The 144,179-nt window shown below is 33.4% G+C and overlaps 3 protein-coding genes across 3 annotated transcripts; all 3 read left to right on the top strand.

Annotated features, from left to right (window-relative positions):
• Window positions 1–15,841: 15,841 nt before the first annotated feature.
• On the top strand, window positions 15,842–25,542 carry LOC137398057 (uncharacterized). Its single transcript, XM_068084159.1, has 5 exons — window positions 15,842–15,908; window positions 23,458–23,717; window positions 24,043–24,275; window positions 24,457–24,542; window positions 24,968–25,542. Exons 1-4 carry the CDS (start codon window positions 15,842–15,844, stop codon window positions 24,515–24,517), a joined length of 621 nt encoding a protein of 206 aa, XP_067940260.1. The 3' UTR covers window positions 24,518–24,542; window positions 24,968–25,542.
• Window positions 24,711–76,168, top strand: LOC137398058 (leucine-rich repeat protein lrrA-like). The gene is made up of 15 exons (XM_068084160.1): window positions 24,711–24,723; window positions 24,968–25,190; window positions 30,186–30,320; window positions 33,383–33,449; window positions 34,243–34,295; window positions 37,106–37,246; window positions 38,259–38,399; window positions 44,782–44,922; window positions 51,982–52,122; window positions 55,756–55,896; window positions 64,942–65,082; window positions 66,881–67,021; window positions 69,218–69,358; window positions 71,904–72,044; window positions 76,081–76,168. The coding sequence occupies exons 1-15, from the start codon at window positions 24,711–24,713 to the stop codon at window positions 76,166–76,168; spliced, it is 1,848 nt and encodes a 615-aa protein (XP_067940261.1).
• Window positions 76,169–83,539: 7,371 nt separating this feature from the next.
• On the top strand, window positions 83,540–117,484 carry LOC137398793 (uncharacterized). Its single transcript, XM_068084969.1, has 7 exons — window positions 83,540–83,566; window positions 86,264–86,404; window positions 88,601–88,741; window positions 92,896–93,036; window positions 105,313–105,453; window positions 115,111–115,253; window positions 117,114–117,484. The coding sequence occupies exons 2-7, from the start codon at window positions 86,298–86,300 to the stop codon at window positions 117,131–117,133; spliced, it is 693 nt and encodes a 230-aa protein (XP_067941070.1). The 5' UTR covers window positions 83,540–83,566; window positions 86,264–86,297; the 3' UTR covers window positions 117,134–117,484.
• The last annotated feature ends 26,695 nt before the right edge of the window (window positions 117,485–144,179 follow it).

The raw sequence follows: 144,179 nt of genomic DNA on the forward strand, positions 1-144,179 counted from the left end.
ACCAGCATTGGTGCATATGCCATCGTTTTTGTGCCCTTTACCTTGGTACCTTTTCGATGGGTTCCTGGTTTTTATCCCTCATCTTTCGGTTGAGTGAGCAAAGCATGTGCAAACTGTTCGTCGTCCAATTTTTCAAAATTCCTTTCGGTATTCCCCACCTGATTCACTTTGTTGCCGGATCTATCACCGTAGTTGCCGTTGCGTCTGTTGCTGTAACAATTTTCCGTCCAATGGTTTTTTTTTTGCAAATTTTACAGAACTTCATTGTGGGATATTTCTTGTCGAGCCGTTGGGTGTCATGTTGTGGTTAAACTGCTTCTTCCCTTGTCCATAATTATCTCCTTGAGATGTCTGAACGCGACTTGGACGAAATGGTGGTCTGTCTTTATTAATAGTTGGGTTTTGCGCTGTCTGGCCTTTAGAAGTTTGAGATTTCACTAGTTCGGTCAAGGCCTTGACCTGCTTGGCTAACCCCTCTACCCTTGACCCTTCTGGTTTTTCCTTCGGTTTTTGAGATCGAATTTCATTTACGTTGTGGGAGTTAGCTGCCACAAGTCTCTGTCCTTTTCCAACAGCGTCGTTATATTCTGTAGTCTTGGCTATTTTTAATGCTCGAGCCAACGTGCAATCCCCTGCAGCCATTATATTATCTTGGTATTTTTCTTTCAGACCATTTATGAAGGCATCCCTGATGAATTGATCCTCGTAGTATTCGGGGGTTCCCGAATACGCGGCCTTGCTCGAGGTCACCAGTTCATCATAAAATTGCCCAACAGACTTCTTCCCTTGGGTCAAAGTGAACATGGCTCTTCCTTTCATTGTCTTATGTCGGAGAAAGGTCTTATCCAGTTCGCCTTTGAGGGCTAGGTAGCTTCTAACACAAGGGTTACCACCTTTTACCAGACTTATGTAGGCCTGATACGCCGATCCCTTAAGGGACTTCGGCAGGCATTGCGCAAGTTGCTCGTCACTTAGACCGAAGGTAAGCATGTCCACCTCCCACCTTTCTGTAAATCCTTGCCAGCTTTCGTGTGGCTCATCAGCAAAGCTGATCATGGTTTCGAAGTTTGGAAGTACTACGGGAGCGGCAGCAGACCTCAGGGCCGTGCCTGATATGGGTGATGCCGGATATACAGGCTCTTGGAAGCGGGCAACATTACCCGCTTGGGCCTGCATTTGAAACCCCGGCGGGGGGGCAAATCCTCCCGATGGGGGGATGACTCTTCCCGGCGGAATTTCATAGCCTGTCTGCGGCATTGGCTTTGGAACCTGTACTATCGGTTGCCCTGAAAATGGTTGTTGTGGAGACGTTATAACGGGTTGTGGTTGTAGATTGGTTCGCTCGACTGGTTGGCCACTAGCGAAGGGCTGTTGACCAAATGCTTATGGTGGGCCAGTCACAGTGCGGGGTGTGCTAACTGCTGACGGCTTCCCAATTATAATTGGTTGTTGCAGAGAGGCCTGATTTGGTTGAGATGTGTTTGCCTGCAATAACATCATCTGCAAATCAGTCGGTATTGATCTCCACACGGCTTCCGCTTGTCGTTCTCTACTCATGGCAGGTAATGTCTGATGTGACTGAACCATTGGGGCAGCAAAACGCATCATGCCCGGTTGAGTCGCTGTTTGGGGAGGCTGCAGCGACCTGAATGGTGGCTGATATGCGGTGGTAGGTTGCGGATTAGGTACTGGTGGGTAACCTATTGGTTGCTGCTCCCATGTATCAATACCTACTCGCCTATCCGTGTTAGCCTGGTAATAACTCAGCGGTAGATGGTTACCTAGCGAGGGTGGTTGCTTGAGGCTGGGTGGGTCCTCTAGACTCACTGACACATCAGAGGCTGAACTCGCGAAAGATGTTTTGCCACTTGTGTTATTATCATCAGTTAAGGGTACCGTATTGATATCAGGGTATAGCCCTGCTTCAGCAGCTTGCGGCTGCCCATTGGAAGCAGTGCTTACCGATTGAGTAAAAGGTGTCATCTCCTCAGTGGAGACTGGTTGGTAGGATCTATTGCTTCTCGTCCTGCCTCCAACCATACCACGCAGCCATGATCCTGCTTGTTCCATGCTTCAACGCAAATATTTTCCTTTGTATTTGTCACTCTGTGTTGTAACAACAACAGTTTCTCCTGCGCTATGTATAAATTACTTTGTTTCAGGAGTAATGCAGCTTTCAGAGAATACTTAGATTGGCTATTGTTGCTATGGTTACTGTTTTTATTGCTCTAGTTATAATTACACAAGTTTGACAATAACTCGGTTCAATCAACAATGAATTAAATGAACACTCAGTAAGGTATAATCGAATAAAGTATAAGCGTCTGTAATTCTTTTTAAAATTCAATTGGGTTAATTATCTGCTAATTAATTTCCAAAATTAATTAAACAAAAGGTTTTCCCTGTCGCTTATATTGCAGAATTGCCACTGTTGTAGTGTATTTGCAATTGCTTGAAAGCTATGTAAGCTTACAATCAGTTTTCCTAAGGTAGCTACTCTACTAGTTATCTGCAGGTGCTTGAAAACTGTAAAAATGAATCAAAATATTTTAGTTTCCCTATCTTTGGCTGCCTTACACTATTCTTACCCTATTCTTCGGTAAATTTGTAAGCACCTGAAAACTAAGACGGTTTGTAAATCAGTTTCCCTATTGTTAGCTGCACTACACTAATGCTTTACCCTATGCTTTGGTAAATTTGTAGGCGCTTGAAAACTTTGATTTATCTGCTTGCTCTGACAGAGGGGTGGTTTCAATTTGTTTCTTGTGAAATTCAAGTTCCCTAAGCAGTGACGCTAATTTGTTATGGATAGTGCACTTATCCGTTTAACAGTAGCAGATTGGAATGTGTCTCAAATATGTGTGCGACTGCTAAAACTATTAATCACTTATGCAGTTACTTAAGCTCACCCGTCGTAAAAGCACACTGTCCACAGTGGATTAACAACTGCAGATAGAAACAACACAAAATTGCAAGCAAAAAACTAAGAGGGGGCGATCCACCAGGACGTCCAATCACTTGGCAGCGGGGCCGGAAAAAACCTAGCCTCCACCACAATGTTATAGCTTCTTTTACTGCTTTTAATTACTGAGACAATACTATAACAACACTATATCAAACCCAGCGTAGCTATTTGAATCAATCAAGATTATTGATAAATACAATCAATGTAATAATTCCAAATACCTGTTGTAGCGTTCTTGAGTTGATCTCGATCCCAGTGCGTCCACCAGGTTGGAAATCCAGACTCCTAAAGAATACCTTTCTGTCCTCCAGATCTCCCACCTCAGGTTGGTTAGTGACACTCTGCCTGCGTGTACCAATCCTACTGGATCTTTCTTGAAACCTGGAAGTTCTAGCCTGAGACGAAACAGTAGATAAGATGATCAATAACACTGCTGAAGTCGTTTGTAGAATATTGAGATTCTAGGCTGCCCTCCGCTTTCTAACTTTAGCTAGATTACACAGTTAAAATTGACGTTGTTGCTGACATAAATCACTGTTCGTGTCTGACTGCAATTGATACCTTTAAGGCACCATTGAGTACCAATATATCACTTATTTTGACGGTTCCTCTTCCTACGAATAGTGTGAGTCAGTATCAGCAACTACCCATTGTTCAATACATATATAGAATCCGTCTTACATTCAATTCCAGCTATAACATTATCAAACGAGCCTTAGAGTTTAGATCAAGAACACATAGTATCACTCGTTCCTCTGTTGATGTGCAAAACATTTGTTCATACTTTGAAATATTTAAACCCGGGCTAAAGTAAGAACTACTATTAGCTTGAAAGTGCTACTCATTATTTCTCTGGGGTTGCAGTCGAGGTTTTAAAAAAGTCATTGAGATTGAGTTAGAAAACTGACTGCGATACAAACTGAACACAAAGACAAATTAATTGTTATTGATGTAATAAGTTAATCATACATTTATTGTTTTAAGTTATGCTGAGTAGTATTTGCTTCATTATCATTAAAAATAACTTTGTTTCATTTTGGTCAAAAAACTGTGATACTTGATTTATGTGCAAAATAATTTTTTCGTTTTTCAAAACGGACTGTGGAACATTCATTATTATTTGCCTTTGTTTGAAGTTGGCTATTTTTTATGCTGATAGTAACTGCTGTAATAATAACGCATCTTCATTTTTATCTTTGATGTAGGTGGGGCTCATGTATGATCAGTATATTCCTAGCTTCTGGGTCATTTAAATTTGTGTGGTCATATAGGTTTTAAAATCTATTTTGTATTGTCTGTTATATTTTTCTATGGTTGCGAAAGTCAAACAGACTTGCAACAATTTAGTTATCTACCCAATGCTGCTAGTTTTTGCAAAGTGATGTTGATGTGAGATTTTTTGTTGATAAATAAAAGAAGAATGGGGTGTTTTATTTGCGTTCTTCTAAAGTGATGTTTTGAGAAATTTTTATACAGATTAAATGCCGATTAATTCTTAGTTTTTTAAAATTATATTGTGCATAAAAGTCAGATGCAATATCTAAGGAGAAGAACATTACATTGCAATCAAGGCAATAATTGATCTCGCTAATCCATTACAAGTCATTAGGTGAAATTTTGAACTGCATTTAGAGCTCTGTAATCTGCAGCGACTATGAGATCTTTTTATTCTTCTGTTTCCAATCTTCTATTTTTACAAATTGTGAAATTTTTTTCATTCTTTTAATTTGTACAAAAAAGAAAGTGAACTCTATCTACTAAAATTGTTCAACTGCTCCTGTTACTTATCGCTTTTGTATTGATTTTCAGCCTTTTCTTGTAGAATTAGTTTGATCGAATATAGCCTTGGAAAATCGGTGTCAAATAACTCTGAATACAGCTTTATTACTTTTATTTAGTACACAGACTCTTTAACTCTGAAACAAAAAAATCTCTGTTTTAGTTAATAGTGATCCATGATTTGCCTGCTCTTGGTGTATATAAATAGCCCAAAGAGCAATAAATTCTGACTTGTGATAGTTACGATATGCTCTTTATCTTAATAAATCACTGAAAATCATGTGATTTGTTTGCTGTTTTCTACTGTTTGCCGTAAAGTCTGTTACTCACTTGTTGTTGGTTGCTTTTTAATACATTATCCCTCCTGCTTGATCTAATTATTTAAAGATTACACATGGATTCTTCTTTCCCATTCCTTTATGGTGGTTTTCTAATGCATTCATTAGGGCATTTGGTCTGAATCTTACGGTGTTCTAACTTGGGGTTTCTTGATTTGGTGTTCATTTTCTACGTTGGGTGTTGAGCTGCACTGGTGTTTGCTTGTGCTAATCATCAAAATAAGTTGTATAGGTCATTTCCATTCTTTGCAATTCTTTAAAACCCTGTCACAATACTGATGCTAGGGTTATTTGGTTATTGCTTTGAAGGTCACTGAGATGACAGATGTCTAACAGATGTCACTCTTCTCTGTTCTGCTTGGTTTAATTCATTATGGAAAGCCACCTACTTGCTAAGGCACTCAAGGTGGCATAGTATTCAGACTTTTAGACCAAAAACCTTTAGACCAGGGGTACGTAATTGGCAGCCTGCGGACCACATCGGGTCTGCAAACCTATTTTTCTTGCCTGCAACGACTTTCTTTTGAGGTGGTAATTGCCGTAGAATTTGCCCGTTTAGGCAAATTCTAAAAATGTTTCAAAGAAGATATTGCAATATGTGCATTACATGCAATAAAGCAGTTTCTGTCGGCTTGCCGGTGTAAAAGGCGCGTGGTACGTAGAGGTGATTCAGTCCAGAACGCTTAATAGTTTTTTTTGGACCTTAGTTCATAAGATGGCGTCATCCTATAAAAAACGAAAATTTGACTGCGAAAACAGGCAATTGAAAAACGAATTCATGTCTAAGTTTAGTTTTATTTTGTCTGTGAAGTCCGCGCGCCCATTTTGTCTAATCTGCCATAAAGATGTTGCAGTCACAAAGTCTTCAAACATCCACCAAAAAGTATCCACCAAAAAGTGAAGCGATGACTGACAAGATAACAGCAATGATAACAGCAACCAAGAAAAGCAAAATTGGTATAAAGAATGCCTTTGCTTTGTGACAGAAAGCATACGTAGCTTCACTTTGTGTATCATCGATTTTACACAAGAAAATGATCCCAATATCCTATTCGGAAATTGTGAAATATTGTCTTCTTGCTGTCTCCACGGAAATGCTGAAAGATACACAACATTATGGAGTGATCAAGATATTTAAGTCTATTCCCTTGTCGCATGACACCAATCCACGGCATTTAGAATATATTGACAACAACCTAAAAGCGCTTATACTTGACGGCGTCAAAAATAGTGAGACTGGATTTTTTAGCTGTAATTGAACCTGGTGATATAAACGGTGTTGCTCAACTGAGAGTATGTGTTCGCTATTTCAAAGACCGTATAAGTGATGAATTGCTGGATCTTTTACCCAAGCATGGCCACATTAAAATAAAATATGTTTTTGAATCTTTGGTAAGATTATTTGATCACTATGAAATGTGCATGTCCAATATGGTCTGCATTGTGACTGATGGTTGTCCTATGACAAGCACTCGTGAACGTCTTGTAAATAGACTTTGTTAAATGAATTCGAATTTTCTATCCTATCAATGCATTATTCACTGTTCTGCTTTAGCTGCAAAACTATAGGATGACCTCAGCAATCTTATGGGTAAACTTCTGCTACTGATTAATTTTTATGTTACAGCTTCTCAGGTACAAAGGCGACTGTTACGTGCCATTTTAGAAGAAGTAGAGGCAAAACATACGAATCTCCTCTTACACAATGATGTAAGATGACTCAGTTGCAGAGAGTGCTTCAATCGGTGGTAAACTATTCGTAGTAAATTACTTGCCTATTTGAAGGAATCAACAAAAAAAGATGTGACAAATACATATTTATTTTGCTAGAGAAGAGAATAATTCTACAATTTGCATTTTTGATGGATATTTTTCCTCATCTTAATGGTCTGAATGTGAACCTGCAAGGTAAAAACTGCAGTGTTTTTGAAATGTACGGTGTGATTTGTTCTCTTTAAAATAAACTGTTATTATTTCATGATGATCTGAGTGAAGGCGATTTTACACATTTCGATGCCCTCAATGCGTTGAACAAGTCCTCCGATGGAATCAACAGATCGGTCGTACAAGAAGTGTGATGCATATTTATTCAGAAATTAAAACATGAAATGGAATCTCGCTTCGCTAACTTCGACAGTCAATGCAAGGCTGTCAATTTATTATTCTCTGATCCTTTTACGGTTGAATTCCACGGATTGCGGAAACAATCAATTAAAAAGTTGGTGCCGGATATAGACACAAAGAACATTCAGGTGAAGCTAACATTTTACAGGAATATGAGGAATTGCAACGAAATCACCTGTTACAAACGCTAGAAGTTTTCTATTCTACCATGAATAGGGAAATTTATCCCACTATTCAAAAAATGGGAATTCAATCATTAATTATTTATGGAACAACAAGGACCTGTGAAAGTGGATTCAGTAAAATGAGTTATATTTAAAGCAGACACCGCTCAAAGCTCGCATAAGGACACTTATCAGCCACATTACGAACTGCAACAATGTCTCAAAAACCAAATTTTGAAAAACTCATTTCATCCAAAATAAGACACTTCTCACATTGATTCTGTATGTTAAAATTATATCGACCCCACTTTGGTTTATGTTAAATATACCTTTAGTGTCATTTCAATGAACATGATTTTTGTATTTTAATGTTCTATTGTTTTCTTCATTTGACTTATCAATTATATGTACTGTCGTGACTGCCCGTGCTATGCCTTGAACCTACGATTTTGGCCAGCCAGTCAAACTAATTGCGAACCTCTGCTTTAGACCATTACTCTTCTCAATAATTTAAATCTACCTAATTTAATATCACATCTGTTACTTGCAATAATTCAGCTATCAAGGTTACAGTCATTTGTGTTCTCAATGCTTGACTAACTTTGTGTAGTATTATAGCGTGTGATGAGGCGCCTTCAGTGAAATATTATGATGGTGTCTTTTCCCAAAAATAATGGCAAATGCTGCTGAAGGTGGTTTTCGCTGAAGGAACATTTTAGAAATGTTCTTGTTCTGGTTACATTGTGGCTGCACTTATGTGTAGTTTACTTATCACCTCACTTCATGGATTGTTTGGCTAAATTTGGCTATGTTTGGCTATATTATGAGAAAGCATTCTTATGATTGTATGTTCTGGAGCATTCATTTTGCAGTAAAATACTCTAATTATGTTCTTTCTTTTTGTGCTGCTTTTTGTATCCCTAATTTTCCTCATCGAAACTTTCTTAATTTAATAAGGAGGTTAACTGCTGGTATACTGACTCAAACATTTTTTTTTCAAAAACACAAGTTACCAGTTTGAGGTGGGCAAAATAAATTGTAAATGTTCACAGTTGTCTGAAGTAGAGATGTGATGAGGTCAAATAGTAATTAATTACGCTTCTGATTATAAACCCTATACAAAAAGGCTGAAAAAAAATTGAAAAACACATAAAATGGCGACAAGGTTTGCTGAAATCACAACCCTGTGAGTAAAACTATATATTATACTGCTTTCTGAGAACAACTGATGGACTAGGACAGTGGGTAACAGTGTAATAATATGTGTATAGCCAAATCAATGGCTGAACCAAGCATGTAGGACGCCATACTTTTATATTGGACAATGTTGGTTTTAGTAGAGTTATATAGTCAAACCCTTTGGTTCATGGGTGGCCGTAACATCAGGTAGTATGCATTTTAGCGTGGTAGATAACCTAAAATTAGCAATTGTGTGCCCAGAATGGTCTATTTTTGGAGCTTGAGCAACACACAAAGACAAGTGAATGAGGTGATAAGGTTAAAATCATTGACCTTTTAGTTTTACCACTGGAATGCACTGGGTTGACCTCTGGTGGTCGCGACGGGTGATGAATTGTCATGTTACTTATGCTTATTGAAGCGTCAACATTGCTAGTGCTTCCTTCATATATGCTTCTGCCTGCTTGCTAGTTGGAGTGAGCTACAGCCAATTTTCAAGTATCTAGTTCATCAAATCTTATGATGGCATACGCTTTTTCAATCTCACCTCAGTGTTTATGACTGGATTGTTCTGCACAAACCTCTCTACTAGCACTGTCAACAACGCAGTACTCTTTAACAACTGAGACCTGAGCTGCCTCAACACTTTCCATGCTCACCCAGATTTTCCTTGCCTGCACAATCGGCTTTGTAACTAGAGATACCGCTACCCGTTTAACCACTGCTGCTTTTGGATAACTGACTTCTAAAGGTAATATTTCTACTGTTAATATTTTCTGCTTTTAACTATGGTATTTTCCACACAATATATTGTCATGATGTCATATATGACTGTTCAAATTTCACTTACCTTATTTTATGTTAGAATGTTATTAATAGGGCAAGTGTCTGGGGCTGTTGGTGGCAATGTTGCTGAGGCATATGTAACATGAGGTTTGAAGTTACACGTAGTTGGTTGAGGCAAATGAGTCAAATGTTGTTGAGCTTACAACCAACTTTGACACCATTGTGACCTTTTTGCATGCCTTTATTTTCATGCCAATTATCAATATGACTAAGATTGAACCTACCTTGTTGAGCATTCTACCCATTAGGTTCACTTCTCAAATGACTTTGGTTTAATACCTCATTTTTCCTACTATATATTGCGAGATGATTTTTGACTAACCAACAAATTAATTAGTAATCATAGGTGCCTAACTAGGCGTGCTATACTGAAAGACAATTTCAATTTTGCAATATAAAGAGCATTGATCATGCGTCAATCAAGCAAATGTGTGCGCCTGGGCCATGATGCCTGGAAATTGAGCTTTCTAATTTTATGTTTTGACATTCAATTAAAACGCTCCTATCACATGAGTTATGCATTACCCTGATTGGATAAACTTTGGCAGACATGTCTTGCAAACACGAACCTGAAGTTGCTAACTGTCAATTGGTTCAAAATATGTAGGTGGTTAGTCCCTTGTAGGTGTTTAGGGCTTCAATGGTTGTTTAGACTCATAAATAACCATTAGCAGACCACTACTGCTCAAATTTAATCAGATATTTTTTGTTTCAGCTGTCGCTCTCACTTATAAAATTTTGCTAAAGTAATGTGAAATGTATCAACCATTTCTTTGTAATAATTTGCTCAAATCACAAAGACTTAATCATGAGCAGTTTAGAAAAAGCCAATAAGAGAAAATCTATTTTCCTGTGGCAACTGATACAAACTTTAATTCCTGCTCAACACGTTAATACTGTAACGTTGATATGTTAACTTTTAGCTGAATTTGGACATATAACATTTTACCTTATTCTAAATGGTTCTCCAATCAGAGTAACATAAAACATTTTTTTAGTATCTGTCAAGGTAATTGTAAATTTAGGATATCTTTCAATATTGAAGACCTAAAATCATTTTTTCAAATTTTTAAAACTCCTTTCGAATGAGAATTTTGTATATTGTTGTTCTATCGTCATATCGATGTGCCTAAAGGCCAGCATAAACACGGTAGGCTCATTTTTTCATGCTAGAACGAATCGTGCCAATTCATAATATTCACTAAAGCAATCCATCTAACTGACTATGTATGCTAAATTTGATAGACTATGTGTTTTCAGATCACTCTATCTAGCCAACCAAATCCTGTATCAAGTTTACTTTGATCGACTAAATTCATCTGTAGAGGTACCTGTAGTCACGCGTGCAGTAAAATAACTTGGTTTGACATACTGAAGCTTTGTAGATTCCATAAACAAAACTTGTGAGTAATCATATATGACTATTGAGCTATCATTTTTGATCTGGTCAATGTACTGTATTTGAGTTGTTGTTCCTTTCTTGAGTCTGCATCAATGTATACCCAGCCTGCCTGAAGTGACAATCTATCACCTGCACCATCCTGTCCAGTAATGTGACTAGAGAAAAATCAAATGTACATTTGATTTATTAGTGATGACGTAAGTTTTTGTTACATAAATATAGGCGTTACCTAGGATAACAAATTATTCATGCTAATTTTCTATGATTATCTAGACTCGTTATAATAAAAAGCATATGTTTGAAAGTTCATTATGTAGACTTTTCCAATATTCTCTGATTTATTGTATTTAATAAATGTGTGCTAACCAAGCCTTGCACCATTTTGTTAAGGAAAGTGACTAGGAAATATTCAAAGTTATACTTGATTGGTTAGTGATGCTATCGTGTTTAGCACATAAATACAGAAGTTACCTAGGATACCAAATTGATCATGCTCAATTTTCATCTAGGCTTGTCATGGTTATGTAGACTTGTCATGGTTCCCTGAACTCCTCATATTTATCTAGACTCTTGATAGTAAAAAATGGCTGGTTGAAAGTTGAATAGACAACCAGTAATGTTTTCTTTATTGTACCTAATAACTGCTCTAAGCCATTCCATGGCTTAAGAGAAAGATTTATTTGAACCCAGTTGAGGCAGATCATGTTTGTAAAACTGTAATGACAGTTTTGTACCTGTCTCGTTACTATTTATTTTGTTTAATATATAGTTTTTGATATTAAAGCTTTCATTCTACATAGAGCTTGTGACATGTTCTACATAGAGCAAAGTTCTACAGACTCAAATACAGCTTCCACTGCAGCTTCCTTGACAACAGTGGTGTTTAGTACAAATCCTGTTCTGGTTGATCAGATGGCTGCATAACTTGACCTCTTTTTTCTGAAATCACACTTGTCTTCATTAAATATGATTTGATTGTTAATTTAATTGCCTAAACTAAACATTATGTTTTTGAAAATATCATCCATCATACAAACTATGGGCGATATGCTCTACAATATTTTTTGCATAGCTCGCGGAAAAAATTTCATGTGCAGAACTTACTTCAAAAGGAAGGCCATTACAGACATATATTTCACGAGGTGTGGTAAAACTTATGATCTAAGGAGACTGTTTACTAAATTAAACCTGACAATGTGGTTGTTCTTCACCATATGAATTTTACTGGTTTTCGTGTTGGCATTGTAAAGTGAAATGGTTGTATAGAGAGGTATAAGGTATTGTAGGGTGAAATGGCCGTATAGAGATGTATAGAAATCCATAATACATGTAAGTATTTAATGCAAGCCCCTCCTTTAAAAACATCAAAGTTTTATAAACACACTGTGCACATTAGGTTTATTTACAAAATATTAAGTTAAAGTTAGTAACTAGCCTAATGATTAGTAACTAGCCTATAGTTCCTGCATTAATTTTAGTATATTTAATGATCATTTTCAGATACAGATTGTATTAGTACAATATACTATGTGCAGTATGTACCATAAAAATCTTTGAGCTTTGACTTTAGTCGACGACTTTCTTACCTTTAAGACATGCATGTAACATAGATGTTGAGTTTAGCCTAAATAAATTCAGCTTACGAAACATATACCTAAAGATAAGTTTTAAGGTGTACTTTATTAAACCGAGTCTAACTTTTGTCGACCCCTAAAATTTTATTATCATTATCTTTGGTGTCGTTTTTGCCATAGCTTACAACAAAGGAGGCTGAACTAACCTGTCGAATTCCTTGCAGGCGTTTCATGAAGTAAAATTTTGTCTAATATCCTATCGGTATCTTCGTTATTTTGAGGTATTCAGAACACCGACTGCCAAATTTGAATTTTGATAGTACATTTTGTTGATATCGTATGACAAAAAAATGTTTTATGGTGGAGATCGAAAAACAACTGAAGGCAAAATAATCTTACAACAGAGATATCATATGTAGCTTGAGGGCGCACTGTAATTACCATTGACATTCAGCAGCATGTAGTTGGTGGACTGAGCAAGGTCGATGAGTGTATCTTTCCTTGCCAAAAGTGAATGTTATTTGCTGCTGAATTTTTCCAGCATAGAGAAATTGGTGTACAAACATGGTTTTGCTTCTTATGCATTTTAATTTTTTGATGTTTTACCAATCATAAATTTTACTCGATTTAAATTTTATTATGGTAATATTATCTACAGTGCCCTGTATTATTGTTATATTACATAATGTTAGCATGCTGACACTTTTCTCACAGCATCACAGCCCATACTATAAATAATGGAAACATAGATATATTTCATCAAACATTAGTGAGGGCCATTTCAGTTAGCTAGGCTTTATTTGGGTTTATAATAGGCATGCTGTTCCCCATTCACCACAAATAGAGCCTAACAAAATTTTAACCAGCTTGCCACTTTCTGAATATTTTGTTGTTGTCGCGGTAGTTGCCATAGGTTTGGTAACGCTGTGCATGAGAAATTAGATCATCATAATTTTCAAAACCATTTGATTTTGAGTCACAAAGTTTTTAATAAGACCCATTTTTTTAGCTCAGTCTATAATGAAAGTTGCAATCTTTCTTGAATACTTTAACGTGTTTTGATGAACAATGAAAATATCATTTAGAAGCGCTCTATGATGAAATAGCATCCATTTTAATGGGATACTGTAACGTGTTTTGTAATTTCAAAGATTTACAGACTTTTCTTTCAAACTTTGAAACCGATATCATTAAAATGATAAATAATGGCATTCAACAAATGCGTTTGTACTCAGAATAGCTTCTTGATTAAATTGGTCTGATAATATGATGTGTATAAATTGGTTTAGCGAAAGTTCGGGTGCCAAAGGCAGTAATGCTGTGTCACTAAAAGGAGAATGCCAATAAAGGCAAATTTACTATGTTTGCATAATTCTGCAGGCTCGTTAAAACACAGGATACACGAATATTCGAATAGTGCCTTTAATTATAAGAAAATACTCAGAAAATACAGCACTATAACGTTCAAATATGAATCTTCCAGTACATATCAGGTTGCGTGAAGTGCTACAAATTAAAAATTTTAAAAGTTTGTGAAATAGTCCAATCATTGTACCATCTAGATTATATTTTTCCTGAGTTATAAATGTATATAACAATGTGTAGTGTGATTTTATAGATGGATACTAGATTGTGTGACTCACTTTCAGCTTAAAGTTTTTGTTGAGTGATTGTTCAGATTGGTGTGTTTGGGTCGATTGCCTGCATAATCATTGTTAAAAACAATAACAGCAACCTGGCAAAACTGTAGCCAGAAAAAAGTGTTAATACCTATACTTAACTATGAATCTCCACAACACCAAAACTTTTTTGTATGTTCAATCTTGACTTTTGGAAAGAAATTAGTTTTTGCAAGTAGTTGTTGTAATTCACATGTATAATATAACTCTACATTGAGGCTGTTTTTATTGTACAAAGCCAAACTTGTTCAAATGCAACAGACTAGGCTAAAGAAGTACAACATATTGCTGTGTGATGCCATTTTATGCGAATTTGCATTGGTGTACTTGATGCCAAACGATAACGCTAGACTTGCTCAATCAGCGTTTATCTCACACAATATGCGGTTTGATTAGTGTTTTATCCCATAATGCAATTTTTTGGCTAAAGTTTTTTCCAATGTTTACCAATTTCTAAGAACAAAATTTTACTATTTCATTACAATTAAAACATGAAATGAACAATGAACAGGTCATAGGTTTTACAATCAGCCCAGTATGACACCGAACAAATAATTATAAATATAATCAGTTGAACAATGTTGCAGCTACACTGCATCAACCTAAAAATGTTGTAAACTTGCACCAAGAAGTGTTTTTTCTTGTAGAAAGAAATTTGTTTAAGTGACTGCAGTTAAACATAACCAAAAGTTGTTTACATCGTTGTCTAGAAGGCACTATAGTTACTTATACTGGTTATACACAGGCCCGTATTTCCTGGAGCGGTGGGGTGGCTGACCTGCCCCAACTTTTTAGTAATTTTTAATTGCTGCGTACTAAGAATCCCAGTGTAAACTGATTTACTTGAAATTTCCAACTGCTAATTATGAGCGCAAGATGTGTTCTAGCTCAACTAACGATGAGGCTCACTAATTTGGTATTGGTTTTGCCTGCCACTAATGCAGTGAGTGAGAGACCCTTATTTGCATTGAATCAAATGAAAAACACGAATGTTGAGTACTATATTTTTGGCTCACTACTCATTCTAGCTCTTCAGCATAAGTTTATATTGACTGCACCAAAATATCACACGTACTCATCAAATGAGTAACCAAACCTTTCGACAGCAAAACTGCTTAAATTATAAATTGAAAGTCCAGAAATTCAAGCAGTTATTTGGAGAAAAGTAGACAGCTAGTATGCCAATCAGAATGAATAGAGCTTGTGGAAAAATACCATTATTTTTTCAATAATCTCGCGGGAAGCTCGATTCTTTGACTGCAATAATTTCTGTGTGTCATACCTGCATCAAACTGGTCCAACATGATTGTCATGAGTAAAAAGCTACCTGTGCCTGCACAACACCGACTTGCAATCTCTAAATTGTTTATTGCGTTATTATAAAATAACACACTTGTGATAGTGAACAAATCATTGGTTTGTCATGGAACAATAATGTTCCTGCAACACAACAAAATATTTAAATACTTACACGACAGATTACTAACCCTTAATGAACAAACACTAATGTGGCATTTTAGCATTTCCTTCCCACAACAGGATCTATTCGAACTAGATGTTTTGCCACGAAGTTTTATTTTATATTTAAAATGTTTATATACCTTGAAAACCTTTTGCTATGAGTGGTATACCTTGTGTAGTCCATTAAAAAAAATTTGTTGCAAATTATTTTTGATCCAGATTTTACTTATAACAATAGTTTGTCTCAGAGATGTTTACCTAAAATAGGTAACTCAAACTGTTTACAAAGCATTTATAAAGCATGATTTAATGTTAGGTATGTTTGTAGCTATGGCGAGCAAAGTACCTGACTCAGACTCATCTGATGATTTGAAGAACATTAAAGAGAATTGGTCAGGTATGGTCTATTTTATAGCAGCACTTGTTTTGCCTTTAACCCTTGGAACCCTAGCGGCCGGTACTCTGGCATTATGTAAGAAGCGCCGTGAAGCTTAACAGCTGAAATATCTACATTCAAATGGCCTTGCTTAAAACCTCCGTTTCTAGGTAACAGAGGAAACCAAACCAATTATTTCATGCACAGGGCATTACACCAGAAATTTCACTTCCGTTTTCAATTGTTTGCAATTATCTATATCTACTTCCTTTGGTACACTAAAAATTATTTATCATGTCATGAAAGATCGATACGACTCATTTGTAGACAGGTCATGAATGATTGCGTTGCAAATGATGAATTATATGATAATAAGTATAAATTTCTAGTTTGTTTTCAGTCATGAACTGATGATAAATGTGCTCTTGTCAGTTATGATGGTACTGTAAAGTTTTTTTAATTTTTTTAGAATCATGCAAAATCTTATCAGTTAAACTGAATAACAGTTACGGTGAAACCCATTTTTTTCTTTTTACTGACATTTGCTGTGTTGTCAGACTTTGTTTACAAGTGTTTTACCAAACGTTGTTGTAATACGAACACACTTAATTATATTTAATGAAAGTTTATAAACTTCTGATCGTTGGAATGATTGCCCAGGGTTAGTGATACATGTTGACAAAGATGGTTGTGTTCAAGGTTTATTAATGGTCAGTAAATGCTATGACTCATATTGGGAATCCCTAATATCTGCTGCACCAGCCATATCAGCTATATCAGCCAGCATCTGCCATTGTTAGAATACATATCCAAGCCGCCACTTTAGAAAACATAGATGTTTGTTTGTTTCCTTTTACATTAAATCACAACACAAGAAAATGAGAGAAATAAAATAAGGTGCAATGAGCGCCCATATGCCTAGTATCATGGCTATTTGAGGCGCTGAGCCCGAGTTATCAAAAAAGATAAAAATATATAAATGCTCTCATAATACAATGATATTTTGTAGAACATTAAGAAGAGAGTTTGATAACCCACAAAAAATGTCATCAAACAGAACAAAACAGTACTTAGCCATTATTCGGGATAAAACTATTAAAGTTTGTAAAAATTTAAAAAAATTGTAAAAACATTTATAGTGGCATCCTTTCCGGGTTGCACTTGTTCATCTTCAATTCATGACTAAAAATATACTAAGCGTTGTCACAGTTATTTTCTCTGTTGTTCTATGTGTCTTGACCAATTCTGTGCACTATCTATATGTACTGTAACACCTAAAAAATTTATGTTATCTGTTTTTGTTTTTTTCTGTTCGTGGAAATTTTTGCTAATCGATATTTATTTTTATGGACTGTAAATAACTATCAAATTAATCTTGTCAACATTCAATGTTAGCTTGTTTTGATCACACCGATTTTATCATGTCTAATTCAAGTGTTATTGTTTGACTGCTTCCACCACCATAATTGCTGGTGGAGGCAGTCAAACATGAATACCTGATATGTACATGTACATATACAATGATACAGCTGGACGCAATGATTCACATGCAATTTTATGTTATAAAATCAATAAATAGATTTGTGTAAATTCACAGTTGTACAGCAAAGTTTAAGCAGTGCTATCTTAAATATAGAAAATAAATCTTAAAAAGCACCATTTCACTATATTAAGTTTAGATTCATAATTGTATTAATCGCAAAACAATCAACTTGTGACGACTACTTGAAAGCAAAATAAAATTGCAACTTGCAGACCAATGTTATTTTACCATTAATTACACAGTTAATGATTCTAACAAAAATGTTTGCTAAAAAATTGTCTTCTTGATCATTACAAACATGATATGGTAATTATAATTTGTATTTCTCATACAGACATTTTTTATGCACGTTTGATTTTTTTCCAAATCCATTCTTGATTCATCTATTTTGGTTTGCTGTTATACAACTGATTGTTAAAAAACTACAAACTATGTTTTCTAAAACAATTAGCAAATATTGTACAAAGTCATTTTTACTAAGAGAAGCGGTATAATTGATGTGCCTACCTCCATTATGTTTATAGAATTTAACCAGAAAGCTAAGAAATAGTGTAGCCAGTAGAATAGTCTGACATAAGCAGGAATTAAAATATAATTTAACCTTTATATGATTTGAGTAACCTTGTGATAGGAAAATGTTAATGCTTACATTAATAGACAGCTGGATGTTGACTGGAATTGTTAAGCATTTTTTCTGAAACTTGTGCCCATGTGCAATTGCACACATAACTTAACTAAGTTACCTAATATTCTGCACAAGCATGCTACCCTATCATAATGTGTCCTACGAATAAATGGCATTTTACAAAGACAAAAGTGGTAATTTTATTAAAATCCACCAACGTTGCTACCGTCACGTCTTTTTTAACAAGACATTTCTTGTTGGAAAGAGAACCTGTCAAGCCGAAAAAACTTCAGGAAAGAGACGGCTTTGTATTCATCCTTAAATGCTTGTTTGCTTAAATGGAAGAAATTGCTAACTTGGTGATTTGTCTTATGATAGTGCTGTACCATACCACTACATATGCTTTGAATGACTGATGGCTTTAATTTAGAAAGGGTTTCTACTTTACCATCTTGCAGTCAGACGTCTCAAAAATTCATCTATCAAACAAGATTTCATCACAGGTGATTTTCATCCCAGCATAAAGTGGTTATTGAAAACATCAATAAAGTTGTGGCCGCTCATATAGTTTCCACTCATATAATAAGACAAAATGCTCAACTGTAATAAACTAAAACCAAACATATCATGGTTTGTGCAGGACACATTCACGTCTCTTTTTCCCATGTATGGCAGTTTCCACACTGACACCACTTCCCTGCTGGTGGTCTGACATAAACATATTTTAATCAATAAAACAAGTGTAATAAGAGTGTGTCATTCACATATATGTCACTCTAACGGCGTATCTACATGTACACAAAGCTTTCTTTTTAGGAATTTGATTGTGAGTGTAAATGTACAAAATGAGCGAATGTTTAATTAAAGCATGAGTATAGCAAACCATCAATTTGAAGCTTGGTTTCTGGTAATAGAAAATAAGCATTGATCTATCATTTTTTTCATATTTTACAAATGAGAAGTGAACCAAAATTCTCATCATGAATCTAATCTACTAGCTAAAACGACCAAAGAAACTTTGAAGTGAATATTATAGCTAAGTGAAAGGATAAAATAGTTATGATACAATGATTAGTAATAGCAAAAACTTTTAATTTCATTAGTTAATAAATGTATTCATGAGTACTATAATTATTACCTTTAGTTTAGTAAATATATAATAGACCAATATTTAAAGATAAATTTACCTCCACTCTCCTATCTTCCTCCGAAGCATGGTGCTGCTGACACTTGTCAGCTCTAACCATAAGCTATTTGCCTAAAACTTTAATCACTTGTTGCTCAGCAAACTCTGAGTCATCTTTGCTGAAACTGGAAGCATTATTACATTTCTGTTTTTCGTCAATAAAAGGTGTCGATGCAGTAATTTAGTAAATTAAGGATGCCGAATAATTCAATAAAATTATTAATTATCGTATTTTGATGTGCAAACTAGTAATTGAGTAAAACTGCTAACGACAAGAATTTTCAAGATCACCGACAATGTGTTTTAGAAGCGATAGTTTTTAATATGACTTATATAAACAAATTCATGTTAGTGATTGGCTAAAGAAAAGATGCGATATTTATCACTTCTAGACACTTTTTATATGTATCACTATACCTGTATATGACACAAATGAAGCACCCGCTCGAAACTGAGCGTTTCAAAATATGATCTCATTGAAATGCTTATATCTCTGTACAGGGTTATTCTACAATGACAAAAATGACATCAAAATAAAGGTGATGTTTTAGCTTTTTATATTTCTCAACTTAATTTGATAAATTTTTAGATGCACTCGCATCTTTAATGTCATATTAACTTTTCACTTTGTTGTGACTATGTGTTTATTGTACCTATCAAGAAAAAATGATCATACCGACTTAGAGCAGTTCTGTAGCCAGCTTGAAAAAGTTACATGCGTATCAACACCTTCTAACAATTATAAAAAACTAAAATGAGAGTGTGTACAAATACCAGTGTATGTAAATCTGTGTACATGTGTATACATGTATAATAACATACACATGTATATCGAATTGGATGTACCTGTGTGTACATAGATATATATATATATATATATATATATATATATATATATATATATGTATGTATAAATACCTATATATGTATAGTTTTACGGGTGTGAATACGTTTCCGCTCTCCGCAACAGCGCAGCGTCATGAGGCGGTAGCTTTCTTCACTCGGTCTGTTATCTTCATGCCCATATTATCCATTGCTTCGTTTGCATATTCTTTTTACTCACAAGTGTTCGAAAACTCCGGTTCAAACACTTTCAAAGAAACAGAAAAAATAAAAGCACCCTGTAGCCATGCTCACTAAATAATCAACTATGTGGCTTTTTCTGAGTTTTTATTGGGGATTAAGTTGCTGAATTTGCTGAATATTTTAGTTTTTGAATTTATAAGATTTTAATGTACATGAAGTTTACAGCTATAAGCAGCCATGTTTTGTTACACCCTATGACTATAACTATCATCACTTTGAGAAGTTAGGAAAATATTAATGGTAAACGGCATCACTGTATACAAGGATTAGTATGTTTGACATAAATTATTACTATTGTATAGTTGAAGGGACTGAGCAGAATTTTGAGGAATACCTTTGCATATCAAGTGAAGCTGAGTTCAGAGAGGACAAAGAAAGGTAAAAAATCACAGTGAAATATTTATTTGAACGTAATGGCCCTCTTTTTTCAACCTTTTTTCTTTAGTGGCGTTTTTTAGAGGTGACACTCAAATCAAGGGTGGCATTGTACTTTTCAGGTAGCTCATCAGAGTTTTGGTTAGCTAAATTTATCTTTTTACGGGCAAAACAAATGTCACTTATATTTTGCACTTACCTTCAAAGGTAGCGACAGTAACCCATATGAGTGCAATAAATCGGCTAAAAAGAATTTTGAAATTGTAGTAAGTTTTTTAAGCTGAGAAATATATATATCAGTTAATATTTTCCTTCTTTGCAGTTAACCTATGATGATGTTATAGCCTGTATTGCAATGCATGGAAGTTTTTAGTTTCTATTATTTTTCTAAATATCAAAGCACGTTATTATTTTATAACTACGTATATAAATATATGAACTAGCTGTGATACCCGACATTGCCCGAGTAATGAAAACGTCTGGACATAAAAGAAATTTGTATTTAATATGTAACAACATTTCCCAATCTAACCTTGAAGCTAGATATCATAAGAGTACACACAGTACTCCAGGACGTTGTGCCAGCATTTTTGTCCACCTAGAGTTATTCTAATAATGGCCGTAGCCAGGAATGCAAAAAGATATACGAACCTGATTTGACAAACATATATATATATATATATATATATATATATATATATATATATATATAATAGTTTCCTCACTCCGGATACCCCATACGGGTGGTAAATTCTGCTCTAACTCGGGTCTCCTACCAGAGATCTGGGAGTTTGAGCACTCGCCTCAAGATCCTAGCTGTTCCCAATAGCGCACTTTTCTGCAACTCACCTGAGTGGATTGTTGTTGGTATTTGGGCAAGCCACATTTTATGCGCTGGTGTTATTGCGCCCAGTGCCCCAATGACCATTGGGATTACAGTTGTTTTTACATTCCAGCATTTTTCAATCTCTTCTCCAAGAGGGAGATATTTTTCTACCTTTTCTTTTTCTTTGCTGGCTATATTGTAGTCATTGCGTACTGCTATATCTTTTATAGTAGCCCTCTTGTTTTCCTTGTCTACCACCACTATATCTGGTTGGTTTGCTAGAACATGCTTGTCAGTTCGAATGTAAAAGTCTCAGAGGATCTTAGCGCCGTCATTTTCATTGACCTTACCAGGAGCTTCCAACCAGTTTTGTGGTTTATTAAGGACATACTCATCACATAGACTTCTATACACAACACCTGCGACATGATTATGCTGCTCAGTGTATGCGTTTCCTGCTAGCTGCTTGCATCCACTGATGATGTGTTGGATGGTCTCAGGTGCATCTTTGCACAGTCTGCATCTAGGATCGTCTCTAGTGTGATCGACTTTCGTTTGGAGTTGCCTTGTTGGGAGCACTTGCTCCTGGGCTGCCATGATTAGCGACTCTGTATTGGCCATTAGGTTTCCTTTGTTCAGCCACATATATGTCTGGTGAAGATCGCCAACCTTAAACATTTGTTGGTGGTAACCACCATGAAGAGGTTTTGTGTGCCAGTCAATTTCTTCATTCTCAGGGCGTAGGTCCGTTGTAAGAGCAGCTGATTGAAATTCAGCTAGCAACTTATCTGAAATAGCCAAGGAGGCTGCATATGCTTTGATGCTTTGCTCCTCTTCTTTCACTGTCAGCTGTACACTTTTGAGTCCCCTACCGCCATCTTTCCTATCAAGATACAATCTAGTAGTATCAGATTTCGGGTGAAGTGCTCAATGCATGGTCAGCAGTTTACGAGTTGCTATATCTGTTTCTATGATGGCTTCCTCAGTCCATTTTATTATGCTTGCTGGATATCTTATTACTGGCAGTGCATAGGTATTTATTGCCATGACTTGGTTCTTGGCTTTGAGCTGGCTCCGTAAGACCTACCGAAGGCATTTCTTGTATTCGGTAACGGCTTTGTGACGTACCTCGGTTTCGTGGTTGATGTTGCTTTGCATAATCCCCAAAGTACTTGTACCCTTCTTCTATATCTTTGATGGTACCATTTGGCATTCTTAGGCCATACGTGAGCATAGAATAGCCTTTCTTAAGAATTAGCCTTCCACATTTCTCAATACCGAAGGTCATTCCGATGTCCTTGCTGCGTACCTGAGTGAGGTGTATAAGCGAATCAATGTCCCTTTCTTTGTTAGCGTAAAGTTTGATGTCATCCATGTGGAAGAGGTGGTTTTTTCTTGGTGCCACTCTTAAACTGGTACCCATATTGAGTCTCCTCGAGCATATTGCTTTGAGGGTTTAGGCATATGCAGAAGAGCAGTGGTGATAAGGAGTCACATTGATAGATGCCTCGCTTAATTTTGACACTCGCCAGCTTTTTGCCATTAGCCTCCATAAATATAGATTAGCCTAGTGTATATATATATATATATATTTATATGTATATATATATATATATGTGACAGCGCGTATCATTTTCAATACAAACGCGGCATTTCATATAGCGCACAATAGGCTCTCAAAGTGAAACTGGTCCATGCAGCTTAGACTTTTGGAATTTGAGGTCATGACTTTTCTAGGGCGAATCATATGTCAGGAATCAGTTTCTGAGGCGTATGATTAGCTAAGATGCTTTATTAGACTGTTTTGCAGACTTTGAAGTGGTTGCTAAGGATAACAAAAATAGCGATATTTCATTTCCGGTTATTCAGTCTATGTATCGCGTTTTATAATGTCTTACTGATTTATCGTTGGTGGTGACTTTTGGAAAGAATTTGAGGAGGTCGATGTGAATTATTTAGATTTACAGGGTAGAGAAGGAAGTATTAGTGATTTTCGAAACAGTAAGATCGATTTAGATCTTGAGAATGATGGATTAGATGGAAATTTTCCGCCAAGTTTTACTGATAACGGTCGTAGTTTAGAGATCCTGTCGTCACGACAATATCTAACAGAAGGTTCGAAGCTTGGTACCAACACTCCTTTGACTGGACCTCATGTTGCTCACTATGGCTTTGATTATGCACAGCAGGTAGGTCAAAAACATTTTTTTAAACATTTCTTGTTGCTTGTTGCAAAACGCAAATCTTATTTCATGTTTTCGTCAATAACGCACACGCAGCCCAAAATATAACATTAATTAGTCGACTATTACAAGGTATAAAGCAATGAACGTAGTGTTTTAAGTTGAAACATTGCTGAGTTTTAACAATTAGCAATTGCAAATGCTAATTAAGAATTATAAAAACGATCAAATTTATAAGCAAAAATATACATTTAAAAAATAAAATATAAATAGTAAATGTACTTGCATGTCTATAGAAAAACAACAAATTTTCGTTCTGTTTAATTCTTAGGTCCACTACCCTGCCAACCCACAGCAACCTGGGCCACTCTATTTCAAAACCACTCGGATGTGTGCGCTATTTGGAGTGGTCTGTGACACCTTCCCTGCACAAGTGAATTATCTGATTGATGAGACTGCTTGTTCGACAAAAGGAGCCAACAGCGTCATATCTTATATTCATCAGTATCTAGAAACCTATTGCCTTGATGAAGAGAAAGCTTTGTTCCACGCTGACAACTGTTGGTATGCAAGCAACAACCAATGTTTTGAAGTTTCATGTTTGTATTGAAAATGTATTGATACAATTATGTATATCAAACCCTTTTTAATGGCCAGAATAAAAACAACGCAGTAATACAGTACTTGGCTTGGCGCGTTGCAAGCGGGCTGTACAAGGAGATTGAACTGAATTTTCTCGTCGCAGGTTACACGAAGTTCAGCTGCGATTACTGCTTTGGCTTGCTAAAAAGGAAATACAGAACTAACAGAGTTCCTCTCTTTCTGATATAGGTGAGGTATGTTTCTCATTTTGTCAATTAGTGAAATGAGAATTTTCAAATCTTGCTTGCGCTATTTTTACAGAAACTATCTAAAGGTTCTTGGTTACTTAATCTGAGTTTTATTTAATTAGGTAGTAAATGGCTTGGCTTGGCTCGCCTAAACAGTGCCCAGCTTGTCATGGATGATCATGGCAATGTGCTTGTTCCAATAAAGGACTGAAGTGGATTTTTTCATGCAAAAAGCAAAAAGATCAGCCAAATTAAGAGCTACCACCAGTTTATCTTATTGGTGGAAAGATTAGGCCTACTTTGTTTTGTGTTCTTTGCCATCCTGAATTTTGGCTTTGAAAGTACAACATAGAGAAATTCAATAATGTTGTACAATAAATGTAATACTAATAGACAGTGTGTGCAGTAATCGTTGTTTTGCTGCAGGCAGTGTCCAAGTAAAAAAGCATGCCAATAGCGTGGAGAGTGAAGATATACAGCTTATGTCTGCAGAGTCAGCCAGGTCAGGGTGGCCTGAAATCATTCCGCCTCCTTGTCTGACTGTTGAACGTCAGCAATATCTTTTCAAAGAAATCAGAGAGTTATGTGATGAGAGTAAAAGAGATATTGTGTGCCCAGCGCCTATTCAACAGCCATCACAGCTCAATACGTCAGCTCAATACATCACAGCTCAACCGCCGCAGAAAGTAAAAAGACTACTAAAAAGTCTACTAAGGCTAGCTCTATCGCCCCGATACGGAAACGTAAACGTCAATCATAGACAGTAGCAGCAGTGCTACTAGTTTATTTTTTTATTGATATTATATTATTATATTATATTCATGTTATTTTGATAATATTTTAATCAATCTTAACTTGCTTTAACTTGAATCTAATTTAGCTACTAAACAAGTAACATTGATCTCAAATTGTCTCCTCGGGCTCAGAAGCCTGGATCGTCTACCCTAAAGACGCTAACTCATTCATCTCAGTAAAAGTTTTGTGAGTGCATTGGATTATTATTCTAACACTAATACATTTGCATCAATTTTATGATCAAAATAATCAATTCAATGTGCAACACAATTTGGTAGTAACTCCTTTACTGTGCATCAATGTGCTCCTTTTCAATGACACAACATGTGACCTTGACCTCACTGTTTTATGTATTCGAGCTGAAGTGACATCATCGGGACCCATTTCATATCGTTCGCCATGTTCTCTTCCCTATAGATCTCAACGTTCATGAAAATATAATGTCTGTAGCGTGCGGTTGCTATGACATTCCAAAACGTCAACAAATACTACGGTTTAAAATTCAATCCATCAACTTTAAAGACGAATTTCTCAATTTGTGGTGTCGACCATATTGACCAACACCTTCTAAGATAAAAACCTGTATCTCAGGTTAAGTTGCTTCGATTTCAATTCCGAAAACAGTTTTGAAAAGCTGAGAAACTGCTCTATTACATTGGGCTAAAAAACAATTTTGTGATCTGACCTCATTTGTATTGAAAATGACACGACCTGTCACATATATACATTTTTCTGTATTCATCATTTTCAAGTCTGTTTGCTGTTGTATACAACAGCAAATACAATACAGTTTGCTGTTGTATCCACAAGAGTGGATACAACAGCAAACTACCATATGAAACCAACAGGAAAAAACCTAAAAAACGTAACAGACAGAGAAAGATCACATGGTACAACCCACCATTTGGCGCCAATGTTGCAACCAATATCGGACAAAAATTCTCCAGCATATTTACAACATGCTTCCCAAAGAAAACCTCACTCCAAGCAATATTTAATAGACAAACCTTAAAACTGAGCTACTCAGTAATGCCAAACATGAAAACAATCATTGATGGGAGCAACAAAACCCTTAATAAAACCAGTACACTACAAAGAGAAGACAACGAAAAAAGTTGCAACCGCAGACAAAAGAACAACTGCCCTTTGGAAGGAATATGCAGAGCCAAAAATTTGATATATCAAGCAACAGTAAACAACAACACAAACAACCACGTAGCGACCTACATAGGACTTTGCTCAACCAAATTTAAAACTACAGATACAGTTGATACCTGTAGATACAGTAACCATAAAGCCTCGTTTAACCGCAAAAACAAACAACACCACACAGAATAGAGCAAGCACATTTGGAAGTTGAAAGAAACCAACTCAACATACAACATAACATGGAAAGTATTAGCTCAAGCACAACCATACACAAACTAAACAAAACGATGCAAATTATGTTTACTTGAAAAATACTTCATAATATGCAAACCACACTTAGGCACACTAAATAAAAGAAATGAATTGACTTCTAATTGCAGACAAGCTAGGAGTTATCTTCTCGGTTACACTTAGCACTGAATTACATGATTACGACAGCGAGCCCATTTCTGATATTTTGGCACATTCGGTAAAGCTTTTCATTTTAGTACAATCGCCTCTGATGAGTGCTTTGCACGAAACAATTTTGTAACGCCAATACTAAAAGTTTACTATTTTCGCAATAATTTTTTCAAATATTTTATACTCCACTAATAATCTTTTAGGTTTTTAGTGTAGAGTTCTCTTTTTATATGCTTTTTCACTTGCTTTTAGTTAATATATATATATTTGTATATATATATATATTTGTATATATATATATATATATATATATACATGTACATATATATATGTATATATTTATTTATATATTCATATATATATATATTTATATATGTATATATATAAGTATGTATTTATTTACATATATATATATATATATATTATATATGTTTATATATATATAGATGCAACATTAAAGTTCATGGTACTCATTGATATGTTGGCTACAGTTCGCAGCCAAAACAGGCTGTTCATGTTCAATAGAAGGTGAGTCCTAAAAGTTGAAACATAATCCTATCAAATGTTAATGATAACTTTAACCTGACTTTGGCGACTGCCTAAACAGTACATTTTTATTCAAGTAAAACTAATCTAGCTGGCAAAATTAGAGTTTCATAAAAAATCAAACATTGCAAAGAAGTTTTAGTTTGGTTTGTGCAGTCTTTCACTGTCTCAAAATTTCTGAATCTGCTTATTTCTTGATTTGAAAAAAGTTGATCACCAATGATAAAACTTCAAATCGGCAAGATTGTTTCCGGCATGGGTTTAGGATTTTGGTTATAACTTTTGCCAGAGATATTATTGAGGCATATTTGTAGATTTTTTTGATTATTCAGGAGTTTTTCTTAATTATTAATCATACAAAATTATATTACATAGAAAAAAACTGTACATAAATTGGGTGAATTTCCAAGGTGGAATAAATCACGGTATTAGCTTAGCTACGATATAAATTTGCTAGTTACTTTGCGATGGTTGCCACGGAGTTAAATGTTTTCAACTTACTAAACACACACTTGAAGCTAAGATGTACTCTGTATTTTTAACAATATATCTGAATTCCTACTTTTTATCAGTAAAATTCTAACACGTTTCAATTTCAGGTTCTATTTTCAATACAACTCTTAGACAGCCAATTGAAACGTTTTTCAACTCGGTTAACCTTAACTTAACTTGACCTAAAGGTTCTGTTTCATACATAGTTAAATGGAGTTGTTGTTAACATGTTAAGAGAAGCTGTCTGACAACCGACCTTCTGTTTGGAGGATTGTAGCTCAAACTTATCTGCTAATTTTAAAGACAAAATATTATAGTTCTAAACATGGGAAATGCTGAACTGAGAGAAATCGGTCATTGTGTCCGTTTCAAACATTTAAAAAATTTTTTCGGTGAACAGCGATATGGTGTCTTTGTTGTTTTGATGTATGTAATAAGCACGCCAATTGCCAAATTTGAATTTGAGCGAAGATTTTTCAAATAAAATTGTAAAATAAAGTTATTTTTCTGAGGTGAAAAAATTGTCATGTTTCACTTAACAAGGTGAAATAATAGCATAGCGAAGTAATCTTATTCTGATTAATCGTGCACTTTATTCAAAGAAAGGTGACATGAACAAGCCATAAGTGTAATATATGCATGAAAGAAATGAACACTTTTGAAACATGAGTGTTTGCCCTATTTCCTCAGCAGAGTGCAATCTTATTGTTGATATTGTTTGGAATCTTTGTATCTTCTTGTTACACAAACTTTTTAGTGTCTACTGACCTCAACTGTTTATATTTAACGCTGGACTGGCTCAATATTATGGTTATTCTCAACACAAGTTTTCAAAAAAGCGCAACTTTCATGCTTTGCTTTTAGAGCAGATTTGAGCATAAACAGTGGTTAACATTCAGCGCAAGTTACAGTCAAAATAGTCAGACAGTTTCTAATTTCGCCAATAACAGGTTCCAAACAATTTTTCAGCCAATCAAAATTTTTATGCAATGCTTTCAGCGCGAAAATAAAAATAAAATTTATGCAGAAAATACATTAAAAATAGTGGTGCAGTTTCTATTGTCATTTTTAACCGTTTTTTTCATACATCAAATTGTTATGAACACTTTAAACAAAAAACTATTTTCAGTTTAAGGCAGTTAATAATTATTTATATGGCCGTTGTTTTAAAATCATCTAAAAACACTGTAAGCTTCAGAGTTAAAAAATCAGACTATGATGCGAACAACGACCGCAATAAGAGTCCACTGTTTGTAATGTAACCGAGTCACTATTAGCGCTTTGTATACACTTTTATTGATCACGCGCCATTTTGGGTTTGTAATGATCAAAGAAAGTCAAAGTGTGGATCCAAAAAGGTAGCGCTTAATTAATAGGTGGCACTCTATTTTTTAATCATTTTTCCTATTGGACCGGTCTAATTGAGGCAACATTCAAATAGAACGGGGGTTCAAATAGAGGTTATCCGGTATGCTAGATGTTTTTTGAGAATGTCATAACATATTAAGAATTTACTACTATGTGGAAGAGAGTGGTTTCTATGTTAAGCTAATTTATTAATGATATCGGGCTAAATCTTGAAAAGATAGTAAAACAGCAAAAAAGTTTTTTTTTGCTGTTAAAATGTCTGTGATACTGGTGTTTGTGAGAAGTTTTTGAAAAGTCTGTTAAGTAAAAAACTTGTCGCTGTAACTTTTTTTTCATTTGAACTTTCTGAAAACCCAGATGTCTGCATTTATACTAGGGTGTTATTAGATGAATTGATGGCCCTGCCCTTGATATGCACAGGCATTGCAGTGTTGATATTATAGATCATCATTCATTCGAGTGTCTTATGACCTGAACTGTTCTTTTTCCTTGGCTCCGAGTTCATCTATGCAGCATATTTTTTTCTTTTTTAAAGATCATCCTGCCCTAAGCAGTCAGTTTCTTTATCGGTCCACTGTAGGAAAGTGTCATAGAAAAGTTCAAGCGCACATAATTTTTTTAATGTATTATTGTGTCTATTATAATGCACAACATCAACAGCTTAACCAAAAACTTATGGATATCATTAGTGAGTATCCACATAATTTATGAACATTAGAAAAGTAGAGAAGAAATGATGCGATGGTTGTAATACTCTGCATGAAAGGAAATGTTTGCAACAATACCTTATGCAAAGTTTGAGGCTAGTTTTGAAAGTATTTGCTGTTTTGAAATTTGGTTGTTATTATGTTTGTGCACAGTACTGCAACTGAGTCCCAATTGTCTGTTACAGATTTGTGTCACTTACCAGTATAAAAGAGTTGAATGTCAAGGATACCACATTGGATAACAGTGATGTTGAGGCTTTAGAGAGACTCACATCACTAGAGAAGCTCAAACTAGAAAAGTGTAGTTTCCAAAAAATCAGGTCAGTCTATAAAAAGGAAACAATTACCATTTAATTGGTTTATGGAAAACTATTTTGAAAAGCTTGATGACAATATTTGTTTTACAGGTAATATTGATTAAATATCATTTCTTCTCCAAATCATGTTTTTAGTTCTCACTTCAAAAAATTTGCAACTATTTTTTAGTGTTTCAAACTGTTTTTGTCAGTATTATTTTAAAATACTGCTACTTTGAATTACTGTAGAAATTGGCTAACCTTCAAAAATAATTTCATGATAATATAAAATGAAACCAAAACAATGCTCCAAGTGTCCATAGACCTGCCACTGAAAAAATTCATTTATTTATTTTTGTAATTACAAGGGTAATACATACAGTTACATCCTTAATTTGAACATCGCTACCATTTACTTCTCTGTTCTTCATAAACCAATAATAGACAGTGATCAATGGAAAAGTGCTCAAATATAAGTACTAACAAGAACAAATAATCTTATAGTTATTATATTGTTATATTCAATAATTACAATAATATTAACAATTTTTATCAGTAAAAGTTATATATTTTGGGTCTGTTGTGATGGTTACGAAACTTTTCATGACTGTGTACCTGGAAAGATCCATTGTCACATTAGTCAAACTTAGACCTTTATTCGGAGTTAGTTAGGTCTAGACTCAATTCATTGTCTTAGGTTTTCCCTATAAATAGAAAAGAATCCCACCTAAGAACTTTAAAACAGTCTGATGAACAATGAGACTAATCTTCAAGATTATTCTACAACATTCATGCAACAACAGCAATTGTTATGGCCTATCATAACCGATTTACAAACCTCAAAGCTTTACATTTTTTTAAACTTTGAAAACCACACTATAGAGATATTTATTAACTTTATCTGACTATTTTTTGCTCAAAATATTTTAGGGGAGCATACTAATCTTAGACTCAAGGAAGGCTTAAATACTCATTTTAAGATGAAATTGTTCACATCTTCATCCATCTTGTTTCAGCTAAACTTTGAATGTCTTTTGAGAATATTTCATTGGAATTTATCTAATTTTACGTTCTTTTTATATACTTATGTAGCATGCTTGTTATATCTGTGTGTTATATTAGCATAGATTTGTAACAAATTTATTTATGTTGTAAAATTCAGTCTGATACCTCGACATTAATATAATACATTTTAGAGAATATTTATGAGGTTAACGACATTATCTTTTCTCGGCCTGAAAATAAATTACAAAGTATTGGCAAAATTATCATTGGTTCGCTAAAACAGCTAACTATATGTTTCCACATTCTAATCAAAATATACTGCACCACACTCTACTTGATCACCACTTCAAGTCAAAATTAAATTTTTAGAAAGGTTGTAAAAGTCAGAGCTAACGTTATTAATGAGTGGGTTTATGGTAGTTTGAAACACTAAACCATGTGTTCCATCCGACAAAGCATGTTTCACGAATATAAGGATGAAAAGTATGAACACATCCAACCTTGGCAATATAATTAACATTAAATTCTATTCGGCTGATGCAAGTTTTATTTTTGTTAGTGTTATACATCACTCAAACACACAAACACAGGCACACAAACGCACATGCACACGCACGCACGCACACAGATGAACACGCATGCTCAAACGTAAATGTACACCAAAATGCACATGGTCACCTGGTGACGCGGTAATGCACGTGAAGACATACATGTAGTCCTTTGGCGGTCATTTGGCAGTCCTTTGGCAGTCATTTGGCAGTCCGTTGGCAGTTCTTTTGCAGTCATTTGGCTGTCCTTTAGCAGTCCTTTGGCAGTCCTTGTGCTGAATGTGTCGGAATAACAAAAAAATCGATTGATTATTCACAGTATTTTTTTATACAAAACAGAAACTTTCACAAAACAGAGATACGATGCTCGCTCTTTCTCAGCTCTGTTTCTTTTTCCTTAGCTAAAGCAAAATCATAACCAGCAAAAAATATGTTAATGAAGTTTTCACCGATGACAATGGTTGATTTTAGCAAATAAATTGCAAAACTTAACTTTTAGTACGTTTTAGTAAGTTAATTTTATTTAAGTGAAGTTCAATGACTATTGTATACTTCTGTCTTAAAGGAAAAATTGCTATTGTATGTCCTGCACATAGTACATTGCAATATTAAACCTTATTACAGATCATAAACACTAAATAAACTAGACACACTACATATACTGTACATATAAATAATTACTAAACTTAACTTGTGATTTTATTACTAAAATTTTATAGGTATGGTATTTACATGTATATACAATTTTGAATATTTTTATTAGATGGTGATTGCATTAGACATATAAGTCATTAGTCAATAAAATATTTTTGTCTCACGATCACGGCACTGGAATTGGAATTAAAAAATTGTGTGATCAAAATAAACTGTCTCATGATTTTAATGACAAGCATCAAACTGTGTGGTAGTTCTTAATTTTGGTAACACTGATGTTAACAGATTAAAATGCTTGTGAATAATGTTTAAAGTGTGATAAAAGCAGTTTACTTTGCTTAGAAGATCTTTTAGAGTATATTTTTATTTATATAAAGAAAAAATATCAATAAACATTAAATATACAGTACATCCAAACCCGTAACCGTTGTGATCCGATTAGCAAAAAACCGTTAGTTTCAATTTTATTTCAAGTTAATACTCATGTTGTACAGTTCAAAATTAAACAAAATGAGGTGATAAAAATATCTTAGATTACAGAGATTTTGTATTTAGATTAGATTCTGCTAATCAAAAGATTCTGCGAATCTTTTGATTAGCAGAATTTTTTGTAAAATTACACGTTTAAAAAAGTTTGGTGATTTGAATAAATTTTTTTTACTTATATGTATACTTTGTATAGTTACACCATTTGAGGTACAGCTGCAAATATATTGCACTGAATTCCTTTATGACCAACTAACTCTCTTCAATTTTTATAGTGGTTTTCCTAACAACTAAATGTTATGAGAAAAATAATGAAAAATCTTTACATGAACTACTCAGCACTGGTTGATTAAAGTTAGTTATATTATAGTTACAAATGTCTTTTTGTTACAGATTTGATTCACTGACCAATCTGAAAGAACTGGATATCAGCTCGCAGAAACTGGATCCTGATGTACTTGTTGGTTTGGATAAAGTGATGTCATTAGAAAAACTGGCTTTGCGTTTATGTGTCCTGAAAAAACTTCCAATTAGGTCACTGTCAATATAAACTCCATATAACAACTTAGTAGGGTTTATCCTGACCACAGTTTTCATTTCTTAGCAGTGAGGTTTTTTGATGAGAAACTTGTCTACAATTTGTTGAATCTTTCTTCAAAGTTTCTCGATTGCTGTAAATTTATAATAAGTTTCCAGCATTATATAAGATGTTACATAATGACATACTATGATAGTATGTCATTATATAACTTATTATATATACAATGTATATATATAAAACATGGGAACTTTAAAATATGCATCATGGTTAATGATATATTTACAATTTTGCGATCTATTGACATGATGCAAATTTGTGTGGAAAAAGGACCACATCATAGCCGTGACATACTCATGAACACATGCTAAAATGCAGCACGATGTGTCATCTTATCGTTAGTGAGGTGCAAGAGTATATAAAGCTGTTGTTTTGAGTACTTAAAAAATCTCAGTTTTCCTTTTATAAGTCAGTTTGTAGTAATAAATACATAACGGGGGAATCTTTGGATTACCTTTAGTTTCTCAACTTTTACCCAAACACTGACTTATGATTTCCAATGCCATTTAACTTTTAAATATGGCTGATGGTTTTTTTAATGACATTTGAAATGGCATATGGTAGTAGCAGCAGTTGCATATGATGCCAGTTAGCCTACATAGCTGTTGTATTACTTCATTCTTAAACCGCTTAAACTAAAACTCTTATTCCACAGTCGGTATGCAGATATTATCACCATTGGTGCCTGGAAGGCAAAAACTCACTACGGTATGTTTTGCACATAGTAGATTATAATGTTACAAATTATTGCGAATTATAAACACTAAATAAACTAAATACACTAAATTTACTGTAGCTAACCAAACTTACTAAGGTCAACATATATGATGAACAAGGTGAATATTGTTCAAGAATAATTTATGACGTGTAATAGCAGCTATTGGTAACAAAGCCATTTTCAACTTGTATGCTTGATGTAAATAGTTTTAAGTTTAAAGTGACTCCATCAAAATAATTAATACAGTGCGCCCTCAGGATATGACTACCCTGATATACAATATTTTTCACCTTGTGGCGTGTAACACAATGATTTGTTTACTTCCCCATTTGAATGCTATTTAACTTTACGATTTCAGCAAAAAGTTTTCCCGAGTTCAAATTTGGCAGTTGGTGTACTTATAACATACATCAAAATAATGAAGACGCCAAAATTCTATCTGAAACCTTTTCCACAATGGTCGAAAGTGATGTTGTCACCAGTATTATCGCAGTTCAGCAATTATCATGTGTAAAACTATAGTCCTTTCTCTTTACAACAAAGAGCGAATTTTCAGTTGTGATCTTTTTCAATAAACCTATGGTCAGACAAATTCTCTTTACATGTCAACAAAAATCCAATTCATTACAAAAATCACATCGTTCAGAATTTTTTTCAAAATTAGGTTGAAAAGGTTTTAATGAGATTGGTTAAAATTGTATTGAAAACAGAGCCAGAAAACAAGAAGTGATAAATATTAGTAATGAAACGTTTAAGTTTTTAAAAATAATTAGAAAATTAAACTAAAATTTAGCTTTGAATGTCCGTTTAGTAAGCAGAACATATTTAAAGTGTATGCTTATGTTATATGTATATCTGTATTAAAGGTAGAAACTCTCTATGGTACATACTTCACATAGTACGCTGTAACATTATAATTTAATACAGATCAAAATCAGGTAATACACCAAATTTAGTTATGCGGTATACTAAGGCTATTGTAAGTAACTATAGTTTCTAATGTACCCAACCTATTTTATTACTAACTTAGAAATATGCTGTAATTGTGTAAAATTTTGATGATTCTTACCAAAATATGTTTGCATTTTATAGTTATTATGGTTTTTATACTCTGCTATCCGACTTTCCGACCATGCGATGCCAACTGGGAAATGGATTAAAATCATATCCTGAGTGTGCATTTTACACCATATATGTGTTCATGACAAATAATATGAACATGAATATTACTATGTTTTAATGAAAGCCGTTCCTTGTTCAACTTGATATGATACTTGGACTTTAAATGATAAACAGTCAAACATAAGTGTTGATGTCCAGATTATAGGCAATATTAGTATTGCTTTGTCAAAATGGTTTATTTTATATTTTTCAACATTTTGAAGAGCTGGTCGAATTGTATAATTCTAAACTTTATTTGAACTTCATCTAATAAAACTTCACTGTAGGAGAAAGGTTGAAAAATACAGAATCTACATGTGAATCTCCAAAATGTTCAATTGTTAGTTTTACAGTTATTTGAAGCATTAAAATTTTATCGATTTAACAGAAATTATTTTATTCAGGTAGTGATAAATATTATGAACTCAGCTAAACATAGCCCAATTGTAAACATTAAATTTAACGCAGATGATACATGGTTTATCAGTTTTATTCATCACATATCTTACAATTCAACAATTTGCTTATTCAATTTGACAAGCGTGGTTTCACTAGACAGGTAGTAGAACAAATAAACTCAGCTCGCCAAATATTACGCAACTCACAACTTATGAAGTTTGATGATATATGTAGAACACAAGTTAGCTCTTTCGTTACCACACGCCATATGATACGGCTTGGTCAATTGTTTGTAAGCTACAAATAGAAAGTTGAGTTTATTAAATTTTATACAATTATATTTTTTTGGATATATTTAGTCAATATATAGTACATGTATGTTTACAGTTCATCCTGATTATATATTATTTTATTTAGGTCATCCTAACGCAATATCTTATTAGCAATGACTGGACATGCCACATGCATTAAAGCTGAAAATATTTAACTAATGTTAAATATATGAACTTTGGGTAATTCCTGTTGACTATGTGGACAACTGAATAATGATAAATTAATTAATTTTGATAAATCATTGACTTTTGAGATGCTCACGGTTATAATCAAAATGAACAACGAAATAGCTAAGCTCAATCTGTGTCATAATTGTGGCGTTTTCATAGCATCAACTTTGTGGTTTGACAAATAATGCATACCTTTTCCAGGTATTAAATCTTTCAAAATACGGAATTAAGTTCCACAAAAAATTGATTTATTGGCTTAAAAGTAAGGGCAATTGTTAGAAACCTTTATTGTCAACCAGCTTCACACAAAAAGTAAGGATCATATGAAGTAAAGCTATAGAAAATACTGGACTTCATGCTGAAAGTAATTTTAATATGTGACTTGTGCAATTTATCAAAAAATTGAAGTGTTGTCAGTTGCGCTGGAAAAAATTACTCAAGTTTTTCTAAATTTTTTTGTAGCGATTAAAACGTATATAGGCTTGTGAAGGTGTGACTAATTATTGACAGAAAATACCGGTTGACAAACCACCCCCTTTCATGTTTGTTTTTTTATTGAACATTAACTAACACGTGAAATCCGTAAAAATTATATATGCCCCTTGTTTAATGGTTGACCTGTAGAACCAACAAACAAAATATAATGGAATCTCGTAGAAAGATTTGATTCATCATGCACCAAATAACTTTGAATGCAGAAGTTGAAGTCATTGAATAATTTTAACCGTTTGTTACAGCCTTGCTTCACTGCCCAGCTTGAAAGAGCTGAACCTCACTTACAGTAAAATGGATTCTACTGGTCCAGTTGTCATCGAAAATCTGGACTTCCTGGAAAAACTCAACATGCGCGGTTGGAACTTCTCTGAATTACCACTGAGGTAGATATGAAATATTATGACAAAAAATCTCTGGAAGATTCCACCGTGTTTATTAACATTACTGTCTGAGTTTCAAATTTTAATCTCCTCAAAGGTACTATGGTTTATCAGTTTTATGCATTACATATCTTATAACTGAACAAGGAACTCGTTTAAGTTGACCAGAGAGGCTGTGCTAGGCAGATGATATAAACTTAAATGCAATTGACCCAAAATTAGGACACTCAAAATTTTTAGAAGTTTGATGTATTACATTTATTTTTAGCTGTAGCAACTTTGGTAAATGGCTCATCTCGGACATGCTCCCAGTTGTAGCAAAATCGACCAAAGGACTGTTCAAGCTCAACCTGCAACACAGCCATGACATTTTCATGGCATTAGGTTAATACAACAATTATACATAGCCTTTATAAATATTAGATTTTAACATGTATGTACTTAGGTCCTATTAAAAGAATGCATTTGCTAGAGAAAAACATAAGACATGCATTAGACACCCCTACTCTTGTCCTGGTTGCGCCATTGTATGCTGAATCTCATTGTTATTGCGCAAAATTTGCAGTTTTTAAATTGTTGAAACTGTCATTTTACTCAACAGAAGTTGTGAGGAGCAATAGAAAATCAACAAAACATAATTAGTAAGTTCCGATTACTTGAAGTCTTTCTGAAATTAAATATCAGCCTCATAATTTGGTCAAAACTGTGATTGTGTGCCAACTCTGCATTTATGGTACTGTTTTATAGTAGTTTGACAATAAAACTAATGTTCCTTAACATTTACTACTTTGCTCATTTATTTTTATCAATTTAAGATTTAAAATGCTAAATATGACATGATCATTATTTTACGCTGAGTGATTACTCAACATACACATGGTTGGACTGTTGAACTGTAGAACCAACTAACAGAATATGTTGTATTCTTATGAAAGTATTTATTCCAACGTAGAACAAGTAACTTTCCATGCAGAGTTTGAAGTCGTTAGATAACCTTTGGATTTTTTTGTTACAGACTTGTATCACTGGCCAGCTTGAAAGAGCTGAATCTTTCTAACACTACATTCGGTTCTGTTAGTCCTGTTGTCATGAGAAATCTGGGCTCTCTGGAAAGACTCAACATGGGGTTTTGCCAGTTCGGTAAATCCCAAGTAAGGTAAGAACGAAATAGTATCCCAAATAAACTTATGCAATACTTTATTTTGTTAATGAACATTACAGTCTTGTAACTTCTTTGTACGGTTCTAAATATTCAAACTAACGATGTATAAATAGGAATTCTGCTTTCTTTTAAAACCATTGGTCTGTACTGCACTTTAACCCACCTATATTGTAGTAAGAGACTTGTCCCAACATTACAAACCTATGCGAGTCTATGTGGTTTTGTTTTGTGATGCACATTTTTAAGATCAGTTTATTTGATTGTAAATTTGTCTTATGAAAACTCATTTTTGGAATTAGTAGTTACAGTAAACTCTGTACTATTTTTAGTACAACGGTATTTAATTTGTTTTGTTAGGAGTATTGTATTGTTATTTGTTTATTAGTATATATTGGTGTCACATGTTATGTTCTTGTATAGCTTACAAATTGCACCTATAAATTAAATTGTATGTAACTAGATTTTGATTGCACACAAAAAGCCAGCTTTGACTCCTAAATCTAGCAAAGCTAAAAAATTAACTGTAGTTACTATGTGAAAATATGCCTGCAAACTTGGATTGATGAACCGTTTTCCCAGTTTGGTTGTTTCTTACATAGATAGTTTTTCTGGATATGCTACTGGCTATCTCAAACCTTACACTAGAAGGGTTAGGGCCATGCCATTTTTTTCTCGCTTGCTGATCCTGCTTCATCCACTGTGCAGCAGGGATGTTAATAGGTTTAAAGGGCGATATTTCAGTATTGCCACTTCTTTGGCAAAATCTTTCTCACTGGCTCAAACAAAGATCTGCTGGCGTTCTCCAGACCATATCTTGAAAAATCGATGTTAGCCTCAACCGCGCCCGTCAGTGCCGAGGCTGGTAAAAGCAGTAACTATCTAATGTACCTTATACTTACATCATTGTAAAAAACATCTACTCATTACAAGTTTGACGAAAACTCAATTTCCATCAATAAGTCGTGTGGTGTTGATATTATGACAAGAACAACAAAGCATAGTAACTAAGTCACAACTAGTCATAAATTAGCATTAGTAATGTGACCAAAAGAAGAACAATAAAACCAAAATGTCAACTTACTTCTGAGTTAACTTCGACAAAAATAAAATAGGTTTCAAATAATCTCTGTCAGGACTTTTTCCTCTTGATTAACCTACGCTTGAAATTCAATGTTTTGCTACTAAATAGAAAATTAAAATAAATTCTACTTATTTTAGTTACTTCATTGATTAATTACTAGTACATTGAATTTTTGTGTTATTATATAACACGCAACAATACGCTTCAAATTGGTCTGTCCATGCAACCCAAAGTGTGAATGATTGAAATTGTGACCCAAAAATTGACATAGAGTACATATACTTTTTGCATTTCTATAAATATTTGAATTGGCGAGGTACAATCAAATTCATATTGAGATAATTTTTTTATAACCATCTGTGAGAGAATTACAACACTGTCCACCCTTGACCATTTGATTGTGCTAAAATGACTCCGCTAGTAGGGTTGTCACTAAAACCCTTTCAGGCTAGTTCCCGAATATTTCAAGATGAGTTGTGTTCTCTGGGGGCCTCATCTCGAATGTTTTGAGATAAAATTTGAGTCACTCTATTGCTTAGCCTTTTGGCTACATCAGTTTTATTAATTCACCAAACAAGATTTAATAGCCTGTGAATAATTTTGATACCCGATATGTACATGTAATTGGACAATACATTTTTGACGAACAAATTAGGTGATTGATATAAACTGTTCTGAAAGTTTGTTGATACCCGTTTTGGAAAAATTTTATCTGGACGATGGCCAACTTCTTAATGAAATAAGATGTGGTAATCTGCTCAGCTGAACAAAATATCAATGAAAGTGATGTTAAGAAGAAAATGAGCAATTTTGCATTGCAGAGGGTATGTTTTATGTAGCACTGTATAGAATTAAACCTAAAAAAATGAACAAAACCAAAATTTTGGTAATGAATTTCAAACAAACTATATTCTAGCAGATATTCTAACAGTGTAAGATTTGGATTTTTTATTCTTCACATAGTTATAACATTTTAATTAACCGACTTGCAGGCATAGCGACATAATTGTCGTTTTGTGATGCTGACGCTAATGGGCGACTATTTTTATAAATCAAAGTCTGGTTATCTTTATGCCTTCTTTGTTTACTTTTTTATCAAATGTAAGCTGCAATAGAGGTGTTTCTGTTAGCAACAAAAGCATCAGCTGTTTTGAGAAATAAGAACAACCGTTTTTGCAATGCTAAACAAATGAAAATCCAAAATAAAAATTTTCTAAAATCAAGTTTGGAATTTTGTGGAATGTAGTAAAATGATTTTGGTATATTGTCTAATGTATAATGAATTTGGAAATTTAGCTTGTGTTTGCCTTTTTTTTTGCTTTCTAAATGCTTTCCCAGAGTGCAACAACTTTCTTTTACCATCGTTGTGTTCTCCAAAGGCTATAGGCAAAGGCAAGGCCATAAAGGAACAAAAATAAGTGCTTGGTGTTTGGTAGTGCTGTGACGGAGTATTGGTTAGAAGCTCATAATACATGTTCTATTGCTTGGAATTGAGAAATTTGCATTGATTTGCTGCTGATAAAACTTCCTATCAATCTAACATAGTCTAACAATGTCAGCACTAAATATATGCTTGTGAGCTGCATTTAAACAAAAATAATCAACTTGATCAAACAGATTTTTCAAGGATGTACTATGAATTGCGATTAGTGTGATCTGTAAAGGTACACAGACATTTATCTCAAATTGTAGCCTGGAATAATTCCTTTAAGCTGCAAAAACAAATCTAGATTATTTTGAAAGTTACTCCAGTTATAATCAATTTTGTCCAGCTCCATTATAATTATAAATCTACTAAAAATTAATTAGGCTTGAAGGGCAGACAACTGATAACTAATTAGTACTGAATTGGTTAAATATTTAGATTCATTTAGGAACCTTGACATGCACTGTTACAACTTATTGAAATGATCAATCAGGTAAAAACACATAAGTTTACATTTAAATGGATAATAATTTTTAAAATCTCATGCAAATATATTTATTGGTGCTTCATGTTCAGTCAGCCTTCTTAGAGAATAAGTTGTGTATATAAGATAATAACCATACTTGGAGTTTGGTTAATGATTGTTATAAATTATTTCAAAGCTCGATAGAGGTGATAGAATATAGTTCAATCTGTATTTCTAATTCACATCTTGATGGCTAGCAAAGTTTCAAAAATTTGCATTGAATCAGCTTTTAATATTTAGTTTCTATCTATTGAGTGTGAGCAAATAAAAGTCGAATTAGCTCTGAAAATATTTCAGTTATTAAATTTTTGTAAAGTTTAATGGCAAATGTTGAGTGGTTATATAAGAGTAATAGACCTATTAACTTCTTTTGGTAAAATTTTTCAGCATTGGAAAAACTAAAATTTGATTGGTTCTAGGAATGTAAGTGAATAACAATGTAAATTCCTTTAACACTCATGTCAATTTTCAATAAAATCAAACCTATGCTCCAAATGTCTACAGCTACTACAGAATAAACTTTTCATTCATTTTAGTATTTTAATGAAGTTACCTACCGGTTGATGGAGAATACTTCGCCATGGGTTTTATTTATCATACAACTTTTATTTCAATGCCATTTTTGTCTGAAGAATGTCTTTTTTCTGAATGCGTCATCTGATATGATGCCACAGAGATGAGTGGAAAATACGATGCCATTCTTTAACTGTATGACACTGCTAATGAACTTTTTGGATTTTGGGTGTGATTACAAGATACTTCAAAGCAGCACAAATGGCGTGGTAGTGATTACATTATTATTTTCAACATCTGTAATAATACTATTAATATTTAATTACTACTATACCTGTTACTACAACAATTATTATTAATATATACTTTACTATTTATATTTCATGACTGCATGTCTGAGAATATTCAATTCCATGATAGTCCAAACTAGAAACTGGTTTGAAGTTGCCAAAGCCTAAATCTGGTTCAGGTAAAAATATTGTTTCAAGTGTTGCTCTTACTATGAATTAAATCTGGTTAAAAAACTTCTAAGCGTCTGATGAACAATGATAAATATCTTAAAAATCAACGTACAACATCTTATAGCGATCATTGATACTGTTAAACAAAGTATATGTTCTAACTTTCAAAAATGATGTAAATTATTGTAATATTTGAAAGCGACTTCATGGAGACAATTATTAAATGTATTTTACTAGATTTGACTCAACGTGGTTTCTTGTTTAACCAAGACTGATACTTTAACCTAAATGAAAAAAACAGTTTAACAAAATGTAAAATTTCTATTGATTATAATGACCACTGAAGAGTGCTTATTTAGTTTTTAGCTGTAAATATTTGATGAATCTTTTATCTCAGACAAGCTCATGGTTGTAGCAAAAGTGACCCAAAAAACTGTCTTAGCTCAATTTATGTCTTAGTTGTGGTGTCTACATGGTTTCGGTCACTTTAATGGCATCGGTTAATATTATTGAGCTTCAAGTGTCAAAAAGGTACATGTAGTTATAGGAATAGCAAACGAAGCTGTGGAATGAATCGTTAAAATGGATGCCATAATGTTGAAAAGCTCCTCACTTGCATCAGTCTCGTGCTGTGTCATCTAAATCTAAAGGTCTTTTATAGTTATAATTCTATTGTATTATAGACTATGTTTAGCAAGTTTGTAAACTGGCAAATTATACAAACCTTTTTCAAATACTAGATATAACAGCATATGTAATTTTGGTCCGGCTTAAATATTTAATTTGATAGTCATGAGGTTAAGGTAATTGTTAGAATCCTTTCTGCCTGACCAAATTGACATCAAAAGCTGGCAATATATGATGAAGTAAAATTATGGTAACTATTTGACTCCATGCCAAAATTCTATTCTAAAGGATTACAAAAAAATTTACATTGCAGTAATTTGGTATTAAAATGTTTACCATGGCTTAATCTGCTGTGTTGTGGGTCAAAAATATGTAGAAATGTAATTAAAAGCTCTTAAAAGCACAAAACATGAACAGTTTATCACAGCCATCACGGAATTGTCATATGATGGAATCCCTTTATTTCGATGACATACTCATCTCGGCGTAATTATTTTTTCACACATGATGTTATCACATGAAAGAACGGTGAAAAAAATGCTCAAAATAAAATGTCTCGTAACATCAGTTTACAACAAACTTTTCCGCTTCTACCTTAAAGCCTTTATGATTTACAGATGCTCGCTATTTTAGGTTTTGTTTCTGTTTGGTCTAATCATCTAGTCGTAATCTGATCATATGACCCATACTTCCTGCCAAATGGCACGAACATTTTCTGCACCTTTTTCAACAATCAAATGTGACCAACAGGCTGCTCATGCTTATCATAATATAATAGGATCTCTTTCATGCTAAAATTAAAAATTTAAACTTGAAGGTTGTTTTTTGAGATATCAGTGCTCGAAGTGACAGCATTACAATGATAATCAGACATATGCATAAGCGCAATAGACATGGCTTATTGAATGTGTGAATATTGTTGTAAAATATTTCGACAAATGAGGTTGCACAAAAGCGTAGACAGAAGCCATCGGGTTAAGGTATGTCCTTTTTGAACAATTTTGGAAAGGCATTTCAACCCACAGCGTTTTTTGCAATGGCTGCAATTAAATGTTGGTTTTTTAGCTTTAATAGCTTGTAATCCTATTTCTACATATTTTGGATTTACAACTCAGCAGAGTAAGACATGGTGAATCTTTTAATACCAAATAATAGTAATGTGAATTTTGTAAAGTGTCAACCTTTAATATGGGGCTCGCGCAGTTTACTAAAGCTTGTAAGTTTGGTTAATGGAGCTGAAAAAAATTCAAGAGTTACTGAAGCTTTTTCAATTGTTTACAGCCATCAAAGCATTTTTGGAACGGTGAAGCTTTGAAAAATAATTATCGGTTTTAGAGGCAACAACTTATGTGCTCATTTTTTATTAAACAACAGAAAATCAACAAAACCCAATTATCAAGTTCTAATTATGCAGAGATTTTGTAAAATTAAGTTTCACCTCATCTTTTTGTCACAGTTTCTAAACCCTGCCAAATCTGCATTTATGTCACTGTCTCTCTATTGTGATTTTGGCAACATAAATAATTTTTTTGGCTGTTCAATTATTTATCCTTTAATCTTTTTCACTATTTATATGCAATGCTCAATGTCCTCTACTTGTGCCTGGCTGAATGGTTGACCTGTAGTACTTAAGAACTTAAGAATATGTTGTATTATTGTAAAAAAATTTGCCTCAACTTGCAACAAATAGCTTCGAATGCAGAAGTTGAAGTTTTTGGATAAATTTTTCTTTTTTGTTACAGACTTGCTTCACTGCCCAGATTGAGAGAACTACACCTCTCTCACAGTAAAATGAATTCTGCTGGTTCTGTTGTCATTGAAAATTTGGATTCGCTAGAGAAACTTGTCATGCGATGGTGCAACTTCTCCGAATCGCCACTCAGGTTGGTGGCAAAGAGTATCACAAAATACTTTTGCAAGATCTTGTCATGTTTATAAACATAACTATCTGAGTTTCTCTTCCTAACCTCCTCTCATGAACCTGAATGTGTAAATTGAGGACCAGTTAATAGGAGTTTATATTGCTAAATAAATAATTGAGTATATATCACAGTAAGATTCTCGTCTTAGTGTAATGAATCAAAGTCAGCCCTTGTGGTTTCTCTTTGTTCCCATTTAATAGAAATTATAAAATCATTTTGTAAGTAATCAAATTTTAAATATGCGTTACAGCAACTGACTGTTGATTTTATTAACCCATTCAGTACTAATAAGCTATCAGTTGACTGCCCTCCAAGCCTAATTAATTTTTCAGTAGCCTTATAATTAAGAAGGAGCTGCACAAAGTTGAGTATAGTTGGAATTCTTTTTAAAATAATTTAGATTTGTTTTTTGCAGCTCAAAGGAAACATTTCAGGCTACAATTTTATTTAAATATCTGTATACCTTTACAAATTCTACTAACTGCAAATTATAGTACTTGCGTACAAAATCTTTTTGATCAAAGTGAATGTCTATGTATCAAAGTAGCTCACAAGCAGATTTTGGGTACTGACTTGTTAGACTGTGTTAGATTGATAGGGAGCTTTATCAACAGCAAATCAAAAAAATATATCTCAATTCCCAGCCATTGAACAGATGTTACGAGCTTCTAAACAATACTACGTCTTATCACTACCAAAACTACCAAACACCGTGTGCCTATTATTGTGCCAATATCGTCTTGCCTTTGCCTAAAGCCTGAGAGGTGGCATTATGAAAAAAAATTCAGAAAACAGAAACAAAAGCAGAAACAAGCTACAAACAAAATTCCAAACTTTATCGAGATACGTTTGTATGTCAGATTTTTCGTTTGCCAAGTATTGCAAAAACGATTGTTTTTTATTTCTCAAAATGGCTGATTTTTTGTTGCTAACAAAAATAATTTTTTTTTAATTTGTTGTTGGTATAAAAATTAAACAAAAAAGGCAAAAATATAACCAGAAACCGAGTTATAACAACGTTCGTGTCAAGTCAAATCAATTAATCGCATTCGCCCCATAATGGGGCATTAGAGCGATATCTTTATTAGGTAACATGAGTAGATTACTCTTAGTTTCAGCTTCTTCCTTCCTATTCCTTCACTTTATTTTATCTCAATTTTTTCCTCTTTTTTTGTTATTTTTAATGTGTCTTTTAAGTTTGGTTGGGACAAAGTTGTTGTTAAAGTGGATTGTAGGGATTAGGCGAGGGCAAAAACTTTTAATAATAGTTAAGGCTCTTATTAGGATTGGCGACATACTAGTGGCTGTGCCCATTTGCTTCAGTATCACAAAACTAAATTATGTTGCTATGCCTGCAAAAGAGTTAATTAAAATGTTATAAACATGTGTAGCATAAAAAATTCCATATTTTACACTGTTAGAGTATCTGTTAAAATACTTAGTTTTTGGAAATTCACAACAAAAATTGTATTTCTTTTTCTGTTTTTTTACCGGCTTAATTATATACAGTGCCACGTAAAACTTACCCTCTTCTCTGAGAAAGTTCTAACTTTCTCCTTGAACATTAGTTTTGTTGCTATTTTGTTCACCACATCTGATTCACTTAAGAAATTGGCCAACGTCCAGATAAACTTTTCGCAAAAAGGAAGTCAACGAATTTTCAAAACAGTTTATATCTATCGCATAATTTGTTAGTAAAAGATATATTTTCCAATTACATATTGGGTATCAAAAAGATGCCCAGGCTCTTACATTTCACTTGGTGAATTATTAAAACCAATGTAGCTAGAAGGCAACGCAATGGAGCGACTCAAAAATTATCCCGAAACATTCGGGATCAGGCCTAAGAGAACAGAACTTGTCCCGAAATATTTGAGAACAGGCCTGAAAGGGTTAAATTCTATAAACTACATGCTACTGTTTTAGAGTAAAATATCATTTTACCACGGGTGTGCAAGCTAAATATTCAGGTGAAAGTATATCTTTATATATGCAAAATTATGTATTCTCAATGATTGCTATACAAAAACATTGTCTGAAGCGCACTATCAAATATTTCAGCAGAGCAAAATGGAGTTGAGATCAGAAGCTATGTATTGCATTCAAACAACAGCAACAATCAGATTATAATTAGTCAAGCAATCGGCACACAAATTTTGATCAAAATTATAAATTCAGTTTAATTATTCTTTTTAAGTATTGCTTTTTATAAACATGGTTTCTGACTCTATATTTAGATCAATTGCTTGTCTATTATTATATAACTTTAGGTTTAAATAACTTTAACACTTATAGATTAAACTATTATAAAATATATAACTCTTTTTCTATTGCCACAAAACTTCATTCATAGCTTCAAAACCGAGCAAACATATCAATGAGTTCAATGAATTTTATATGCATTATTATACCAATATAGTTATAAAGTGTAAACATGCCTTGAAATTTAGAATACTGAACCGTTTTCCAATTCAGCTGTGTAATACAAAAACAGTCCCTCGGACGTGCCCCTGGCCTTTGCAAACCCGACACTGAAGAGGTTAGGGCCATGTCGTTATTTTTGCACTGGCTGAACCTGCTTTGTCAGTTGCATTGCTGCCACTGATTAGTAAGCCTTTTCTTTTATGAGCAATGCAGAAAATTGCGGGTATTTTCCAGACCATATCTGAAACATATCTGTGTCAGCTAGAAGCACATCGGTAAGTATAGGAGTTTGTATGAACAGTAACTATCTAATAAAACTCACTTTTAGGCAATGGTAAAAAGACATCCGCTCTCGACAAGTATTGTTTGAACAAGGAATGAATGTTCAAAATAAATATCTCAGTCTGAATAGTACTGAAACCGGCAAAGTGTAGTAATCAAATTGTAGCTCATCATTCGTTGAAAAAATAATAATATGACCAATAGAAAAAGGGTAAAACAGAAATGCTAAATTACTGTTGAATTGACTTTAACAAATTGGATTAGGTTTAACGAAATCTCTCTTGCAAGACTTTTTTCTCTAGCATAGCTAACTTTTGCACTTGAGTGTGTAGTTTAAAAGTTGAAAATCAAATTCATGTAGATTTCTTTTGTTACATTAATAGTAATCGTTAATGTAACAAAATAAATTTACATTAATTTAATTTTCAACTTTGTTGAAAATGTTCAACTTTCAACAAAAAATCAATTTTTGATTTTGGCTTTTGTATGATTTTTTAATATTTTTGTAGTTTTTTGAATAATTTTATTTTGTAGAATTGGTTATTGAGCTTGAAGTGTCAACTTGGGAAATCATTGTACAGGCAACCAAGCTGTTGATATAATCGTTAAAAATAACGCCATTATGTTGAAAGCTCCTCACTTGCATCGGTCTCGTGTTGTGTCAGCTAAATCTAAAGGTCTTTTGAAATTGTATTTTTATTAGATTTTAAACTATGTTTAGCAGGTAAATGTGATATACTTGTTTCACCTATTTTATATTAGCATTAATTTGTTAGCCTAAATATAATTTGAATATAACTAGTTTAGTTGACAATAGCTGTGGATGTCAATAAATAAATTTCTGGCTTTTATTTTCAGTCAGCTTCTTGAGAATAAGCTATGTATTAAACATAATAAGCTTCTAATGTTCGTAATAGTAGTAACAAAATAATAGTAAGCATAATATTTGCTTTAAATTACTTCAAAGCTCAACAGAGGTGATGTAAAATAGTTCATTGTGATTTCTAATGAGGTTTTTAATGGTTCAATGCCGAAGATTCAAAAAATTTGGTATTGAACTTTTGCTTTTACTTGAACTTGAGCTTTTACGGTTTCATCCCTATTTAGCAATTGGGAGCAATCAAATATTGGACCACCTGAAAAATATTTTTATTACTACATTTTGGTTGGATTCCAGAACAAAAAGTAGGATTATTTAGCAGCAAAGAACCAAATAACCCATAATTATAAACTTTTGCGGCATTGAAAAGACTGGATTTCATTGTCATGTACTAATATAAATGAAAATCTAGATTACTCTGTAAAATCAAGTTAATACAAATCAAAATAATCATTTAACAGTCTAGATCTATTACTTAAAAAAGTAGTTCACTGTTGGTGTGATCAAATGGAAATATGTACCGACGGTTTAACTGGCAAATCAGTAAATTTAGATAAACCTTTATTAGATTGTTATATTTATATAAAAAACGTCTTTATCTGAATGACACCTTTATAATGGCACCGCAAAAAAAGGTAAAAAAACTGTGCCATTTTTAAATTGAGTGACACTAGTATTTTACTTTTCTGATATCTAAGAACCCAAAAGAGAATTTGATCAATAGAAAAGAGTCCACAAATTGCCAAAAGAGTTGAAAAATATTATTACAGTGTTTACATTCTTATCTTTTTTAGTTATAATGATACTATTATTGTTTATCATCACCAATTAGTTATTTTTTGATATTCTGTGGTTGCTGCCATAGTTTTAATGCCCATGTATCTGAGAATAATCAATGTCACAATAGTCGCAGCTAGACCATGGTTTGAAGTTGCTAAGGTCTAAATCTGATCCAATGTGTCAACTGTTGTGCAGAATGTGGATTACAATCATACTAAAACACGTAAGATTCAGACGAGCAATCAGAATATTCTCAAAAAACTACACACTACACCCATGTTATAGCACCCATTAGTATGGTGCATCAAAGTTTATTTTCTAACTTGATAGCTTTGAGTATTCTATTTGAAACTTTGAAAGTGACACACTTGTGACACAAAGTGACACAAGATATTTGATAATTGCATCCTTCTATATTATACTAGATAAAAATCTATGCCAAAATTGGACACAATTAGTGTTATGGTGATTACGTTATTTTCAAAAAATATCATAACGCTAATAATATTTATCCATAACAAATAACTATTTTTACATTTGCTGTTGTTGCTGCCATAGTCTTCGTGACCGCCTATCTAAAAACTTTAATAATTAAGATAGTCAAAACTAGAGCCTGGTTTGAAGTTGCCAAATCAGATCCATCCTTTTTACTTCGGTTTACAGTTTAGATTATAAATTGATTAAAACATTTTGAAATGTCTGATGAAGGATGGAAAAGCTCTTCACGATCATCGTACAACATGCATGTAATAGCAGCTATCGGTATGGTGTATCAAAAGCTATTTTCCAACTTGAAAATTTTGGGTTTTGTCTTTGAAACTCTGAAAATCACACCATTAAAATAATTATTAATTATCACTGTAAAAAATAATGAGAAAACAGTTAAGCAAAAGCGCTGAGGTTGACAGCATAAAGAAAAAAGCTATCAAATATAGGCAAAAATGACTTTGCAAAAAGAAAAATTTCTTTTTTCCGAAAGTCTGTTGAGCTTTTTTGAGATATACAGAGCCACCATCTAGTTGACCTTCACCTCTAAAAAAACTTCACCCTGAGAGATGAGTTGAAAAATACAAAACCAAGGTGTTCATATTACGGTTTTATGGTACTTTGGAGCAGTAAAACATTTGTTCGATTCAACAAGCAATATTCCACTAAGGTAGTGGTAGAGTGTGAATATAGCTAAACCTAGCCCAAGAGTAAACATTAAATTTAGCTAAGCTGATGGATGTTTCAATAAAATGTGTGTATCAAAATCTTATAATTTGACAATGTACTTGTTCAATTTGACAAGCAGGATTGTGCAAGGCAGGTGAAGGAAAACATAAACGCAGCTCATCAAAAGTTAAAACACTCACAATTTATAAAAATTGATATTTTGTATAGAAAACAAGTAAGTTAGCTCTTTCGCTACTACAAGCCATATAATACGGCTTGGCAAAGCCGTATTATATGGCTTATACGATGCGCCAAAACAAGCATAGCCAGACCCAAGCAAGTTTCATACAAATACAATAATCTGTTTACGTTTAGCCTATATGAAAGTGTCTAGAGCTCATCCTGATTTTGTTACTTCAGTTAATCAGGTCATTATATTGAAATATTTTATTAGGATGGCCAGACATGTCAGATCGACTACAACTACAAGTGTTTTACTAGTTTTAGATCTGTGAACTATTGGTAACTCCCATTAAAAATTAAGATTACTAAAGTGTGATTATTTGGTTTATAGCTGTAATATTTTTGCTGAATCTTTTATTTCTGACAAGCTCATGGTTGTAGCAACATTTACCCAAAAAACTGTCTTGGCTCAATTTGTGTCATTGTTTTGCCGTCTAGATGGTATCGGCGTATCATGGTATCAGTATAATATTGAAAATTATGCATACCTCCAACAAATATTAAATTTTTTACAAAAAAATGTATTTAAGTTTCGGCAATAAATTTAACTTGATAGTCAAAAAGTTACGTAATCGTTAGAAACCTTGATTTCTGACCAGCTTGTCATAAACATTGAAAAATATATGAAGTAAATATATAGGAAATATTTGACTCCATCCTTAAAGTAAGTTCTAATATGCGACTTGTGCAGCTCATTAAAACTTGAAAGTTTTGTTAGTTTAGCTGAAAAAAATGAAAAATCACAAAATCTTTTCCAGATTCATTCGATAGCTATCAAATCTCTCACACGTCTATGAAGCTGTAAAAAAACTCTTGCTGAAAAAAAAAACAATTTTGTGTTAATTTTCTATTGAACAATACAAAATCAACAAAACATAATTGCCAAGTTCTGATTATGCATAGTTTTTGTAAAATTAAATTTCCCCTTATGTTTTTGTCAGTTTTTTTCTCAGGCCACATCTGCATTATGGTATTGTGCCTCTATTGTAATTTGCAATAAAAATCTTTCTGCTTTGATTTTTGCTGCTTCACATATTTATTTTTGGCATTCTGAATTTACATTGCTCAATATGATGTGATGATTAATTTCCAGTTATGATTATTCCATAGTTGTCTGGTTGAACTGTTGACCTGCAGAACTAAAAAGCGGAATATGTTGTATTCCGTATAAATACTTGCTTCAACATGAAACAAATACATGTAACTTTAAATGCAGAAGTTGAAGTCATTAAGTCATTTTAAAGTTTTTGTTCCAGACTTGCTTCACTACCCAGCTTGAAAGAACTGGACCTCTCTCGCAGTAAGATGAAATCTGGCAGTCCTGTTGTCCTAGAAAATCTTGAGTCACTGGAGAAACTCAACATGGGTTATTGCAACTTTGTCAATTCACCACTCAGGTAAGACAGAAATAGTATAAGCCAATATATTTTTGCAACTCTTTGTCATGTTTATAAACGATACTGTCTGAGTTTTTGTTTAACTTGTTTGCACAATTCTACATAAATGTTCAAGTTAAAGATTTGTAAATAGGAAATTGTAAAATGAATAATACGCCTGTACTGCATTCTAACCAAGTATATATGGTAAAATATCTGTTCCCGCATAACAAGCCCATGTCAGCCTGCGTATTTTAACTTTTAAATATACATTTTTTAAGTTCTTCTATTGGTTTGCCAAAGTGTGTTAAAAGAATCAATTGCTGACTTCAGTAATTACGATAGACTCCATACAACCGTTTCTGTGTTAAATCTTTTTTTAGCACAAATGCACATGCTGTACATGTGACTAAATGTTTTTTTTTATTTACAAGAGACATAAAATGTCCAGGTTCCACGTATGTGCAATGACCATATCAGGAGCAAATCTGTGCCAACCTGAACCACGTCAGTCAGTGTAGGGGTTAGTATGGGCAGTAAATATCCAATGTACTTTATTGTTAGTCGAATGTCAAAATAAATTTACTCCCAAACAGTTTGACAGAAAGTAATTGTCCAAAATAAATATGTTGGTGTTGTTATTACCAACAACACAACAAAAACACAACAGTTAAGTGCTAAATTGTCATTCGTTGACTTTAGACGTTTACTCGTTGACTGAGTTTACTTTGACTAAATCAGATTAACTTTCACAACATATCTTTGCCAAAACTTTTTTTTTCTGCATAATCAATGGTTGCATTTTAATGTTCTGTTAATAAATTGACAATTCAATTCGTTGCAATTTATTTTTGCACCTTTTTGAAAAATGTCATGTCTTCTTATAACTTTTTTCTATTTTCTAATTTCTTCATTTGAAATTATGTAATTTTTTATTAACTCTTTTCCCAAGTTTTAAATGTCAAACGGTTAAATCTTTGAATCAGAAACCAAGCTGGTGAATTACACTCTGTATTTGTTAACTTTCGCGGGCAGTGCGACGTTTTTGTCGCTTTGCAATACGGCTGCTAATGGGCAGTGCGACTTTTTTGTCGTTTCGGTAACGTATTTTATTATTGCCGTTTCTGGTTAGCTAAATGCCGTTTTTTGTTTACTTTTTTTACCAATAGCAAGCTACGATATAGTAGTTTCGGTTAGTCTCAAAAATTGACTTCAAGGTTGAAAAAAACGATCGTTTTTAGCAGTGTTGAATAAATAAACTTTCGAAAAAAATTAGAAAATTGTTCTAAATAATTTATCAACTTTTATTTTTCTTGCTTCGCTTTTAGCTTTTATTTACCAAATTTTTTGAGAGTTTGACTTTAGTTTACCGTCATGGCGACTTCTAAAAGAACCTCCCGAAATTATTCTAATAAAGCAAGTACTAGTACCGAAATTACTAAGAGATTCAGAGATGACAGTGACTTTTTAGATTTAGTAGCAAGAGATGACAGTGAATCAGGTTTGAATTGTGATTGTAATGACTTTACATCTGGAAGTGTCAGTGATGAAAAGGCTGGTAGCAGTAATGATGAGGATGTGAGTAGGAGTGATGCCAGTGCCTGGAAGAATATGACCAACATAAACAGAGATAAATCTCCTACAATTCAGCAGTTTATAGCAGTGACAGGCCCAGTATTTACTCCAGTAGATGCTCAACCAGTAGAGTATTTTGAAAAGTTTTTTGAGCCTGTCAATCCAGGAAGTACATTTTTGTGGGATCTCTTTGTTACACAAATAAGTACATGATGCAAAGACTGTGATGTGGGCCTTTGTAAAGGAGAATGCTTTCGAAAATATCATTCGTAAATAGACAATTATTATGAAAAACATATATTTTATGTTGTACATTTTTATTTGTTTATAATATATATATGCCTATGAACATATACATGTATACATATGCACCTTTAAACATAGATATATGCACATAATAACACACAGAAAATTGTATGAACCTTTTAAAAAAAATTGATTTTTTGGAAAATTAATTCGCCCATGGGAGTCTGATTTAGTTTTGAAAATTCTCCCGCGAAAGGGTTAAAAGCGTCAACACATGAATCAGTCTCATTTAGGTTCAGCTAAATCTAAATGTATTTGAAACTACCTCACAGGTTTTTATTATTATATTCAGACTCTGTTTAATAGATTATCAGAAAATACTGGTTTTATTTGCATTCTATATCAGCCTAAATTTGTAGCGATTAGAACTGGAAGAATACAAGTTTACTAGACATGTACTAGACAAGGAAAGCTAACTTCCTGGCTATTTTATTTTCAGTCAGCTTCTTATGAAAATAAATAATGTGTATAATATAAGTAGGTTATTTGGGGATTTTAATGGTGATTGTAAACTTCTTCAAGGCTAAATAGAGGTGATAGAAAATAATTCACTAGACTTTGTAATTAAGTTTTTGATGGCGACCATTGGTCTTACAAAGATTTGCATTGAGTCTTTTATGATTATGTATATAGGACCATCAAATTTATTAAACTATTTTAGAACTTTTTTCAGAATTGAAAAAATTTTTTTTGGCTATTTTGTTCCAATAAAAGAAATTAACCAATATATTATTTGAAATATTTATGTTAAAAATAACATGAAATCATAACAATGCTCTAATCGTCTAGACTTAATGCTGAAAATTTTGTATTCTTTTTATTTTTTAATTAATAGGGGTTAATAACCAGTTCATCTAAAATATTAAACTCTTGATTTTACTTAAAGTGAAACCACCATGAGACTACGCTACTTGCTGCACAGACATGATAACAAACGCAAATAAAGTTAATTGCGCCTTTATACAATTACAGTTATCTGTGTACATGTATATTTAGCCAATGTAAAATATGTTTAGATCCCATCCTCATTACGTTATTGTATTTATTTATGTCATCTCATCACAATATCATATTAGCAATGACCATTCATGGCAGATCGTTTGTAGCTACAGTTTTTTCACTGATTTTAGTTCTGTGAGAACTGTAGAACTCACATGTCTACACTCTTTTCAAATATTTGACTCCATGCTTAAAATATTGGTTAATATGTGACTTGCACAGATGATTAAAACATGAAGTTTTGTTAGTTGAACTGGAAAAAATGTAAATTTTTTCTAATTTTGTTCAAAGTTTTTTTATTAGGTCAAAGAAGTTTCACTTCTGAGAAGCAATGAAGAATGCTGGTTAAAAAAACCAACAATGCAGTGTTAATTTTCTATCGAACAATATAAAATTATCAAAACCTAATTATCACGTTCTGATTATACAAAGTACTTGTAAAATTAAGTTTTAACTCATCTTTTTGTCACACTTTTTACCCTCTGCGAACTCTGCATTTATTGTACGGTGTTTCTATGGCAACATAAGTCATTTTTCTTTAAATTTGCTGTTCAATTATTTAGTTTTTTCATTATGGATATACGATGCTCAATATGATCAGATTATTGTTTTTCAGTAAGTTATTATTTGATATATGCCTGATTGAATGATTCACTAGTAAAACCAAAAAACAAATACATTGTATTCTCCTAGAAATGTTCATTTCAACATAGAACAAATAACTCTGAATGCAGAAGTTGAAATCATTGGATATTGTTGAACTTATTGTTACAGGATTCCTTCCCTGCCCAGCTTGAATGAGCTGACCCTCTCTTATAGTAAAATGGATTCCGCGAGTTCTGTTGTCATTAAATATGTAAAATCTCTACAAAAATTAAAAGTGAGATGTTGTGGCCTCTCCAAAATGTCCTTCAGGTAGGTGTGAAATAGTATCCAAATAAACCTTCACATAGCTTTGTCGTGTTCAGGAATACTTTTTGTCTGAGTTCCTTTTTTCAACCTTGCTGAATGTTTAAACTCAAAACCTTGAATAGGAACATGGATTGCTAGATAAATAATTGGCCTATACCAATCGAACCATGTAGTAGTAATAGACTCATTCTAGTGTAGCAAACCCCCATCAGCCGGTGTAGTTTCATATGGTGAAGGAAAATTTCAAAATAAGTTTATGGCTCCTTCCATATACAATGTATGTTTCAACAATCAGTCGTTGAGTTTAGTAATTAAGATAGACTCTGTATTACTGCTTTGAAGGTCAAGTATGCATTTATCTTACTTGTAAAAATTTAAACTTGCATTTAAAAATTTTATGTTTTTCTTTGCAAAATATGTAATCTCAATGTTTATGCACAAAAGGTTATGCTCCGCTAAACAATGGTTTGTATCCTAATATCAACTAGTCCAGCCAAAAGTTGTTGACATCAGAAGGTATGGAATAGGTTCAAAGAAGCCACAATCAGAATGCAACTAACCAATCAACTGGCAAATACTTTTGTTCAAAAATTATAAACTTTTGTTTCATCATCTGTCATAAAAATATAACTTAGAAGCTGCACATATAAATTAACTTATGTCCAACTTATTTTTGATTGCAAAAAAACGAATTTCAAAATTGAAAAAGTTACATACCATATTTTACCAAACTTGGTAAAAAGTCTAAATTCAAAGTAATTAGATGATTTTGAGGGTTTTAGACCAATTTTGATGCAAATGAAAAGGTTTGACAGTGAATTCAACCAAATCTGGCTAAAGCGGTTCAATTTGGCGTAATTATATATTTTTGAGCATTTGATACTACATGTAATTTGATGAAAACAAAAAAAAGTGGCTGGCCGAAGTTGACCGCACAAGCTAAAAAGCTTCAATTTGGCATAATTAGATTATTTTGACATTTTCAGGCTAATTTAAGGACAATGAAAAAGGTTATGACTCAAACTTTAGCAAACATTTCAATGAGTTCAACCTTTTATGCAATGTTGTTGATTATAGTTACAAAATAAAAAATACAGTATGCCTACAAGTTGAAAATGGTCATCCATTTTTTTTGTTTTGGTGTCTTTTGCTAAAACATACCCTCCGAACAAGCCCGTGGTTTTTGCAAAATCATCAATTGAAAAGTGAAAACCATGTAATCTTTTCCACAAAGGCTGAGCTTTTATGTCAGATGTGGCAACAAAATCCAAGCAAGTGGATGATCTGATTTTGTAACATATCACCTGTTTAGCGAATGCTGTGTTTGTAAAATGGGCAAGAAACTTTTCTCATGTTTCAAATCATATCGAAAGAAAATCTGTGTCAGTCCGATTTGCATTGACCAGGCTAAGACTGGTTTCGCCAGTAATTATGGACTACAAATTATTGTCAGACGATTGTAAACAACGACTGCTCATCACAAATTTGATACAAAGTCATTTTCCAAAACAAATATGTCAGTGTATATTTCAGTGTTATCATTTCAGTCTGTTGTTAACCCTTTCACTGCCGAGCATGTACAAATTTGGGTATCTGCCAAGTGCCAGCCATTTTACCGAAAATTGCCGATATTGTTTCATGATATGTAAACAGTATTTTTTTTCCAATTTCAATCTCTATTCAGAACAATTTAGTTACATATTTTAATTTGCTAAAATTTCAGCCATCATTGCTATGCTAAAATCCAACGGATCTATACTTTGTGCGATGATAAAGCTGTGTGATGCTATGATCGATGCGAAGCTAAAACGATCTTCCATGCTTTTTACTCTTACAATATTATTACTTTCACTACTCTCAGAGGCAGTGCTGCTGCTTTAACTATCTGTATAATCACGAAAATTTGAAACTGAAATGGCTATAATGCCATCAACATTACTAATTACCTGTTTTCTGACTCGCGCGTGGTAATTAATGAACTCACACAAAAAATGTTCGTTATTAAATTAGAAATTCTCTAACAAAAGTTTGAAATTGATTCGTTACTTTAGGCTAATTTTATAGACAAATCTTCAGACAACACTGTCAATTTCATAAAAGTCTTAAAGACCGTGGGTTATGCTGTCAACGAATAATAAAATGAGGTAACTACGCAATGGCTTGGAAAGTCGCAATAATGCGTCTACGGCAGTCGTCCCATGAAAACGCATTTATGCGTCTACGGCAGTGAAAGGGTTAATAAACTGACCACTGAAACATGTTTTAATGCTTTTTTGTTACTTCGTTTATTGTTATTATGTTTTCTCGTTTTACATTACAGTGTAAGTTGTAATTATGGGTTTCATTTTGGTTTGACCACAAAATCTTAAAGTAAATTTCATTGGATTTTTGACCTGTGAAACTAACCTAAAGATTACATTTTTTTCAGATAATTTGGTTGTATACTAAAATATACATGTATGTGTTTATGCGTAATAGAATTATGACACTCTATCCTTAAGGTGTGCCATTGTGGTAAAAAACTTCACTGGTCGTTTTGTCTTTAAAAATGAAAAATGATCTGCTCAACTAAAAACTAAACATACATAGTTGGAAAATATTAAATATTTATTCGACAACCTGTAATAAATCACTTTTTGTATATTTTTTTTACATTTGTGAAACTCTGCGTAAAGATTTCTGATATAAACGCACTAACTGAGTTTGGGATGGCAAAATTGTAGTTTTTAATAAGAAACCAACCTGTTGAATTATTCATTTGAAATTTTGCCTTTATGGTTAATAAGTTATTATTTGACTCAGTTTTGTTCAGCTACAGTAATTCTAAAGGTATTTTAAAAATACATGTAGTTCACGGATTGTTGTTGTATTTTAGACTCGGTTTAACATATCGCTAAATAAAAAGTTTAATAAATCAATGTAATGTTCTTGTTTTATAAACATGTGTATGTTTTATATCAGCCTAAATTTGGAGTGAATAGAACTAAAATAAAACAAGTTAACTAGGTGGATAGTTCTGGCTATTCTTTCTCAGCAAGCTTCTTTGGAAAGTTAAAAACTTGTATTAACATTGATTTACAATGTATTAACATTGTTAACATGATTTTTCAGTGATTATTAATGGTCGTCGTAAATTACTGCGTAACTAAACAGATGTCATAAACGATAATTCAAGGCTATGTTTAATTTCTTCATGATTAGCTGAGGCCTTAAAATTTATGCATTGAAGCCGTTTTTATGATGTCAACCCTCTATAATGACTCTAAGCAAATAAAATTCAGATTTACACAGCAAATGATGTAATTAGCAAAGTTTAGTTAGGTTTCATGTTAAAAGTTTAGGAATTATTTAGAGGCGATAAAACCGTTGACCTCTTATCAGCTTTTCCAGTATTGATAAACTTAAAATTAAATTGCTTGTATGCTAATATATGGAGTCAACCAAATATATTATTGTATATATTGTTTTTACATATAATACAATAAACGCATTGCTTCGCCAAGAATTACCCCTGCAAAAATGCTCAGGTCGACGTCATCAATGTTTCTCAATGTTGCAAAATGTAGGCAGCATTATTATTCCTTTTTGAAAGAGGCTCTATTTTTTTCAAAAAAAATTGACAGGTTAGTCAGAATAAACAGCGGCACCTTTTAATTGAACGTCACCTCAAACAAAATATCACTCAAGGGAAGGTTTTAAAGACACATAACCTAGGTGTTTTAATGGCAGTTTGATGGTGATTTGAAGCAGTAACATTTGTATTCAATCCAACAAGCCATATTTACTAAAGGTAATGATAAAGAATGTGAATACAGCTAAACACAGCCCAATAGTAAACATCAATTTTAACTCAGGTGATGGATATTTAATTACTTTTATATATCACATATTTTATAATTAAACATATTACTTGTTCATATTCACAAGCAAAGGTTTTACTAGGCTGGCGATAAAAAACATAAATTCAACTCACCCAAAATAACTACACTCACCATTCTTAACTTTTAATATTAAATATGGAAAACAAATACGTAATTTATTTTGCTACCACACGCTATATCAGACGGCAGAGCAACGTGTTTGTGTATAGCCACCATTGGCATAGTGGGGATTAGTGCACTTTATAGGAAGCATTTCTGATTAGGAGTAGCTGATTAATTATCCTATTGTATCTGCACTTGAAAACAAATAGAAAACATATTTATGCGTTGAGCCGATGTAAATTAGGTATATTGCCTATCATGTTTTTGGTGTTACATAGATTCTTTTATTGCAATGTCTTGTTTGCAAGGACCTGCCATGTCAGATTTATTTCAGCTACAAATGTTTCCCTAATAAGACTATGAATTCTTTAGAACTTCATTAGTTCAAAATATGACACAATAGTGGTTGTTTTGGTTGTAATAACTCAGATAGTTTTTTGCCTATACAGGCTCATGACAGTAGCAAAAATAACCCAAAAACTGTCCGAGGTGAATTTGCAACGCAGTCTTGGCATTTTCATGGTATCAGCTTTGCGATACATTATGACAAAGTATACACACTTTTTTGCAGTTTATTAAAAAGTTGAAGCTATGTCAGTGTAGATGAAAACAAACATGTCTTCATCTACATAATTTGAAAAAGGTAAAGGTTATTTTAAATTGTGAGTTATGGTTGTTGGAGAGAAGTTAAAGAGACAGAAGTAAATGCCAAAACAGTGTGATGTGTTCTATTGATCATTACAATATGACTGAGAAACCGAGAGATATGAAGTATGCCAAACGTCAAACAGTATAACATATTCTTGCAATTCAGTCTGCACAAGATGTCACATCAAGCTGATTTACTGTGTTTTCATTAGAACATGTATATTATGGCAAATAAAAATGTTAACCCTCTGACTGCTGCATGCACATTTTTGCAGAATCTATGTTTAACTACTGTTTGTGCATTTAAGCAACTTTTATTGCAATCGCGTGGTAATTTCATTTTATTATTGTGTTATTTTTGCCAAAATAACCAACGATCTTCAAAACGTATATCAAAATGACCGGGTTATTTAAAGATTTTCTATGAAAATGACCTTATAGCCAATTTAGATTACATTTTAGTGATTACGCTGAAAATAAAAAGTGGTGAAAGTAGTACTTTGGTATGAGTAAAGAACATGGTTTAGAACCGTTTTAGATTTATAGTAGAGCTGCAAAATGATCGCGTTGATTAAACGATTAACGCCACTAATAGAAATAAATGATTAACTGAGTTGGAGCAACTAATCTTCAATTAAAATGCAACCGAGGCGATGATCTTGGTGTGGTTCCTTTCCTTTGTACTGTTTAGTACCATACGCTAGTAATACTACCGTAGCAGGTTACTACCATTTAATTTACTAGCAAATAAATATTATGACAAGCAACGCTTTCTTACCAATAAATTAAACCACAATTATTCTGCACTCGACTATGAAAACACAGTGAGTCGCTAACATTAAACTTGTTTATACAATATAATGCACAAGCCCATGCGATCTAGCAGCCATGTTGTTAGTTGTTTGAACATGTTTCAAGGTAATAACAACAAAATTTATTTCAGTATTATTTAATATCTTACAGTTTGTTTTTGTTTATTTTTAATAACTTTCTTAAGTAAATTAAACATGTATTTTAATTTTTCAAAAAAATCGCAATCATATTTCAGCTTCAAAATATCAGTAATATAAGATTGACGCCTTAATGGAAAATGAAAGTAGCAAAATGTCTTCCACCCTAAGTAACAAATTTCTGTAAGTTGTTGGAAGCCTAAACAAGAAAGCGAAGGGCAGTATATGCCAGAAAGAATTTGCCTACCACTACAGCACATCACCATTAAAATATATTTTAACTAATTCTCATCCTACCGCACAAAAATCATCACCAGCTGTCGCAGACAATAACTAATACTACTGACTACTGGCACTACTGTCCCCTGTGAGCCGCTATTCTCTATATCAATCACTTTTTGCTATATATCGCTATTCAATATTGTATGTAGGAAGAGGGCATCTTTTTATTCAGATAATGTGAATAAACTGTGCTGCCTCAACTCTTCGCTGACTTAATCATAGACTTCCATAGACAGTTTTCATACTCATAATAATTATTACATTGTAACCTATGTACATTGTACATAACATGTACTACTGCTAACAATTGTTAAAAATATAATTAATCTATATGTAGTTGTCATATTTGTTTTTAAATATGCAGGTTTTTGCTAGGTTAAGTATAAGATTAATCAAAGATTAACTGGTTCAGACCAGTTATTAATCGCGATCACTTTTTATAATCGTGGTGCAGCTCTACTTTATAGTGATAAATTCTTCATGTAGCTTTAGCCATGCACACATCATATACACATTGAATCTTTTGCACAGCAATGTTTGTTAATCTTTTGACAAAATAAATTACATGAAAAAATTGTTCTAGATAGTTTAAACTTGTAAAACAGTTGCATACACCTAGTGAAGAAAAATCGGGACTTTCAGTAAAATCGCTGGCAGTAGGCCAAAATCTTAATTTGTACATTAATGGCTGTGAAGAGCTAGAAACAGATAAAACATGGATATTACATGAGTCTTTAAAGTACAGTTTAAAGTAAGCAAACTGAGAACCTGGTTTATCAATATGAAGTTGTAGGCATATTTTAATTTGACAATTAGGTTTAAAAATATTTTGTAAAAGAAAATGCACCAATTGATATGTTTGCCAGAGTTTTGAGCCAAAACTTGTTTTCTATGTGCAATTGAGAATTAGTTATATAAAAGTTAATTTATGAGCGCAATATAAAAGCTATGTAATAATAATAACCTAACAAGTGACCAAAATATGTTACAAACCAATTGACATGAGACAGTACATATTACATTGTGCTTCTTTGTGCAATCATATGAAGAAGCAGCAATAACCAATTTTAAACAACATATTTTGTTAATTGCTTGGTCAGTTGCGTGTTGATTGTCGCTTTTAGTTCATTTAAAAGCACATCGTTTCACATCGGGTATCTTTTTACTACTGAACTACTTCAAATAAAATTTCAAAAGTTTTTTTTGTGGAGCAAAACTCAACTCAACTGTTTACGTGTAGCTATTAGGAATATACACTTTTTTGGGAGATGAAGTCAAACTTTCAGCCACATTTCGCACATGCATGCTAAGCATCTACGTAAGCCGTAAAAAATTAGTAGATAGTTTTTGTATTTTTTAATGCCAAAAATTATGTAATTGTTGAAACACAAGCTTCAAACTGATAAACTGAGTTTAAAAAAGGTGCATCACAAAATGAATCAACATAGACTGGTTCCCTATGCTGGGACCAGTCTCCAACTGCAATATAGTCAGTTACAGCATGGTCGAAGCTAAGTATTTATCTACATAGCAATCTAATATGTTTTAGACAGTTTTTTGTATTTTAACATTCAATACTGTGCAAGAAGTTTAAAACACAAGCTTGTATGGTAATGCTTATGAGAGTTACCTACATGGTTACCTTTTAGGCTACCTTACATGTAAGTAAAGCTCTCAAGTGTCTTACAACAAATACAAGGAAGTATATAGAGAAATGCATATTTTATTACTTACTTTGACAATAAAATTGTCATATTATATTATAAATAAAATATATATTTTTTATATATAATATGATTCTAAGCTTGTGAAAATGTTTATATCCGCTGAACCTGGACTTTGAAAACAACACAACATACAATGTAATATTCCATTTCCTATGTTGTTTGAGTCCAATAACATAATACAATGGCAAGCAGTGGATAAGTTTACATCATTATTGACTCATAGAATTCTATTGACTGGTCAAATTTTCTTCGCATAACTAAATTTCAAAGTTTTTATATTTTCTCTGTAAATAAAATTTCTGTCACATTTCTGTGCCATGAACTAAACTGTGCAATAACTTTGCCAAGCATTGTACAATTAAAAAAATGTTTGCAGATTGCACCATAGGTTTTTATTTGTTTGAAACTTATTCTGTATTTTTTTTAGTAAAACTTGCTCTATGATGTGTCAAACAATAAGCACTATATATTATTGTTATTAATTAATATTTCTAATGTCAATGGATATTTCTAATGTCTGCTATCTGTGCGATCTGTTTGAGATAAAACAAAACATAAATAACTTTTTACATAAACTTTCTTTCAATTAAATGTTAAAAATTTTGAAAACATTTGTGCTATAGCAACAGATTAGATTTCCATAGCAATTTACAACATTTTCCAGCTTCCAATGAATTATTAAGATAAAATAACTTTGTTATATCAGCCTGCATTCAGAGTTTTTGGTTGTTTCTTTGAATCAACTGATTTGACAGCTCGTTGAGCAACAGTAACTAAGTACTCTTTCTAGTTGATGAAGTCAGGCATTTGTGTTATGTTCTACTTACATAAAAATTAAAAGCTCAGCTCATTGTTAGTTTAAATTAAAATAAAAGTATGCATTCAGAAGTTTCTATTTCGTGTTTTTACTGATATTATAATTACATCTCTTCGATAGATCCTAAATAATATAAACTGATGCGATGGCTCACAACGCTTCACGTTCAGTGTGAAAATAACATAACAACATGATATCTCATGTTTTAACTAAGATAAGCATGACTTACTGACAGTTTTAGAAAATTATAAAATGTGTATCATCAGTGGATTGACTTTTGGTTTACAAGAAGTTTACTTTGTAAATGGTAAGTGTAGCCATACTTGACAAAAATGTCATATTATTTTACATATTTGATTGATTGACCAATATTTCATAGTTGAACATTAATTGCAATAAACTCCATATTTCTACATTTGACACACTGACAAGTTGATGTCACCTAAAATGATGAACAAAATAGAAATATTTATTCTTATTGAATAATGCAGTATTGTGGCTATTTATAACTGTTTGTTATGTAATCAATTCACTTACTAGTTTAGGAAAGTCAAATGTCAGTTAATTACAGGTTTAATTAAACTCTGACCAAGTTGACTATGGTTACAAATATTATGGTTGCATATGCCTATTTGTTACAGCCTTAACTCGTTGACCAATCTGAAAGAACTGGATATCAACTTGAATGAACTAGACTCCGATTCGCTTGCCGGTATGGAAAAACTGGTGTTATTAGAGAAGCTCAACTTGAATTCTTGTGACCTGAAAAAACTTCCATTTAGGTCAGTATCTATACACTCGATCAAACATTCTAACAAGGTTTCATGCTAATTATTCAAGCAAAACTTCAATGAACATAAAATGCACTGAGTAGAAAACAAAAGTTAACTATTATTGTGCTATTTTTATATTACCCTAAAGATAATACTACAAATACAGGTAAGTATTATAACCAGCATATCGTAAGTATTATAAACAATATATTATTGTTTCTTCTGAATATATTTCATGATGCTGTGGTACTATCATAAAATTTTAATGTGAATAGTGGTGAATTTTAAACACTGATTATTTTAGTTCTTGAGTCATCAATCAATGGAAACTAAATTAGTGATTAATTTACAGAAACTATTTTGCAAATTAAAGTAACAAAGTTAAACCAAAAAGCATTGAAAAGCACGCTCGCTGACAAATGAATCAAATATCAAAATCGAATTCAAATCAAATCAAAATCCGGCATCAAATAATATTTGAGGTTTTTTATAAAGAAGCAAACTGCGAGTTATGTTTTTTGTTCTACAGTACCTTTGAAAAAATCGGTTTAACTCCATTACAGCAGTCATGTAAATTTATGTTGGAACTTTTCTGACTAAGCTATTATGGCGATAGCTGTCACCTTTCTCAGTTTTATATTGTTAGTCCGATATTTATTTTTGATGCTCTGGTACCCCGATGCTGGTGTCTTTATTGTTTGTAACAATAGCGCATTTTTAAAATGGTTAGTTTTCTTGTTGCTTCACCGTGTATGAACGTAAATGAGTAATTAGCCAATGGAAACACTGTTCCTAAAACCAGGAATCAACTCCATTTAATTTGAATCATTGCCTAATGATACATCTAAAACAGGTAAGAACTGTTTTAGAGGTACCATTAGGCATTGATCACAGTATGTAAGTGATTACAATATGTAATCAATGCCTAATGGTTAACTGGTAATATGTTGTTTACAGTCTTAAGAGTGTGAACAACAGATTAAGGGGTTTGCATGTTTACAAGGTATACAAGTTGACAATGTGCAGTGTTTACGTGTCTACAACTAGTTTTTTATGTGCGAGCAAAGGGGATATATGATCTCCAATTCAATTTAGGCTATGTTAAGATGGCTGCAAGAATGCTTGCAAAGAATATGACATGAATTAAAAAAAAAATTTAAGGTTCATAATGATAACTGATCAATTGACTCAAATACATGTACATGTATGTTTATTTATGAACAAGTGACATAAATGAACCATACTCAGATGTATATTACATACAAAAACAAAAAATAAAGTTTTTAAAACAAAAACATTCACATCGTTTCCTTGGAAAGCTGTGTTCTGATTGCTGCTTTCAATCAAACAAGCTTTTTATGGCCCAATACCTTCAATAATGGCTTCTAACATTCATTATTTTTCCACATTTCTAAACTAGTCGATTTTAGCCTACAGATACTTATTTGGGAAAACCACTTTTTTAATACTTGACAAGTTGCATTTAGCACAAATTCAATGCATAAAGGTTTTGCTCAATATACAGCAACTTTGATCCTGAAAATAGTGATTCAGCTACCATCCCCAATTTATACTGTTTTTTATAATCATTTACATCCTTTCGAAGTTTCAAGACCATGCTAAACGAGGAACTACTAGCCTGAGGCATTTATTAATTATATCTATGTTGTTGTTTTGATGTTTTTTCTCAACAATATTCCCTGCTATATAATCCATGATAAGTAGAATCAATAATAGTTGCACATAACTCTGGCTTGATTGAACTGCTATTACATATATTATGGTTGCATATGACTGTTTGTTACAGCTTTGATTCACTGACCAATCTTAAAGAGCTGGATATCAGCAGTAATAAAGTGGATTCTGATTCCCTTGTTGGTATGGAAAAGCTGATGTCATTAGAAAAGCTGGATTTGCAATTTTGTGAACCGACAAAGGCTCCATTCAGGTCAGTTTCTATAGAAACTCTGTAGACCGACTTGTTATAGTTTCGTGCTGACGGATGTTTGCTTGCTTGCCGGTGAGACTTTTCATGAGATTTTACGTAGAGTTTACTGCATTTTTCTAAACTTTTCAATACTATAAACATTTAGTAAGTCAATATATCAACTTAGTTATCTAAAACATAAAAAGAGTTTAAAATGGAATATATTCATGCATGATATACTTACAATTTCATTTATTTCTTTTATAATTTTCTTGACAAGCAGGGCTTTGCTAGGCAGATGATCTAAAATTTAAACTCAACTCACTCACACTTTTGCAATTCACCATTTATAAATTTTAATCTTTATATGAAAAAAATTAAAATCAACATATCGCTATCATAAGCCATATAAGGTGGCCCAGCAAAGTGTTTTTTCTGCCAAAAGTAGCAAAGTGCAATTTAAGTAGGCTCATACAATTACAATTATCTGTGTACTTTTAGTCAATATAAACTATGTATACAGCACATCCTGATGTTTTGTTCTATTTATTTAGGTCGTTTTGACGCAATATCCTATTAGTAATGACTAATAATGCCAGATGCATTCCAGCTACAAATGTTTTACTAATTTTAGTTCTTTGATCTACAGGTATGTCCTATGGAATATTAGGACTACTAAAGAACGATTTTTTGGTTTTCATGCAGCTGTAACAAGCTCAATCTAGGTTGTGGTGTCTACATGATATCAGCTTTATGATTGGACTAATTATATATACCTTTTTCAAATATGTGACTTAAAAAGATATGTAAATATTACCCGCTAAATAAAGTTTATGCAGTAACAAAAAGTTAGGGCAATCTTTAAAATACTTTATTGCTGACCAGCTTGATGTGGCAAAAGGGCAATATATGTAATATGTATATGAAATATTTTAACCCAGGCTGAAAATCATTTTTAACCCGTTCACCGCTGTATGTGCATTTATGCAAACATTATGTTCAACTGTCGTATGCAAATTTTTGCGAAATTCCATGCAAATGCATAGCAACCTCATTTTATTATTTGTTGACAAAATAGCCTATGAATTTTTGCACTTATATAGTACTTACAGTGTTGTCCAAAATTTTTTCTATGAAATTAGCCTAAAATAATTCAACAATATCAAATATTTACCAGGGAAATTCTATCTTGAAAATGCCCAAGCTGTTTTGTGTTACAAAGGCTTTCGTAAGTACCTCCCGAGTTAGATAATAGAGAATAACTCATGTTGATGACATCATAGTCAAATCATATTAAACTTTTCGTAATTAGAAAAATAATTTAAGTCGTAGCACTGACGCTGACGGTGATGAAAATAATAGTTTTGTAAGTGTAAGGAACATTGTGGAGGATTGTTTTAGTTTCGTAGCAATCATAGCTTCATATAGTTCTGTTAAAGCATAAAAATAGATACATTGATTTTTTTTTGCATATCCGTGTTTGTTATCATGTTGCCAAAATAAGATATACAGCATAAGTCTTCTAGATAAAGTTTGAAGGTGAAAAATATTGTATACAAATCATTAAGCAAAATCGGCAATTGTTGAAAAATGGCCTGCACCAGGCTGAAGGCTAAATTTGTACATGGATGGCGGTGGAAGGGATCATATGTGACTTGTCCAGTTTATTCAAAAGTTGAAGTTTTGATAGCTGAGCACAAAAACTGACAAACTATCAGACTTTTTTCAGACCATCTTGATAGTTATTGAAGCATTTCCAAAAGCTGTAAAAAATTTGTTGAAAAACCAACTAATGTCGTGATAATTTCTTATTGAACAATAAAACATCAACAAAGCATAATTATTAAGTTCTTATTAAACGCTGAATTGCTATAATTATGTTTCATCTCATCTTTTAATCACAGTTTCTGTTTTCTGTAAAATTTACATTTATGGTAATGTGTCTCCATTGAAATTTGGCAATAAAACTCATATTTCTTAGATTTTCGCTTCTTCATGCATTTCGTTTTGTCATTTTAGATTAAAAAATCTTAACACGATGTGATGATCAATTTTTATTGAGTGATTTCTCTATATACAACTGATTGCACTGTTGACTTGTAGAACCAAAAAAATGTATATGATGTAATCTTGTAGAATGTTTGCACCAATGTTCCACAAAAAAACTTTGAACGCAGAAGTTCAAGTCATTGACCAATATTGAAGCTAATGTTACAGAATTGCTTCACTGTCCAGCTTGAGAGAACTAAGCCTCTATCACAGTAAAATGGATTCTGCTGGTCCTGTTGTCATTGAAAATCTAGATTCACTGGAGAAACTTAACATGAGTTATTGTAACTTTCCCAATTCGCCACTCAGGTAGGTGTAAAGTACTATCATAAAAGGCTGCATACCATACAATCCATACTACTGTCTGAGCGTAAAATTTGCATTTAGTACAATTTTTCAAGCTATACATATGACTAAAAGCATCTTAATATGTACAAGAGAAGTAAAATATGAGTGTAGCATGCACGTGCAAGAGGTGCTATTAGCTGAAAATTTTTTTCCATCCATGCAAAGATCGGTATTTTCCAAGGCTAGCCGGAAAGGTTTTGCTTAGCTATAAACATTATTTTGATCAAAATATCAACTAGTTCAGCAGTTTGAAAATGAGTTGAGGTCAGAAAATATAGAATGAGTTTGAAAAAAGCAATCATCAGAATGCAACTTTCTCCTAGCAATTTGGAAAATATCTTTGTTCAAATGTTTTCCTTCTCATTTTTTCATGTGTTATGAGTGTTGTTTTTTTCTAATTTTTTTTTCTAATATATCATGTATATGTATGTATATGTATATACATATATATGTACACTTCAATTACAGGTTAGATTATTCCTATTATGCAACTTGTACGTTTTACTTCGAAATTAACTTATATGTAACTTATATTAACTTATATTAACTTATATTAACTATATGTTTAACTCATTCACAATTTCACAAAGAAAGCCATTTATAGCTCCTAACTTTAGCAAACATCGACGAGTTCAATGAACTTTTACGCAATGCTATTAAATATAGTTATAAAGTAAAAGCGTAGCTGCAAATTTACAATGATGAACCTGGCTTTTGAAAAACCAACACTATAAAAGATAAGAACCTGTCGTTCTTTTTGTGAACAAAAAAGTAGGTCAGAAAATATAGAAGGAGTTCAACCAAATCCACCACTGGAATGCAACTTTCTCCAGGTACTCGATAAAATATATTTGTTCAAATTATATTCCTACTCATTCCTTCGTGTGTTATGAGTATTGTTTTTTAATTTGTTTTCTGTTATATATATTTGGATCACAAGATAGATGATTCTTATATGGCATGTTCTTTTTTTTACATATCCATGAGTTCAATGAACTTTTTATGCAATTCTACTAAAAGCAGTTATAAAGTAAAAATAAGTTTGCAAATTTAGAGTGATGGGCAGTTTTTTCGGCTCAGTCCTTTCTTGTTAGAACAGTTCTTCCAGACAAGCACTAACTATCTAATTTAAGTTAGTTTTAGTCAATTGAAAAGAAAAACAGCTCTGGTCAGGAGTTTTTCCCTCTTTTACAACCTGCTTTTGCACATTAATTTCTTGTTAATAAACTGACTTTCAAAATATGTCTTAAATTGTTGTTGTTAATTTTAATTTTTTTAAATTAATTATGAATATTTGTATGACGTTGTTACATTTGTCTATTTCTTTACATAAAACTATGCATTTTTTTTATAAACTTTTTCTCCAAGTTTTAGTCGTCAAGCTTTTAGATCTTTGAATAGGAAACCGAGCTGTTGATTTAATTGTAAAAAACACTGTCATTATGTTGAACGAGTCAACGCTTGGACCGGTCTCATATAGTTGCAGCTAAATTTAAAGATCTTCTGAGAATACTGCACTGATTGTCGTTATATTTTAGACTTTATTTCATAGGTTCATGTTATGTTTTTTATTTTATTTGTACTCTATATCAGCCTCAAATTGCCCTGAATGAAACTGGAACTAAACAAATTCACTAAACAATATTTTTTGAATTGAAGGAATACATTTCTGGCTATTTCATTTTCAGTCAGTTTCCTTGGATAATAAGTGCTAAATATAAGGGAATAAGCTTGTTTGGCAATTTTTAATGAAACTTCTAAATTACTTCAAAGCTCAACAGAGGTGATAGAAAGTAGCTCACTAAGACATTGATTTAATCTTTTCATGGCGACCAGAAGTCTAAAAAAGTTTTGCATTGAATGTGTTTTTACAAATTTGTCCTTGTCTAGCGGCTGTGAGCAAATAGAAATCAGATTAACTTTGCATATAACTTCATTGATAAATTTTGGTTTGATTTTTGTGTTAAAAGATTTGGGGTTATATAGGAGCATCGGACCTATTAACATCTTTTCATAATTTGTTTTTTATGGTTGGAAACATAGATCAACTTTTCTACCTAAAATATATAACCAACTAAACTATTGCAACTTTTTATGCTGAAATAAAAAAATCATAACAATGCTCTGACTGTCTAGATGTACTATGAAAAAGCTAGTTTTTTATTTCTGTAATGAAATGGAGTTATTTGCCAGTTTATGCCATTTTTCCCGCAGTAAAGCTGCCACAAATATTAGTTGAAAATTAACCCAAGCTGTGTTGTTCTTCTATTAAACAACAGAAAAGTAGCAACCTGTAATTATTAACTTCTAATTATACAATCGGCAAAACTGAGTTATCAGGTTGTCATTGAGTGACTACTCAGTATACCCATTGTTGTATTGTTGACCTGTAGATCCAATGAGCAGAATAGGTTGTATTATTGTCGAAATATTTGCATCAACATTGAACAAATAACTGTGCATGCAGATATTTCAGTCATTTGATAAATTTGGCCTTTTGTTACAGACTTGTTTCACTGCCCAGCTTGAAAGAGCTGAACCTTTCTGACAGTAAAATGGACTCTGCTAGTCCTGTTGACATTGGAAATGTGCATTCTTTAGAGAAACTTGACCTCAGCCGTTGCAGCCTCTCTAAGTTGCCACTCAAGTAGGTTTGCAATAGAATCACAAAATACTTCTGCAAGATTTTGTCATGTTTATGAACATTACTGTCGGAGTTTCTGCTTTTAACCTCCTTCCACGGTCTTGAATGTTTCAATTTAAAACCTGTAAGCTGGAACTTAGATCATTGAATAAATAATTGACCTGTACCTTCCGTCTATAATATTTAAGTCAGTTCAGATTAAGTCAGTTTTATGGTCAGTCCATGTGGTTTCACATAGAGCTAGACGTTTTTTAATTAAGTTTTTTGGTTTTTCAGTATATGTTACTACAACCAATTGTTGGCTTTAGTAATTACAATGAGATTTTTAACAATGTATAAGGTGAAACCTACAATTAACACGCATGCGAAAGCTTGACATGTAGCTAACAACTTTTTCTTTTTCTATGCGAGTAGTACAAATGTATGTATTCTCAATGGCTATGTGTAAAAGGTTATGTTCAGCAGTTCTAACTAGTGACTAGTAACTAGTGCAGCAGTTCAAAATAGGCCGAGACCAAAAAATATACATTGAGCTCAAACAAGCAAATATCAGAATGCAACTACTAGAGCAATTGATAAAAAAAGTCGATCCAAAGTTGTCGATTTTAGTTTCTCCATGAGAGATAAGTTTGTAGTTTATAAATTGCACTTATAAATTTACTCATATCTAACCTATTCTCTATTGTACAGAGAAATGGCAAAGTTGCAAAATGAAAAAAGTTAAATACTGATTTTGGCCAAACTTGCTAAAAAGCCTGATTTTGGCGAAAATAGATAATTTTGAGCATTTTATACCAACTTTACAAAAATTAAAAAAGTTACGTATGAATTCTACTAAGTTTGCTAAAATACTCATTTCAGTGCAATTAGATAATTTGGAGTGCTTTACACCAACTTGATGAAGATGAAAAAGGTATGACAGAATTTTAGGAAATTTGCGAAAAAGCCTAGAGTCGGCGTAATTAGATGCTTTTGAGGCTTTTAGATCTAATTGACAAAAACAGCTAAATTGATCTGGTAATTTTAATTAGGTAGCTAAGAAGTGCCAATTTGGTGTAATCACATTAGTTCAAGCGTTGTATAGCAATTTGATAAGAACAAAAAATTACTGATCGAAATTGTCCCAACTTGCTATGAAGCCCAAATTTGGCATAACTGTATGATTTAGTTCATTTATATCAATTTGATTGAAAAATCAAAAAGTTATGACTCAGAACAATAGCAAAAAGTTCACAGCATTCAATGAACTTTTATACAATATTACTGATTAAACTTATAAAGTAAAATTATGCCTAGAGGCAAAAAATGATGAAGACTTTTTTGTTCCGGCGTTTCTTGCTAAAACAGTCACTCCAGTAACGAACCTAGCTTTTGCAAGCTCGACTCTAGTAGGATTAAGGTCATGTTAATTTTTGCACAACGCTGAGTTTGCTTTTTCAGATGTTGCACCAGGTTCCAAGCCGGCTGCCGATCTGGTTTCGTGATAAAGCTACCTGTATGGCAAGCACTTTTTTATAGACTGGGCAAGAAGTTGCTCACATTTTAAAACAGTATCTGGAGAAAATCTGTGTCAGCCTGAACTGCATCGATCAGTGTAGGGTAGTGTATAGTAGTGTAGTGTATAGTAGGTAGTGTAGGGGTTAGTATGGGCAGTAACTATCTGCTGCAGTCTATTTTCATACGATTTCCAAATAAAATCTGCTCATTACCTTTTTGACAAAAGCCATTGTCCAAAATAAATATGTTTGTGCTGGTATTACCAAAAAATAGGAAAATATAGTCGCGAAACCATAAATAGGCATTTATTGAAAAATACTAGCATGACCAATACATTAAAACAAAAATGCAAGATTAATGCTCGTTTTACTCTAACAAAATTGGATTAGGTTTCGTAAAATCTCTCTGTCAGGATTGTTTCCTTTTGCATTTGTTTCCTACCCTTGCACTTTATTGTCATTTTAATCAATTGACAGTTGAAACAGTTTAATGCATTTTATTACTGCCTTGATACATTTTTTGTTTTGTTTTTTTGCATTACCACATAAAATGCAATATAGGCTTCCATTTGGTTTGACCAAACAAATCTTAAAAAATATTATTAGAACTTAGACCTGTAAAACTAAATTACTGAATACATTTGCTCTTTATAACATTTTATTGTATATTAAAATTTATTTGCTTTTTACAATTTGTTGTAGAATTATGAAACTGTCCATTCTTAGAGTAAACCAATGCAATAGAGGACTCCACCAGTGTTTGTTATTTAACATGTGGTCCAACTAAAAAACTAGACATTCATAGTTGAAAATTATTCAATTAGCCATCCAAGTATGTGTAAAACGATCAATTTTTGTAGGATTTGTTTCCATTTGTGAATTTATCTGGATCAACTTATTATATATACTCGCGTCTTGTGCTTTAATTGTAAAAAATGGTAGATATTTGAATAGGAAACCAAGTTTGAAAGGAAACCAAGGAAACCATTTTGAAAGGAAACCAATCAATTGTTCATTGAGGATTCTACCTTTATGTCTAAAAAGTTATAACGTGCATCGATCTTATTTGGCTTCGGCTAACTCTTACGATCTTTGAAAAAACCTCACTGCTTTTTTTCATATTTTAGACTTTTTTAATAAGATTCCTACAATAGTGTTGTTTTAAATCTGTTATATATTAATGTAGGATTAAAGTAAATAAGACTAAAATAAAACTAGTTCACTAATTAATGGTTTGAGATTAAAAAAACGGTTTCTGCTAATTTTAATTTCAGCCAGCTTCCTTGGAAAATAAACAATACAAGGTAAAAAAATTGTAACCATGAAATTTAACTCAGCCGATGCATGTTTCACTAGTTTCATGTATCACATATTTTCTAAATTAACGTATTACTTGTTTAATTTCACAAGCGAAGTTTCATTAGACTGGTGATAAAAAACATGAACTGAACTCGCGCAAAATAACAAGATCCGCAATTGTTGAATTTTAAAAAGGTATACCAAAAACAAATAAATTAGCTCTCTTTTTCTACCACAAGCTATATAAGACGACCCTCAAAAGTGCTTGTGTATGAACAAAATATAAATAGACTGACTCTAGTAGGCTTCGTAGAAAATTTTCCTGAATAATGAGTAGTTAACTAATGAGACTACTGTACCCGTACTTGAACAACAAATTGAAAAATTTATCTCTGTGTATTGAGCTAATCTAAAGGTTGTCTACAGCCCATGATGTTTTGATTTTTTGGTAGATTGTTTTATTTCAATATATTGTTTGCAATGAATGGCTATGTCAAATGTATTTCAGCTGTAACCGGTTCACTAATTTTAGGACTAAGAACTTATTGGAACTTTATTGGTTTACAGGACTATTATATGGGAGTTGTTTTGTTTGTGCTGTGGTAACTTTGATAAATCTTACGTCTTAAACATGCTCATGGTTGTAGCAACAATAGCCAAAAAACTGTCCAAGCTATATCTGCAACACAGCTGTGACAATTTCATGGCATCAGCTTTATCACTCAACAATTTATACAACTTTTTTCAAATATTAAACTTTAACAAATATGTAATGATTTCCTACTAAGAAAAAAGAATTTTGTGGATAAATAGTTAAGGCAATCATTAGAAACCTCCACTCAGGTCCAGTTGCTACATTCCATGCAAAAAGTCCTTGGTAATAGGTGACTTGTGCAGTTTATTAAAATGTTGAAGCTCTGTCCTCATAAACGAAAACAGCCATATCTTCATCTATGTAACTAAATAAATTAGCAGGGAAAGTTTATTGCAAATCCTAACATATGAGGAGAGTTGGGTAAAATTTAAAGAGGCAGAAAAAGATGCCAGAAAAACAGTGTGTGGTGTCCTACTTATTCTTACAATATGAATGAGAAGAAACAAACTTAGAGATATGCAGTATGAAAAACGCCACAGTGCTTTGTTATATTATTACAAATTAGTAACCATAAGATGTCACTTTAAGGTGTGTTATCATACATATTAATCAGTGGTTATTGCAGTTAGAATTCTTAACTCTTTGGCAGGGGAAATGACCAAAATGTCGTTTACCGGTTGCGTGGGGAATTGACATTTATGTCTATATTGGTGGACGTATATAAAACTGTCGCCTAGTAACGTTAAACAAAGGATATGAACACTGGTAACTTTTAAATATCACTAACAAGATATCGATCGACGATTTGCAATATGAAACGATTATCTGATAAGCGTTGCTTTGTGCTAAAAGCTAAACAAGTCGCGCCTCCTTGGAAAAAAATAAAAGTTGGAAAACCAGTCATCATCGGCTCAACGTTCAAAACGGTAAAATAAAGGATTACTTGATCCTGCGATCGTTAGTGATTTTTTGTCTAATAAGAATAAAAATAATTCAAATGATAAAAACGATGCAAACTTTTTGGAATTTTAATATGCTTGGAATATACAGAGAAAATGATCGTTATGGTGGCTCGCACGGCTATGTTATAGCGTTTGACTACAAAAAAAAATGCTTCCAAGCATTTTATACAGGGACAATTGCACATGGTTGTATTTATTTTGAGTAGTATGTATGTGAATGAATGTTTATGTACAAAATTTTTAGTTCATTGTACTAAATTTAAAATTTGAGCTATGCATGTTCATAAAATATTGATTTTATTGAATTTTTGAGGATCAATTACACGAGTTTCGGTTGTTTTTGGGAGGGCGTGTAATAAAAAAGTAGATGATAAGTACGACACTGAGTTTCCACCATGGTCGACGCAGCACAAAATCCTTAAAATAGAAATGGTGGCCCTGAGAACGGCAGAGGTAGTTGGTGGGACTACTGGCAATCAGAAATCGATTTTGACTGGTGAGTCCAGTAGCCCGAGAGGGTCAAAATCGTCCCCGACAGAGTCTACCAGTCTACCAGGTCTATCATTTTGGGTGAACGATATTGGACTCCATTTCATGCCGTGGAGTAGGGCAAGCATCACGGGCTGGCCTCCAGTACAACCGTCGGTCCTCCCGTGGCCTTGTGTAGCGTTGCCCTTGGTGATGATGTTGGCGACGGGGTGAACACGCCCTCGGTCTCTGGGTTTCAGTTTGGGTAGACTGTGTTCTTCAGTGCTCAGCAGAAACATGCGCTTGCAGGAGAGGCTGAGTGGTAAACACCTCATCACAGGAGGAGCAGCAGTGTCTGTGTACACAACCGTGTCTCTGTAGGTCACACTCCTTGTTGCAAGAAAATTTGCAAAAAGTACACAAGCGCTTCATGCTTGTAAAAGCGAATTAACTGCGAATCAGTGTGTACCCGTATTTATAAACAGTCAGCATGCCTAAGAGAGTTGATGACGTCTTTTCTAAGCCTGTAATCCGGCAGCATCAAATTGCTGACTCAATGGATCTATATTACGTTCGTCACAATTCAGACAAATTTGAATAGTCATTTATAAGGTGCAAGCTTAACACTTGTCCAATGTAGTGTATATGTATGTGTTATACTAGCAATTTTTTATGTTAACCATTTAGTACCATATTGTGCTAAGATTTATATGTTACTATACAAACACTAAAAAAGTTATTAATACTCGTATTGCGTGATTAGTTAGTGCCGAATGTTATCGTCTTTGTATTCGAAACATGTTATTGTGGAATTGGTTGACCTAATTACTGTGCAGACAATCAATTGTAGATTTTTCCCTGGGATTGCTATATAACCTGTCAGTTTTATCATTGATGGTGTTTTACTGCTTGTTACTGAGAGATATAACACTGATAAAGATACTGCGTTCTTTACAATAAGCTCTGATTGATTTTCAAAAGCAAATAGGGTATAAAATTCTTGTCACTGTTTCTGACTTGAGCATTGTGATATTAGCCAGCGTATCATAGCTGCTTTCACGATAAGTGCAATTAGCCGAACATCAAGAAATATTGCACTTAGCTTGCTAGGGTGTAAAAGTTGAGAAAAGACACAATTGAGTCTGCTTATCGGCTCACTCTCGAGTCTGTCTATTGGCTCACCATTGAGTCTGTTTATCGGCTAACTCTCGAGTCTGTTTATCGGCTCACTCTCAAGTCTGTTTATCAGCTTACTCTCGAGTCTGTTTATCGGCTCACTCACGAGTCTGTTTATCGGCTCATCCACGAATCTGTTTATCGGCTCACCATCGAAAACGTTTGTCAGCTCACCATCGAGTCTGTTTATCGGCTCACCCATGAGTCTGTTTATCGGCTCACCCACGAGTCTGTTTATCAGCTCGCCCACGAGTCTGTTAATCAACTCATCAAGTTGGCGTGAGCTCACTCTTGAGTTGGAAGTTGTCTATGCTTGTTGAGCAGAACTTACTTCAGGCTTATATCTGGTCAAAGGGTTAAATTTGTTACTTCCGTATGCACTTTAATGCAGAATTCTATGGTTGACTGCCGTTGGCAAATTTTTGCAAATATTATAGCAATTGCGTAGTAATTTATTTATATTATTTGTTGATAACCAAATCAGCAATCTTAAGTACTTTTATGGTATTCACAGTGTTGTCAAAAAATTTCTCTATAAAATTAGGCTAAGTTCACGATAGCATGAATACATTGTATTTTTTGCATAGCGCTTTTTGCTAGTGTTGGCAAAATAAACTATATAACTAAAATGCTCTACATGTAGATATATAAAAGTTGAAAATAAGTTTTATACATAATCATAAATAAACATTGGCACTTTTCAGTAAAGTGGCTGGCTGTAGGCTGAAAACTAAAGTTATACTTGGATGGTGGTATAAGGATTAAACACAGATAAAACAATGATAATACATGAGTCTTTAATGAATAGTTAGTTGATATAAATTACTATGTTCTCGTTGTATAGCAATATTCTGGACACCTAAGGCTGTTTATTCGTCACCCCCATCACCTGATACAGCTTTGAAATTATAAATGAAATTAATTTTTTCACATTCATATCTAAATAAAAAACCCTTATTAACTAAAGCTCTACAGCTTGATATTTGGCAAATAATTATGTAAAGACTGGAATCTTTCACTTTTGTTTAGGTTTGATAATGCAGACTAATTTTGTCAGAATTATCCATTTAAAGAATTTGCTACAATCGGCACCATGAAACGCTGAATATTAAAATTGGTAATGAAATATTTAATCTAACAAATGAGCATTATCATGTTTTAGGTATTTAGTCTGTCAAATAAACTCTGATTTCTTGCTACATGTTATCATTAGCCAGCAGTAGTGGCGACACAATTTCTAAAGAAATATGACAATGGTCCAATGAATGATTGGCTGTTACTATTTTCAAATTAGCATGTTTTTTAAAGTTTTGAGCCAAGTCATACTTACATGTAAATAAGTTATAAAAGGTACTGCTTAGCCGAATAGAGGTAAAAAACAATTTTGAAATACTTTTTTAAACATATGGCTGTCCTGCTCTTTTTAAACTCCAATTTGAATATATGTTAGGTGTCTGCACTGTAAATTGTGGTTTGTTTGAAATAAATAGTTGATGCTTTAGTGAAATATGCCCTTTGATGTTTCAAATCACATGCATTTTACAACTATATTACAATTACCATTATATTAATAATTAATAATTGGCTCAAATGAAACGAACTGAGCAGATCCAGACATTCCCACCATTTAGCACAAAAAAAGAATTTTTCCCTTAATTAACTTTCTTTGAGGTAAATAGTATTATTCTTACAACTAGTGAAAATATTCACAATATAGCACCAGACTGGATTTTCGTATTAATTTACAATATTTACAAACTTTTAATGCATAATTAAATAAATAAAACTTTGTTTTATCAGCTTTCATTAACAATTTCTGCTTGTCTTCAGGAATCAACTGATTTCATATCTTGTTGAGTAATATTAATAAAGTACTTCTGGTTAATGAAATCGGGTAACTTTGTTATGTTTTAGTAACACTCAGCTGATAATTAGTTTTAATTTAGTATTTTATCATAAATAATGTTAAATAATAGAGACAGCATCATATTATTATGTTTTATTATTTATCTTGAGGTATTGACTGATGTTCTAAAAAAGGAATCAAGGAGATTGACCAACCATAAGCTGAGACATAACCAGCCAAACACAGGTCTACCAAAAAAATAAGTGTTTTAGTAATCATCAAAATATGACGTATGCAATCGACTTGTGTGCCATTGGTCAATTAAGCCAACTAATGCGCTCTCCAATAACAATCACAGCGTTTTAATTAGTTTAATCCCTGGAAGTATAGAGCAATCAAATTGGGCCTAACATTCATTGATTGCTCTGAGAATTCCAAACCAGTCCCTCTGACGTGTAGATTAGTTTTAGCATAAAATAATGACACGCATCTATTATTTTGCAACATTTTGCTATCTTTAGTTACTTAGGTTGGTATCTCGCCAGTTCAGCTCAGTTTTGTTGTTCTCCCACTTATCTTCCCTATTCAGACTCAATTTTAGCGCTGTTCAGATTTATTAACTATAGCTAATAAATGGAATCAATAAAATCAATCTTGGTTACCATTTGGAATTTTCTACAAGTTATATTAGTTACATCATTTATTCTAGAGGCAGTTATATTATTATTTTGTATAATATGCATTATGGTTATTATGTTAATCATAAAAATCATCATAGATAAGATAATAGATAAATAAAAAAATCAAATCAAAAGTTATCGTTTTCTTTTCTTACAGGAAGAGCAGCACGGTAAATTTATTATTTTTAAAATTATGGCTGTAGTGAACTTACAGTCTGTTTATAGTGACAATAATCATGAAAATCAACTGAATGCTGCAGTAGGTACACAGTAGAAAAATGATGAATGAACAAAAATTCACATTCCCATCTATTATTCTAAACATACTGCGAATAGCGGATGTCGCATATAGACAATACGCGCGCCGTTCATTGAACAGAGGATTATCGGAGCATATCCGTGTAGATCAAGTTAAAATTTGAAGCACAACAGTCAAAATCTGCTCTTCTGTTTTGAAAATGCATGGCGAGGGGTTATGGGTAAATGCCTTTACCACACAATGTTTGCTTGATTTTCCTGAGAGACAAGAGCTAGCCGGTAATTTCTTTACTGTCACAAGAAGCGTTTCACATCTCGTAGCCTAAAACAATCATTATACGTAACGGCGGTAAGGATGCGCAACTCCGGCACATTAATAATAAATAAATTTCATATGTAAAAATTCTCGGGATTTTTGAAGGGTTTTCCTCTGATTCGTTATCAGGTGGACCTGTGCTTGGCTTGCTATATCTCAGCTTCTAGTGGCTCAATCTCCTTGATTCTTCTTTTAGAACATCAGTCAACACCTCAAGATATCTAATGACGCATAATGCTATTATGCTTTCTCTAATCTTTAATCATAATAAAAACACACATTTAAAAGTTTATACTTTATATTTTATTTGATACGTCAATTTCATTTTTCCACAACCAAACAAGCGGAGCAAAGTTTGAGAGCTTTCATGATAAATGCATGTGCACACAACTTACAAAAGTTATTTATCAACAACGTCGCAAACCCTTGCATCGAAATCTCATCAACAAATTTAACCATTTTTAATAGAGTCGTTAAAGTATGATAACTATAAAAATCACATATAAACCTATTTGAATATGTTATCAATTCTTTGAAAGGTTACCACAATATCCTAAAACTAATCCATCTGATCGGATTATACATAAATAGACAGATTATTATTAGCCAAACCTTATTTCTATCAAAATTAAGACCGGCAAACAGACGCCGAGCAAAAGAGAATAGAATCATTAAGTCCTGCACATTTCACAAAAAAGAACTTGCACATTTCACCAGTCTATAGCATTGTCGAATTGCTGGAAGTTTTTGTAATTAACGTAGAAGTACAGAAATAGTTTCTTTTTTGCCGATTTCAAAGTAACTGACATTTTGGAAACTTTTGAGTACTTTGGTATTCTAACTGATGTTCAAAGAAATGAAAGTAAGGGAAATGATGATGATATTTTTTTCTAATGACTCATATGAAATTATTACAATATTTAATTATAAGTTTGGATGACTGTTGACGTCTAATAATCAAACTAACAACATCGATGATGGGCAGTATGTTACCGTTTTTATTTTTTCTAAATGATTTTGTTAAATAGATTTTCTAAAAATATATATAAATATCACAACTTTTTGATATTGTTAGCTATGACGTTTTGAAGGGTAAACAAAATTGTGCCATGGTTTTTTTATTAATACTGCATTACTATATTAATAATATTGTTTAGTCTAATAATATCAGTGCATTTTACTTCTAATATCGCATTTCTCCTATTGCAGAGTGAGAGACATAAACATATAATCTTTTTCTTTCATTATTGCTGTTTGTCATGACCAAACACTTTTTTAAACAAACTTTTTAAAATCTACATAAAAATCACAACTTCTTGATATTTTAGCTATGACGTTTGGAACTGTAGTCAAAATTGTGCATTGGTTTTCTATTATTACTATATTAGTAATACTGGTTAATCTAATAATATCAGTGCATTTTACTTTTAATATTAGCCAATATTACGTTTCTCCTATTGCAGGAGGAAAGATAGAAACAATTTTTTCCTTTCATTATTGATGTTTGTTGTATATAATAACACCCAAACCCAGTACATTACAGCTACCATGGCAGTTATCCTATTGCACTGCAGTGGCATTGGACTGCTAATATTGCATTTCTCAACCATCAGTACCCTTTCTTTTTTTCCAATACCCCTTTGGTTGTGGGCTGTATGACAGTGGAATTTATAGTTTATATAATTTTATTTTATATAATTTTATATAATTATATAATATTATCTAGTTTTAAAAATATCGAAATTGAATATAAGTTGATGAGACAGTTGATGAACATCTGACCTTCAGATGACCTTCAGTGTGAGAATAGCATAATGACAATCAAACAATGATTCATGGTTTAACCAATTAAGATACGCAAAGTTTGCTGACAGCTTTAGAAGTTTCTAAAAGGCGGTATCACCAGTCAACTTAACTAAATTAACTTTTAGTTGTTGTGAACAAAATTCTGAACAGGGTAACCGTAACCACATTTGATAAATATGTCATATCATGTTAAAGATTTTATTCACTGACCAATATTTCACAGTTGATTATCAATTGCAGCAAACTGTATCCTTCTACACTTTACACACTGACAATTTCATGTCACCTGAATTGATAAACAAACAAGTAATAATATTTTTTCTATTAAATAATGCCAGCAATGTGAATAATTATGACTGTTTGTTACAGAATCCAACCACTTTCCAATTTAAGAAAATGAAATATCAGATAGTTACATGTATTACTCTGGCCTGATTGACTACTCTTACATATATTATGAATTCCTATGCCTATTTGTTACAGCTTTGAATCACTGACCAATCTGAAAGAACTGAATATCAGCAGAAATAAACTGGATTCTGCTTCACTTGCCGGTAGGACAAGCTGGTGTTACTAGAGAAGCTCAACTTGAGTTTTTGTGACTTGAAGAAATTTCCTTTTAGGTCAGTATTCATACACACTCAATTGATCAACCTGGCAGGGTTCCACACAAAATTTTTAAACCAAAGTTTCATTGACATAAAAAGCAATTGGTATAAAAAGTTAACAATTTGTGTGCTATTTTTCTATTACCTTAAAGATAGTAGTACAAATAAAGGTCATTAGACTGTAAATATAATTTTTGACGCTCTGGTATCATGATAGATGTTTGTTGTAAATAGTGGTGAGTTCTTAGCATTTATATTTTTTGTTCTGAGTCAGCAAGTGTAAAACTAAATGAGTAATAAATTCACAGGAACTCATTTACAAGTTAAATATAAAAACTAACCTATAAATTGCTGAAAATCAGGATGTATTAATAAATAGCTTGTGACTGTGAACTGAATTTTATTAATCTGACGGTTGGCCTGCTCTTTAATTTATAAAATTTCATATCTAAAAATAACTATTGAGGCTGCACCATGATTGTTTATTTTTGTGAAACAAAAACTTTAGTTTTCAGTAAAACTTGCTATTGGATGTCTCAAATCAAAAGCAATACATAATAATATTAATAAATGATAAATATGCTCATGTGAAACTAACTGAAACAAATGCAGATATTATTATCATTTAGCGCAAAATGTAAAGGACTTTTCACATGTTAAACTTTCTGTAAGTATTGTTTTTGTTACAGTTAATGTAAACTATCACAAAATAGCACAAAATTAGTTTTTCATTATAATATACAATATTTACTAATTTTAATGCATTTTAAAGTAATAACATTTTGTTATATTGGTCGCTATCTCAGAAACCATGGTTAAGTTGCCAATCAAAAAGTTGCGTTAACTAACTTTGAAGCTGGACCAACGGAATTTATAATATTGGTAAATATTTTTGCAACCCCTGCATCCAGACCAAACAAAAAGTGATCTCTCTGACTCTGAGGTCAATTTAACCAATAAAAGTATTTAACCCTCAGAAAAGAAACTTCTTTAAAACTAATTTTATTCTAAACAGGGAGTAATGAAAAATGGCGTCTGGTAAAAGTAATTGATTCTTTTTTTGCTGATTTCAATGATAAATCTCACATTTTGGACACTTTTTTGGGTGCTTCAATAGTTCAGTGACAGTCACAAAATTGATGATGGTATTTCCTTAAAGATTCTTAAAAGATTATTATGAAATGTAATTGTAAGATTAATTATTCGATTTTCGAAAATTATTATAGGATTCAATTATAAAATTAATTACCTTTGATTTCACAAGATCAAATTTTATAGCTTTAGATGGATTGCGAAGTCACTGTTACGGTTAAGTTCATAAATATTTTTGTAAGACTATTACAAGGTTTAGTTATAAGATTAATTATTCATTTTTATAAGATTGAAGTTTATAGTTGTTGTTGGTGTGCAATATGTTACTCTTATTATTTCCCTAAATATTCTATACATGCGATAATATAGCTGTGCTCAAAATTGACAATCCTGCCAAGCCATTTTCAATATCTACAAAGTTAGGAATAAATGACAAGTTTTGTGATAGATAACCTAGATAAATATCACAATTCATTGATATTGGTTGCTATGGTGTTTTGAAATGTAAAGAAAATTGTGCATCAGGTTTCGTTTTTCAAACTTTAACATCAGTTTTCTCAGAAGTAGGTTGTAGCACTAATGGTGAATGCACATTCAGTTTATTGACCATCAAATCTGCTGCAACTAAGCTAGAATCCAGTTTCTTTTGCAATAATATTTGAGTAATATTGATAATGCACTAAATCTAGGTGATGAAATCAGGTCATTGTGTTATGCTTTAGGTACACTCAGCTCATGATTAAGTTTAATTACGATTAAATTAATAATTAACAATAATTAATAATTAATTATAACTGCATTAAAATATGCATTTAGAAATGCAAATCCAAATCATCTGTCACTAAACATTCATCTACCTTTGTGCTACTACAAAACGCTACGACTATGTACAATTGCTTATGTATGAAATGCTTGGAAGTCTTCCTTTGGCAGAATTCAATGCCACAGCGTAGCCGATGCCTGCAGCATCGTCATCGTCTGAGCTACCATAACAAATCACTTTGTTCTGCATATTCAAAGTAGTCAGAGTTGACATCACTTTCCTCATGCGAATTATTATCATATCAAACCGACAAAAAATCACAAATGATCAAGGGATTGAATAAATTTTCATTTTTTGTTTTGAATTTACGAGTCGTACGTTGACTGGTTTTTCAACTTCCATTTTTTCAAAGGAGTCACGATTTCCTTAGCTTTTAGCAAAAAGCAACACCTCTCAGATAGGTGCTTCCTATTGTAATTCATTAGCTAACATATTGTCAATAGCATTAAATATATACTACAGCTTAACTTCTTTGTTTCTTGTTGCTAAGAAACAGCTTAATAAACACCTACCGAAAGCGACAAAAAGTCGTTTCACCATGGAACTGATAAACAACAATTTGGTTGCTTTCCCAGCTATTTGGTCAATTACACTATTTTAAAACTATCTAAACAAACATAGAATAACTTCTTATCATTGAATACTGTTAGCAATAATGTGTTTTTTTATGACTGTTTGTTACAGATTCGATTAACTTACCAATTTCAGAAAGTTGAATGTCACATAGTTACATGTATTACTCTGGCCTGATTGACTACTGCTACAGATATGATAGTTTCTCTGACTGTTCGTTACAGCTTTGATTCACTGACCAATCTGGAAGAAATAAATATGCATTCAAATGAACTGGAGTCTGACTTGCTTGTTGGTATGGAATCCCCGGTGTTATTAGAGAAGCTCGACTTGAGTTCTTGTGGCCTGGAGAAATTTCCATTTAGGTCAGTATCTATATACACTCAATCAAACAACCTGACAGGGTTCTATGCAAAATATTTAAGCCAATTTTAATGAAAATAAAATTCTCTTAGTAGTAACTAACGTTAACTATTTGTGTGCCATTTATCTATTACTCTAAATATAATAGTAAAAAGGCAAGTCATTATATCGCTGCCTCTGGGATCATGATAAATGTTTATTGTAAATATTGGTGAGTTTTCAGCATTAATAATTTGTGTTTTTGAGTCACTAAGCATGAAAATAAATTAGTAATTAATTTACAGAAACTATCTTATGAACTAAATACAAAAAGCGAACTTGAAAACTATTGAAAGCAGGCTCAATCAAGGAAGTGTTAGATTTGAAATGATATTTGAGATTTTTATAAAAGAATACTAAATTACCTGTCAAGTTTTCTTTTCAGCAACAATTTCATGAAGTTGTTTTAATTCAATCAGCACTCATAAAAAATTGTGTTTGCACCTTGTTGACTAGTTTACCATAGATAGATAGATAGATAGTTTACCATAGATAGCTGTCAACCATTTCAGTGTTTTAGCGTTACTTCAATATGTATTTTTTGATGCTCTGCTATTATGCTGTATGTTTATTTATTGGTTTAGCAATAGCAAGTTCTTGGATCGTTGAAATATTTTGTTACACTTTTTGGGATTTCCAAACTTCCTAATATTAAACTTTCAACTTCATGTACCTCTAATCATTAAAAGATAAAGGGTATTGGTCTTAGCGTTGAAATGCATGGTACATGTACTCTGTGGAAATTTTGTGACTGGGAAATTCATTGATTGAGCAGCGTATATTTCACATATTACAAGACAAAATTGAGAAGATGAATGTGGCCACATAAAAATTTCTGAGAGCCGCATGCAGTCCAATGAAAACGGTTGCACATCACTGACCTAGTGCGTCGACTTTGGTAAATATTTGGTTGATGTAAATTCTGCTGGACTGATTGTATAGCAATATTGTGGATACTTAGGGCTGTTTGTCAGTTATTTGCATCACCTGGAAACTGTATCACAATTATTCAGTAATAATATTAGAGCTTTTATCTTTCATTCATAGCTAGGTGGAGGCCCTTTATTAATAACCGTTCTATATAATTATATCTGTCAAATGACTCTGTAAAGACTAAACTATTTCACCTATTTTTAAGTTTGATGATGCATAATGCTCCAGTTAAATGAAATATTATTTTAAGAATTAGTTACAATTGGGCATCATTCAATTTTAGACATTAAAATCGGTAACAAATTTTTAAAACTTTAACAGATGAGCATCACCATGCTTTAGATTTTTATTATGTCTCATATAGACTCTGATTTCCTGCTACATGGTATCATCAGTTGTCGGTAGGGGGATACAATTCCCAAAAAATATAATGGAGATTTAATAAATGAATGGCTGTTTCTGTTTGGAAGATAACATATCTGATATAATAATCTGAAATAATCTGATGGCTGACAAGCTCTTTGATTTAAAAACATTCATATTTAAAAAAGTGTTATGAGGCTGCACAAAAAAGTTTTGTTGTTTTAAACAAATTGTTTTTCTTTTTGGTAAAACTTGCTCTTTGAAATCTCAAATCACAAGCATTGTACATTTATATTAATAAGAAACTACTTTGCTAATGTGAAAATGGCTGAAACAAATCCAGACCTTGATACTATTCAGCAAAACATAAATTGGCTTGTAAAATAATAAACTATCTTTCAAGTAAGTTACATTATCATTGCAATTATTGAAAAAAATCACAATATAGCCCAAGATGAAATTTCAAAAACAATTTATTGTATTTATTACAGTAATTTTTAATGTATTATCAACATAATACAACTTTGTTATATCAGTTTTCATACACAGTTTTTGTGTCATACTATGTTACAGCCTTGATTCACTGACCAATATTCCAGAGTTTAAACCCAGTTGCAATAAACCCTATGCATCTACGTTTTACACACTGACAAATTGATGTCACCTAAAATTATAAACAACCATAAAATAATTTATTCTTAAAGAATAATATTTGCGATTTTGTTGTTGTTTATGATTGGTTGCGAGAGATTCAGTCAACGTACAAATTTAGGAAAGTTGAATGTTAAGTATTTACATGTAGTATTTTGGCCTGATTGGCTGCTGTTACAAATATTATGGTTCCTTTTGCCTGTTTGTTACAGCTTCGATTTACTGACCAATCTGAAAGAACTGGATATGCGCTCAAATAAACTGGATTCTGATTTGCTTGTCGGCATGGAAAAGCTGAAGTCTTTAGAAAAGCTCAACTTGCGTTGTTGTGACCTGAAGAAACTTCCATTTTGGTCAGTGTTTATCAAAAAAAACTCCATCGAACAACTTGCAAGGTTCCATGCTCGTTATTTGCTCAAAATTTATTGAACATAAAATTCACTTAGTAAAAAACTATAGTTAATTATTTGGGTGCTATTTTGGGCATCACACTAAAGATATCAGTACAAATACAGGCCGTTATGTTGTCTCTAAATACAATATCTGATTCTCTGGTATCATGATAGATGTTTGTTCTAAATAATGGTTAGTTTTTAACGCTGATAATTTTGGTCCTTGAGTCACCGTGTGAACCTACATGTAAAATAGCAATTAATTCCAAAATTTGTTTTACAATTTAAACATAAAAAGCTATTTTTCCATAAGAACTTCAGCCTTTAAAACATATTTAAAAACTAAACTCTCAATAACGTATTTTTGTTCAGCAGTAGCTTTCATGAAATTGTTTTAACTCCTTTCTAGAAGTCAATAAAATTTATGTTGGCACCGCCTTAACTATTTTACAATGACGATAGCCGTCATAATTTAAGTTTAATATTTTTACTTAATTATGTACTTTTATGTTCTGGTATGATGCTTGTTCATTTATTGTTTCTAGAGTAGTGAGTTTTTAGAATTGTTAAATTTTTGATTGTATCACTGTGCATGAATGAAATGCTAACTAAAATGAATGTAAACAAAAAAGACAGATTATAGCTGCCACCTTCAGTAAGGAAACAGCTTCTGTAGGGTTCTTAGTTTTCTTAAATGTTTATATCATTTATGGAACACAAACAGGCTTGTTCTTTCTCTACAACAAACTATATAAGGCTGGCAGAGCAAAGTAATTGTGTATGGCAAAGAGCGGCATAGTTGGGCTCGCCTTAGCTTGATAAGAAGCATTTCTGATTAGTGAGTAGCTGATTAATGAGCTCATCGTATCTGTACTTAACAAACAAATGGAAACATTTATTTGTGTGCATAGAGCCAATCAAAAATATGTCCATATCCTAGAATAATTATGTATTTATATTTTAAGGAAAATTATTGTATTACAATATCTAATTTGCAATGACCCACTATGTACAGTGTATTTCACCTGTAACTGTTTCACCAATGGTAGGGCTATGAACTGTTTGAAACATTATTGGTTCAGAAGACTACTAAAGATTGTTAACCTTGTTTTTTCTGTAATGGTTTTGAATATACATGTTTATATTTTTCCAAGTTTCAAGTCTGTTGTCTGTAGTCTGTCTTTAGGTATGACCAGCTGAGGCTACCAAAATTTTCAAATTGGACTGGACTTGAACTCACCAGGATTGCGAACCCAGTTTCATAAACCAGCGCTTTAACCGCGAGACTAAAGAAGCTCTAACATTTTTTTGCTCTTACTACATAACATATATATCATTTTTTTGATATTTCCTTTTAAAATTACGCATTGATTGAAACTCGATGGACTCCTTTCGCTCTGAGGAACGCGAAGCTTATTAGTCCTCACCTTATTAGGGCTAATTTTCTTTGGGCAAAATGATATCAACAAAATATCATCTTGAAATTAAAATCTGGCATTTTTTGAACTGATTGCAACGAGTTACTGATAGTTAATGGGTTTTTTCAGTTGGTATTAGTTGTATAATTTGAAAATCATCTGTTTCGTATTTTACATACTTGCTGTTTATTACACATCTACATTTCTTTGTTTACCTAGTTCATTTCATCTGCTCCGAAAACTTTTTTCCCCCCACACTACATTTCCTCATTTCTGATAATAGCGCAGGTTTATAGGTATTTCTACTCTCATTGACGTGTTATTTAAAACTATGAATCCTACTAACCTTTTTGAAACACAAAGCTTTTTTGTCTAGTAGGCTAATTTTTCCCAAAAAACGGTATCAAGAAAAATATTTTTTGAAATCAAATTAGGCAATGATATCTCATTTCAGCGTCATCCGTTGCAATAAAAGCGACTTCCTAAGTAAGTAATAAAATTGAAGTTAAAAGATTACTAAAATACATACAAAAACGTTTTTTAAGTAATTTTAGTAAGCTGAATTTATATAAGTTAGATTTAGCAGTTATGATACACTTTTGTCTTGAAGCTAAGAACTCTGCAAGTAGTTCATTGTTATGTGGCATTTCTTTGCTGCTCATGGCTTCAAAAGGTATTTAAGTTATTGTAGACAATTGTAGTTTCTAAGGCTGACATATTGTTTTGTGACTATTTTAATAATGATTTTTTTTTAAGAAACAGTGATTGCATTATATCATTACTATGGGTTTCAATACCTCTTTATATGTCTATACAATATTTTTACCTTTTGATGCCAAAACTGAAACCAACTATTATCATATAAACATATACCAAGTATTTTTTTATTGCAATCAGAGCAATTATTGTAATCTTTTATGGTAGGAATTTTAAAAGTTGTGGTTGTTTGAAAAAGCTTAAAATCATTTACAGTTGTTTTTTCTCTCACCTAATTTATTTGAACTGCACAAGAATATTATCTCATGATATGAACTTGAAAAGTTAGAATGTTAATTGTTGAAAATAAATAAATGTTCAGTTCACATAACTTTTTTATTACTCTGGCAACGCCAGATAGTCAGATAGTACAGCTAGTAACTTTGATAAATTGCCAGTCTCGTGCTTTTACACAGTTGTAGCAAAAATGATTAAAAATGCTTTGAAAATCTGCTACACAGTTTGTGGCATTTTCATGGCACCAGCTTTACGGTATGACAATTTGTACACAATTTAAAGTGTTAGGTTTTAACAAGTATGTAATTATTTCTCTGTAAAATAATAAACTTTGTAGAGAAAAAATTAAGGCAAACATTTGAAATCTTAGCTACTGTGCAGCTACTACATTCTATGCGGAGAGTAATTGTTTGTATGTGACTCGGGCAGTTTTTGAGTTGTTGAAACTTTGTCAGTGTAGTTTAAAACAACTATTTTTATCTCAGTAACTAGGTAACCTTAAAGATAAAGGCTATTGCAAATCATACGTATTGCTAGTTGGGTAAAAGTTAAAGAGAGAGAATAAATGCCAAAAAAGTTTCTGAGGTGTCCTCTTTATTATAAAAATACAACTGAGGAGAGACAAACTTAGAGAGATGAAGTATGCAAAACATCCAAACAAATTAATATATTCTTGTGAATCAATGACCATAATATCTCACATCATGTTGTGTTACCATACATGTTCATTGGTATCTTATGGCGGATAAAAATGTTAACACCTTACCAAGTTTCTTCACTTGTATCTAGTTAGATCATTATTGGCTTATTGATGTGCAAAAAACCAACATAATATGTATCAATTCTGTTAAAGCTTGTACATTAGTTTCAGAATTTTTTCAAAGTTGACATGATTTATTTGCAAATATCCATGCAAACTTGATGGTGCTCATAACTTCAACAGATGAACATAATCATGTTTTAGAACTGTATTCTGTCTTATATAAACTCAGATTTCCTGCTACATGGTATTTAATCAGTCATCGGTAGTGGGGAATAACTTCCACAAAAAATATGAAGTAGGTACAAAAATGATTGTCTGTTACTGTTTTCAAGTTAAGATATTTGTTGAGTTTTGAATCAAGTTATACTTAAATATGTGATAAACGATAATTCTTGGGTGATAAGAGGTAAGAAACAACTTGTTTTGCCAATAATCTAATGAGACAGTTCACAACTGCTGACTTTCAGTGTGCGAATAACACAACAACCACATGATAATTGATGGTTAACCATGATAAGCATTACTTACCTTAAATTCTTAAAGGTGTTACTGTATAATCAGCATATTCACTTTTATTTTTTGCGACCATAAGTTTAAATAGTAGGTATAATCAATATTTTTTATAAAAATGTAATATTGTGTTGCAGATTTGATTAATCAACTGATATTTTAGACCTGAAAATCAGTTGCGAAAAAAAAATCGGAACCTTCTATACTTTACACACCGACAGTTAGATGTCACCTTAAATTTTGAACAAGCATAAAATATTTTCTTTTTATTGAAAAATGCTAGCAATATTGTAGTTTTTTACGTCTGTTTGTAATATATTTGATTCACTTACCAATCTAAAATAGTTGAAGGTCAGATAAGCACATATATTACCATAGCCTGAATGAATACTATTACATATATTATGGTTACCTATGCCTATTTGTTACAGCTTTGATTCACTGACCAATCTGAAAGAACTGGATATCAGCTCCAATAAACTGGATTCTGAGTCACTTTTCTGTATGGAAAAACCGATGTTATTAGAGAAGCTGGATTTGCATTCTTGTGACGTGAAGAAACCTCCATTCAGGTCAGTATTTATATAGATCCAATCAAACCACCTGACAAATTTCCATGCAAATTATTTGAGCCAAAATTTATTTGAAATAACAAGTGCTTCGTAGAAAACTGAAGTTTCCTATTTATGTTCTATTTTTCTATTACCCTGAAGGTAGTAGTACAAATACAGGCAATTATGTTTCTTCCAAATATAATATCTGATTCTCTGCATCATAATAGAGGTTCGTTGTAAATAGTGCTGAGTTTTCAGTGCTGATAGTTGTTGTTCTTGAGTCAAAATACAAGCATGGAACTAATGCACAGAAACTATCTTATAACATAAATTCCTAAATAACTATGAAAGAAGTCCAATGAATGATTGGCTATTACTGTTTTTAAATTAGAATATTTCTTAGGTTTTGAATCAAGTTATACTTTAATATGTGATAAACTGCAATAATTACAGTAGCTAATGAAAGGTAAGAAACAACTTATATGGGAGCCTTATTAATAAATAGCTAGTGACTGTAAAATTCATTTTTAATCAGACGGTTTGCCGGGTCTTCAAACTATCCTTGTCATATTTGAAAAAGCTTTTTGGAGGCCTCACCCTACTTTTTTATCTGTTGAAAATATTTTTTTTTCAGTAAAACCTGCTCCGTGATTTCTCAAATCAGTAACTTAATGTAAATATATTACAAATGAATTATTTGGCTGAAGTTAAGCTCACTGAAAACATAAGCCGACAATCTTATCATTTTCACAAAACATCAATTACTTTTTTCCAGAGCTGCCCAATGATTATAAAAAAAAATTGCGATTAAACACTGGTCTGAACCAGTTAATCTTCGATTAATCTTAGAATTGATCTCGCTTAAACATGCATATTTGAAAACTAATAGTTCAGCTACATACAAATTAATTATATTTGAGACAATTATTGTTAACAGAAGTATATTTTATGTACAATGTAAATAAGTTACAATGCATTAATTATTATGAAACGAAAATATTCTATGAAAGTTTATAACTAAGCAAGCCAAAAGTTGAGGCAGCATAGTTTATGTACTGTACATTATCCAAATGAAGAGATGCCCTCTGCCTACATACAATAATTTTTATTGTCAGCTTTAAAAACTAGCCTCTGACAGGGGACCGTAGTGGCGGTAGTCAGTAGTAGTAGTAGTTGTTGGCTGCGACAGCCCGTGATGAATTCTGAGCGGTATGATGCGAATTAGTTAAATGATTTTTAATGATATTATGCTGTGGTGGTGGGCAAACTATTTTTGGCATATATTGCACTTCACATTGTTGTTATGCATCCAACATCGTCTGAAAATGCATCAGCCTATACTGAGGACGTTTTTCTGCTTTCATGTTGCAATATAGTGTCAATTTTACCGCCTTTCGAAAGACAAGTTTGTTTTTCAAACATGAAATATGATTTCGATTCTTTGAAAAATTCAAATCTTTGTATAATTGGTCTAAAAAAGTTATAAAATATAAACAAAAAATAGACTGTAAGATATTAAATTATACCAAAACTGCTTTTGTTTCTATTACCTAGAAACATTTTGAAACAACTAACAACATGTCGGCTTACGGATAGATCGACTCGGTGCTTGCGTCATTGTAATGTATAAACAAGTTATATGTTAGTGACTCCTTTAGTGTTTATATAGTTGAGTGCAAAACTGTTGTGGTTAAATTTAATTGGTAAAAAAGTGCTGCTTGTCATAATATTCATTGGTTAGTGAATGAAATGCTAGTAAAATGCTAAATTGTAGCATTTTACTAGCATTTAATTGATGTGGCTCCTTTCCAAGGAAAGGAACCACATCAAGATCATCACCTCAGTTGCATTTTAATAGAAAATTAATTGGCTCAACTCAGGTTATCGTTTATTTGTAGTAATCGTGTTAATTGTTTAATTAACGCGATCATTTGGCAGCTCTACTTTTTACGTAACAAAATATCTTCCAAATAGGAAATGTTATTGCTACAACAAATAAAAAAATTCACGATATAGCACTGGATTAGATTTCCATAATAGTTTGCAAGATTTTCGAACTAATACATTCTTAAGGTAATCCAATGTTGTTATATTAGCTTTTATTAACAATCTATGAATCAACTGATTTCATAGCTTGTCGAGTAACATTAATAAAGCACTTATTTTAATTGAAAAAATCAGGCAATTGTGTTATGTTTTACTTAAGCTCAGCTCATAATTAGTTTTTATTATAAAAGTATGCATTTAGCATTTCTTATTTTTATGTTAACTAACAATTTAAGTACTGTATTTCTAAAAGTTCTAAAATGAATATAATCTGGTTAGACAGCTCAAAACTGCAGACAGTCAGGGTGAAAATGAAATTACAACAATATGATCATTCATGTGTTAACCAGGATAAGCATAATTTACTGACAGTTTTAGAATTTTTAAAAAGATCATATAATTATCAGATTCACTCTAATTTTTTTGACCTAAAGTTTATACTCTAAATGGTAGGTATAACAATATCGAGACTTTCACATAAGAAGAGAGGGAATGAGTATGGTTTTCCATTCAATTGTATTAAAAAACCCATATTATGCTCTGCATAACCAAGTAAGCATGTTCTTTAACATGCTAGAAATTTACTCATTTCGGCTAACGGAATCGAGTAAAAAACTGTATAGCATGGATAATAAACGGAGCCACATAAACGAAGACATATCAGTGTTATAGCATATGAACATATTAACAACAATATAATAAAAAGAACAACACAGCATGCAAGAAACATTTATATACATATAAAAGTATTTACAAGAATTACAAAGTCATGGCCCGGCGTCTGACACACACTCTCCTCCATTAAAGATGGTGTCTAAGTAATACAAAATGGTGGAGCAACCAGCCGCAGCCACGTGTCGAGCTGCTCAACATGGTGTTTAGGGCGGCTAATTAATTAATTAACTAATTAATTACTTAGCTATTATTATTTGATGATTAATAAACTGTTTGTTTTTAGTAGCTGGTGTATCTTGGTTATGGTACTGTAGGCTACCTCTTTAAACTGTCTTTCTTTTTCCTGAAGTTAGTGCGGCATGGCCTGAATACGGATGACCAGCTCGAGGCTGTCCTATTAGAGTGGTCAGTCAGTCTGGACCAGCCTCTCGGGCCATGAGTCTGTGGCTGGGTCTTCTTCTTCTTTCGTGCTCTGATAAAGCTAATTGCTGTGCCAAATGGGCTTTTTTTCTAGTACAGAACGAACACTGATTTTGCTTTTCTGTAGCAGTGGTGAGATTTTCCACACCCTGGCGGGACATCGCTAGGTGTCTGGAATTCAGATCTGTGTCAAACTCACCAGGCTTTTTTCAGACTAAGTGTTTATTTTTTCTCCAGCCTCACTTTGGGAATGTGCAGCCAGAAGTTTGGAGCTGTTCGAACCCTCTTGTGAGTTTCTGTGCAAGTTTTTGTTTTCGGCATTGGCCTCTGGAGTTGCCTTTCCCATTTGGTCAACCTTTTCAGCTGGACTCATTTGGGAAGGGAACTATATTAATTCTTCATCAGTTTGTAGGCAATTTCTTCGTAAGGGCTGAGCCCTCCTGGCAACTTTCACATTTGGCCCTCTTCAAGGCTAAAGCAATGCCGGGGCACCACTAATGCTTTCTGGACAGGCATGATATGGCTTTAACCTGAACTCAAGTTGCGTCGAAGTTTGGTCCTTTTTTCTGCCAAATAGGTGTAGTTGGGCCAGGCGGCTATGACTTGGTAGGGGCTGACAAACTTAGGTTGAAGCTCAGCTTTTGCCCCCGTTGCCGTCGCTTGTTTACAAACCACACCCAATCTCCAGGTCCAAAGAGTGGCGTCTCTTCCTTCTCTGTCTACCTAGTTTCCGTCCGTGCCTCCTTTAGGGCCTGATGTGCTTCTCTTCTTGTTCCAGCACGGCACCTCTTCAGCATGTGTTAACTGGTAGATTACATATCCGTGGGAAAGGGGCAACATTCTAACTGATTAGGCAGACACAACTCTTTGCTGAACAACATGAAGTTGGCTGCCTTCCCTATCACGGTGTGAGGGGTGCTTCGGTACGGCCAAATAAGTTGGTGCGGGAACTCATCTAATTTCTCATGGCCTCTTTTTAATTACATGGCTCTAGGAGAGTTGCCCAGGCCTTAATTATTTTTCTATACAATACATTGTGCTTGGAGATGGCAGGGAGTAGTCTGCGCCTTGCTTCCTTTCCAGAGCTGGAAGAGCTCCTTCATCAGTTGGCTCTCAAATTGAGCGCCTTGTATGTACTGATTTGCTCTGGAAGCCCAAGGTATAATAACACTCTTTCATCAATGGCACTAGCCAACACTGGACTATTGCCTCCGGATTGGCAATGGCATCTAGCAACCGGGTAAAGTGGTCCAAGAGCGTCAAAATTCATTTTTTCCCTTGTAGTGGTAGGGAGGGGAACTACCAGGTCAACGACAACTTTCTGCCAGGATCGGTCAGTGTATATCCACCATCGGCTTCTTGCAAGCTTGGTCGCTCTGTAATTAGGCAGCCTTGCACACCTCAAAGCCTCGTACTAACCTGTGGACAGTGGTTGTCAGTCCGGGCCAGTACCACGTAAGCTGGAGGCAGCTTACCACCCTCACCAATCCGTAGTGAGTCATGGCATGTGTTTGTCAGATGACTGGATTCCTCATAGCTGGAAGGCACATGGCACACCATCTGGCTTGATCACGAAGAACCATTCAAGCTTCCAGCACACCATCATAGATGATTCTCACCGATTCCATCCTGCTATGCAGATCCCTGAGCTCCTGGCCTCCAAGTTCTAAATGTTTCGAAGGCATTTCGTTGTGGTTCCGAAATGCTTGGTACGTAATGGCTAAGGTACTCTCGTCTTCGCTGTGCATCCGAGTCAACTGGATAGTTAGCTGAGCTAATGCCTCAGGTCTTACGGTAGCCTCAACTGACCTTGGATCAGTCCATGCCCTTCATTGGGCAGGATCCTGCCTCTATGTCCGGTCGCCTCTTGCTGTGTTTTGGCGACTTTTACCCAGCTGTTACCCGTTTTTTGTAGCGACTAGTAGCACTCTGGGTCAGATCATCACCTTTTCAATGTCAAAGAATCCTAGAAAAGGCCTCAACCGGTTCTGTGTTGACATTGGCTGTCTCAAGGGAAACATGGAGTTGCACCCATTGACTTGCCGCCCTGGCGCAGGACTGGTGATTTTTGACAGAGCATTGTGTACCCCTAATTTGTTTATCTTCCTTATGGTCTCCTTGGTCTAATTCCAGCAGAGTTGAGCCTTTATTGCGGTACTTTATCTGGGCACACTGTTGACAATGTTTTGAGACCTGCCTAGGCGGTGTCAGTTGTGGTGCTTTAATCTTGCACGGTGTTCCAGTTTGTATTTGAACTTGGCAAGCACTTTCAGCTAACATCCCACCTGGTGAGAGAGCTCCTTCTTGCGGCATAACACTCGCAGAGAAGGCACGGTTCGTGCAAAGCCGGAACTCCTGTTTGTATATGTACGAATAAAAGTGTTTTACCGCTTTGACTACTGCCAGCAGCTCTTTGTGTGTCATGCAGTAGATTTGTTCAGATGGAGTGCATGTTTTGCAACAATAAGCAATCAATTGCTCCGGGTTGCCCCTGCTGTTGTGGCAGTACAGCTCCGACAACGCACTTGCTGGCATCCATCTCTAGGATATAGGTATTTCTTGTTTCAGGGTACCCTAGTACAGGCGCTGGGTTGAGGCTGTGGCGCGGAGTGTCAAACACTGCCTACCTCTCGCCGGTTCATCACTTTGGCTCTTCCTTTCACAACAGCAGGTTGAAAGGCTTGGCATAGGTGGCGAACTTCAGAATTTACTTCCAGTAGTACCAGACAGTACCGAAAACCTCCGCCGCTGAGTCAAATTCAGTTTGACTGGGTCCGTGGCAACCCCTGCCCTACTTACTATGTGTCCAAACAACTGCACCTGGGACTGTAGCAGCTTGCACTTGGTCGGTTTGAGCTTTAGTCTGGCTTGCCGTAGCCGCTGGAACACTTTCTCCAGCTGCTGGAGGTAGGACTCACAATCAGCTGACATAACAATCACAAACTCCAGGTATAACAGTAATGTCAGCCAGTGAAGCCTGTGTAACACTCTCTTTTAATTGCTAAAAGGTGGCTGTAGCGGAAGTCAATCTGAAAGGAAAACTCTTCACTTTCACAGTTTTAAGCAAGTGATGAAGGTCCTTTTTTCCTTGGCATGTTCTTCCAGTAGGACATGCCAATATCTGCCGACGAGATCAAAGGTACTGAAATATCAGCTTTCCGCTAGAGCATCCACAATTTTGTCTATTCTAGGAATATGCTAGGCGTCTTGATTTGTTTCTGCATTGAGTTTTCTGTAATCCACACAAGACCGCCATTTTCCTTCCTTGTTTTTACTAACACAATAGGCAAGCTACACGCTCCCCCAGCCAACTTAAAAAACTCTCTGGCCAACAAGTCCTGTACCTACCTCTCGGCTTCTACTTCTTTTTCAGGTCTTTGGTGGTGAGGGGGTCAACAAATAGTTCGGGTTCTGTCTTTCACGAGTATGAAATGTTCCACGAGCGATGTTCTACCCAGATCGTCGTCTCCAGTCCTAAACACCGACCCATACTTGGTCAGTAATGTGGCCAGCTTCTTGTCCTGCTCACGGCTCTAGCACGAGTGCCTTGCGGTCTGACACAATTTCTATAGACGCTGGGGGATCTGGGCTCGGCCTCGACTTGAGTGATTGGCACGGCGAAACCTCCTTTAAAGTGAGACACGTCGGCGATGGGAGGAGGTGTTTCCGCACTAGTGTCGGTGCCTACGGTGGTTCCTGAACAGATGTTTAGGGTGGGGAGTTGAGGCTAAAACATCTCGTTCTGAGCTCATTCCTGCTTGTAGCTTTGGCAGGCCTACAGAGTACCGTTTTATTAACCTGAGTAAACAGAAATTCTGTGTGTAGTCATTCTACACCGAACCGCAACCCATGTCATAGCCAAAACCACCAAGTCCCTTATTACCCAGAATTTTTTCTGGAAGAGCTTCCCCGTTTGATTGGTACAAGCCAATGGCTTCCCATCCAAGTTTGTCATGGGTCATTTGTATTTCATTGAGCTTTGGTGTGCCATAAATAAGGGCATGCCAAGTATAGCATTTTCGCTAATCTGACCGACTATGAAGACTCCCTCGGTCTTTACTTTGCCAAGCCTTACTGGGAGCAAAACTACGCCGTTAAAAGATAACCTGGTCTCATCAGCGAGCAGGCCACGGATTTCACTCTCTTCTGATTAGTCTTTTATACCCTGAAAATGTCAGTCGAACTACTGTTTTCCCAGCAGGTTAGTGGTGCATCCGGTATCTGAAAGAAAGTGCACTGCTCAAACTTCGATTTTTCCCGAGATGAAGTAGTTGGGAGAATGTGCGAGCACCGGCAGGCGTGCTTTAGCAGGTTTCTCGTGCTCAAAGGGGGCTGCTTGTGGCTGCTCAATTTGTTTGGGTTGAGAAAGTATATGGGTGAATGTCTTTGGATGACAATGAGTTGACCTCTGCAAAACATGGGGGCCAAGGTATCTGAGAGAAAGGCATAGTGCTGGCTTCAGAGGGACTCATGCGTGACTCTTCTAGGTTTAGTGGTTGGAATGTCATTTGGGTAGTCCTCAGGTCTGCTTGTGGAGTTCCGGGTCGGCATGACTTTTTTTGGATAGGCCCATCTGGGTGTGGCCTTGGCTGAATCGGTATTAAGTTTTTCTTTTGGTTTTTCAAAGATGCTTCATTGCAGCTAGTAGTGGGTGCTACTGATGCGTCTATTTCCCATTTCCCAACCCTTTTTCTTTTAACTAGAGTACTCTTTTCAGATATTTCATGGGCTTCAACATCCCCAACCAATTGCCAGCACAATTTTGAGAGTCTTTGTTTGTTGGTTTTGCAGCTGCTTAGCTTGTTCTGCACGCTGCTTAACTTTGGATAACAGTACATTCTGAATGCATTGTTTGACACTGCGTACGACACCATAGCCTGTATTGGTCTTCGAGTCTATTTCTTCTAACACAGTTTGGACGGCGCTGTTTGGGTCCGGTCTTTTCCCCAGATTTGATCTGAAGAAACTTTCTTCAAGTCTATACTGCATCCACGAGAGTCTATGTTGTTACTGCTAGTAGGTGCCGCTGTAGGGCAGGGTAGTTTAGGGTGTTCGAGAAGTACTCCTTTGCTATGTTGCTTCCGAGCAGTTTGGGCAGTTCAGCTTAGACTATTTAAACTAAGCAGTCAATTTATGTTGTGTGTTCCTGCGGAGAGGCTTGTGTTCCTTGTTTTTAAACTGCTCAAACCTGCTTGGGCTTATACGAAAGATAGTCCAAATTGGGTTTAGATGGCTTCAAACATGGCTGCCACCCCGACCTCCTTTCCGCAAGACTCTGCTTCACTCTTTAAAGCCTCTCTGAGAGGCAGTGTGCTGGCCTCCTTGCCCCACCTATTCGCGGCTGTTACTTCTCTGAATCTGGTAATGAAGTATTCTGGGTCTCTGACGCCATTATACTCGGGCGTTTTGAAGTGGGAAGCCGGTTCCGCTTTCCGACTTACCCTGACATTTTGCCCAATGGCATCAGCTAGTTGGTCTGTGTCCTGGTCTACACTTTTTGCCCTACTCTGAAACATGACTTTGAGCTTCTGTCTGAGTGAGGGAACCGCTATGGACGAGTGTGACCTGACTCAGTCTTCATTTCCTTTTTTGGCAGTATCAAGCGTCTCATAGAGTGGGGGATGGTTGGCGTAGTGCCAGTCATCAACCCTTTTCTGAAGTGCTGGATAACCTGCCTATTCTATCACACCAGGTCTTTTTACGAATGTGAGGATAGCCATATAGCTTTTTTAGCCAGATTGGGAACTCCTGGTGTTTGTGGTACTACTCTGGTTATTCTCTACTGAGGCTGTTTTAGCAAGAAGGGCAGGAGGTCTGCAGGAGTTTGCTTTCTAAATTTATGGATGGTGCCTGCCAGGTTCACCATAATTTCACCGTTGCCACCATTGTAAAGGAATTTGCTAGCCATTACTTGGCACGATCTAGATCAGGGATGGGCAACCTTTTTCAAGAAAGAGGCCATTTTCCAATATGTAACTATTGTCAAAGGTGGATTCATACAACCCTGACTTGGTATTGTCTGTCTTTATTAAATTTTAGCATATAATATCAAAAAGTAGTATATAATAGACAACTTGAATACAAAGCAATAATAAACATGTATGCAAAAGAATTATAATTGATAGTAGACAGTAGATAAAGTAGGGAGATACAAACAATACAATTTTTTATAATATTCAAAGCTAGTCAGAAGCTTAGTGTTGGATATGTTTAGCCAATTTGTTAACGTTAGGTTATATGCTTGACGTGCAGGAACGCAAACTATGCAGCAGCTGAATGTTAATCAGATTGTATTTCAGTTTGCCTTTGATGTGCTTTATTTGGAGAACAGTGGCTCACAGGTATACATACTTCCAAACATGCAAACAAATTGTCTGGCAAACAGCTTTAAATTACAGTAATCTACAGTTGGTAAGGACTTCTAAAAGTCAACTAGGCGCATGTTTTTAAAACTTTGGGTGAGTGTGTCATCCTCCTGCAGCGCCTTTGGTTAAAGCTGGAGCTGGATAGCTGCTAAGGTTATTGCACAAGTGAAAGGCAATAAGAAGATGGTCATCTCATTTTTCGGACTTATGAACTCTTTAAAACAAGAACAAATCTCATGCCAAAGTACTGCCAATCTCTGAGCATAGCTATCCAGGATTTCGTTGTTGTCATTAAAGACAGATTTAAGGCTGGGAAAGTTATCAACTTTTTTTTATGCAGACTTCGCTCATACATGTAGAGCTGAAGATCTTTTTCAGATGTTCTAAGGTGCTTAAACAAATTATGTACCAACTTGTCTTGTTCTTGAAGCCTGTCATTGAGTTGAGACAATTTTTGAGAGACAAAATTTAAGAACGCGAAGTCCATTTACCAGAGAGGATCACACAGTTTTTGAACCTCCTTTCATTTTAACTTTAAAATATAATGGTCTTAACTATTAATAGCCAGAAATATTTTAGAGTTGATTCTGCCAGAGAACCTTTGTTAAATAATCAACATCTTCATACTTGCTGGCCAGGTGTCTCAAGAACTCCTGAAGCTCACTGTGGTTTAGTACTCCGTAGTGAATGTAGTTTATTGCTTTTACTACTACTGAGTTGACATGATCCTTATTGATAATTTTTGCTCCAATGTTCTCCTGGTGTATAATGCAATAAACTGCAATAACATCTGGCTGGAGCTCATGTACCTTGGTTATAAGACCATTGTGACACCCTATCATGGATGGTGCACCATATGTGCGCAGTGACACACAATCGCTGAAGTCTTCAATTCACATTTTCTGTAGTGATACTTGAACACCTTCAAATATATCTACACCCCTTGTAATACCTTTCAATGAGCTCAAGTTGAGCAGTTCCTCAGTTAGATCAATATTGTTATATACTGCTCAAATAAATACAGCAAGCAGTGCTGTCTCTCTAATATTTTTACTGTCATCAAATGCAAGTGAATAGCATTCAATACCACCTAGCTTTACCTTTAATTGATATGCAAGGTCCGAGTTTATATCTTTTACTTGTCTGACTATTGTGTGACATGAAAAAGATAAATCTGAAACACTTTTTTGCGTTTGTGATCGCTTAACTTCACCAAGTTTCAGTAAGCATTCCTTTGCTATTTCGCCATGAGAAAATTGTTTTTGGTATTTGGTGAGAATCTTTACAATCTCAAAGCTCACTATAGTATTGGCATTGTCAACCTCATGTGATTGAGTTAACACTTGCTGCAGCGCTTTCATGCTTTTTGTCAACTTTTCTGCAAGTTGTTTTTTATCCCCTGTGTTGTGTCTGCCATACTTTTCACCAGGATTTGTTTCAAAATGTTTTCTAATGTTGTATTCCTTCCTTTGAGCTACTGAAGTCTGGCAGATTAAACTGTCTTGATCTTAACTGATGTAAACCAAAATTTATCCTGCCAATCAGTATAGAATTTTTTGTTCTCTTTAGTGACAGTTATTTTTCTTTTAGTAGCCTAGAGGACTAAACAGCACTTATTTATTTATCAACAGTTATGTAACTGATAAAGTAAGTTGACCAACTACGGGCACGAACAGACAACCAATGATGGAAAGGTAGTGGCTATTTGCAAACAACTACATTACTGCAGTGTATGCAATGTGTAAAAAAACTGTAGCTGTGATTTAAATACATGCATAGAAATATCCCAGATCACTGGTCGAATGTTAAATAGATAGCGTATTTTCAGTAAGCACATATATGTGCATGTATGATATATAACACTATCTATGACTACTCTGTTAAAGTTTAAAGCCAACAGAAAATTTACGTTGGTGAAAGGGAAACTAAATTATGTTTTAACAAAATCTCACTGCTAGGTAGAATTTTTTAGTTGGTGCATGGTACTCATTCAAACGCATCTTTATACGGAAAATAATTTGGAGGAGTGAAAAGGCCGCATAATAAATAGCAAAGGGTCACATGCAGCCCGTGGGCTGCTTGTTGCCCCCTTGATAAGGACTATCACACAAGAGGGAGAGAATGCACATAGTTTTCTGTTGAATTTTTATTAACAAAAGGAACACGATTAGCCAAAGAGCATACGACAATGTGCTCTGCCCAACTGAGTTAGTGTGCTCTCTTATATACAATAAATTCCCCACTTCCGGCTAACGGAACCGAGTAAAAAAACTGTATAACATTAGTAATTAACAGAATCGCTAATGCTTTGGCATGTTTATAATACAGCGATAAACGAAGACATGTTAGAGATCTAGAATACATGTATGAACAAATTAACAACAAAATAATAAAAAGAACAACCTAGCAAGCAAAATATATAGCCTACATATCAAAATATTCACAATGATTACAAAGTCACGGTCTGGTGTTCACCACGATACTTGATATTATGTTACGGATTTGATTCACTGACCGATATTTGAGAGTTGAACATCAGTTAACAAGAACTGTGTCGTTCTGAATTTTACACCCTGACAAGTTGATGTCACCTAAAAGAAGAAAAAAGCATATAATACTTATTAACTAACGCTGGCAATTTTGTGGTTATTCATGAATGTTTGTTACAGACTCGATTTACTTACCAATCTAAAATATTTGATTGTCAGATAGTTACATCTATGTATTACTCTGGCCTGATTGCACCAATGTTGCAGATATTATGGTTGTCTGTGCCTGTTTGTTACAGCTTTGATTTACTGACCAATCTGAAAGAACTGAATATCAGCTCGAATAAACTGGATCCTGAGTCACTTGTCGGTATAGAAAAACTGGCGTTATTAGAGAAGCTTAACCTGCGTTCTTGTGACCTGAAACAACTTCCATTTCGGTCAGTATCTATATCCACTCATTCAAACAACTCAACAGGGATCCATGCCAATTATTTGAGCCAAATTTTAATGAACATAAAATGCACTTGGTAGAAAACTAAAATTAACTATTTGCATGGTATTTTTATGATACTCTAAATATAATAGTACAAATATAAGTCAATCTATTCATGCTTTGAATAATAATTTATGATTTTCTGGTACCTTGAGATATGCTCATTCTAAATAGTGGTTAGTTTTTAGCGCTGATAATTTTGGTCCTTGAGTCACTGTGTGAATCTAAAAGAGTATTTAATTCACAGAAACTACTTTACAATTTAAACATACAATGCTTAACTAAAAAACATTAAAAACAGAATCGCTCACAGGAATATCAGGCTTTAAACCATTTTTTTTTTTTAAACTGAACTTTCAATGAATTTTTTCTTCAGCAGTAATTTTTGTGAAATTTTTTTGACTTCTCTTTAGCAGTCATGGAAACTTATGTTTGCACCGTCTTAGCTATTTTACCGTCATAATAGAATAATATTAATACTAATAATCGTAATAATTATGAGGATAGCCGTCATAATTTCCAATTTAATGCTCTTACTTCATTATGTACTTTTAGATGCTCTGGTATCATGGTGCTCGCTTATTTATTGTTTGTATAAAGTAATGAGTTTTTTGAATTGTTAATTTTTTTGCATCACTGTGCATGAATAAATCACTAACTAAAATGAATTTAAACTGTTAGGACAGGATATATCTTTCACCTTCAGTAAGAAACCAGTTTTTGTAGGGAATACAGAAATGTTTTTAATATTTTACATGTTGCATTTAGCACAAACGCATTGGGTAAAAATTTGCTCACTGAACACCACATTTACCTTAAAGCTAGTCATTCTCTACCTTTGTAAATTTAAACAGTTGTATATACATAGAGTCCGTTGAGCTGTCAAGACCGCATTACACAATTAACTACTACTAGTCAGAGGCAGTCATTAGTTATTTCCATTGTGTTGTTTTTAAAACTTAAACAAAAAAACGAAAAACACTTGAAAATCGACAACAAAAGTATTACTTGTTATTGATGTAACAGTTCGTTATTAGTACAATTTTGTGAATGCTTATCTGCTAACCAATTGAAATTGTTGGCTTGAAAATATGAAATAATGTCAAAGTGGCGGTCAAATGGAAGTGGAATTCAATTCGAGAGTGGGGCTATGTACTTCAAGCGCTCTCAAGGTAGCCCTAAATTGGATGTGTCGTTCAAATAGAGCGGACGATCAATTAGAGGTTTTACAGTAAATCACTAAAAATCACTTTTTCAATCATAATTATTTTCAGTTTTGTAATAGTAATTTTGCCATATACTGTGGTTGTTCACTTAATTTAAATTTTAGCATGTTTGTAACTCCAATTAACTGACATGCCTCGTTAAAAGTTTAATTACGTTCTGCTGATGTTATATGATTGAAAGTAAGATTAGTTATAAGTGTTTAATTGCAACCTTAGCAAAAAAGTTTGAACAAAGTTAAATATTTCGCTACCGGAAGCCGATGTGACGCCTTTCGCGGTAATATAAGTAAATACAGTTAGCCGATGTATCGGCTAATCAAAAAGTTTTTAATTTTCTTTTTATCACTAGGCCCGTGTGTTAGCTAGATCAATCAAATTTTGTCCGCAATTAAACAACCTTTTTGCAATTGATGTGAAACCCAGAACAAATATTTTGGCTCCGCAACTCCATCTGCAATTATTTTACAAAACGGGAAAACTAGACTGTTATCGTAATGGCAAGAAGAACGGTACCATGTTCAGTCAACACAAAGAAAGCGTCAAAAATTTGTGCGAGTGGGATTCACTAAAATTTTTTATACTCATCTTGCAGAAATTTTGTTGTGAGTTAGGTGCACTTCACAGAAAACAACATCTGTTTTGATAATCGAGATATTGCTTAAATACTACCAGTATATTGTTTTATCAAAAATCCATTTCAGTAAACTTGGCCAGGATAATCATTCGGTCAGAATTTAATGCGGTATTAAAAGAGTTAATGACTTGTTTTCTTTTATTCACACATTGATTCTAGGTTATGTGATTGTTTTATCTGTTACATCTTGTTGTAAGAAGCATAAGGAAAAGTAACATAGAGGTAACAGATTACCAGTCTGTCTTCCATGTAATATTTCAGCATGAAACTTCCTGTTTAAACTTGGTTGAGGTAAGCAGCAAAGGGTAGCAAAGAAAAACTGTAGCTTTGTCTTAATTTTCTTTTCTCTAGCACAATAATAGTCTATGTTTTTCATTAGAGACTGAACCAACTGTTCTGGTACACCATTAAATGATGGAGGAAATTGTGAATAAATCAAAGGCTTATTGCTATGCATTGTGCAGAAGTTCCAGAACATTTTGGCTGCGAATTGAGATTCATTATCCATTACGATAGTCTCTGGCAGGCTTTTTAGTGAAGATGGAGCGTGAAATTGCAGTCATAACTAGAGACGTGGTGTTGCCGACGCCGAGCATAGGACATATTGACATCGGAAACATCAGTCAACACATTCAAGCCACATTTTACCTTTGAATTGGTTAGCGTAGTCTAGGTGGATGTGCTGCCTCTGACCATGTGCTGTATAGACGAGCTTAATCATCAGCAGATGCTTGACAGGGTAGACATGCGCTTACCATTGTCTCACTATCTACTTTGACGGTTGGCCACCAGAAGTAATGACGAAATAGCTGCTTTATTTGTATCCCTCCCCAATGATAAGTATGTAGCAAGCCTAGTGTCCTGCTACTAATTTACTAGGAAGTGCTACTCTGGTAATCTCTTCGTAACCTAGTAGTAGAATTTCAGTATCAACAATCAATATACCGCATACACTTCTGAAGGGGGGCATCCACTCCTGACGTTTATGAAGTTTGTAAGCCCAGGTGCTGGTGGTCCCTGTTTTAATAACCTCCTACAGATTGGCATATGGTGCGGTTTCCAGTTTAGGTTTTCAAATATGCAGCAGGCAAGAATCTAATTCCTAGCTTACAACATGAGATACCTCCACCCTATCATGTAGTTCTATAGTTCCAAAAGCATGATCTGGACCAACAAGGAGCCGTCTTAACCTATCAGCATTAGTATGTTGTTGGTTTTCTTATAGCAAATGTTATACTGGTATGTCATGATAGTAAGCGACCAACGTTGTAGACTTTGTGCTTTCAGCACAGGGATAATCTTGTTTGAAAACAAAACGGCTGGAAAAAGTTGATGGTCAGTCACTGGTGTAGACTTGCTTCTATAGATACATTGGTTGTGCTTTGTTATCCCATATACTAAAGATAAAGCCTTTTTTCAATCTGTTAGTACTACTTTCGATGAATGTTTTGAGTTTTAGAAGCATGGCCCAGAGGCCTCTCTACACTATAATTTACTTGCAAATGCACTCCACAGATTTCATGTTGATAGGCATTGGTTGCAAGAATCAGAAGTTTGCTGTGACCATCTAATAGTAAACTATGTCGCATCAACAATATTTAGCTTTAGTTTGTAAAACCTGTGTCATGTTCAGGCCCCTACATAACTTTAGGGTCTCTCAGTAGACACTTAAAGAGTAAAGCAGCCTGTTTAGGTTGGTTAGGTATGAACCTGTCATAGTAGTTTATTCAGCCAAAAACTCTTGCAGTTGTGGTAGTTTATGATTCACTGCATTCACTGGAGACTTCAATGGAGGCTCGCCATTGTTTTGTTTCTCAAAGAAACAACCCAAACTCTCCAGAAAACTCTTGAATAAATAACATTTATTGTTTCTTATGTTGAAACCATACTTCTGAACAAGTGTGAGCAGCTTCTGAAGATTAGCCAAACGAGCTGTCTCATTTTAAGTTGTTCAAAGTCGATCACCACATCATGCTGAGACACCTGGTAAGTAAGCATCACCAATCATAGCAACTGTGCAATGCTGAAGTTGTTTTAGACTAAAAGCAATATAACACGGTCTATAGTACTTGAATAAAAACTTAGTATTTACAAGGCAGAGCTTTGCACAATCATCCAAATCAAGCTGATGTTATGTATCTGCCATTTCAATTTTTTGAAAAATGTTTAGCTCCGGCGATGTTCTCAAGAAGTTCATCAAGCTTTGGCAGAGGATGCTGATACATTGATATTAGTTGGTTTAGGGCTTTGAATTTACCACATATGTGTACTTGGCTGTTGGGGTTAAATATTGCAATCATAGGCACTGCATAGTTGCTGTAGTCGATATGTTTCAAGACAATTCTTAACTAAGTGTTCTAACACCTGCTTTACAGCTTCTCGACGAAATAATGTCTTACTTTTTGGTTTGATTAGAGGTTTTAATCAGACTTCAAGTGAATAGTTTCAAAACCAATATCAGCCGTTAAACTAAAAAGTATTGAAAGGCAGGCAGGTTTGCCTGCAGAGGTAACAGACTTCAAACAATCTGTGAGTTTTTTTGTACACAACTAAACTTTCAGTTATGCTTTTCACTCAGCAGTAATGTTGTTGAAACTTTCTAGCAGTCATGGTAATTTGTGGTTTCATTGTTTTAAATATTTGACCACAAAGATAACTTTCAGCAGTTTCCATTTTATATCGTTGTTTCAAATTGAACTTGGTTGATATTCTAGTACCATGATGCGTGTTTAGTTACTTTATGTATCAATCTGTGAGTTTTTAGCGGCGTTATATTTGGTTGGTCACTCACCGTGCGTAAAAAGCAACTGAGTAATAAACCTGTCACTTTGTTTTTCTCTAATAGCCACAACTATATTTATTCAATTTGCATAAGCAAAGATTTTCAGCATTTGTATCGATTTACAAAAGTGGAAAGCATGAAATATTTGTTCTTTTGAAATTTTTCAACAAATTACTTGCTCTCAACAAAAACATACGCTTTTAGCTAAGATGGTATAATTGTGTTAGCCAGGTCCAACTGTTTTGTTGTGGTTAATCGAATCAATTTAATTTATCAGGTTTTAAAATTCAGTGCCATCAGGTTTCAACAAATGTTTTACGGTTTGCACAATATAAATTGAATATATATTCAAAGCTAACGCTATAAAATATTTCAGGATAACTTCATTTAAATTTTCTTATTTTAATTTTGTTTCAAAGTGTCCCGAGCATCCATGTTATATAAAAGAAAATTGGGAAACTAGTAAAAAATGGGAAGCTGAGAATGTTGTGCTGTAAATTCCATTACTTATATTTACAAAATTTGAAGTTGTATTTGATTATTTGATTTGTAATAATACCTACACTACCATAAATTTACCCATTAGTTTACAAAAACTATTGTAAATTAAATAAAAACAGCTGAACCAAAATGCATTGAAGGGAAACCTGACAGTAAACAGGAAAAGTTAAAGTTCAACATAAATAACAGCCTTTAAACCAACACCACCTCTGATAGACCACCTTCACATTTATTTTATTCGTTATAGAAAGTGATCAGTTGCAAATTGTCTACAAAATGGTACAAACAATAATGTGGTTGCCACAAGGAAAGATAATTGTTTTTGTATCAAATGCAGCTGTTTAACGCTTTCTATTATTAGCTGCAACTTTATTCATTCAATGTGCATTTAAAGGAATTAGCGCACGATAAGCAATTTAAAGAAGTGGAAAAAAAGGTAAACTTGTTTTGTTTTCAAATTTGAGACGTGTAATGAAAAAACTTTTTATCGTTTTCTGCTGGTCTCCATGAATGAATACTTGGAATTAAAATATCTAGTGTTGCATCTTCTGCTTTTTTAGCAGATTTTTGTAATCCTCTTTGATACAATTTTGATCATGTCATATCAACTCAGTGGAAAATTGAATTTGTCAAAAGCAATTGTTTGATTACTGAAGACAGATACATAATTTTACATTACATTGATAGTAAATTCATTAGTAACCGATTCATGGGATATCGTAAATCTCTACAAAGAGTTGTGTGTGGTTGCTGTGTGTTATTCTTTACTAATTTCTAAGCTTCATTCAATAAATTACCAGCTCTGAATAAAACCTGAGCGTTTACTTAAGTTGATGTGATTGCATTAGCTAATATTCACGGCAAGATTTACTGTTTTACCAGTGCTAATCAACCACATTGTGGCATTTATGAATAATTGTGCTTGGTCTCGAGGCTCTATCGGCACACTTGATCCTCTCTTACAGTGCACCAAACTACCCAGGTATTAAGGTTGATAATGTATGCAAAGCTTATGATGAAGTGAAATATTTGATAAGGCTCACATATAAGATTTCTGTAGTCGCAACTATTTGAATGTACTTCTCTTCAACTGATTTTTTGTGTTTACTCCTTTCTACATAACAACCTGAGTAACTCATTTTTTTCATTGTTTGCCGCAGCGCTTTTCAATGCCAATAAGTTTGGAGAAAAGGATTTTTGCAGTAAATATAAACTTAGCAAAATATTTTTACCATAACATTTCTTTTCGTCAAGCTTGTAGCTATAATCAACGTTCAACTGAAAAGTTGCATTTTTAGATTGTCTATCTTGCCTACCATCACTGCCTACTTCTATTTTGGTTAAAATATGCATGCACTCGACACCAATTATGTATGTTTTCTTTTCTACTTTCTGTAATAAAATTTAGTTTTGCTTGATTATTCAACATTTCCAAAAATGGTGTCAATGCCAAAAACTGTCTCAACACCTATGTATGATTAGCTTATCTTTAACAAGAACAACAACAGGCACCGCAAAAACAGCAAGATGACTGTTATAACTCAGAGTCAATTAATTCGAACTTTTTATCTCATGAAAAAGTTTTTTGAAAGCCACATTTATTATTCACAAAAGAAAAGCTTTTTTAATGTGACAAGTCTGCTTCAAATAAAAAACTTTCATATCAATTGTTGGAATCCTGTTCAATTTTCTCTTCTCATTTGTTCATCCTAAACCATGCTGTATTCAAGCTTGCTGTTTTTGTGGTTTGTAATACTTTTGGGTTCCAAATTTTTAATAAAATCAAATATTTTTAAAATTTTATTTAGTACCTCTAAATATGCTCATGATACCACAATATTTAGTTAACACTGACAAAAAGTCTGGCAACTCACAAAAAATCTTACTGAGCTGAAAAAATTTTTCAAAGTTATTTTGAATGGAACCATACAAATTCATACAACTTTAAAAACTCGTCAAAATATTTAGAGTAGCGTCAGATCTTTTGAGCAAAGATTTATCGACAATTAAACATAAACTTATTGGTAAAAAATTGTTTACAAAATGGTAGAATTAAAAGTGGGTTGAATTGATGACAGGTAATTTTTTGTCGTTTTGTCGTTGCTGTAGTGATGCAACAATTTTAGCCGTTGTGTACCTAAAAAGATCGATCCTAACCATCACCATAACTTCTGTACACTCCGAGGCAGTCACCAAAATCTAAGTCATATCCATTGTCTTCAGATTTGTCAATGATTTGGTTTAAAACCTGATCTGATAAGTTGAAGCGTTATGATGAATAGTGAGAATACTCTTCTAGAACACCGCATGACATAATTTCTGCCATTGCTGTAGCTTTTTTATGTTCATTTTAAACTTTGCAAATCTTCTTGGCATTTTTTAAAATGCTGAAGATGATACCGTAGAAATAATCATTAAATATATCTGTCTAATGTTTTACTCAATGTAGCTCCTTAACTCAATCTGTTATTTCCACACATATTAAATATAATTTGGCCAAAACGCTGGAGACAGTGGCATTGATGTTGTTCCATTTAATGGATAATGCAAAATATAGGTACTACTACTATATCTTTCATCAAGAAATGCGGTAAGTTTAGCTTCACAAAAATCAGACGAGCTCGTTAAAAATTAAAACAGCTTCTACATGTTAAACGTCACTTTTAATACCACGTCACAATAAGGACAGGGTTGAAAATATAGCACAATAAGGTTTACATAAATGTTTAGCAATGTACACACTAAAAATATCCTAAGTAATTAAGGCTCACACTTTAAAATATTCTAGAATAGTTTTCACTTGATTTTTTTATCCAAACTTTGTCGCTAACTCTTACAGGTATATATGTGAGCTGGGAACATTTAAAAATAGATAACTGAAAAGGTATGCTCTGAAATCCATGACTTTTATCTTTTAAATTGACGTGGTTTTTTTTATTCTTACTGTTATAACACGCATGAGTAATTGTACTTTATATTTTACAAAAATTATTTTGAAAATTAAATATAAACATCTAAACTAAAAATATATTAAAAGGCAAGCAAACAGTAAACAGACAACACTAAAAATCAGCATCAAAAACACTCTTTACTCGAACACCTCATCTAATAAACCTCTTTGACATTCATTATATTGTGTTTGATAAATCGATTATAGAAAGCAATAAGCAGAAAATTTTCAACAGCATGGTACTAATAGTAGTTTAATTGCATCAAGAAGAGTTAATTTTTTTGTCATTAAATTAAATGAAACTGTCAAGTTGTGGTTTTATCAACCATAACCTTATGACTTTAGCTTGCATATTAAAGGAAGTGGGACATTTTGAGTGATTTCAAGAGTAGAAAAAAGGAAAGTATTGGTTGCAGTAAACATAAAATTTGCATTTTTTCCACCAAAAACATCTTATCATCAACAACAGCTTGTAAATATAATCTCCCTAAAATTAAAATTCCCGTCTGAACATTTGTGTAACATTCCTACTATAACATTTCTGCAATTGTTTTTACCAAAATATTCATGCATGTAACACAGTTTGTGTATAGTTCTTTTTCTCCGCCCTTTAATAGAACTATTTATGCTTGGTTGTTCAATACTTCAAAAATTGGGTCAGCACCTACATGTACATATAACTTGTTTTTCTTATAAAAATATTGGTGCTATAAAAGCAACAAAATTGACTAGTTACAACTCATAGTCATTCACTTTTAACTTTTTATCTCATGAAAATATTTTTCATATAAGCTGATTTTCTTATTCACCCAAAAATTTTTTTTAATATTAATAATCTGCTTTAAATTAAAAATGATCATACCAGTTTTATGTAGTTTATACTAGTGCTTTGCTCTCTTATACTTCCTCGTAGAACATATTGTTTTAAACGTTGATGTGTGTGTTGTTTGTAAAACGTTCGAGTTCATTTAAAACATTCATGAATGGTTTTTATTTTCTGTAAGTCAGTTTGCAGCTTACTACTCAAACCTTTTATATGTCAAGGTCCCTTGAGAATGATAAACAAAGTTACTGACAGCACTAAAAACCAACATCTCGCTAACCTTTAAGCTGTTGAATTCTGCAAAAGTTCTGCATATATATTCTCACAATCAATTAAAACAATCTAGGTTACCTAAAACTCCTATTTCATAACATTTACCAAAATAAAGTCAGCTGATTTTTAAGCAAAGCTGTGGGCGGCTGACCATAAACCGACAAAGTTGAAACTCAATTAACAAAGCAAAAACTTTTCCTAAATGATCAAAATTGATTATAATTGACACGCACAACAAACAAAAAATATAATGGATGTAAGCATGCTAGTTAGACTAATAACAATTCTTTTGATATTCAATTCTATTGGTTACACTAACTCATCGAATTTTCTAGAAGGGATGAGCAAAAAAAAAGAATAAAATTTTGCGTACAATGACTGCAGCAAGTGTGGTTCAAATGTTTATTTGCAGTTTTAAAAAGCTGAAAAATCTGAGAATTCTTCTGCTGCTAGAAAACGACTTTGAAGAGTATCCCTCAGTGCTCAGGAGTTTGCCAGAACATATCATCATTGACATCAGAGAATTTAAATTTTCAAAGACGGGCATCACCAGAGGTATTACTCAGCTTACTTTTTAGCCAGTTCTAGCTATCCCATCAAACAATGTGGTTAAACATTGTGAATGCACCACATCACTGCTGCGCAACATATAGTATTTTTGCAGTGTGTGACATATTTCTAATGCATGGGAGGCATTTAATGATCATGCGACTGTGACACCTAAAAAGTAGAATTAGTTTTGTGCACTCCAAATTTATTTTAAAATATTTGAAATCCTTATAAAAATTTGTATAAATATAGATTTTGAAATATTTTGAAATCTCAATAAACTCCACTGAATGAAAGCATCGGACGGTTTCATCTGCCACTGCAAGAGCCAAATATTTCTAACCTAATGCTGTTGTCCACTCTATTGTAACTTTGAGCAGCATTCAGATTTTGCAGTTGTGTTAGGGTTGGGTTAAGATTAAATCACCACTTCATTCTGTGATGGGTTTTCATGAACCTTTTTAGTGCTTGTGTGTACAGATTAATGCAAAATTTGCATTAACAACAGTCCCACAGATCCAAAACTGTTTACTGTGCAATGCAAAAGTTTGTAGTCCACCGCATCTACGCGTACACTAAATAATTGTGCAGGCTTGAAATATTGCCATGCACTTATAAAGCAATGCATTGAAAGTAACATTTAACTTTTGAACAACATCCTCCTTCACAATTATGTTTAGGTATGATTTCACTGTGGTTTATAGAGTTTAAAATCAAAGTCTATTGCAATTTGTTGTAGTCTCTGTAGCTTTGAGTTTGTTAGATTCTTTAGCTGCTGAAGACGAATTGCTTTTAACCTCGTCGATTTAATCACAAATATAGAAGTGGTTGATGAAGTCTGGTGGATCATTGAAGAATCAAATCAAAACCATCAAAGCTATAAATAAATGGGACACGCTTCCTACGGCTGGCGCATTAATAATACACCTATATAGATGTAGGCATCCAGACAAAACCTTACTGCAGGCGTAATGCATTTTACCTTTCGGAATCAGAGAGTACTTATCGAGTACAGCTATGATTTTTTCCCTGAAGGCCCCAACCTAAAAAATTAATACATGTCTGATATATCACCTTGAATATAGTTATTCATAATTTATATTTTGCAATTTGCAATATCTGTGTTGGTATATATGTATAATTATTGTATGCAAAAATTTACATGTACACGCATAAATGCTGGTAACCATAGATCAATTTACATATGTATATAATTTTCCATTTAAATATGTAAACTGAATTCTAGATAGGTGTTGTGCAAATTTGGAAGACACTTATATATTAACAAAGTTCTGTAATATCTATTTCCGATGCAGGTTATGTATTTTATACAAAGAAAGTTGTAATTATTAGATTCTTTCTCGCTGTGATAATTAGTGTTATCAGCTGCTATTAGTTGATGCACAGGATTTTGTTGTTTAATCATAGCGAGTAGACCTGTTAATATGGTAGCTGTATATTAAAATCTGTTTAGGTAGTTTGTTGCTGTCATATATATTATGAGGATTAATAAGAATCGTTTAAAATTTCCAAATTAGTAACATATATAGAATATACACTGTATTGTTCTAGACACTTTCCATCATCCCTGTTTTTTTTGGTTTGCCTGAAATTGGTTTGTGCATCTCTAGAAAAAACTGAACTTGAGCTGACTGCTGATATCATCTGATTTTAATATTTGATCAGATAAAGTCCGTAGCAATATACATGTAATAGTGATAGTCATATTACATATTCAGTACAATTGTTCCATGATGAAATGAATGGACTATTCAGGTTTTTAAATATTTTAATTACTTTTGCTTAATTTTTGTGTTTATAAAAAACACATCATTCATAAACTGTAACAATACTTTGTGTTTTTAGTTTTTAGAACATATGTATGAAGAAGTACCTGCGAGCAAAACAATGAAAATTTGAAAAGGTAAAGTACTGCATCTCTTGAAGAAACTGAACTTGAGCTGACCGCTGATATCATCTGATGATAATATTCAATCAGATGACACCCGTAGTGATATAGTGATAGCCATAATACTTTTTCAATAAAATTGTTCCATGATGAAATGTGTTGACCATTCATACTCTCATATATTTTTCATTACTCATGCTTAATTTTTGTGTTTAGAAAATCCTGTCAATCTGGACATGCTTTTCTGAATGAGGTTTACTTTGTGATTTGTAAGTTATGGTGTTGGGCAATATTATCTGTAAAACATGTTTGTAATAAAACACTAAAGGGTTACCTGATCACACCAACCATATGTTTATTGAACATTGTCGAATAAGTCAAAAGCATGGTTGATGGTATCATACTACATTTACTCCTTCATGAAGCATACACTTTCAACAAATTTCGTCGAATTGTTTTCTGTCTGTTTATCTGACATTGTCTTGCACGTGACAAAACAGGATATACACTTAAACTAACAACACTAAATGGTTCTCTACAACAAAAAAGAGATGAATCGATTTTTCAAAGTTGCAATTGGCTTTTGTGTAGCTCATGCATATAAGTTATTTATAGAAAAGATATTTAAGGTTCTAGCTTGTTGCTAATTTAAAGAATGCTGCAATATGATAAAATTGTGTTATAGAATTGTTAAAATTGTCTTAGCATAAACAAAGACTGAAATATCTTATTACTCTGTAAAAATCTGGTTACCTTGCAGTGAACACATGAACGAAAAACACTTATGAAAAATACATTAATTTTTCATAAGTGTTTTTACATATAACATGGGGAAGTATTTATGTGGTTGAAATAAAAATACCAGCAATGAGATTAACAATAGAAACAAAATTTTGCATCGCAGAGTTTAATATGAAATAGAGTATATGACAGAAAAAAAACTGTTTTAATAAAAATTGTGTACAAATTTAACATCCTAAAACTAATAACTAGCAAACATATTTGTATGCATTCATATTTAATACCAAATACCAACCAACATACCATTGCAAACAAAAGTTGCATGTTAGTTTTTGTCAAAAATTACCAAAATATAAATATACTTTGTGTAACTTTTTGCCTATAAGTCTCTTTTTCTTACAAGCCGACCCTGCAAGAAAACTTCACTATAATTACAAAGTTTTGGCAGAAAAAAAAATCTGCATGCAAACTAAAAATGAAAACTGTAACTAGTGGTCCCACCTATCACAACAAAATGTTGCATAAATAATTAATTCATTGTGATTCATTAATTCATGCTTTCCTGAATTATATTTAATTTATGGTTTGTAAGTGATGGTGCTGGGCGATATTATTTCTAAAACATGTTTGTAATAAAACTCTAAAGGTTTGCGTGATCAAACCGTCCATGTATTTAAGGAGATTACTTATTCGAGAACTTATATACATTGTACATTCTCGAATAAGTAAAAAGTATAGTCGTTGGTATCTACATGATACTACATTTACTTCTCTAGAATTTATAAACTCTAAGCAAAATTTGTCAAATTTTTTATGTCTGCTTATCTGAAATTGTTTAACATGTGACCAAACAGGATATGCACTTAAACTAGCAACAAAACATGGTTCTCAACAGCAAAAAAACAAATAAACTTTTCAAAGTTGCAATTACTTTTTGTGTAGTTTCTGTATATTAGTTATCTATAGAAAATATATTTAAGGTTGTGGCTGGTTGCTAGTGGAAAGAACGCTGCAATATGATTAAATTGTGTAAGAGATATGATGTCTTTGCATAGGCACAGGCTGAAATATCTCATTACTCTGTAAATATCTGGTCACTTTGCAGTAAACACATAAAAAATACATTAATTTTTCATAATTGTCTCTACACATAAATATACTTTGCATAACTTTTTGCCTATAAGTCTTTTGCATAAAAGTCGACCCTAGAAAAAACTTTGGAAAAATTACAAAGTTTATGCAAAAATATTCTGCATAAAGCTGACAATGAAAGTTGTAACTAGCTGTACTCACATAACATTACAAAATGTTGCATGAAATGGTTAATCCAGCAGCTTTTGAAGTGCCGAACAAAATTGTGTTTACACTGAGTTGTTAACTGCTTGGTACAACTCTTGTAGCTTTACCCTTTACACTGCCAGGCTTTGCAGTCTTTATATGTTTCTGATTAGTAGGTAGTTGCTGAATTAGCCTATCACAGCTGTATTGAGAAAAAGGAAACAATCATCTGTCTGTGTCGAGTCATGAAAAGCGTTTTTACAGTCTATACTAAACTTTGTTTCACTTTGGTATAACTTACTTTATTGCAATTTGTTGTTCATGGTGACCAGTCATGATAGACCATGCAGTTAATGATATTGAGTTTTATTCAATTGTAGATACATAAACTTTTAATGATTGTTTATTGTGAAATTGTGCTAGTGACAGTGATTATTTATATTTAGCTGTAACAGTTATTCGACAAGTAATAATAGTAATTTCATCTCATCTGACTGAGAGCAGCTTAAAGTTTTTGTGGCACATTGATAGAAAAGAAGACAAAATACTGACTATAAGAAACTACCCACCACATGACTAGCATAAATAAAGTTTTAGTTGTTAGGATTTTGTGAAAAAAGTGTAACTTCGTTTGAGTGCAGTCAGAATTAAGTATTTATAAGCCAGACCATTTAACTTATTAAGTTTTTTGCATTGTAGACTTATGCTTGAATCTATACAGCTTTTATATTACAGCACACCTATTTTATGTACAAAATATATTTTTGGTAAAGCTATGAAACACGCTGTTTCTTTTGTTTTTGCTATACTAAGGCACGGTTGTTTTTTCACCATATAAACTCCACAATAAACTCTCTCAAAATTAAAATTTGGAGATGGTTGTACTGATTTCGATAAAAACATATAGTTTTTTATTATATTTTTATAGTTATATCTTATTTTTATTGCTATAGTTCTGTCCTATATTTTAATTAATCTCCTCTATTGAGAACAACACCAATATTTTTGTCATTATGCACTGCACATGAATAATAAAAAATTATTATTTTTTTACAGCAAATAATATAACATTTTTGCCAATTTTTTATGATTGAAATTTTTTGAAGGCAACTTAGCCTTTAGCTTGTCATAAGAGTGGAGGGTTTTAGTAGATAGTTAGGCTCCTAAAACCCAACCAATTTGTAGTGACAAACTTGCTTAATTTTAAACTGTGGAAAACATTCACCTTTTTTTGAATAACATAATATTACCTAAAGTTTAACTTTGAGAACAATTTTACAATTAGTCATAATCATTGACATTTAATTTATATTAAACTTGTAGAAAGTTTTGGTAGCCTTTACAAGAGATTATCTATATTTTCTTACCATTTGTGATTATGTCTGATGTTTGAAGTGATCTGACAGCTGAGATGCAACAAAATCTAACAAAAGTTGATCACAGTTCAAAGGCTCAAATTAAGCAACATGGTAATTACTAGTTATATGAGTTGCAATAGATAGGCAGAACATAAACGGGTAGTGGGGCATCTTTAATACAGCAGCTAATATTAACTATAACATTGATAGCAACTACTGATGCCGTTTCACACTTATTTTAGTTATGAGCATTTTAATCACAATCATTTTTGTAAAATTTCAATTTAAAATATCCCGATAGTCAGATCAAATCAGATATCAAAAACAATTGCAAGTTATTAACAATTCTGATACTGAATAAATCCAAGGTAAATATTAAAAGTAGCCAAGCCAGCTTTTTTAGGTTGACTGTAAGAAAAGGCGGTTAGTTATGAACTAATTAATATCTTGGCTTCATACATGTTTATGCCAGTGTTGGCAACAAAAATATTTCCGAAGAATCTGTTTCCTTAGGCTTATATCTTTTAAGTTAGAGTCACAGTTTTCCGACTTGAAGATTGTGGTCAACTCAAGACTCATATGGGCATGGTTGTTTGTTTGAGTAACATTGTCTATCTGAATATTTTATCTAAATAAAACTATTTCCCATATGAATATCTTGCAAGGCTCAAATCTCTCGGCCGAGCCAAAAAGTATTTGAGCAAACCCTACAAGTCCAAGCTTAAAGAAGACCAAATCAACAGGAAAAGTACAGTATGACCTGTTGGTTGCTAGGCGCTAAAGATTGTAACTGATTGCTCATAGAGTTGAATCTTTTGAAACCGATCAGCTGTTGAGCCAGCAAAAGTCAGCTATTTAGCCACCTAAATATGAACTTGGAGCTTAACCCTTCTCTCATAATTTTAAACAGGCAAGATGATTGATTGCCGAAATGGGCAAGAGAAATACTAAACGTAGTTTATGTTATTTCCGAACATTAACTGTGCTTGCGTATACATTGTATTTGTTTATATAGTTATATCTAAATCTGTCTACTCAACCAAAAGGTGGGTTAATTGTGGAGATGTAAAGTGTTCACAATTGATCATTTACAATAGTTTCAAGTACTTTGATAACTCAAACTAGACAGCTATGCATAATGTCTTTACACAGCATTGAGTAAGTCATGTTGGACTCATTTTTACACGGTAGAGATCGTTACAACTCAGTATGCCCTTTGAGCCGCTGGATAGCGGTGCAATGTTTGCTGATTCACACTTACAACGCTTTCAATTGTTCTAAACGTACATGAGGGTATATATTATTGTCCATAATGGTTTTTTTATTTTCATTATACTTAATTTTGAAATATTTTTAAATGGTCTTGCTTTGCCTCGTCACCAGTATCTTCCCATAATGCTTTGTAATGTTCCCATCACTGTGCTAACAGAGTTAGTGCAATAAAGTGTAGCTGTTTTCAATTCAAGAATTACAATAGGCCATGGGCCCAAGACACTCTTCTCAAGTTAATATCAGCCAACCTGTTGTCAAGAAAAAAGATGAACCATATTAAACTAGACACAACCAATTATACGACAATGAAGAGAAAAATGACGCATCTGTTCATAGATAAGGCCTTTTACGGCTTTACATATGGAAGTATCACTGTTCCGACAAACACAGCTGAAGTTTTGGCAACAGCAGAATATAAATCTAAATCAGCTAAAGCCCTCTGTAACAGTATATTGGTAAGTGATGAGGTGTTATATCTAGTTTCTAAATGCAAAGCACCCTAAGCTGCCTGGAACAAATTACCATCACATTTGAGAGTGAAGTACTGGCTAATCGTCTAATTAAGAATAAAAACGAAGTTTTCGTTCGGTGATGTCAAATGATACATCAATTGAAACCCATCTAAAACACATGAAAAACATCACTGACAAATTAGCTGCTAGCAGGGCTGCAGTATCCAAGAATAATCAGGCCGTCACTCTTTTTTGCAACTAGCCCAACATGTACAGCGTCATGGTAACAATGCTAGAATCTTGAAATGAAGGCCTCACACTCGAATTTGTCTAAAACGCGTTATCGAATGAAGAAAAAAAGTGTGGACAACAAAGATCACCTGATAAGACCGCTGTTTCAGGTAGCGTAAAACATTCGGCAAATTCCGACACTGCCCTAAACACTGCCTCTGCTGAGAAAGAATATTCCAGACGTGAATTTTAAAACCGCAATGATACTCAGCAACTTATCGGAGACTGTCTAACACTTATGCAGAGCTATGGTCGACGGAGAATGAATTCTGGATGTGTTTTGCCATACTCACACAGCAATGTATGTAGAATAAGTTGAAAACAACCATCACACTAATGAATCTGCTTTCCAAGCTGGTAACAGTAGTGAACCTGTACAAAAACGGCTAGTGGACTTGGGAGCAATGTGTCATATGACACCAAACAAGTTGTCATGTGAGTCCTACACACTACTAGACTGACAAAAAGAATATGGTGATTGCTGATATATGCGCCGTAGATGCTAATGCTATTAGTATTAAAGACATCACAGAGCGAGTAAATAAGCACTTGACCAGAAGATCCGTCTTCTACAACACTCTTCATGTACATGATCTGAAGCATAGTTTATTTTTAGTCATTTCCACCACAGGTAAAAATATAATCATTCAATTTGGTCGTAACAGAGCTTGGGTAAAGAATAAGATTAGTCAAACACGTGCCATGGGCACACATGTTGGGAAACTATGCTATACAGGTCTTGAAATATCCAATCATCACACGAGTCTGGCATTTTCTAGCACCCTATGGTATCAGCCTCTAGCTCATTTAAACCAGTCAACTATTTATCAAAGTAACTTAAAATCACAAGCAATTAGTACGAATCTATCCAACGTATCAGTAGGTCAATGTGAGCTATGTACAAAGAGCAAAATAGCGTGTAAACCATTCAATTCTATCGGTGGTATCAATTTTAAAAATGTACTAGAGCTTTTATATAGTGATGTTTGCGGCCCCATGCAGAATCAGTGTACTGGTGACAGTAAATATTTGTCACCTTCATAGATGATTGCAGTAAGTTGGTACATGTGTAGTTCATTTGAGATAAATATTATGTGTTTTCAGTTTTCAGGGGTATGAAGCTTCTGTTACAAATCAAACCGGCAAAAACAATCGTAACGTTACGGACTGACGGGAGTGATGAATATGTATATGAACAGTTTGAATAACACATTTGTTCTCATAGTATTCAGCATCAGTTGACAACTCCCTAATAACCCCAATAAGATGGCGTAGCAGAATTAATCAACTGAAACGTATGTGAAACTGCTTGAACTATAATCATTGAATTAGAGCTGTCAAAGTCTTTTGGGGTCAAAGCGATTAGTGCAGCCGTATATGTATGCAATCGAGTTGCAGCCAGTGCTCACAGAAGTTGCATAACTTCATGCATAATTGGTATGACGATAAACCATATTCAAACTTTTTTCGTACTGTTGGCTGGGTCACTTACGCCCATGTTCCAAGTTAATTGAGGCAAAAACTGGCAGATAAAACTGAAACGATGATCTATGTCAAGCATAGCCTCAGATTCAAAACATATTGCTTATACGACATGATAAGCTAGCTGGTTGTTTTGCACAGAGTTGTTGTTTATGTATAATCAAAATTGGGCCTTCGAAAGTTGTGGTAGCTCACAACTACAGCGATCAAGTTGATTTCGAACCAGCATATTGCAATTCTTCCATGCCCATGAGGTCTGGTATACCTGATTACGCAGGTAAAGGACATGCCACCAACTATGTAGCAAAACTAATTAAACCAAAATCCTTCAAGGAAGCCCAGTCTAGCTCTCAGTCGGATGAATGATTGAAATCGGACCAGAGAAGGTATGAGACTTAAATGGAGAATAAAACGTAGACGCTGGTACAGTTACTGGCAAATCTACCAGCCTTTGGTTACAGGTGGGTTTTTAAAGCCAAGTATGATACTGATGGCAACTTTGCAAAATACAAAGCTAAACTCAAGGAAGGGTTTCGCTCAGCAGCAAAGAGTAGACTACGATGAAACTGTGGCTTTAGTTGTTCAGCGATCATCTCTCCGTTCCCTGCTCTCCTTTGGAGTAAGCCTTGGCATGATTGTTCACCAATGTGCCTTTGTTAAGGTATCTTTCAACATTGATCTTACAGAGCAAATTTATATGAAACTACCTGAAAGATTTGTCTTTTCTGACAAATGAAACATTGTGCTTAAGTTGCAACAATCTTTGTACAGACTCAAACAAGCTTTTCAATGCTGAAACCAAGTGTTGGACTGATTCTTCCAATTCATTGGCTTAACCCTGTCATGCACAAATCAATGTGTGTATATACGCCAGTATAGAAATATCAAGGTCGTTGTAGCAGTTGTAGTAGATGACCTAGTTCTAATCTTTGACAATCAATAATTACTAGTTGCTATTAAGTTTCCCTTCGCACTCGATTCCAGATGAGGGACTTGGAAATGCTTCAACTCTGCTTGGGTATTCAAGTGGAGTTTACTCCAAGTTCTCTGAAACTGCACCAAAGACAACACATTGAACAAATTCTGCACAAATACAAAATGGCAGACTGCAAAACTGCTGCTACCCCCCTCGAGCCAGAGGGGAACGATGGAAGTAAACCTGAAGACCAAGCCTTGTATCAATCCATAATTGGTAGTCTTCTCTATGCTGCCGCTTCCACCAGGCCAAACATACAGTATGCGGTGAAAGTGTTGTCTAAAATTAACTCTGCTCCTACTGACACACACGTTACAGCCATGACAAAGGTTATGTGTTACCTCAAGGCAACGCCAGATCTTAGCCTATATTACAAGAAAACAGATCAATGGTTGATCGCCTACTCTAATACTAGTTGGGGAGAAAGTGAAAGTCATCACTCTACTTCAGGTGTACTATTTATGCATTGTGGACGGCCCATTAGTTGGATCAGCAAACAGCGAAATGTTGTTACCTTATCAACAGCAGAGGCCGAGTGCATTGCAGCTCATGAAGTAAATAAAGAAGCCGTTTGGCTACGCCAACTTTACCTGTGCACTGACATCACACCAATGCAACCAACCAAACTCAACATTGACGATCTGTCTGATATGAACAATGCAAACAAGTCTGAGACATGCAAACACTAAAAACACATAGATATTAAGTATTACTATGTATGTTAGAAAATCAGGGACAACCATGTTCGAACCAAACATTGTTACACTGAACATATGGTGGCTGACATTTTCACGAAACCATTTTGTCGTGATAAATTTGGGAAATTCAGAGACATGCTAGGTGTAGCATAGGTTGCTAAACGTTTGGCAGGTTAGATAGGTTAGTTAGCATAATCTTACAACTCTAGTAATTTGTATTCTCTGATTAAAATTCTACAACTAAGGGGCAGTATTGTCAACAATAGTTTTTGAATTTGCATTATACATGGCTTTGTGTGTTGTGTTTTGGAATTGCCTCTCCTTGCTTTGTCATAAGTGTCTTCCCATAATACTTTGTAATGTTTCATTCTGTTTACCGTGCTAGCGCCTTCAGTGTAATGAAAGTATTGCTGCTTTCAATTTAAGAACTGCAATATAATTGTGAACATAAAACCATTAAATAATCCAAGTTTTGAGACGATGGGTTTTGAACATGATCGTTTATTCATTTTCAATTAAACCTTTCTGACTTTGTTATTCTATACTTTAACCAAGGCAAAACTATCATCATGTATTTCTCTTAAACTTGTAGTGTAGAATCTAAGCATATCTTACTTGCTCCAATCATAGATTTTATTAGAGTAAGGAGTTGCTTCAACTGTTGTGACAGACACATCCCAATCAATTCAAACTTGGTAGAAACCTCTGGTGCAATCCACTCAAGGCTTTTGACAAAAGCTACAATTGTTTTTATTGAGTGTCATAAACTTGCTAAACTCTTTGCTTGATTTGAACAACTTTGAGCAACCAGTAGTCTACAGTTAATCTAGACCATCATAAAATCAAAATATCTCGCGTTGTACATTAATGAGTTGCATCGTGCTTAGATTAGTAAGCCTTTGTTTAATCCTTAAGTGTCGCATATTACCTCAGATGCGTGACAGGTAGTGTTGTTATGATTTCCAATTTTAAATAAAAAGTAAGTCACAATAGTAATTGACTAAAAAGCCCAATATTGAGTTTTTACCCTGTTTTGTCATACATCCACCTTTTTTTATAAATCATTGATGCTGAAGCAACAAAAGAAATTATGACATACCATACGCTTATGGTTTGGTGTACTAGGGCTGCAAAATCTACTTTTCTGAATCTCCAATATGAGCATAAGAGCTATAGCGCTTTGTCAATGAGTCATTTAGCTTTCATTACTTCAGACATTCAGTTAACAATTTTCAAGTCCAGGGATTACTTGCATTAATCATGGCACTAAATTCAGCCTCTGAAAATCAGGGTTTCTGCAAAAATGTATATTATTATCTAGTTCCTTTTGCAAAAAAGGACATCAGATAATATTTTGGTGATAACATCTGGCACTTGCTACAGCACTAAATATACAAGTAGTAGCAACCATAGGAAATATACAAAATAGCTGTGTCACTCACAATCTGCAACGGTGTGAATAACTATGTACAAAAAAATCAACAACCAAAAATGAAGCAAGCAATAAAAGCAATAAAGTAAAATTTCCTCTGTCTTAGCCATACTCACATCCATTCATGCATCCATTCATTAATTCATCAATTAATCAACTTATTAATTAATTATTTAATTCATCCATTCATTCATTCATTCGTTCATTTATTTGTCATTCATTTCGCTTTTAAATGGCGAACATTTATTGCCAAAACAAGGAAATGTATGTAACATTTCCATTGATTTCAACTTTAAGTGCCATATACATTGTCGAAACTCATAAATATCAGCCGTAACGCAAAACATTAATAGTGCAATCTAAAAGTTTTTGATTGTTGTAATAAGTTAACATACAATGTAGGTTGTTGTTAATCATCTGCTTTAGGAAAAACGGTGTGTAAAATCAACAAAAATAGCTAAACCCCAAAATCCATAAAATGGTTCTCTCACAAATAAATCAGAATATAAAAGATTGGCAAGGTTTTATTTACAAATAATTTAATCAATTAAAGCCCTAGTAACACTTTTCCACAGTGCATTTTATATAAATGTACTTAAACGGTTTTGTTAGCGGCCAGAGTAACTTATGTTTATATTTGCTAGATTGTATAAGCCATTAGACACAATTGTAGGCATTTTAACTTTTTAAACAGATCATGAATTAACACATTCCTCTCAAAGTTTATCCTTTATTTGTTGCAGTTTTATTTGTTCTAGTTTTGTGACAAACTAAGTTGAGTAATTTAATTAAGTAAGCTAAGAAGCTGAAATCACTTGCCGCCAAAATAAATCAATTTTCTGCTCTCCACTATTTAGCAACTCTTGAAAGAGCGGTTTTACAAAAATAATGTTTTGTTCAGAGCTTCCATCTTTAATTCATTAGCCGTTCAAAAGATTATTGAGATACTTTTGATGCTAAATAACATTCCCTCAAAAAAGATTAGAATTTGTCAAAAAATTGTTTTGTTGAATCGTATAGATCTAGACTATCGATGGTCATTTTTTACTTTTCATAAGCAAGTCTCACACATTATTTACAAAATCTTCGAAGTTCATGAAGATGACAAATACTGTAAAACCTGTAGTTGAACGCTGCCTTCATCTGATTGCCACCTCTAGCTGAGCGCTCTATGGGAGAACGGTTGCAAAATAGAGTGGGACCTTTTGTTTGAACACCCCTTTTATTTGAAAATCATTTTTATTTGACAGCAACCATTTGACATTTTTGGTCTTTAAAAATCCATAATAGCAAATGAATAGTAGAAAATTTTTCTCAAAACTGTACTACTAATTAATTTAATACATCAATAACAATTAATTGTTATTTTTAATTCATTTGGTATCACAGTCAGTTTTCTAACTCAAACTTAATGGCTTTTTGTTAAAACTTTGACTGCAATCTCAGAGAGTTATTGGGTAGCCTTTGCAAGATAAAAGTAGTGATTATTTTAACCCTATCCTAGTATTTTAAAGTATGGGAAAATATTTTGTAGCAGTGACACTACTACATATGAGTGACACTACTTGTTTTTGAAATAAAAACAAAGGATCTTTTGGTTACACTCAGTTATCCTAATTCATGTGTTAGGTGTATATAAGTATGTATTCTCAAGTGCATCGCTTAGAAGTTTTGCTCTGCTAAAATGGTTTGAACACAAATAGTAACTGTTGTTAGCTAAGCTATGCGGAAAAAAATTGAGGTGAAAAGACAACCTGGAAAGTATTGAATAACCAAAAGAATATGGAAAGGTTCCAAATAACAAAAATCACCAGCCAACTGGCTGAAGAAATAATGTTAATATTTTAGTTTTAAACATATTAGCTTTGGTTTTATAATGCATATTTTGCTTTTAAATGCATAATAAATATAATTTTATATATTTTTAGCATTTGATAAGTTGTTATATAACTTATAAACTTGCAGGCTTATAGCACATTATTTGATAGCTTCATTGTGAAATACAAACTTGACTTATGTTGCATCAATGCCCAGAAATCTTATTCTATCACACATAAAAATAGTTTGGGCTGCTAATTCATCAATAAATGCAATGATATTTCATACAACATTGCTAACAATAGTTATGAAACAAAATTAGGCTATCAAATTTAGAAGGCAATAAAAAGCATACAAGCTCAAAAAAATTCCTTCTCACAGTTTAAGCTCATCGTAGGCTAATTTCAAGCACCAAACGTCTACTGATAGAAACATGGATAAGTTTTCCCATGCATTTTATTAAGAGGTCAATAATGCAGACATCGACTCATCTTAATTTCTCTGTTCCATGTTCTGAAACCATGCTATGCCTTTGAGAATATGATGTAAACCCCTTATGCTAGGAAGTGATCTGACATTCACATACTTTAAAATACTACAGTGAATATAGTCAAATATTTGACATGGTAATCATATAAGCTGTTTGTCCACTTTCTGCTGCAGAGAAAATTTGAACATTCAAAATGGGAAAATAAATCCTTCAGTATATCACACACATGAAAGATTTTATACTACATCTTAGTGAATTGTTCACTAACCAAAGCTATATGTGAACTTTCATATTAATTACATAAAGACAAAGTAATACACTATGTACTTACAAAGTTGGGCAGTCTTTCTACTGTAGTAATTTCCCATTTTAGGAAACTCTGTTAGAGTTCGATACGAGAGGCAGGAAAGAATAGTGATGCACTGTTTGACGGCAACTAATCTGAGTAAACCAGGCTAAAATAAGCTTTGTTTATAACAATGGTAATATTATGTAAGGTGGATGTCTGAGCTTTATATGTAGATTGTGTACAAAATATGGAGTAGTAAAAGTGTTGAGTATTTGAGTAGGAAAATATTTAAAATTTTGTATTAATTTTACTGAAATCATAATAAATAATATTTATATTTTTTCAAATAACTTTTGAGATTTATTGATCGGGTAAAAAATGCTCAATGCCAGCAATTTATTAATTCTATTTAACAACTATTGTATTTAATATACCCATAAGTATACATAACATTTATATAATGTACTGTCATCATTCAAGTTGGTAAATGTATTTGCAAAGTGCAAAGTCAGCTAGTCCCATTTCCTATATGCTCACTAATTATAGTTTATTGTAATTTCTATAGTTTGCTGCCACAACCGGGCCACACATGAAACACATTAGCCTTGCCGAAACACATTAAAATGCTGTTATGTCTTAATTACGCTGTTTATTAAAACATACTCATGCTGGGCGCACTGGAAACGATTTCTCTAAACGACTTCCTCTGGTTTCCTTAAAGGTGACATTGTGGGTGCTGACACACATTTGCTTTTACATGTATATATATATATATATATATATGTATACAGATAATGGTTGAGACTTCACTGATATAGTGCTCAAAGTGGTCCACCGAGCCTGTATAAGTACAAAGATGGAAAAATATTTTAGCAACAATTTATTACTTAAAGTTTCATGAGGCAAAATGATGTTGAGTTTACACCAATCTTCAGATAAAAAATTGCATGACACAAACACAAAACCAAGAATACACTAAGAACACAAAAAATGAAGAGTTACCTGTATAAGTGCAAATATGGAAAAATATTTTAGCAACAGTTTATGACTAAAAGTTTCATAATGCATGCAGTAATCATCACATGCTAATGTGAAGTGCCTGTGCATAATACTTGGTCAAATCAAGTATAAAAGCCTAACTATTAAATTGGTTAATTGGTGAGCTTAGCCTTAGATAGGTAAAGTTTAGTGATGTGTCTACAGGATGTTACTATATCACTTCTCTGATTCAGGGTAGCCATGTGAGGTTGGAAAATTACAAAGTACTTTTCAGTTAAGCATAGATTGCACTTCGAAACACCATTCTGACAGGCCTTAGCTCTTGTTATTACTTTCCAATCAATACTAAAATCCTTTCCCTCGTCTTTTAATTGCCATATATATATGCTTAATTCGGTTTTCTTTCTCTTGTCACTAATACCAAAGGATGTTTTGTGGTTGTTGAATCTGTCCTTAAATTGCCTCTCTGTCAATCCGATGTATGTTTGACTGCTTCTGCCGTCTGTGTCAACTGTTGCCTGGTAAATAATAGAACTCGTGAGACACTGACCATTTAAAGGGCATTCATTACGATTTCGGCAATTGCATTTTCTGCTGCTTTTGTCTGTCGTAAAGTTCGCTAACGATTTGTTGTTGTGCTTGTCTATAATTGATTTCAAATTAGGCATACAGTTGTAGCTAAATTTCACAGTATTTCGGTTAAAGATTTTGTTTAACTTATTGCTCTTAGGAAATAATCTTTTGATTAGCAGTAGGAATTGCCTTCCGATGTTAGTGGCAACATTTTCGCTATATGGAGGGTTATACCATAATACGCCACATTTCCGACTAATCCTACTGCCAGTGGTATTAGTATTGTCCTGCTCGTATCTCAGCTGGTAGTCGTAGCCGCTTCTTGACAGTGATTCCTGGAAAGGCTCAATTTCTCTATTAAAAGTGGCCTCGCTGGACGATATTGTGCACAGTCTTTTGTTAATCAATTTTGGGATGTTATGTATAATGGCTGGAGGGTGGTTAGATTTCCTATGCACATATTGCACAGCATTGCTTGGCTTTCTATAAGGCGCGTGTTCTCCGTTGTTCAGGTTCAGTGTAGTATCCAAGTAGTTTACACCACAAGCAAAACTTCCAGAACAACCCAACCTGCCGTCTAATAAATCCAACAAAAACGGAAATAGGCAGAATAAGCAAAGAAATCCTCGACAATATTAATTCAGAAATACTGAAGAAAAGTACTGCCAACCTATGGAAGAATACTGCATCTGTGTTGAATTGGTTTCAAAACATCAGAAACAAACAATCACACAGTTTTATTGTATTTGATATAGTGGAATATTACCCTTCCATCACTAAGGATCTAATGACCAAAGTCCTCGATTATGCAGCCAATTTCACCAATATCCCTAATGAACACCGCAACATTATATTTCATGCTAAGAAATCCATCCTGTAACACGATAATGAACCGTGGAGAAAAAAGACGGATGAGCCATTTGACATAACAATGGGAAGCTTCGATGGAGCTGAAAGTTGTGAGTTAATTGGCTTATACTTACTTAGCAAAATTAAAGAAAAAATTAAATGCGGCAGTTTTGAGTTGTACAGGGATGACGGGTTGGCAGCGATTAAGGCCAGTCCAAGGAAAATCGAGAACATTAAGAAGGATATATGCTCTATATTCCCGAGTCACGGTCTTGGAGTAAGAATAGAGGCCAACTTGAAAATTGTAAACTACTTGGATACTACACTGAACCTGAACAACGGAGAACACGCACCTTATAGAAAGCCAAGCAATGCTGTGCAATTTGTGCATAGGAAATCTAACCACCCTCCAGCCATTATACATAACATCCCAAAATCAATTAACAAGAGACTGTGCACAATATCGTCCAGCGAGGCCACTTTTGATAGAGAAATTGAGCCTTTCCAGGAATCACTGTCAAGAAGTGGCTACGACTACCAGCTGAGATATGAGCAGGACAATACTAATACCACTGGCAGTAGGAATAGTCGGAAACGTGGCGTATTATGGTATAACCCTCCATATAGCGAAAATGTTGCCACTAACATCGGAAGGCAATTCCTACTGCTAATCAAAAGATTATTTCCTAAGAGCAATAAGTTAAACAAAATCTTTAACCGAAATACTGTGAAAGTTAGCTACAGCTGTATGCCTAATTTGAAATCAATTATAGACAAGCACAACAACAAATTGTTAGCGAACTTTACGACAGACGAAAGCAGCAGAAAATGCAATTGCCGAAATCGTAACTAATGCCCTTTAAATACATCGGATTGACAGAGAGGCAATTTAAGGACAGATTCAACAACCACAAAACATCCTTTGGTATTAGTGACAAGAGAAAGACCACCGAATTAAGCAGATATATATGGCAATTAAAAGACAAGGGAAAGGATTTTAGTATTGATTGGAAAGTAATAACAAGAGCTAAGGCCTGTCAGAATAGTGTTTCGAAGTGCATCTATGCTTAACTGAAAAGTACTTTGTAATTTTCCAACCTCACATGGCTACCCTGAATCAGAGAAGTGAAATAGTAACATCCTGTAGACACGTCACCAAATTTTACCTATCTAAGGCTAAGCTCACCAATTAACCAATTTATTAGTTAGGCTTTTATACTTGATTTGACCAAGTATTATGCACAGGCACTTCACATTAGCATCTGATGATTACTGCATGCAGTATAAAACTTTTAGTCATAAACTGTTGCTAAAATCTTTTTCCATCTTTGTACTTATACAGGTAACTCTTCATTTTTGTGTTCTTAGTGTATTCTTGGTTTTGTGTTTGTGTCATGCAATTTTTTATCTGAAGATTGGTGTAAACTTAACATCATTTTGCATCATGAAACTTTAAGTAATAAACTGTTGCTAAAATATTTTTCCATCTTTGTACTTATATATATATATATATATATATGTGTGTGTATATATGTATAATAGTGTTGAGTAGCCTTAGTATAGCCTTAGTAACTAAAGCATTGCTTTTTTATGCGACAAAAATATTGGTAGCAGTTTTAAAGGTAAAATGTTTCTATTCTCAGCGCAGGAGCACATTTACCTTAATATTTAGATAAATTAATTAGTCGTAAGACATAAGGCGTAAGGCGATGGCGGGATCAAATTCATTTTTAATCTGTTAGTCTACAGTTGGGTATTTAACCCATTCAGGACTAATTAGTTATTGGTTGACTGCTCCCCCGCCCAATTAATTTTTTACTAGCCTTACAATTAAAATAGAGCTACACAAAATTGAGTATAACTAGAGTTCTTTTCAAAATAATCTTGATTTGTTTTTTGCAGCTTAACAAAGACATTTCAGGCTACAATGTGATATAAATTTTTGTGCACCTTTACAAAATTCTACTGACCACAATTTCAAATAATTCTGTGAACTTTTTTTTTATCAAAATTGTTTTTCATGTTTCGTAGCAGCTCACAAGCAGTTTTTTGATACTGACATTGTTGGCTCTATGTTAGATTGATAGAAAACTTTATCAGCAGCAAATAAAAAAAAAATTTCTCAATTCCGAGAAATAGAACAGGTGTTACTAGCTTCTAACCAACACTACGTCACTGGCAGTTTTATCAATTATATAATCAAACAATTTGTTAATTTATATTGAAATGCATTGCAGAGGTTATTATGAATATATTATGCATAAAAAACACTCAAGTTACCAGCTAACAGACAATCAATTACCAGCAAAAAAAATAGGTGTAAAAATACAGTAAAATATATTGTAAAAAATACAGTAAAAATGAATATGCATGAAAACGAAACAATATATACATGTATAATAAGGGTGTGTTCATTAAAAAATTATGACACGGTGAGAGTTATTTGATGCCAACTACACATGCATATTTGCTGCCATTATAAGTTAGTTGATGCAGTATTCATCAGATATTGGTGTTGAAGCCCTAGGCTCATCATCAACGGCATCATCACTCACAAGCCCTTGACTGTCTTCACCTTCATGTAGCAAATATGATACAGCCTAAAAAAATTGTGCTTTAGTAGCTTTTCAGGGTAAATACCTGATAACAAATTGAAAATAAGTAGTCTACTGCAGCTAACAATTGGTAATACAAATTGCAAATATTTTTTGATACTGTAAATATAAACACAAAAAGTCATGAAGATGATTACTGTGGTAAGTGTCCCCTATCGACCAATATTAGAGCCTAGTGGTTTGGGCTAGTTTATAGTAGATGTTGAGGTTGAGAACTATATGCTTGACTAATTGTGGGTTGAACAATTGGATATAAATGGAATAAGAAATTTTTATTATCTTGTAGTTCTACAAGGAAATCATAAAACTATTGTTTATTATGGGGTAATAGAGTGATGAGTTCATGCTGCAAAAAGATCTAAATTTTATTGGATTGAAAATGTTATAATCATGTGTATCATGAAAAAAATCCATATCTTACACTGTTAGAATAAAGTTTGTTAGAAATTCATTCAAGAAAAATTTCGGCTTTTTATCGTTTTTTTTTCGGTAAAATTCTATAAATAGCCACATAAAACTTACCTTCTTCCATCAGAAAATTCTCATTTTCTTCTTGAACATTACTTTTGTTGCTATTTTCTTCCCCTGAGCTGATTACCGCATCTAATTCACTTAAAAATTTTGCCATCGTTCGGATAAACCTTTTCTAAAATGGCGATCATCAAATTTCCAAAACAGTTGATATCTATCACATAATTTGTTAGTTAAAACTTTCTTGCCCAATCACATATTTGGTATCAAAATGATGCCCAGACTCTTAAACTTCGTTTGGTGAATGAATAAAACCGATGTACCTAAACAGCTAAGCATTAGAGCAAATCAAAGTTTAACCCGAGTACTTCGGGAATGGGCCCTGGAGAGCACAACTCTTCCCGAGGTATTCGGGAACAGTCCTGAGTGGGTTAACTAATTCTCCAGAACCAGACAGAGTTTTGAAACTGAAAAGTTTTGAAGACCTTGCAAAAGCATGAACCATATGCACATGAAGTCGCATTAAAATAGGCCAAAAAATGGAGGCTCATAGCATTTACGCAGACTATCACACACACAAAACATCAGACCACACATTCCACACACTAGCCCAAACATCTCGCATGCCAAGTGCCACACGCGGCAGACAGACCACACAACCCACATGCCTTGTATCAAATGTCGCAAACATCAAAAAGTAAACAAAGTAAGATTTATTAGTACAAATTGCTGTGTCTAGGCAATATATTATGGTCCAATGATAACAAGAGTGCTGTGACTGGAGTTGTGTCCCCTCCAGCAAAAATTCCCGGTGCCAAATTTATATTTTCAAATTGGTGAAGATTTTGAAAAGTAAAATATACTTTCTATGGAGAAAAATATATTTGATAAATTTGTAATTTAATCAGTGTTATCCTGTTGTTCGTAGCAATCAATATACCAATACAAGCTGTAAACTGATTTGATAAGATATCATATACATTTTAAATAGTCAGCATATTGCCAGTTTATTGTTTACAGTAAAAGTGGAAATCACTGAGTAGGAGCTTATGTTTATCCTATCAGTACTAAGGCTATAGAGTTATATAGTGTTGATTCATATATATATATATATACATATATATATATATATATGTCCTTAACATATAACAACATTTACCATTCTAACTTCCAAACTACATATCGTAAGATAAGTGTTTTTTGTAGCTGAAATAAATTAGGAAAGAAAATAAAAACAACTGTAAAAAGTTTTTAAACTTTGTCCAACTGTAACTTTCAAACTTTATGTCATGAGGAAATGATTTTGTGCAGAACAGGTTTTTTTCTTTGAAGATATTAGACAATGTGTAACAGCTGAGAATACATGTATTTAACAGATCAAGAAAAAATGACAGAATATTGTAGTATTTTGTGGTTGAAATTTCATTAGAACATTGTCTGCCAAAAATGAGTGAATGAAATTTTTTTATTAATTATAAGGGTTGGACACTAACTAAGAAATAATAGGTAACAGTGATAGGACAATGAATAATGGTTAAACTTCAAACAGATGTTTAACTCAAACTATGTTTCAAAAATGCAAGTTGCAATAAAAACGATAACGTAACAAACTGTAAAAACTTATACTGGTATTATAAATTTCAAAAGCTATGCAAAGTTTCCAAATGTATTAAGATAATGCAAATTTACCTATGTATATATTTCTCAAAGTATGTCAATGTATGTAAATATAAAAGAGTGAGGAATAACTGATACCAACGATAAATCTTACAGATAATTTTGCATTAATCTTACAAATGATTGTTGTAAAACGCGAAAATAATTACAAAGTACTATTTGGTTAGGTTTAGAAGGAAATATGTGTAAGCTAATACACAAAGTGAGAACTGATAAAAAAATTTTGAAACACGCATTTAACGAACGAAATATTCGGCTGTTGAGGAAAGGAAGTAGTGCTTGCTACTATACTATGTCGCTATTAAAATAAACGCTAATTAACTAAATGAATAACATTTAACAACATAAAAACCACTGTAAAGGTTTTCAAAATTTTTTAAACAACTGAAACTTTCGAACTTCATGTCATGAAGAAAAGGTTTTCAAACTACTTTAAATTTAACAGTTCATAACTTTCAGCGACGTTTAGCTTTTAATAACGTACAGTGAAACCTATTCTAGCGGAACTGTTCTAGCGTTGCTAACCAAGTTTTTCGAGATCAGAAACAGTTTTTCCCGTTAAAACAAAATTAAGTAGGTTTTAACCCATTTTAAAATAGGGAAAAACTTGGGTCAATTCGGAGATATACTTCGGTAAAGTATATTTTCAACATATTACACCATAAGCTGTACTGTATACTACATACTAATAATAGAAACGGGTATATATAGATTGTGTTCAATTTCAATAAAATGTTTTATATTTATGATGATGGAAAAAGAAAGCAAAAGTAAACATTTTGTACGTTTGGCTTTTAAAACATCCAAAGTATTAAAGGCTAAAATACAATACTTAAAAATATGCAACAGATAGTTATATCAAAAATCGTAGGAAAAAGAAAATATAAACAGCAATGGCTTGTTTACTTTACATCTTTAAAGGAGACTCATCCTCCAATACAATTTAGGGTAACTCGACTGGAAGGGTTAACTCTCTAGCAAATTTCTTTGGTAGAGGAGGCGTCGTCTCACATGGTTTCTACCTTTTTTGTAAAGATTTTACGAAGCGTAAAATGCTTATCCGTTTCCAAGTGTTTCCGGAGCTTTGCTAATTGCAATACGCATGCTCCAGTGTAGTCAAGGACGGAATTTATGTACAAGCTCCGAGTCAAACAAATCTCAAAATCTTTGGTGAAAAACCTAAGGCTAAAATAATTAGCACTCGCAAGCTGCATATTTTATATGAAAACGCGGGGGTAACTGTAGTGTTATAGCTCAGTGGCAGATCATCCAGATTAACTCACGCATTCATACATCCGTCGTGAGTTCAAATCCATCAGATCACAGATCAGATCATTTTAAAATCTATAGCTGGAAATCCGACATATACACGACATACGACATACTTTGAGAAATATATATATATATGTGTATATGTATAAATATATATATATATAGTGAGTGAAAATGTTAGATTTGAGCAGAGCGCTCCATTATGACAACAGAACAGGTTAAAATCAATAAAACATTTGTAACTTTTATTTAAAAACTTGATTACTACTAGTTTCCTGCTTGGTAAGAGCAATATTCAGATAAAATGCCTTGACAAGTTTTTGTTACTCTATATTCAGGTAGAACTATAAAATTACTAAGACTTCATTGCTAGATGATTATAGTTGTTAAATGGTTCATAGAAACATCCTGTTTTAAAATTTGACAGCATAAATTTGCTAGCGTATCTGCAGGCGCTGAAGAGTTCCTTGGATTTGTTCAATGAAGCTAGGTGTGGCCTGTATATGATATACAGTTTTCCTTTTAGGCACCATGCACAGTTTCTAGAGCCATTAACCAGAAAATGGACTGCCCTAGTATTCACCTGTTGTTGGAATATTTCGCGTTAAAATCTCTCAATCGCCATAGGTGCTTGCTAAATTCAGTAGTAGTTCTTTTATTTTGCTGTGGGAACGACGCTTTGTGTTTGTTATACATGTAGCTTGTTTACAAATGCAGTTCCTGTTAGGCCAATGTAGTTAGTTTCACCATTGTGTAACCTGACCATTGCTTAGTTATAGCAAACTGCAAACATTTCTCCTGTAGTTGGCTTTTATACGACAGTTGCATGAATTTTCTTGTGAGTTCTTTCTGGTAGATTCTTTGCCTTTCAACAGTTTTTGATTAGGCAAGTTGATGATGTGTTTACGGTTTTCATACAGCTGTAGCTGACTTTTAAAGTGTTCTTGTTGAATATGGTGTGCAGTGGGTGGTTCTTGAGAAATCCTTCTGTGACAATTTTTCACCACCTCACAATCGGAAGCTACTATCACTGAACAATCAAGAAGCAATTAATCCTGGCCGAAAATGCAGAAATAAGAACACCTGCCCAATACCAGACAACTGCCTGAAAAAAATGAGTGGTATACCAGACAAGCGTGACAACCGCTGATAACAAAAATACTTGTAGCCAAATATGTAGGGCTTACTGAAACCTGCTTCAAAGCAAGATATAACCATCACAAATTGACATTCAACGACATATCTAACGCCACTCTACTGAGCTAGGCAGCTAAAAATTGGACCTCAAAGAAAGCAGAACCCACTACCACAACACCTGACAACTTTTATCACATGCCAAACTCTACTCTGAAGACCACGAAAGTTGCAAACAATGTACTTAGGAAAAATACTTTATCATTTACAGACCTGAGAAAGCCATTCTAAACAAATGAAGCGAACTAATATATATATATATGTGAAAACTCTAAGAAAAATATTTTACAAAACAGCTTTACATAATAGACCCAACCCATCTAGCCTTTAAAACTTGGGCGTCTATTTCACAAATAATACCAAATAATGCTAAACTTCTTGTGTGGTCCACACTAAGCATTTTATCTTATGAGTGTTACACACCTCTGGTGTAATATAAAAAACTTCTACTATTTTTTATTCTTTGCCAAATTGTAATACATTTCTTAACAAACTTTTAGTAAGCTCTACTTTAGTATCGAGCAGTTTATGTTAACTTTTATGCTATATTATGTTGTATATATATAATAGATATAAATATATATATATGTATATATATATATATATATATATATAAATTGTTTCCTTACCCCGGATACCCCGTATGGGTGGTAAATTCTGCTCTAACTCGGGTCTCCTACCAGAGACCTGGAAGTTTGAGCACTCGCCTCAAGATCTTAGCTGTTCCCAATAGCGCACTTTTCTGCAACTCACCTGAGTTGATTGTTGTTGGAATTTGGACAAGCCACATTTTATGTGCCGGTGTTATTGCGCCCAATGCCCCAATGACTACTGGGATTACAGTTGTTCTTACATTCCAGCATTTTTCAATCTCTTCTTAAAGAGGGAGATATTTCTGATATATATATATATATATATATATATATATATATATATATATATATATATATATATATATATATATATATATGTATGTATATATATATATAGAGTATATATATATATATATATATATATATATATATATATATATATATATATATGTATATATATATATGCCCCTTCCTGCACCCATTCTAAGAGTTATCTTCTCTGTAATTTTAGTAACAATTTTAGTATCCTGTTGTTCGTAGCAATCAATATACCAATACAAGCTGTAAACTGATTTGATAAGATATCATATACATTTTAAATAGTCAGCATATTGCCAGTTTATTGTTTACAGTAAAATTGGAAATCACTGAGTAGGAGCTTATGTTTATCCTATCAGTACTAAGGCTATAGAGTTATATAGTGTTGATTCATACATATATATATATATATATATATATATATATATATATATATATATATATATATATATATATATATACTCTATATATATACTCTATATATATATACTCTATATATATATATATACATACATATATATATATATATATATATATATATATACATATATATATGTATATATATATATATATACATGCCCCATCCTGCACCCATTCTAAGAGTTATCTTCTCTGTAATTTTAGTAACAAGTGAACAGAACGCGCCAAAATCCGCCAGTCACATAAAATAGTGGGATGTTTGAAAAGTCACCATCTTGTCCCAGTTGAAGTTTACAGCCTGAAGAACGCACCAGCAGGAAACTGACAGTAGCTGAAAGATAAGTGAACTATTTAATTTTCTAATTTATATTGCTCCATCCTATGCTGAGCACGCTGATTTTAGTTCTTAGTATGATACACTAGATTGACCAGACAGCAGCAGTTTTAACGCTGTGAGTGGTATGTAACCCAGCACAGAAAGTTGTATTATCGATAAGTGACAAATTTGTAAGTGGGATACTAACAGGCCTATGGAGGCAAAAGGTCAGTTTTATTATACACTTATATGTATTTTCATTGACTAAATTTAATGTTTTTGCTTTAATTTCACGTTCATGTCAATTTTATAAAGTTGGTTTACATTACCATGCTTTACAGTGTCGTTTCAATGTGAAATGTAGTTTTGTAAACCTCATGGTCTATTCTGGCTATCACAAAAAGTAAACAGTCATATCTACCAGAATACAATCAGTTCAAGATAAACCACAAAAAACCTGCTGTCATCTCGATCTGTGGCATTTTTGCTACAATAGTACTAATAAACACCTTTTACTAATACACAACATCAAAATTATGTTTAGTTAATTATAACAGACTGAGAGGACAACTCTCACAGGCAACATAAACCACACTGTTTCTTTTGATGCACATACACCAAGTGTTTCATGGACCAAACACATGGGGCAGATAACTTTTATCACAACATTCACACTTGCCACACCTGTCAGGCATGTCACTAATGTTATTTTAACATAAATTTACTTTACAAGTCGACTGAAATTCATACTGATACAATCTGTAGAGTGGAACCTGATTGTCAGCATTATTTATTTAGGGTTGAGTAGTGAATTAGCTAAAACCTTCATATTTAACATATTGAGCTCTGTACAAAACAAGATAAACAGGTGACCCTGACACATACATATGAACTCTGTCATTAGAGGTGCTGACTGTATATATTTACAAATAAGATACACTTGTGTGCTGGTAAGAAGAATAGATGATAGGATAAACATAAACAGCTCATTCCCAGTGATTTCCACTTTTACTGCAAACAATAAACTGACAATATGCTGACTATTCAAAATGTATGTGATATCTTATCTTATCAGTATACTAGCTTGTACTAGTAATATACTAGTACAAGCTGTAAACTAGGAAGATAAGATATCATAAATACTTTGAATTGCTATTAATAAGATTCTTATGAACTACAGAATAAAACAGACTAAATTACAACCTAAATATATTTTTCTCGATAGAAAGTAAATTTTGCTTTTCAAAATCTACACCAATTTGAAAATAGAAATTTGGGCAGCGGGAATTTTTGCGGGAGAGGGCACAACTACAGTCACAGCACTCTTGTTATCATTGGACCATCATATATTGCCTAGAAACAGTAATTTGTATTAATAAATCTTACTTTGTTTACTTTTTGATGTTTGCGACGTTTGATACAAGGCACGTGGGTTGTGTGGTCTGTCTGCCGCGTGTGGCACTTGGCATGCGAGATGTTTGGTCTAGTGTGTGGAATGTGTGGTCTGATGTTTTGTGTGTGTGATAGTCTGCGTAAATTCTACGAGCCTCCATTTTTGGCCAATTTTAATGCGACTTCATGTGCATATGGTTCATGCTTTTGCAAGGTCTTCGAAATTTTTCAGTTTCAAAATTCTGTCTGGTCCCTGAGAATTAGTTAAATACCCAACTGTAGACTATCAGATTAAAAATTAATTTTATCCCGCCATCGCCTTATGCCTTATGTTATACAACTAATTAATTTATCTAAATATTGAAGTAAATGTGCTCCTGCGCTGAGAGTGGAAACATTTTACCTTTAAAACTGCTACTAATATTTTTTCACATAAAAAAGCAAAGCTTTAGTCACTAAAGCTACTAGCAAAACTACAGGGATAGCTGATTTTACCTGACTGTGTTAGAAATCTTGAGCTAAATGGGCTTTGGCTGATGACAATGATGAACCAGCAGCAAGGCTTTACAACTCATGTCTATCATCATAAGTTGAGTGAGTGTTTGTGTTTTTGCCAAAGTCGGTTTTATCAAAGTTGGTTCAGCAAACGTGGGTGTCCTCAACATGCTTTGGCAAACGTAGGCATCTACATGGGTTTTAACATCAATATATAAACGTAGGGAATTTAAAAAATGTCAACAAGAGAGTATAGTGCGCACGCTAGTCATTTAGTGAATGTGTTTGTATATGTGGAATCTAGTTGATCTTAATGATCGACAGTTCCAGATTCTAGTTCAATCAATGACAGATTCATATTTAATTGTACATCCAAGTGCATTCAATAAAAAGTCCCCAATTAGAGGTCAATAGTCTGAATAATGTGACTGTAACAAGAGGACAACTCCAACATATAAAAATATACATAAGTCATATTAGAGTTACTTTATTGAGCATTAAAAGAGGCATGGTTGATTTAATAGAAAATGAAGACGCCACAAACCAAATTTCGATTTTACTATGAACAAACCACATGAAGAGGAGAGAGCATATTAAAATTTATAGGAATAATGTGACTGCCAATGTTATGAAACAAGTTAAGCATTGTTCGTTATTTACAATTGTGAAAATGAGACCCGAAACAGATGAGTGAGAAAATTTAGTCAATGAAAAAGTGGCGGTTTAGTAAAATAGAATTCATTAAAGTACACAAAGCTGTGGTTTTCTATACTGATATGCTTACAAAACTGGAAAGCTCAAAACATAAAACTCAGGAATGAGCAATAATTCGGAAGTTGATGCAGGGTCACATTACAAAACCATATTTTATTTTTAGCAAACTGAAGATAACTGATCTATTCAAAACCATGGTTAGAAAGTTAATTCTAACCATTCCTACCCAAATTCATTTCAAAAGTGAGAGATGCTAGAGAGAATTTAAAACGTCAAATATTGTGTGACAAGTCAAAGAGCCTATGTTATAATACATGATTTAGAGGAATGAGGTGCTTCAAATCCACCAGCCTTTAATAAAGAAAAGGGCTAACACTATCTGTATTAGATGTATTATAACTCGAGTAATAAAATTTTAAATGATAAATATCCATGATAGCATAAACATTATATGATTACAAGCTAACAGAAACATTTTTGGAGAGACCGTTTTAGGAAATGCAAAGTAATGCAACTATTAAAAACCCGAAAAGAACTCAAATATGAAA

This window comes from Watersipora subatra, chromosome 6 (assembly GCF_963576615.1).
Source record: "Watersipora subatra chromosome 6, tzWatSuba1.1, whole genome shotgun sequence".
Lineage (NCBI taxonomy): Eukaryota > Metazoa > Bryozoa > Gymnolaemata > Cheilostomatida > Watersiporidae > Watersipora > Watersipora subatra.

Bases quoted from the DNA above. Each gene is read 5' to 3' on its own strand.
- LOC137398058 (XM_068084160.1), top strand. The intron at 30,321-33,382 runs GTCAGTCTATAA...TTTTTGTTACAG, and splicing joins TGTAGTTTCCAAAAAATCAG to ATTTGATTCACTGACCAATC. The intron at 69,359-71,903 runs GTAGGTGTAAAG...CTTTTGTTACAG, and splicing joins TTTCCCAATTCGCCACTCAG to ACTTGTTTCACTGCCCAGCT.
- LOC137398793 (XM_068084969.1), top strand. From the start codon at position 86,298: ATGCATTCAAATGAACTGGAGTCTGACTTGCTTGTTGGTATGGAATCC. The intron at 93,037-105,312 runs GTCAGTATTTAT...TGTTTGTTACAG, and splicing joins GTGAAGAAACCTCCATTCAG to CTTTGATTTACTGACCAATC. The intron at 105,454-115,110 runs GTCAGTATCTAT...GTTTATTTGCAG, and splicing joins CTGAAACAACTTCCATTTCG to TTTTAAAAAGCTGAAAAATC.
- LOC137398057 (XM_068084159.1), top strand. From the start codon at position 15,842: ATGGCGAGCAAAGTACCTGACTCAGACTCATCTGATGATTTGAAGAAC. The intron at 15,909-23,457 runs GTATGGTCTATT...ACTTTTGGAAAG, and splicing joins CATTAAAGAGAATTGGTCAG to AATTTGAGGAGGTCGATGTG. The intron at 23,718-24,042 runs GTAGGTCAAAAA...TTTAATTCTTAG, and splicing joins GCTTTGATTATGCACAGCAG to GTCCACTACCCTGCCAACCC.